General features: G+C 46.6%; 3 protein-coding genes and 1 long non-coding RNA gene across 4 annotated transcripts; 1 reads left to right on the forward strand and 3 right to left on the reverse strand.

Annotated features, from left to right (window-relative positions):
• The first annotated feature begins 18,506 nt into the window (after positions 1-18,506).
• Positions 18,507-75,203, forward strand: GMPR (guanosine monophosphate reductase). The gene is made up of 9 exons (XM_008976819.4): positions 18,507-19,283; positions 27,359-27,478; positions 30,789-30,872; positions 35,066-35,239; positions 54,086-54,167; positions 58,454-58,560; positions 65,450-65,492; positions 70,109-70,268; positions 74,665-75,203. The coding sequence occupies exons 1-9, from the start codon at positions 19,197-19,199 to the stop codon at positions 74,843-74,845; spliced, it is 1,038 nt and encodes a 345-aa protein (XP_008975067.2). The 5' UTR covers positions 18,507-19,196; the 3' UTR covers positions 74,846-75,203.
• LOC117980531 (uncharacterized) lies at positions 35,253-39,263 on the reverse strand. Its single transcript, XR_004671841.3, has 3 exons — positions 38,495-39,263; positions 38,139-38,385; positions 35,253-35,425 (listed from the first exon to the last, which is right to left on the reverse strand). It is a non-coding gene; the product is annotated as an uncharacterized LOC117980531 (long non-coding RNA).
• Positions 75,204-78,737: 3,534 nt separating the features above from the next.
• On the reverse strand, positions 78,738-107,844 carry ATXN1 (ataxin 1). Its single transcript, XM_055113203.3, has 2 exons — positions 105,937-107,844; positions 78,738-86,502 (listed from the first exon to the last, which is right to left on the reverse strand). Exons 1-2 carry the CDS (start codon positions 107,842-107,844, stop codon positions 85,972-85,974), a joined length of 2,439 nt encoding a protein of 812 aa, XP_054969178.2. The 3' UTR covers positions 78,738-85,971.
• Positions 107,845-107,875: 31 nt separating this feature from the next.
• On the reverse strand, positions 107,876-107,965 carry LOC130541580 (uncharacterized). The gene has a single exon (XM_057302446.1). The coding sequence runs from the start codon at positions 107,963-107,965 to the stop codon at positions 107,876-107,878; it is 90 nt and encodes a 29-aa protein (XP_057158429.1).
• Between the last annotated feature and the right edge of the window lie 35,469 nt (positions 107,966-143,434).

A 143,434-nucleotide genomic window follows, 5' to 3' on the forward strand; every position in this document is an offset into this window, starting at 1 on the left:
ACCACAGCCCAGCAGGGGCAAGAAGGAGGACACAGGAAAGAAACTAAGCTCTTGGTTTTGAAAGTCTGGAGAAACGAATAATTCAGGTACTCAGAGTTACGCAAAGAGCCAGGAGACCAGATTTGATTTGAGTTTGTGCCTTCCGGTACTGGGGGGAAAATCTGCTTGGGGAGTTCAGAATACTTATTTGGTTTCTACTGTGCCCTGCTTTTCAAAGAGGCACCCTCTTTAAAAATTATAATAAGGCCGGGTGTGGTGGCTCACGCCTGTAATCCCAGCACTTTGGGAGGCCAAGGCAGGCGGATCACGAGGTCAGGATATCGAGACCATCCTGGCTAACAGTGAAACCCCATCTCTACTAAAAATACAAAAAATTAGCCAGGCGTGGTGGTGGGCGCCTGTAGTCCCAGCTACTCGGGAGGCTGAGGCAGGAGAATGACGTGAACATGGGAGGCGGAGCTTGCAGTGAGCTGAGATCTAGCCTCTGCACTCCAGCCTGGGCGACAGAGCGAGACTTCCATCTCAAAAAAAAAAAAAAATTATAATGAAAGTGAAAAGGGGGAGATGAGAGCAGAGTGTTGAAATCTTCCCGCCTGCTTACTTTCTTTGTTTCCTCCAGATGCTTGTAAATGCGAAGGAACAAAAAGCAAATTCATTGCAATAGCTGTATGAACAGCTTAAGTTGTCCTACTGGTGTCCCAGGTCACCTTGTCAATAAAGGCAAGAATGCAGCCCTAGTATGTAACTGATAGCAGACATTAGGAACTAGAGTGGGGGCCGGGCGAGGTGGCTTACGCCTGTAATCCCAGCACTTCGGGAGGCCGAGGCAGGCGGATCACCTGAAGTCAGTTTGCGACCAGCTTGGCTAACATGGCGAAACCCCGTCTCTATTAAAAATACAAAAATTAGCCGGGCGTGTTGACATGTGCCTGTAATCCCATCTACTTGGCAGGCTGAGGCAGGAGAATCGCTTGAACCTGGGAGGCAGAGGTTGCAGTAAGCCAAGATCGTGCCACTGCATTCCAGCCTGGGAGATAGAGTGAAACTTTGTCTCTAAAAAAAAAAAAAAAAAATTTGTCTACTTTAACATTCTGGGTAAAAGCATGGGCACCAGCCCACAGTGGGTTCTCAGTAAATCCTGATAACCTGAAAGTACTACTGTCCCTCTATTTTTCCTTTCACTTCAATCTCATTTTAATAAGACACCTCTGCAGCCAAGAGGCAGTATGGCACAGTGGTTAAGAGTTGGCTTCCGGAGCAGAAAGATCTTTGCTGTTCAGCTTTTTGGCTTTGTTTTGTTTTTAGACAGAGTTTCGCTCTTGTTGCCTAGGCTGGAGTGCAATGGCGTGATCTCAGCTCGCTGCAACCTCCACTTCCCAAGTTCAAACAATTCTCCTGCCTCAGCCTCCCGAGTAGCTGGGACTACAGACTACAGGACTACAGGACCATGCCTGGCTAATTTTGTATTTTTAGTAGAGACAGAGTTTCACCATGTTGGTCAGGCTGGTCTCAAACTCCTGACCCCGGGTGATCCACCCACCTTGGCCTCCCAAAGTGCTGGGATTACAGGTGTGAGCCACTGTGCTCAGCCCTGCTGTTCAGCTTTAGACAAGTTACATAACTAATTTATCTGCCTCAATTTCCACATTTGTAATCTGAGTACAGTAATAGTATTTCATGCACAAATTTGTTTGAGGATTGAGATCATGTGTTCCAAGCACTTAATAGGGTGCCTAGAATATAATACAGTAATTGTTCAACAAATGCTAACTAATACTATTATATATCTGTATAGCTGTCATTGATTTTGCATTCAGTAATATGATCTGCACGTGTACAACAGCTGTTCATGTTTGAGGAACTTTATAAATAATAATTCTTCTAAAGAAAACCCTATGTGCTGATTTGCTTTGATTTGTTCAAATAGGGTAAATAAAACAGGCAATAGGCCCAATATTGGTCAAAGAGCTTCCTGAAGTCTTAAGTCACGTGAGACGCACATTCAGTTCAAGTGGAACAAAGCAATGCTTTACCTTCTTGTTTCAGCTCTCATACTGTAAATAAGTGTCTTTTTTTTTTTTTTTTTCTTTGAGACAAGGTCTTGCTGTGTTCCCCAGGCTGGAGTACAGTGGTGAGATCAGGGTTCACGAAATCCTCCCACCTCAGCCTCCCAAGTAGCTAGGACTACAGGCGTTTACCACCACGCCTGGCTAATTTTTTTAATTTGTAGAGATGAGGTCTCCACTATGTTGCCCCAGCTGGTCACGAACTGCTGGGTTCAAGGGACCCTCTTGCCTCAGCTTCCCAAAGTGCTGGGATTACAGGTGTGAACCATGGCTCAGTTTCTTTTTTACAGTTGATCTAGTGTCTTGGTTTTCACATAGTTGTGCTTTTTATTGGAAATTTCACTGTTTAAAATGGCCCCAAACTCAGTGCTGAAGTCCCACAGCTTTCTATCTCTCCTTCTTTGTGTCTTTTTCTTTTTCTTTTTCTTTTTTTTTTTTTTTTTTTGAGATGTAATTTCACTCTTGTTGCCCAGGCTGGAATGCAGTGGTGCAATGTCGGCTTACTGCAACCTCTGCCTCCCGGGTTCAAGCGATTCTCCTGCCTCATCCTCCCGAGTAGCTGGGATTACAGGTGCCCACCACCATGCCCAGATAATTCTTTTTATTTTTAGTAGAGACAGGGTTTCACCACATTGGCCAGGCTGGTCTCGAACTCCTGACTCAGGTGATCCTCCCACCTCGGCCTCCCAAAATACTAGGATTACAGGTGTGAGCCACCACACCCAGCTTTGTGTCTTTTCTTATTTGCTTTTTTCTTTCAGGGAATACATACTTCAGTGTGACCTCTATTTGCTTTATTTGGTAATCAGATACCTTACAGCAAGGTAGCTTTCTCTTTTTTTTTTTTTTTTTTTTGAGAGGGAGTTTTGCTCTTGTTGCCCAGACTAGAGTGCAATGGCACGATCTCGGCTCACTGCAACCTCCGCCACAAATGTTCAAGTGATTCTCTTGCCTCAGCCTCCTGAGTAGCTGGGACTACAGGCATGTGCCACCACGCCCAGCTAATCTTGTATTTTTAGTAGAGATGGGGGTTTCTCCATGTTGGTCAGGCTGATCTTGAACTCCTGACCTCAGTTGATCCACCTGCCTTGGCCTACCAAAATACTGGGATTACAGGTATAAGCCACCTCGCCCGGCCAAAGGTACCTTTCTCAAGCTACAAAGTTATTCTCTGTGTATTTAAATTCTCCCATTTTAAGCAAAGAGCAGAAGTCCACAGCTCTCACTGCCTTTTGTAAAAGTCTAAACCCATGAGGAGATGATGTTGGGTGTCAGGAACAGGAGAGAGGAGCAGCACCTTAGAGAGAACACAGTGGGGTGAGGAAGGGGAAATATTCTTCTCGATCCTGAAGGGGAGAAAGTGTTTTCTGCAAACCTGTCCTTCACCCGCCTTCAAATCAGCACCAGGAGGATATGCCCCAGAGACAACGGAAAGGACTCCAGACACAGGGCTACCAGTCCCAGTCAAGATTCCCTCACCCACAAGTGACAAAGAAGCATCAGAGCCACAGGACTTGAAGGGACCTTGTGGGCCAGGACAGTGGGGACTTCTGGTGTAGCAGATGATTAAAACTGAGTCAGCAACTCGTCCTTTGTCACTGTAAGACCTGGCACATTTGGTGTGGGGAAAGCCCCAGCAACGACTGAAAATGAATCCTGGGCCCCCATCTCAGCAAGATGAGGGGCCAGAAACCAAGTACAAGATATCTGAAAGAAAGTAAAGAAGGACAGCTTTCCTGCTTATGGAGTTTGTGAGCTGAGAGTTATAAGGACCACACAGCAAAAGGAAAGGACGAAGACTTGCTAAATGGGGAAGGGAAGGAAAGAGAAATTATTACCCATAGCAGGTGGGTATAGTTACCTGGAAATTGAATTATTTTGGCCTAAGCATTATTAAATATTTCAAGGTGCTTAACTTTTCTTAAAAGCGGCCTTCAAGGCCAGGCACGGTGACTCACACCTGAAATCCCAATGCTTTGGAAGGCTGAGGCAGGAGGATTGCTTGAGCCCAGGAGTGTGAGGCTGCAGTGAGCACCGCTGCACTCCGCCAGCCTTGGTGGTAGAGCAAGATCCTGTTGTTGAGGTAAACTGAGGAAAGGAGAGACCAATATAAGAGAAACAAGAGGATTGTTTATTTTTAAGTACGCATCAGCCCAGTAGATTCATATCCAAAAAGCTGAGCATTAAACAAAGACAGAGCGGGGTTTTTATAAGCGGACTTACAATAAATAAAACAAAAGCAGTTAATCATACAATAGGTCACATAATCTATAGCACAGCATAACTTGTGGCCTTGCATAGCCAGTGGCCTTGTAGCTGCATTGAAAGAAAAACAGGAACTGGCTAAATACAGACATTTGTAAAACAGAATCATGCTTAAGAAGCCTGGGAAAGGAGTAACAGTAAAAGAATTTGTCTTTCTCCTTTTTTTTTCCCTTCAAGCTTGCTCTGGAGAGGGGGCGTCTGGAGCCCATTCCTTTGGCCTTGGCTTCTTAAACAGTGTTATTTTATAATTGTCCTTGAAGTGAGCTTGCTGCGCTTTCCCCTGCTAGGCAGAGGAACACTTGTTCTTTTCTTTTTAACCCTTGCCTTTCCTGTTACTTTTCTTAGAGTGAATGAATGCACATTTATTTTTAAATGTCTGCCTCAGTTTCCCCCCTTTGATGCCTTTTATAAAATAAGTTTAATAGAAGGCATTACTATTACTTAGTTCTGCCTGTAGAGACAAGTTTTCTTCTTTAGACAAAGGTTGATATTTATGCATAGCCATTAGCTGACTGGTAGTTTGCCTAGCTATTATTGCCTCTATAGTTGATTGAGTGCTTCTAACAAGGAGAGGTAAGAGACAAAGGAGTATTAAGCAACTCCTAGTATGACCAGAACCACTCCTATTAAAGTCTTGAACCCTCCAAAAAAATGAAAACCAGCCTCCAAAGAGAGAATCTGGAGACCACCCTTTCCAAGTTTGAACTGGAACATGGGCTAATTTTCTCATTCTTGCAGTTATTTCCATAATTGCCTTTCCATTGTCATCGATTTCCAGGCAGCAATATGTTAGATTGAACTTTCCACATGCTCCTCCTTCCCGGGCTAGGAGGTAGTCTAAAGCTAATCTGTTCTGATAGATAGTGTTCCTCATTTTTGTGGCTTGCTGGGCCAGATGGGTCCGGGTTCTCTTTTTGATAACGTATACGAAGGTTGCTGGGTATGTGTGTACGTAGACATGTATGGGGTAACCTGCACTCCACATGGGTAAGTCTGGCTTTAAAATAGTGAAATTTACAGGATTACAGGTTTTTGCTTCACAATCTGGTTTCATCAGCATTTTGGTAAGTATAATTGACCTTTGTTGTGTGCTAGGGTGCCATGATATGCAATACCGACAGTCTTTCTCTGGGGTCCCAGGGGAACAAAGTGGAGTTACTCTTGGCATGCATACTTATTTGTAGTTATTTCTATAGTATCTTTCCAAAGGTAAGTTTCCACAGACGAGTGAGTCTTGGTATGCTACCTGACAAGCATCAAAATACAGAGAAATAGGCCCTCAGTAAAAGGGAGGCACCCTGGTTTGGTTTAAGAGGGGACCTTCTTTTGACCCTGCACGAAATTCAAACCATTCACCAATTGAAAACTTGGGGTCATTCATTTATGCAGCCAACAGACACATGAAAAAATGCTCATCATCACTGGTCATCAGAAAATGCAAATCAAAACCACAATGAGATACCATCTCACACCAGTTAGAATGGCAATCATTAAAAAGTCAGGAAACAACAGGTGGAGAGGATGTAGAGAAACAGGAACACTTTTACACTGTTGGTGGGAGTCTAAACTAGTTCAACCACTGTGGAAGATAGTGTGGCAATTCCTCAAGGATCTAGAACTAGAAATACCATTTGACCCAGCAATCCCATTACTGGGTATATACCCAAAGGATTATAAATCATGCTACTATAAAGACACATGCACACGTATGTTTATTGCTGCACTATTCGTAATAGCAAAGACTTAGAACCAACCCAAATGTCCATCAATGATACACTGGATTAACAAAATGTGGCACATACACACCATGGAATACTATGCAGCCATGAAAAAGGATGAGTTCATCTCCTTTCTAACAACATGGATGAAGCTGGAAACCACCATTCTGAGCAAACTATTTCAAGGACAGAAAACCAAACACTGCAAGTTCTCACTCATAGGTGGGAATTCAATGGGAAAGCTTGGACAGAGCAGGGAACATCACAGACCAGGGCCTGTCGTGGGGTGGGGGGCAGGGGGGAGGGATAGTATTAAGGGAAATACCTAATGTAAATGACAAGTTAATGAGTACAGCAAACCAACATGGCACATATATACATGCGTGACAAACCTGCACATTGTGCACATGTACCCTAGAACTTAAAATATAATTAAAAAGAAAACTTAAGATCATGACATAAGGTTGGTTATTTCCTGGGTTACAAATTGAGTAGGTGGTCTGATTATAAGCACAAGTTCCTAAGCAAGTCCCTGTACACTAATAACTATGGTACAACAGAGTTCTGGTTATACTGTTCCCAGACCAAGTAGTACGTGTACAGTGGGGACACCCTTCTGTGGGAGCTTGTGTCCGGAATTGGTGGGGTTTTTGGTCTCATTGACTTCAAGAACGAAGCCGCTGACTCTTGTAGTGAGAATTAGAGTTCTTAAAGGCTGCATATCTGGAGTTTGTTCCTTCTGACACCTGGATGTGTTCAGAATTTCTTCCTTCTGGTGGGGTTCGTGGTCTCGCTGGCTCAGGAGTGAACCTGCAAACCTTTGCGGTGAATGTTACAGCTCTTAAGGCAGGGCATCTGGAGTTATTCACTCCCCCCAGAAAGTTTGTGGCCTTGCTGGCTTCAGAAGTAAAACTGCAGACCTTCACAATGAGGGTTACAGCTCATACAGGCAGTGTAGACCCAAACACTGAGCAGCAGCAAGATTTACTGCAAAGAGCAAAGGAACAAACATACCATAATATCAAAGGAGACTAGAGCAGGTTGCTATTGCTGCTTCGGGCAGCCTGCTTTTATTCTCTTATCTGGCCCCATCCACATCCTGCTGATTGGTTCATTTTACAGAGAGCCAAGTGGTCTGTTTTGACAGGGTGCTGATTGGTGCGTTTACAATCCCTGAGCTAGACATAAAGGTTCTCCATGTCTCCACTAGATTAGCTAGATACAGAGAGTCGATTTGTGCATTCACAAACCCTGAGCCAGACACAGGGTGCTGATTGGTGTGTTTACAAACCTTGAGCTAGATACAGAGTGCTGATTGGTGTATTTACAATCCTTTAGCTAGACATAGAGGTTCTCCAAGTCCCCACTAATCAGGAGCCCAGCTGTCTTTACCCAGTGTATCCCGCACCGGGGCCGCAGGTGGAGCTGCCTGTCAGTCTCACGCCATGCGCGCCCACACTCCTCAGCCTTTGGGTGGTCGATGGGACTGGGCGCCGTGTAGCAGGGGGCGGCGCTCTTCTGGGAGGCTTGGGCAGCACAGGAGCCCGCGGAAGGGGGTGGGGAGGCTCAAGCATGGTGGGCTGCAGGTCCCCGGCCCAGCCCCGCCCTGCCCTGCCCCGCCCCGCGGGGAGGCAGTTAAGGCCCGGCGAAAAATCGAGCGCAGCGCTGGTGGGCTGGCACTGCTGGGGGACCCAGCCCACTCTCCGCAGCTGCTGGCCCGGGTACTAAACCCCTCATTGCCCCGGGCTGGCAGGGCCAGCCAGGCGCTCCGAGTGCGGGGCCCGCCACGCCCACACCCACCCGGAACCCGTGTGCAGCCCGGGTTCCGCCCGCGCCTCTTCCTCCACACCTCCGCGCAAGCTGAGGGAGCCGGCTCCGGCCTCTGTCAGCCCAGGAAGGGGCTCCCACAGTGCAGCGGCGGGCTGAAGGGTTCCTCAAGTGCCGCCAAAGTGGGAGCCCAGGCAGAGGAAGCGCCGAGAGTGAGCGAAGGCTGTGAGGTCTGCCAGTACCACAGCTGCCAGCATGCTGTCACCTCTCACTTCTAGCATGGTTAAGGGGGATAACAACAACAAAACAACGCACAGCATATTCATATCTAGCAAGGACAAAAGAGGTCCTTACCTGGGGAAGGAGGTTGAGCACAGCAACAAAATAGTAAAACAGTATTACAGGAAAACTTCTAGTCCTAAGATTTCTAGCTACATTTACTTGCTTGACGAGTCCTCAAGCTTCAGTCCTGCATAGACTAGTCAGCTTCTGGTGTGTGATTAGAGCAAGGATTGTTGTTTTCTCAAGCTTCAGCCATGCATAGACTGGTCAGCCTCCGGAGTGAGCAGAGCAGGGCTGTCGTCCTCAGCAGCAACTCGGTCTTGTCGCAGGATCAGCCGGGTCAAATGGTCTGGGTTCTGCTGACTGGTTTACTTGTACCTGAGCTGCCAGTTTCAGCCAGCTGTGGTGGATCCAAGGCATAACACCTGCAACTTTAACAGCAGTAGGAGTGAACAAGATTACCGTATGGGGCCCATCCCACATGGGTCTTAGGAAGTTGGGTTCTACTTTTTAACTTAACAGAATCTCTAGGTTTAAGTGGGTGTCAGGTTTATAGGCATTTTTTCATGTACCTAATTATGAACACTTTGCATGGCTATTTCTAAAGCCTGCATTTGTTTTCTTAAAGTTAATCCCCTAGTTCCTGGAGATCACCTTTAATTTGACCTATGGTTTTGGGGTGGCCAACTGAACAAAATCTTATAGGGCAAATACCCAGTTTGTTTGGTGGGGGTGCACCTGACTCAGAGGAGGACCACAGGCAAAACCTGATCCTATCTCAGATGAGTTTCCTGGCAATATTTCTTCAGTAGTTGCTTGAGTGTCCAGTTCATGCGTTCCACTTTTCCTGAACTTTGCGGCCGAAGGCTGTGTGTAGCTTCCATTTTATTTTCAACAGTTTTGTTAAATCTTGCACTATTTCAGCTACAAATGCCGACCCATTGTCTGACTTTAAAGTTGGAGGCAGTCCAAACCTGAGGGTAATGTCTCTTAACAGTACTTTAGTCACTTCTCGTGCTTTTTCTGTCCTGGTGGGGGAGGCCTCAATCCATCCTGAAAAAGGTGCAAATAAACACTAGCATATACCAATAGCCTCTGGCATGAGGCATTTCGGTAAAGTTTGTAAGCAAGTCTCACAAGGAATGAAGGCATGGCTCCTTCTCCTGTTCAGTTTCCCAGAGAAAGGATTCTTTTTCTCCCCACCTTTGTAACTGTATATAGTGGCGTAGCCATCAGTGAGAAACCTGGAATCCAGATACGCAGAATCCTGCTGCCTTCAACTTCTAATGTGACCATGGGCTCCTGGAGACCTGATGAAAAGGAGCCCGGTCTGTCCTAGTCCTCACATCCTTCAGCTCCTGCCAGCCCGATCAGATGAGCACCTGGTCTTTCTAAGGTGTGGCAGCCCTTGGCCGATGACTTCTTTATACCACAGCTTTTACCACTCTATTACCTTCTGGACATTTATCCTTCCAGGGTCCTTTCTTTTTCCATCTCACACATTGATCTCTTTCTAGCCTTGTCGGGCTCTCAAATCCCTGCCTAACTTGACCCCTTCCACGTCCACATCTGTGTCCACGTCCTCTCACATTGCTAATCTCTTTTTCTATAAAGACTGTTGCCAACAGATCCGCATTTTTCTTAAGTCTTCGCTCTGCTTTCTTTTTCCTTCCTGAGTTCTGCTCCTACGGCCGGCAGGGCCAGGCACACGGGCTCTGCCCCCACGCACGCACTGCCATCGGCCTTTTCTGTTTCTTTCCAATTTTCCTTTTTACTTTCTTCTTTCCTTTTTCACACTTACTCTTACTTTCTCCCTTCCTTCTCCTTTGCTCTTCTCCTGTGCGGGTCCCTGCCTCCCTCTTTTTCCAGATAGAGCCGGGCTGGGGAAAGGGACTTAACCCTTAGCGTGCCTGGCTGCCTGGTGCCATGCTTGTTGCTTTCGCTCTTTCCCATTTGTTCCCTGGTCACGGTTAACATACACCTTGGTGGCCACTTTTATAAGCTGGGTGGCATTCATGCCTGAAGTTTCCGCTTGATGTCACCCTGGGCTTGCCCTACAAATGCTGTGTTTACCATGTGCTGATTTTCAGCAGCCTCAGGGTCAAATGGGGTGTAAAACCAGGATGCTTCACAAAGTCTCTGATAAAAGTGACTTAGGCTCTTGTCAGCTCCCTGAAGCACTTCTGAAATCTTCCTTATATTAATTGCTTTCTTTTTATTAGCTCTTATCCCCTGCAAAAGCGACCTTTTGGTACCTCTGCAAACGCTGAAGCTGAGTTGCATCCTCCGGGTCCCACCTGGGGTCTTGGTCTGGGAGCTGACCCTGAGCGTATGCCTGAGCATTCACTGTGTCTTCTGGTGCCTGGGCTTCCAGCCAGAGGAGAGCTGCCTGTGTTACTCTCCTGCACTCCTCAGTGTTAAATAATGTGAGGAGGCGCTGCCTGCAGTCTGGCCAGGTTGGATTGTGTGTCAGAAAGATGGATTGCATCAGATCTATAAGAGCTTGGGGCTTCTCCGTGTAGGAAGGAGTATGGTGTTTCCAGTTTAAAAGATCAGTGGTTGAAAAGGCTGGTAGACCAAAGTCTGTCGGCCCCCTGGACCTGGCTTTGGTCATCATCATAAATGGGTTCTCGTGTCTCCCTGAGAGGCATTTGCATAGCTCAAGCATGGCCAGATCTGAGATGGCCTGCTTGACTATCTTGACTTCCTTTCCTGATCTCTCGAGGCTCCGATTCTCCCCTTTGGGGTGAAACTTGGGGCGTGCTAGCTCCTGAATCTGGTTCCTGGAGGGCTGTTAGCCTCGGTAAAGGGGGGTAGCCTGGGACACAGGGAGAAAGAATCTCTTTTCCTTCTGGTAGCTCCTGCAAAACTGGCTTCTCTAGCTTTCTCTGGGACTTCCCTTTAACTCTGTGTCTGCCAGTGAAGCTGCTAAATAGGGCTGGATCCAGGCCGGTCTTGTCTGTGCTATGTTTAACCATGAATCAATTTAAGGAAATTTGGGTACCCTGGCTGTCCTCCAACCCGTCACCACCTTAAATGCATGGCCAATTATTCCTATCTATAGTTCTTTTGGTCAGCCATCCCACACTAAAAGGCCATTTTAATTCACAGAGAGTTCCCAACCTTTAGGGGGTTAGCTTAACTCCATAATCCTTTGCAAAACCTTTCTTAAAGTTTTGTAACGTGCACTCCAATGGAGTAAGTTTTGATGACTTTCCTCCTATCCTCCCTTTACGACGCCGCACTATCACTCTCGCACACTCACTCTTCTCTCGTTTCAGCCGACTGTACTGTCTCTTATTATGGGAGTTTTCAGATGCTGCTTGGCTTTGGAGAGTTCTTTATTTCTGCTACAACTCGGAGCTGTAGGGCAGCTCCTATTAGCCATATGCAGATCGCCACTAGTCTTAGCTGACCCTACACTTTCTCAGAGCATACAGTCCACGCTAAGAGATCTGTGACTCCCAACTTCGTGGCTGATTAGTCTAATTAGGCTCCTCCATTCACACATTTTCACACACTTTCCCACTCCCAGTTCCCGTGTTCATAACTGGGGTGGCGTGCCTCTCTTGCCCCCTCTAGTTTCCCAGTTGGGGTGGTGAGCCACTCTGGCCACCTCCAGTTTCCTAGCTGACTTAGCGAGCCACTCTGGCCACCTCCAGTTTCCTAGCTGACTTGGCGAGCCACTCTCACCACCTCCAGTTTCCTAGTTGGGGTGGCAAGCCACTCTCACCACCTCCAGTTTCCTAGCAGACTTAGCGAGCCACTCCTGTGTCCTGTGTCAGCTAGGGTGTGAGTTTCATCCAAATTGACGAGCCACTCCAGGTGCCCCCAGCCCCTCTGAGTTGGACTATTCAGCCCACCCCGGGAGGTGATCAGGCTCCCCTTCCATCCCATTGGGACGGGTCCTGCCTTGGGCCCTAAAACCTTATTGCAGTTTCTGAAGCACGCTATTTCTGAAATCGTCCTGTAGCCCTTCTTTAGGTTTCGTTGTGCTGCTGTGTAGGGGCACTGGGTCACGAGAGAGCTAATCTTCCCTCCGGGCTGAAGTTCTCCTGGCAGCGCCTGAGGTCACAGGTTTTCCGAGGCCCAGGGCTCCAACCCCTAGAGGCAAAGGAGACAGTAAGCCTGCCATCTCCCGTCCCTTCGTGGTCACCAAAAATGTTGCAGGAAACTGAGGACCGGAGAGACTGATATGGAAAACAGGAGGATTGTTTATTTTAGGTACGCACTGGCTCAGCTTTTTGGATATAAGTCCACTGAGCCAGTGTGTACCTAAAATAAACAATCCTCCTGTTCTCCATATCAGTCTCTCCGGTCCTCAGTTTCCCACAACACTGTCTCAAACAAAAACAAGGCCAGGCACAGTGGCACTTGCCTATAATCACAGCACTTTGGGATGCCAAGGCGGGTGGATCACCTGAGATCTAGAGTTCAAGACCAGTCTGGTCAACATGGTGAAACCCTGTCTCTATTAAAAATACAAAAATTAGCTGGGCATGGTGGTGCACGCCTGTAGTTCCAGCTACTCAGGAGGCTGAGGCGAAGAATCGCTTGAACCCAGGAGGCAGAGGTTGCAGTGAGCCTAGATCACGCCACTGCACTCCAGCCTGGGTGACAGAGCAAGACTCTGTCTCAAAACAAAACAAAAAAATGAAAACAAACAAAAAAAGTGCTCTTCACAGGAGGGATTTTGAGAAAATCAAGAAAAAGCTTTTTTTTTTTTTTTTTTTTTTTTTTTTTTAAGGCTGGTCAAGTGAAGGAGCGGTACTGGAGAAGGAACAAAGAAATCTGTAACTGGCCGTGATAAATTAGTTGTAAACACCACTGCAAGGAAAAGCCATGTTACATTCTTCTGTCAGTTAAAACTCAATGTCTGAGCTGAAAACACAATTGAATTAAGAAGTGGAGGCTCCATCTCAGTGAAAAATGTGGAAAACAGCATTTTTAATAAACTACCCAACACCAGATTAACTGGATTAAGGGAAGACTCTACGGGAATTTTAATGTGGAGATTATTTTCTTCCCTTCTGCCTTATTTCTGACACAGAAGATTTTAATTAAAAGAAAGGAGATCACCGGGATGGTAATGAGATGATTATGCCAGACTAATTTTGACTCCTCGTAATAACAACAACCTTAATAATAATACCATCACAGGTTTTAATCTCTAACGTTATTTTAAAAATAGAATCATATCCTGAAGGCAAACCCCCTCATTTTGGTGTTGGATTTAGTAGTCTAAATTCCATTATGATGATACTGACTTGTCTATTTCAATATGAAACAAACATATACACAGACACACACACATTTTCCTGCCCCAAGAGACAAGCAAATTGAATTTATGTCTACTTTCTCTGCAAAAATTGAGCTGGAAAAGCGAGGCATTATTCTCAGTGTGTATTGTCCATCAGGGATGGCAAATTTAAACAACTGTTTATGTGCCAGGAGGGTCGAGTCAGGTTTATGCATTAGAGATCACCCATCCACCCCATCTAAAGAGACAACATTGATTCACTCTAGCACATGGCAGACCTCTGAGGGGATGAACATCCTGCTAGGCCTCCCAGTTTTTAAAAGTAAGCTGGCTGGCCAGGTGCAGAGGCTCACACCTGTAATCCCAGCACTTTGGGAGGCCGAGGCAGGCGGATCACGAGGTCAAGAGATCAAGACCATCCTGGCCAACATGGTGAAACCCCGTCTCTACTAAAAATACAAAAATTAGCCGGGCATGGTGGAGCACACCTGTAGTCCCAGCTACTCCAGAGGCTGAGGCAGGAAAATCATTTGAGCCCGAGAGGTGGAGGTTGTAGTGTAGGTTGTCTATTCATGCCCTTAGCCCACTTTTGCAATTGTGAATTGTGCTGCTATAAACATGTGTGTGCAAATATCTTTTTCGAATAATTTCTTTTCCTCTGGGTAGATATCTAGTAGTGGGATTGCTGGATCAAATAGTAGTTCTGCTTTTAATTATTTAAGGAATCTCCACACTGTTTTCCATAGTGGTTGTACTAGTTTATATTCCCACCAGCAGTGTAGAAGTGTTTCATGTTCACCGCATCCACACCAACATCTATTGTTTTTTTTTTTTTTTTTTCATTTTTCTTTTTAAGATGGAGTCTGACTCTGTCACCCAGGCTGGAGTGCAGTGACATGATCTCTGCTCACTGTAACCTCTGCCTTCCGGGTTCAAGCAATTCTTCTGCCTCAGCCTCCCGAGTAGCTGAGACTACAGGCACGTGCCACCACGCCCGGCTAATTTTTGTATTTTTAGTAGAGATGGGGTTTCACCGTGTTAGCCAGGATGGTCTGGATCTCCTGACCTCATGATCCACCTGCCTTGGCCTTCCAAAGTGCTGGGATTACAGGTGCAAGCCACCGTGCCCAGCCACCAACACCTAATGTTTTTTGATTTTTTGAGTATGGCCATTCTTGCAGGAATAAGGTGGTACCGCATTGTGGTTTTGATTTGCATTTCCCCCATCATTAGTGATGTTAAGCATTTTTTCGTGTGTTCGTTGTCCATTTGTATATCTTCTTTTGAGAATTGTCTATTCATGCCCTTAGCCCACTTTTTGATGGGATTGTCTTTTTCTTACTGATTTGTTTGAGTTTGTTGTAGATTCTGGATATTAGTCCATTGTCAGATGTATAGATTGTGAATTTTCTCCCACTCTGTGGGTTGTCGGTTTACTCTGCTGACTGTTCCCTTTGCCATGCTCTTTAGTTTAATTAGGTCCCAGCTATTTATCTTTGTTTTTTATTGCATTTGCTTTGGGCTCTTGGTCACGAAATCCTTGCCAATGTCTAGAAGGGTTTTTCCAATGTTATCTTCTATAATTTTTATAGTTTCAGGTCTTAGGTTTAAGTTCTTAATCCACCTTCTTCTTCTTTTTTTGAGATGGAGTCTCACACTGTCGCCCAGGCTGGAGTGCAGTGGCCCAATCTCGGCTTACTGCAAACGCCATCTCCCGGGTTCAAGCAATTCTCCCACCTCAGCTTCCCGAGTACCTGGGACTACAGACCGGTGTCACCATGCCCAGCTAATTTTTGTATTTTTAGTGGGGACAGGGTTGCACCATGTTGGCCAGGCTAGTCTCAAACTCCTGACCTCAGATGATCTGCCCGCCTCAGCCTCCCTAAGTGTTGGGATTACAGGCATGAGCCACCTCACCCAGCCCCTTAATCCATGTTGAGTTGATTTTTGTATAAGGTGAGAGATGAGGATCCAGTTTCATTCTCCTACATGTGACTAGCCAATTATCCCAGCACCATTTGTTGAAAAGGGTGTCCTTTTTCCACTTCATGTTTTAGTTTGCTTTGTTGAAGAACAATTGGCTGTAGGTATGTAGGTTTATTTCTGGGTTCTTTATTGTTTTCCGCTGGTCTATGTGCCCATTTTTATACCAGTACCAGCACCATGCTGTTTTGGTGACTATGGCCTTATAGTATAGTTTGAAATCAGGTAGTGTGATGCCTCCAGATTTGCTCTTATCCCTTAATATTAAATACTATAATTCTGAATTATCAAAAAGCCTTTAATACTTAACTTTATTTCTGGGTTTTGAGAGACACTTATTTACTAAAAATAAACCATTTTATCACTTCACATAATTTTAGTTCACTGGTTAATTCTATTAAATATTTAAAGAACTAATCCCAAGCCTACACAAGCTCTTTCAGAAAACAGAGCATGGAACATTTCCCAACTAATTCTATGAGGCCACTATTACCCTGATAAAGGCATCAAAAGAAAAGAAAACTACAGAGTAATGTCCCTTATAAGCTCAGATGCACAAATCCTTAACAAAATATTAGCAAATAGGATCCATCAATACAAAAAAGGATTATGCACTGTGACCAAGTGGAATTTATCCCACATAATTTTGGAGCTTATCTTCCCATGTAATTTTGGGGATAACCCTCCCCTCCCATAATATAATGTTAATAAATTGAACTCTGGATATCACTTATGGCTTTGTCTAGACAGTGAAAACTTTAACATAAAGTCATTGTACTGATGGGAAACTATTATTGTTGTATTAGAGTAATGAGAAGCAGAGGATGTTGAAAGGAGTCTCAGTTGGTGTGGGAGTGGAACTGCCCTATGTGTTCTTCTTGCCTGCTGCATAGATAGAGCCAATTTACTGAGACAGCATTACTGCAATACAGAAAGAGTTTAATAAATGCAGAGCCAGCTAACAGGAGACTGGAGTTTTATTACTCAAATCAGTCTCCCCGAAAATTCAGAGACCAGGCTTTTTTAAGGATAATTTGGTGGGCAGGAACTAGGGAGTGGGGAATGCTGGTCCATCAGAATGGGGGGACTGACTGAAACATATCTCTAACACCAATCTTAGGTTTTCAATAGTGATGTTATTCATAGGAGCAACTGGGGAGGTTGGGAATCTTATGGCCTCTGGCTACATGATGCCTGAGCCATGATTTGTAATCTGTAGCTACTTTTTTAGTTTTACAAAGGTGCGCTGGTCCCCAAGCCAGGAGGGGGTTTGTTTTGGGAACGTGCTGTTCTCATCTTTGTTTCAAAGTTAAACTATAAACTCAATTCCTCCCATAGTTAGCTCAACCTACACCCAGGAATGAACAAGGACACCTTGGCGGTTAAAAGCAAGATGGAGTCAGTTAGGTCAGATTTCTTTCACTGTTGTCATTTTCCTATGTCAGATTTTTCTGTCATAATTTTTGCAAAGCCAGTTTTAGAAGAATCAGGGACTCAGGCTGACTCTAACAGGAGTATGATTTTGTGTCAGAGAAGAGGGCAGTTATAGAGGAATGTTCCAGAGGGAGAGGGAATGGAATGTGTAAAATGAACTTCTCTGTCTATTCTAATAAAAGGAGGGCTAGCCAGAAAGAAAGAGAACCAGAGGGAAAGAGCAAGGACAACCTACAGAAGCTTCTCCTTTAAGACCATGTATGAAACAATGAATAAAGCCCTCATCCACGCTGGCAGATGCTTAACAAGGTCAGTTTCTCTTCCCTTTAAGGATAATAATTTAAAAATAATCATACCATCTAGTAATTATATTTTACCTCTATTTAATCTTTAAAAGATCAGAATTAGGTTTCCTTTCCGTACTTCGCAAATAAGCAGCACATCTGGCCAGCTCCCAAGAATTCGTCAAGGGTTATAAACATTGCATGGGCTGGACTAATTGTGGCTACTTTCATTCTCTCTGATAAGTTTCATTTCCTTCCCTGAAACTTCATGAACTTCCTTTGGGGTATAGCTAATGAAAGCATGTGGGATGAGCTGAGACCTTTATCATCTTCAGACATTTGTGTTAAATTGAATATTGTGATGTATCTTTTATGGTCAGCTTTATCACATGCTAGCTCAAGGAGGACAGTTGCTAGCTCAGTTCGAGGCTGCAGAAAAATGGAAGAGAATGAAAGATGATTCTTGCCTTTGTGCAGTTAGCATTCTAGTTTGAAAATACAAACACAATGCACATAATGTAACATGTGACTACAAATCTGTAACTATCATGCATTGAGCAACTACTATGGGACAGACATTGTGCTTACATAAACATACACACTTTAATTCTCACAAAAACCAGGGAGGAGATAGGGTTAACCCCCCCTGCTGCCCCCACCCCTTTTATGAGAAAACTGAGACTTAGAGAAATTGACTCCCCAAAGGTCACCTAGCTAGACAGTGGTGGAACCAGGTTTCAAACTCAGGCAGAGATGTTCCAGGACAAAAGCAGCTTCAGTGAATAGTTGTAGCAAATTTTAAGGACTGAGAAATTTATATTGAATTTTTCTGCGGCCTTAGGCAAGTTATTTCATTTATAGGAGCCTCGTTTTTCCTTATCTGTGAAATGGCTCTTTCTTCATTGGGTTGTTCTGAGAGTGAATGAGATGATGCATGAAGCCCGGCAGCACATTTCAAATGTATAATAAAAGCTCGGTAAGGTCAATAAGTGAATCAATGAACTTACATCACTGGTAACCCCTCGAACTCACATCACTGGTAACCCTCAGAGGGGACTCAGGCTCCTCAAATCTCAGGATCTGCGTCGACTACAGACCTCACTGTTTTTCTTAAACAAAAATCCTGAAATCCAGGCTGGGCGCAGCGGCTCACGCCAGTAGTCCCAACACTGGGAAGCTGAGGCGGGAGCATTGCTTGAACCCAGTAGTTCAAGACCAGCCTGGGCAACACAGTGAGACCTTGTCTCTTAACAAGTCCAAAGGGAATCATGGCCTCCACAATCCCAGTACAGCTAAACAGTTAACTGCCCACGTTCTTTTCCTTAATTCTATACACCCTCCCTGGGGTTTCTGGTTCTTTGGCAAGTGAGAGACGTGCCCCTCAGCACTGGGTGAGCACACCGGGCTTGAATTTTAAAAAAGGAGAATCCGCCGGGCACGGTGGCTCACGCCTGTAATCCCAGCACTTTGGGAGGCCGAGGCAGGCGGATCACTTGAGGTCAGGAGCTCGAGACCAGCTTGGGCAATATGGTGAAACCCCGCCTCTAGGAAATAATTTTTAAAATAAGCTGGGTGTGGCGGCGTGCGCCTGTACTCGAGGAGGCTGAGGCATGAGAATCGTTTGAGCCCAGGAAGTCGAGGCTGCCATGAGCGGCGATAGCGCCACTGCACTCCAGCCTGAGCGACAGTGAGACTGTCTCAAAAAAAAAAAAAAAAGTAAAAGCTCTCAGGGAGCGACTTTTCCCTTGGATAAGGCAGGCACACGCTAAGTCCCCTCTCCATCGGGGACCTTGGGGACAAACAGAACGGTGCGCATTTCCCTCCCCCGTCCCCATTCGGTCACTGCCACGGGCTGTACACCTGCGGGGGAAGGACGGGGCGGGGGCGCGAGGAGGAAGGGCTTCGCCGCCAGTCTGTCCCTAACCAGTCTGCCTCTCAGCCCCTGCCCGAGGCGGAGGCGGTGCCCGGGGCGGGCCAAGCGTGACCGCGGGTCGGCGGGGCGTGTTTAAGATCGCGGCGTGCGCACCCGGCCCACGCCAGCTCCCGGCCGCGGCACAGCAGCCCCGGCGCTCCCCGCGCCGCCCCGCGCAGGCGCCCCCGCCCCGCCGTCGCCGCCGCAGCCAGGAGCCGCTGCACCATGCCCCGCATAGATGCGGACCTCAAGCTGGACTTCAAGGATGTCCTGCTCCGACCTAAGCGGAGCAGCCTCAAGAGCCGAGCCGAGGTGGGGGACGTTCGGAAGTCGCAGTGGGGTGGGATTTTTTTTTCCGGGTGGCGCGGGGCAAGTGGGTGGAAGGGGGTGGCACCGGGTTACCCTGCCTGCTTTGGTGTTTGAGACTGGGGCGCTGCGCCCCCGTTCCCGCGCCCCAGCACCTGCCAGGACGTGAGGTGTCTTTAAGGGCGGTGATACGGGGGCCCATGAAATTCTCTACACGTCGGTCCCGTTGGGTGGCCTAGGGGAAGTTTACAGTGAAACTCGACCACAGATGAGCAGAGATCCAGTGGCCAGTTGGTTTAGAAGAATAGGGGTACGAGGGCGCTTATAGCAAGAAAAGGAAACTGGAGCTAGGGGAGAGAGGACGAGAAAAACAACTGCAGATCCCGGTGATTTTTGGCAGCGTCTCCTAGTGCTGAGAATTGCTGCTGCTTTCGCTTCGGGTCCGGCGGTGGAACTTCGCGAACGCGTGTGAAAAACCAGAACCCAGGGCACAAGTTCAGGGTTTCCTTTCTGAGTTTGGCGGCCTTGCTGGCAGTGGGGCTTGGGGACTCAGCGGTACTGGACAGCCCGCGGTCCCAGCCTAGCCCTGGAGAAGCGTTTCGAAAGCTTTGGGGTGTGAGAGGTGGGGGCGAATTGGAAGCCTCGGGCATTTCCCTGGTTCTGCCTGGGTGTACTCAAATCCTAAGGAACAGGTGGAGACCGGACTGGAAATAGCCTGAGGCTGGGGGAAGGGAGGCCAGTCCCTGGAGGATAAACTAGTTGCCTGAAAGGCAGAGTGCCCCGGGGTGGTGTGCGCTGGTGACTGGCTTTGCTGAGAGCTGGAGAGGAAGGTGAGGAAACTGGACACGGCTGAAGGCTGGGGCTGAAGGAGTAAACACGAGGAGGCTGGGCCAACCTGCACAGCTCCGTCCACTCAGCTCCACAAACAAGACCATAAATAAATCCCCTCAGCAAAGAAGTCCGCTGCCCACTCCGGTGCCAGGCCTAACTGCAGTGCCTGGGGCTGCCAGCCGAGGGCTTGCTTGGATTGGGGAAGCCTCCGCGTTAGCCAATGACTAAACCAAGTGGCATTCTGTAAGCAGCAGCATTGGCTGGTTTGGAGCCCGGCAGGACTGGAGGAGGTGGGGGAGGAATGATTAAAGCTTATCGCCCCAGATTGGGTGACCCTGTGCCTGTCCTTCATGACCTTTCAGGTGCTGAAAAGGGGGCCTTCTTGGAACAAAAACAGTTTGGAGGGCAGGCCTGGGCCTCTGGAAGCATGAGCTGTAGCCAATTCCTAAGGCAAGACCAAGATGAAATAGGGGGATTCTGGATATGCTAATAATTTGGTGGCCTCAATATTCTTTAAATATTCAAAATGTATTTAGAAGAGACAAACTCATTTTTCAGAAAATTGGATGTTCAAACAAAGATATACCTATTTTCTGAACCAGAAAACATGTTGAGAAGGTAAAATATTGAACATTAATGTAATAGGGCCAGGCACAGTAGCTCACACCTGTAATCCCAGCACTTTAGGAACCTGAGGTGGAAGGATTGCTTGAGGCCAGGAGTTCGAGGCCAGCCTAGGCAACAAAGCAAGACCTCAGGTCTACAAAAATTTAAAAAATCAGCCAGGGCAGTTGTGCACACCTCTAGTCCCAGCTATTTGGAAGGCTGAGGCAGGAGGATGGCTTGAGCCCAGGAGCTGGAGATTACAACAAAAATTTAAAAAATTAGGGCAGTGTTGCTCACCTGTAGTCCCAGCTACTTGGAAGGCTGAGGCGGGAGGATGGCTTGAGCCCAGGAGTTGGAGGTTACAGTGAGCTATGATGGTGCCACTGCACTTCAGCCTGGACAACCCTGTCTCTAAAGCTAAAATGAAATTTATGTAATAGAATGAATTACTCCTTCTCGGGGAATACTATCACATCATGCGACAATGTCATGCAACACTTGGCTTCATAATTTGGGCAGATTGTAACTACTAATGTTCCAGTTTGGGATGGCATCTTTGCAATCTTCATGTACACATTGCAGTGAGAACTCAGTGCCCTTGAGGAGTCTCTTTTGTATTTTTATGTTCGTGGGAGTTTGCCAGCCACAGGCCTGGAGACTCAGTTTAACCAGCATTGCCTTTCTAATCGGTTGCCGTGATGGTTTAGCTCCCTGATGCGTGAGGCTGCTGACTGGCTGGCCACCCCCATGATCTGACTTTACTTGCCTCAGTGGCGTTGAGGGATCTAGTTAGGCCTCCCTAATCCCCTCTCAATGTTTTCTCAGTTTGCTTGTTGATGCCTGAAATTTTTCATAGGCAGATAAAAACTTTTCCTTGCACAATCAGAAGCTTAAAATATGTGCATCCTGGCAGAAGTAGTATCTGGAGGCAAATTGGAAACTGAAGGATAGATGACCGACATTGAGCCTAACAGCGGATTTGTACAGAGCCAGGAAAGAGAACGTACACCCTGGGAGTAGAGTCTGGCTGGGGGAGGAGGGTTTTGACAGCTGATGATGGGCTTATCCTCGTGACAGTTTTGCTAAGAGCCAGGCCCAGCAATGGATCATCAGGCTATAGCAGGAAACGGACAGTAAGAGTGATCTCCCCCTCAGAAGCTTCAGGACTCCTGCAAGGACATTTCCACCAGCCTTCCATAAATGAACATGAATGAGATGAATCTGAGGTCACCTCTGAAAGGCAAAGAATACAGATAGCAGTGGCCCAGGTGGCCTTCGCCTGGATTCTCCAGGGAGGCATTCATCTCTCAAATGTCCAGCCCCTGGCATGGAAGAATAAAGCGCCACAGGGTCATGTGGGGACATTTGGATAATCTTTTTCTGAGAAGTGATGAGTTTGTGGATTGAGACAAGACCTTTGTTTTCATCTGTTACGCTGGGGAGCCTGCATTCTCCCTGAGTGTTTTCTTCCTTAGTACCCATTTCTGGCTCTAACATTCTACTGTAGTCCTTAAGCTAGTAAGAATGTACTTATTTATTTATTTATTTAGAGATGGAGTCTCACTCTGTAACCCAGGCTGGAGTGCAGTGGTGTGATCTTGGCTCGCTGCAACCTCCGCCTCCTGAGTTCAAGCGATTCTCCTTCCTCAGGCTCCCGAGAAGCTGGGATTACAGGCACCCACCACACTCTGCTAATTTTGGGTAGAGATGGGGTTTCACCGTGTTGGCCAGGCTGGTCTTGAACTCTTGACTTCAGGTGATCCACCTGCCTCAGACTCCCAAAGTGCCGGGATTACAGGTGTGAGCCACCGCACCCAGCTGATAAGAATTAAAACAAAAACAAAAAATAAACTCCTAAAAAACTTATTAATAAATTATCAGGCATTGAAGAGAATCACAGCAAATTACTCATTTTGTTCTAGGACAGAGAAGACACAACAGATGTTCAGTCTGCTTAAAACTTCATAGCAGTTTTTTCCCCAGCAGTCCAGTGAGAAGAGTTCTGGTCTAGCTTTCACCGTCTGCTACTGGTTGGCCTGAGGGGGATGAGAACGTGGCAGAGTGGCTGGGAGGAAGGATACCTGTGTTTTAGTCCAAGCTCTGTCACTAATTACTTTTTTTTTGTTTTTTTTTACCTTCGCCTGTATGCTGGTTTCCTGGGGCTGCTGTAACTGAGGACCACATACTTGGTGGCTTAAGTAACAAGAATTTATTATCTTACAGTTCTGGAAGGTAGCAGTCCCAGTCCAAGATGTTGGCAGGGTTGATTCCTTCTGAGGGCCGGGAGGGAGAATCTGTTTCTTGCCCTTCTCCCAGCTTCTGCTGGTTTGCTGACAGTTGTCCCCAATCTCTGCCTTCATCTCCACATGAGGTTCTCCCTATGTGTGCATCTGTGTCCAAATTTCTCCTTTTTATTTTATTTTATTTTATTTTTTTGAGAAGGAGTTTCGCTCTTGTTGCCCAGGCTAGAGTACAATGGCGTGATCTTGTCTCACCGCAACCTCCGCCTCCCAGGTTCAAGCAATTCTCCTGCCTCAGCCTCCCGAGTAACTGGGATTATAGGCATGCACCACCATGCCCAACTAATTTTGTATTTTTAGTAGAGACAGGGTTTCTCCTTGTTGGTCAGGCTGGTCTTGAACTCTTGACCTCAGGTGATTCGCCTGCCTCGGCCTCTTAAAGTGCTGTGATTATGTGCCCGGAAATTTATCCTTTTTATAAGAACATCAGTCATATTGGACGAGGGCTCACCCTCTTGATCTCACCTTAGCTTGATCATCTGCAATGACTCTATTAACTAAGTAAGGTCACATTTACAGGTACTGGAGGTTAGGGCTTCAACATTTTGGGGGCGGGGGGGAGACATAATTCAACCCATAACAGACAGCCTTTGTAAATTTTGCTTTGGAAAATTAAAGAGTTTGGCGCTGTTCTGAGTCATGAGTGCGTTAGAATCGCCTGGGGAAACACTCCAAAATACACATAATATGTCCAGCACAAAGGTGGTGATTCATGAAGTTTGAGGCAGCTGGAGCACGAGTATTTTGGAACCAGTTCTAAGAGGATTCTGATGTGTACCCGGGTGTGCTGGACCAGCCCCTGAAGCCCTTTCCATTTGTGGAACCCTGCGGCTCGCTGGTAGCACTGCAGCTGGGCATGAGCTTCTCACGAGCCTGATAACTGATGGTGAGGCTTTCAGGGCTTGGATCCACATTCAGAGGTCTGGGCTGGGGCCACCAAACACTGCAAAAGGCTGGGGGCCACCAAACACTGCAAAAGGCTGGGGGCCAGAACACAGTGTTCTTACGTTTTAGCCAGCCGTTAGTTTATCCCACGCTTTTTGAGCCACTAGGACTACAAAGTTGGAAGACGTCCCTGTACTCAGACAGGTGTTACAGCTAATGAGCGATCTATACAATAGATTATGTAATAAAATACAATATGTAAAAGAATTGCTTTACTCGGTACCATCTGTAGATCTAGGAAAAGGAGCCTCTGTCCTGGGTCCCACGTCTGCCCCCCAAATTGCATCCCTCCTCACTGGGCAGGGCCTGTGGGCTATGCTGTTCCTTAGGCCACGCTCCAAGTACTCAGGATCCTGGATATTCTTCCCCAAGTAACTCTGAGCTGATTCTAAGGCCTGCATGGGCCTCTTGCCCTGGTGTGTTTCCAAGGGCCACCCATGATGCTAGTGTGCTCACCTCCAACCCAGAGTGGCCAAGTGGCAGTTGTTTATGGAAAAGTACGTGGGTATGCACAGAGCTTTGTGTGCCGACTGAAGGTGGGGGCCTTTTCCTCTGTGCACACGTAAAGATTTGGGTGAGAAGGGAAGAGGGGTGGACTGGGGGCCAGGGCCGGCTCCCCGCTACCATGTTCTGGTGCCTTTCTGGTTGTGAATGAAATTGTTTTTTTTTTTAGGGTAGGAGGTTAGAACCTATTTTATGTAGCAGTTTGTTCGTTGGACTTATCACATTGAATTATTTAGGAATGTGGTAGGTGGGCCTCTATTTGTACTTTTTTTTTTGTTTTTTTTGAGACAAGGTCTCACTCTGTCACTCAGGCTGGCATGCAGTAGCATGATCATGGCTCACTGCAGCCTCAGCCTCCGGTGTTCAATCAATCCTCCCACCTCAGCCTCCTGAGTAGCTAGGACTACAGGCTCGCGCCACCCAAGCCTGGCTAGTTTTTTCTATTTTGTGTAGAGATGGGGTTTCACCATGTTGCCCAGGCTGGTCTTGAACTGAGCTCAAGCAATCTGCCTGCCTCAGCCTCCCACGGTACTGGGATTACAGGTGTGAGCTACCACGCCAGCCCATTTGCACTTTTGAGCCCCTGACATGTTGGGTGGCAGGACTGGCTTTAATGAAGGCCTGTTAGAGAGCAGCAGAGATGTGTGTTTGTGGGTGGGGGAGGGGACTTTGTTACTTTATGTTCCCTTTCAGGTCAGGCTTAGACAGGGAATCTAATCTATATTTGGCGTATTGGCCGGCTGTGCCAGACTAAGTGCCAAGTGTTGTTCCTGGGAGGCTGAAATATTTAAAATATTTATCTCTGCTAGTGAACAACTGGCCTGGGTTATGTGTGTGTGTCTGGGTGGATAAAGTTGGGGAAGATCATTTTATTTCTCATTCTTAGAATTAACGATGGCAAAGAGCTAGCTCATAAAAAGGACTGGAAATGAGGGGAAGCGTTTACTGTTAAGGCTGCCCTTTTCCATGAAGAGCTCTGCATTTTGTGTCCTGCTGATAGGTTTTGGAGTGCCAAGAAAAACCCATTGTGATCTCAGCCGGGTGCAGAGTGTAGCAGCTAGCCCCATGCCTGTTGGAGGATAGAAGAGTAATTTGAGACCAAGGAATTGATTGTTTCAAGCCTGCCAAGCCAAATGTTACAGAGCCATTAGCCACACACAGGGTTGCTATGGGTAGGTCCCTTCAGTTCTCTTTCAGAATGTCGCTATAAACGTGCTCCACTGAAGTAGAACCCAGAGTCATCAGGAAGGAAGTGGAGAAAGGGACGCGCCACTGCGTAGGTTCGTGCACTTCCAGCATCTCATTTCTCCTCACTGATGGCTGTGTGAGGCCTGTGCAGTCATGTTTATGACATCATTCACCCAGGACGCCTTCTGGACACAGAACCCGGTGTTGAGAAGCACGAGAAATGTAAAGGCTAAAGGGCCAGAGCCGTCCCATGGTGTTTTCTGACTTAATGCTGATCGCAAAGTGAAAGTTGCCTCAAGTGAAAAAAATGAGAGGAGCATCTAGGTAAACACTGGCAGAAAATGACTCTTGCTGGTGTAATTCATGAAGCCAGGGTTAATGTAGGTCTAAGTTACTGCAGAAGCATAAGATTCATACCTGTGCTCCTCTGGCCAGTTCCCCTTGGGGAAGCACCCACTTCTAATGTAGTTTGTGTCTATCGGAGTCCAGCCAGAGAAACAAACAATGCTGACTGTTTAAAACATGGAATTGAATGCGGGGCATTCTGACACAACTGAGGATATTAAGGGCACCCCAGAGATCAGCAACAGCAAGAAGCCACCCCTTCCTTAGGGTGAGGGTCAGAGGGAGAAGACAGTGCTCTGGAGCCCAGGAAGGGACTGGGCTCGCTTAGGGAAAGCTGGAACAAGGAATACGCAGGCCTCTCTGGTCAGAGGATCCAGGCCCGGAGGCAACCCAGCTGCTCTGGAGAAGCTGTCTAAGGCAGAGGGGTTCTGGGAGAACTACCCTGACTTCCCCCCACCTCTGCCTGCCACTGTCCTCCAGTTTCCCACCCAGTGTCCTCCATTGGCCCATCCCAGCCAGAAATGAACTTGAGAAACGGAGCCTGTAGCAGGTAGCCTTCCTGGGATAAGAGCAGGCTGAGGATGGTGGGTGGGCAGACAGGCTGGCATCTGCCGTGGGTCAGAGAAGTAATTTGGACTCTTCTAGCTCTTGGTGAGTTCCTGGCTCTATCTAGCACGTGGCTTCTGTCAAGCCCACCCTTGTGACTGTGTTGTTCTGGATTGCCGATAGCAAGGTTAGTCCTACATGCCCCGATCTTGAAGTTGCAGGAGAATTGGAGCCCCCCCACCTCCCCACCCAGCTGCTTGCAATTCAAAGGAACAAGTGTTGATATGCAGGAACATATGGTTGCAATGTACTTTCCACCAGCTTTTTGAAAGATCCTCATAATTAAAGCAGCCGTGGAGGGTAAAAGGCGAAGGGATTAATTGTGTGGCGCTCACTGCAGGGTGAATTTGGAGTGTGTCTCTAGGTGAAAGGTAAGAAGTGAAGGGATTGTTCCAGGAGGAGGGCCATGGTTGGCAAGGAAGAGTGGAGCAGATGCTCCCAGGAGGGGAATGGTTTCTATAGGGCTTGGAGGTGGGGCAAAGATAACATGTATGTGGGTCTTTAGGGAAGTGGATAGAAGGCGGCAGTGGGGTTGGAGAGGCTGGGAAAGTAGGAGAGAGCTTCCGATTCCGAGGCTTGTCTTAACGGCGGAATTTCCGCTCTGGTGTCTTTGGAATACCTGTCTTTGACCCCTAAGAGAATCCAGGGACCTTTGTCTTGTTCCTACTCGCTCCAAACTCCAGAAATTCTGCACATTTCACATAAGAGCAAAGCACTCATTTCTTTCCCTTTTTCTTTCTTTTTTTTGGCCAACAGGTGGATCTTGAACGCACCTTCACGTTTCGAAATTCAAAGCAGACCTACTCAGGGATTCCCATCATCGTGGCCAACATGGACACTGTGGGCACGTTTGAGATGGCAGCCGTGATGTCACAGGTGAGGTGGTAGGCTTTTGTTTTTTCCCTTTGCTGCTCACACTGTGGACAGGTTTTCAGGAGCCGACCCTGGCTTTATTCAGACACAAGGAAGAGTAGAAATGTGAGCTGCTTTGGGTCATTCTCTGTCTTTCCCTTCAATCAGAAAGTGGACGGTGTCTGGACTTTGGGTTCAATGAGATGGTCTAGATCTGCATCCATTGCTTCCGTGAAAATGACTGTGATGGTTTTGGAAATTAGAGATACAAAAAGAAGCTAGACAACATGAAGAGTGCCATATTGCAGAAAAGTGACAACCCCTTTAAAATTAAGCCAGAGCTGCTTTGTATGCAGTCTGTGCTGCAGCATTTACTGTATAATTATGTTGAATACGTGTATCGAGCGCTTATGTATGAAACACTGCAGATAATGTATTTCTTTTTTTTTTTTTAAGACAGAGTCTCACTGTGTCACCCAGGCTGGAGTGCAGTGACGTGATCTTGGCTCACTGCAACATTCGCCTCCCTGGTTCAAACAATCCTCCTGCCTCAGCCTCCCAAGTAGCTAGGACTACAGGCACATGCCACCATGCCCAGCTAATTTTTGTATTTTTAGTGGAGATGGGGTTTCACCGTGTTGGCCAAGCTGGCCTTGAACTCCTGACCTCAGGTGATCCGCCTGCCTTGGCCTACCCAAGTGCTGGGATTACAGGCATGAGTTACCATGCCCAGCCTGTATCTCTTAATTCTTGACGCAACTCAACAAGATAGGTTCCTTTTACAGATGAGGAAACTGAGGCAGAGAGGGGAGGGGTAGGTCACTTGCCCTAGGCCCTCAGCCAGATGTATACAGAGAGAGAATCAGGATTCCAACCCAAACTGACTCTAGAATCTAAGGAATTTACCCCTGAACTTAAATGGATGATCACATTACAAGCTCAAAGTCTCTTTTAGCCAACTACACCAGCCTAATTTTCTGTAAAGAGGGTAGCTAATATCCTTGCTTTGGCTGGGCATAGTGGCTCACACCTGTAATCCCAGGATTTGAGGAGGTGGAGGCAGGTGGATTGCTTGAGCTCAGGAGTTCAAGACCAGACTGGGCAACATGGCAAAGCATCATTTCTACAAAAAAATATGAAAATTGGCCAGGTGTGGTGGTGTGAGCCTGTAGTCCCAGCTACTCGGGAGGCTGAGGTGGGAAGATCACTTGAGCTGGGAGGCGGAGGTTGCAGTGAGCCAAGATTGAGCCACTGCACTCCAGCCTGGGTGACAGAGCAAGAAGACCCTGTCTCAAAAAAAAAAAAAAAAAAAAAATTCATTGTATAGATCAATCTGAGAAGTACTGTTTGTTAAAATAAAATTTAAAAAAAATTTTAAATGGTGTTCTGGCTTTGGGAAAAATAAAGGAAAACCCGTTTGTGGGCAGGACATTTATGGGTGAGGTGCAGAGCATCTTCTGCATCCTAGATGTGGAATGTCTGCTGCACTCAGGGGTTCTGTTTTTCCTGTGGATAATGCCTGCCAAGTGAAAAGATAAATCCAATTAGTTGAGAGAGCTTCTCACTGTGGGCAGCAAGTCTAACCACAGGAGACACTGAGATTCATTATTAGCCAGTGATTCGACGGAAAAGATTCTCAAATAAATTATGAGCTCCCAAAATGGAGTAGGGGTGGTCTGTCGGATTCCGTGATCACTTGCATTGTCTGTCAGACCTCAGCCCCTACTGAGCGTTGGGCCAGAGGCTAATAAATTAATTGCTAAGGAACTGGTATTTTTTTCTGCTCACCCTTTCCCTGCTCTGCTCTGTCATCAGCCATTGCTACTAATGAATTATGTGTTAGTATAAAAGTGAGAGGAACCAGGAAGCAATCAAGTCTGATTAATTCACATAATAGATTATAGTCCAGGAAAAACCTAGGACTTGCTGTGCTCTTCCCATTTTCCTAGGAAGTCTCCCTGCTAACAGAATAGCATAGACTGGTGTAGCTAACCATGGGTGGCTACTGTGAATTTTCCGTTTCTAGGATCCATAGAACTAGCACAAGTTACTAAAGTCATAGAAGTTTAGAATGAGAAGTTGTACATGGGGACATAGGTAGCCCCAGAGAAGTTAGGTGGGAGGCTTCTGTTAAAGGGCAAGGTGTCCAATCTCCATAGTCAGATCCAAGTTTGACTCTGGCCTTTGCCTCTTCCTCGCCATGCAGTTGTTACATTTTGTAATTTTTTTTTTTTTTTTTTGAGATGGAGTTTCACTCTTGTTGCCCAGGCTGGAGTGCAATGGCACCATCTTGGCTCACCGCAACCTCCATCTCCCAGGTTCAAGTGATTCTCCTGCCTCAGCCTCCTGAGTAGCTGGGATTACAGGTGCTCTACCATGCCCGGCTAATTTTTTGTATTTAGTAGAGATGGGGTTTCACCATGTTAGTCAGGCTGGTTTTGAACTCCTGACCTCAGGTGATCCACCCACCTCAGCCTCCCCAAATGCTGGGATTACAGGAATGTGCCACCACGCTCAGCAAATTTTAAAAGTTTGATTTGTTTTATGTTTTTTAAATAGACATGGGGTCTTGCCATGTTGCTAGGCTGGTCTCGAACTCCTGGGCTTAAGTGATCCTCCTGCCTCGGCCTCCTAAAGTGCTGGGATTACAGGCCTAAGCCACCATGCCTGGGCAACTTAAACTGCTTAAGCTCCATTTATGCCCACGAAGCTAATAATGCTGTTCAAAGTTGTTCCAAAAATTAAATGAAACGACTGACACAAAGCAGGTCATAAATGCTGGGGCAGTAGTCATAGGTTTAGGGTTATACTTTATATAATTCCCACCGTCAAGATTTAATGGATTTACCTTTTAGCAAGAAGTGTTCCAGTTGTGAACACAAGAGAAAGCTTTCAGGGATAAGGTGGGGTTCTTCAGGGCTGGCTAAGCAGAAGTTTGTGTTAGGATGGTCCTTCTGGGCAGGGGACCTGCTGCCTGGTTTTCTCTTTGGACCATCTGTGCTGCTTTTGGCCTAATACAGGTGTGGGTGGGAGCCTGGGTGGGCTGGGCAGGGCTCTGAGAATTCTCTTTTATCCCTCTCCTGCCTCCTGGCAGAGCCTCCCTAGTCCTGAATGCGGTATTGTCTAACCAGATTAGAATGGGAAACAGGGTTTTATGATTTCAATGGTTGTACCTTTGTTTGGTTTTGGCTGCTAGGAGCACATTCAAAGCAAATTAAGCATGGATGGCAGGAACACTGATGCCTTTGTCTTGTTGGATCACCACCTCCAGATGGAGGAGGGAGGGGGGCTCTCACTTGGCTTCCCATCCTAATGGTGCTGTTTTGTTTTCTAGCACTCCATGTTTACAGCAATTCATAAGCATTACTCCCTGGATGACTGGAAGCTCTTTGCCACAAATCACCCAGAATGCCTGCAGGTACGACTACAGCCTGGTTATCAATTACCAGTGCTACAGGGGGGAACAAACTCTTCAGAGCTGTCAAGAGGATTTCAGTCAGTAGCAGAGAGACACTGAGAGTTCGGTGTTTCTCTAGCCCTGTGCCATTGCCAGGGATTTGCTGAGAAAACTTGTTTCCATATTGTATTATTAAAATACTAGGATTTATCTGTAAGAAATGTCTGTTTTCCCCTGAAAGATGAAGTGTTATATCCCAAGAGCTTGGGGAAGACCTGTGTTTCCTGCCAGGTAATTCAAGGTAGATCCAGTCTTTTGGCTGTAGAAAAAACTTCTGAGTCTAACAAGGTGCTTTAGAGTTGAGTAAACATTATTCCCACCAGGATGGCTGTCATCAAAAAGACAGATAATAGCCAGACACCGTGGGTCATGCCTGTAATCCCAGCACTTTAGGAGGCTGAGGTGGGAGGATTGCTTGAACCCAGGAGTTCAAGGCCAGCCTGGTCAACATAGTGAGGGGTCTCTTTTTTAAAAAAAAAAAAAAAAAGACAATAAATGTTGTTGAGGATGTGGAGGAACTGGAACCCTTATTCACTGCTGGGAATGGAAAATGGTGCAGCTGCTTTGGAAAACAGTTGTCAGTTCCTGGAACGTTAACCATAAGAGTTGCCATGTGACCCAGCAATTCCATTTCTAGGTATAGACTCAACAGAAATTAACACATTTCCACAGAAAAACTTGTACATGAATGTTCATGGCAGCGTTATTCATAATATCCCAAAAGTAGACACAACCCAAATGTCTATCAGTGGGTGAAAGGACATACAAAATAAGGTATATCCATACAGTGGAATATTGTTCAACCGTAAGGAGTCAAGGTCTGATACAGGCTACAGCATGGATGAACCTTGAGGACATTTCACTAAGTGAAAAAGCCAGACGCAGCCCGGCGCGGTGGCTCACGCCTGTAATCCCAGAACTTTGGGAGGCCGAGTTGGGTGGATCACCTGAGGTCGGGAGTTCGAGTCCAACCTGCCCAACATGGAGAAACCCTGTCTTTACTAGAAATACAAAATTAGCCAGGCGTGGTGGCGCATGCCTGTAATCCCAGCTACTCAGGAAGCTGAGGCAGGAACATTGCTTTAACCCCGGAGGCAGAGGTTGCGGTTAGCCACGATTGTGCCATTGCACTCCAGCCTGGGCAACAAGAGCGAAACTCTGTCTCAGAAAAGAAAAGGCCACACGCAAAGGCCAGAGCATCTATGATCCTATTTCTAGGAAATGTCCAGAATAGGCAAATCTAAGTCATAAAATAGATTAGTGGCCTGAGGGGCTGAGGAAGTTTGGGAGGGAGTGTGGTTAAGGGGTATGAGACTTTCTTTGGGAGGGTTATGAAAATATTCTAAAATCTATCATGATGGTTACAGAACTCTAAATATACTAAAAATCATTGAATTGTGCATGTTGAATGGGTGAACTGTATGCTATGTCATTATATTTCAAAAAGCCATTAAAAAAAAACAACAGAAAGCCTTGCTGCAACATGCCTGCACTTGCTCCTGCCACATTCAGGTGGTTCTGAGCTGAAGCCACAGACAGGTCTCCCTGGGTTAGAGGTGTTCTCTGCTGGTCAGATCATTTATGATTGGAAAATGACTTCAGGTCGTACTGTTTTCAAGGTCTCACTGGCTTTTTGGGGTTGTCGTTACTGTGCTTTAATTATGTGTGGATTTTGATTAGTGAAAAAGTGGTTTTGGAGATAAAATAATTCTGACTCAATAGTAAGTCCTTCATTTTTGCCATATTGTGTTCAAGTGAATTGTGTTTGTTTTCACTTTCTTCTGTTTTTCCCTATAATAAGTTTGGGAATAATGATTTTCTTTTTGTCTTTTTCTCAGACCTCCCTCTAACTTCTTTTATTTTTTTTGTTTGAGGCAGAGTTTTGCTCTTGTCACCCAGACTGGAGTGCAATGGCGTGATCTCTGCTCACTGCAGCCTCCACCTCCCGGGTTCAATTGATTTTCCTGCCTCAGCCTCCTGAGTAGCTGGGATTACAGGTGCGCAACACCTAGCCTGGCTAAATTTTTGTATTTTTAGTAGAGACAAGGTTTCACCATGTTGACCTCAAATGATCCACCCACCTCGGCCTCCTAAAGTGCTGGGATTATAGGCATGAGCCGCATGCCCGGCCTCCCTCCACCTTCTTTAAGGGAGTTTTTGGCAATGTATTGTTAACTGGAACTGTGGCTTTCATTACCAAGTGTGATACATCGACTTACTACACAGCCCGCCACCAAATAAAAGGCGAATTCAAAAGGGATAATGTTAAAAACTTAGTAGCAGTGAGAGAAGGCAACCAATCTCAAGTTCCATATAGTATACTTAGACAGAAATGAAGTAAGATAAAAAAAGCAGAGCTCTAGTGGGAGGGAGAGTGGGCTTGTGTGGATTGGGCTGGCACAGGGCAGAGCTGTGAACCACAAGGCCCAGGCGTGAATGCACAGAGAAGGCTGGAGTAAATATGTGTCATGTTAACCATCAGCTCACTCTCAGTCTCTGCGCTGCAGCCACATTGTTATCATTTGGGGGAATAACATAAAGGATATTAAGATAGGCCACTCATATGTGGCCCAGGATTTAGAGATAAGAGTTAAAATATAAACAATCCATGTCTTAGTTTCACTAAGGCATAAATTAGTGAAAGCAAGTCCTTGCCCAAGGGGCAGATGTTCAGAGAAGGGAGAGGTGTGAGGTTCAGGGGCACTGGTGGAAGTTAAGGGAGAAGGGTGTTACAGGGGAGGATGTGGTGGCTTCAGACTTAAACATGTACAAGTGTAGTTGTGAAAGATCATGTCAGGCTTGTTTGTTTTCACACCTTGGGAAATTTTATCCCTTTAATAGGAAAACAGATTTGCAGTTCTGTGTACAGGTTGAGATTTGCATGCTGTATTAGGCTGTTCTTGCATTGCTTTAGAGAAATACCTGAAACTGGGTAATTTATAAAGAAAAGAGATCTAATTGGCTAATGGTTCTGCAGGCTGTACAGGAAGCATAGTGCCACCCATTTGCTTTTGGGAAGGCCTTGGGAAGCTTCCAATCATGGTGGAAGGCGAAGTGGGAGAGAGAAAGAGAGGGTGGGAGGTCACACACTTTTAATGACCAGATCTCCTGTGAACTCAGACCGAGAGATCACCAAGGGGATGGCCCAAGCCATTGATAAGGGATCCACCCCCATGACCCATACACCTCCCACCAGGCCCCACCTCCATTGGGGGGTCATATTTCAACATGAGATTTGGGTGAGGACAATATCCAAACTATGTCACATGCTGCACTATTATTTTATTGGGAGTGAAAATAAAAATAGGTAAGAGTTTTTCAGAGGCATTTCAGGTATCTTCCCCTCTCTTGCTCCCCAAGCAAGGCGCTCAGGGTGAAGGCCACAGCTTTCATGTGGGGAAGCCCGAGTTGCTTGGCCATTTCTCCTTCTTCCTGGAAACTTTTGGTTCTTGCTCATTGTCCTCCCTTGAGTTTCCCTGATATGACACAATCATGCCAGTAGTCATTATTTTTTTTTTTTAGTGGCGGGATGGGGTTTGGCAGATGGAACCTTGCTCTGTTGCCCAGACTGGAGTGCAATGGCGCGATCTCGGCTCACTGCAACCTCCGCCCCCCAGGTTCAAGCTATTCTCCTGCCTCAGCCTCCCAAGGAGCTGGGATTACAGGCACCTGCCACCACGCCTGGCTAATTTTTATATTTTTAATAGAGACAGAGTTTCACCATGTTGGCCAGGCTTGGTCTCGAACTCCTGACCTCAGGTGATCCACCGGCCTCGGCCTCTCAAAGTGCTGGGATTACAGGCATGAGCCACCACACTTGGCTAATTTTTGTATTCTTAGTAGAGATGGGGTTTCACCATGTTGGCCAGGCTGGTCTCAAACTCCTGACCTCAGGTGATCTGCCCACCTTGGCTTCCCAAAGTGCTAGGATTACAGCATGAGCCACCGTGCCTGGCCAAAGTTTAGATAATTTAATGAATGAATCCCCTTTACCTCTGCTGTTGCATGTGTCTTGAGCAGGTGCACTGTGCATTTGATTAGGGTAGACCGGAAAGGGTTGTTGTACTGTCCCAGAATAGGTGCATAAATGGGGGCAGGGTCTGATGTCTGAATGCTACTGTTTATGCCTGTCTTCTTGGTTTATTTTGGTGCAGAATGTAGCCGTGAGTTCAGGCAGTGGGCAGAACGATCTGGAAAAGATGACCAGCATCCTGGAAGCTGTGCCACAGGTTAAGTTTATTTGCCTGGATGTGGCCAATGGGTATTCAGAACATTTTGTGGAATTCGTGAAACTCGTCCGTGCCAAATTTCCTGAACACACCATTATGGTAAGTACGGTAGAACATTACGGTAGAACATCCTCAAGATGGGGAAGCCACGAGGGAGTTGTTCAATGTGTCGGGGGAGCTGTATTCTCTTCAGAGCTTTTGCTGCCTCTTTAGTCAAAGATTAATTGAGGATCATTTGGGAAAGGATAGGTAGCCGCTGCGGAAGATCTGAAAACTAGCTTCCCTCTATAAAAAATAAAATCCCCATCAACTTCATAGGATGTTGGCTGCAATTTTTCCTAAGTATCATCACATGTTTCTTACTATCTGATACTTTTTTTTTTTTTTTTTTTTTTTGAGAAGGAGTCTCACTCTGTCACCCAGGCTGGAGTACAGTGGGGTGATCTCGGCTCACTGCAACCTATGCCCTCCAGGTTCAAAAGATTCTTGTACCTCAGCCTCACAAGTAGCTGGGATTACAGGCGCCCATTACCATGCCTGGCTAATTTTTTGTATTTTTAGTAGAGACGGGGTTGCACCATGTTGGCCAGGCTTGTCTCGAACTCCTGACCTCAGGTGATCCACCCACCTTGATCTCCCAAAGTGCTGAGATTACAGGTGTGAGCCACCACACTCAGCCCCATATGATACCTTTAAAAGGGGTTTGTATTACTTCTTAACAGAGAGTGTATTTTAAGATTGAAAATGTGACTGGGTTTGAGTGTCGCATATGTAGGTCCTCCATGTCCCACCCCTACTGCCAGCAGGAAACTCCGCTGTAGGAGTTGGGAGTCTACGTTATGAACATTTCACGACAGTCTACTATCGATGGTGAATCGGTCAGTGGTGTGTTTTATCTAGGAGCTTTGTTTCTTGACTTTTCCTGTATTTTCCTAATTATCTGCACCTTACCTAGTTAGAATGTAGATTTGTGACTTTTGGGAAAGATGGATTGGCAGAAAAAGGGACTTAGCAGCTCTAGAGTACAACTTGGGCTTTTGCAAAAACCTGTATTGTAATTATGCAAGTCTTTGCTAATTCTAATTATGATGGCACATACTGATTGACCACTAGATAATTTACCTACCCCTTCCTTTTTTGAATTTTGAACTTCGTTTCTTCTCATATATGTTATCATTGTAAGAAAGTTGGGAGGAAGGAATTGTTATGGAGTAAAGTCTTCTGTTAAAGGACTTTCAAGGATTACACATAGGAAGAAAGGATCAAGAATTGTTCCAGCTGGGCGCAGTGGCTCACGACTGTAATCCCAGCACTTTGGGAGGCCGAGGCGGGTGGATCACCTGAGGTCAGGAATTTGAGACCAGCCTGGCCAACATGGCGAAACCGTGTCTCTACTAAAAATACAAAAATTAGCCAGCCGTGATGGCGGGTGCCTGTAATCCCAGCTACTTAGGAGGCTGAGGCAGGAGAATCTCTTGAACCCAGGAGGTGAAGCTTGCAGTGAGCCGAGATCACGCCACTGCACTCCAGCCTGGGCAACAGAGGGAGACTCCGTCTCAAAAAAAAAAAAAAAAAAAAAAAAAGAAGTGGCCGGGTGCAGTGGCTAACGCCTGTAATCCCAGCACTTTGGGAGGCCGAGGTGGGTGGATCATGAGGTCAAGAGTTCAAGACCAGCCTGGCCAAGATGGTGAAACCCTGTATCTACTAAAAAAAAAAAAAAATAGAAAAATTAGCCAGGCATGGTGGCAGGCGACAGTAATCCCAGCTACTTGGGAGGCTGAGGCAGAGAATTGCTCGAACCCGGGAGGCAAAGGTGGCTGTGAGCCGAGATCTCACCATTGCACTCTAGCCTGGGAGACAGAGTGAGACTTTGTCTCAAAAAAAAAAAAAAAGTTGTTCCAAGGTCAACCAGCTGTACCAGTGTTAGAAGTGGGTTGGGAAATAGAAAAATTCACTTTGTTCTCTGTAATAGAACAGCCAACTTCATTGCTTTTGATAATGATGTTTGTTGAATACGTTAAATAATAAGAAATGTATATGTGTTTATTGGTCTCAGCCCTTGGTTCTTGAGACAGAACTCCTAAAACCCTTGTAGATAAGGGTACTAAGAGAATCTTTTGTTCTAATATTTGGTCATTGATCCTGATTGCTGACACAGAGCTTCTAGAACCTTTGTAATTTCCAGAGTGATGACAGCACCTGGCACAGAGCTTCTGAATCCCTTGAGATTTCCTGGGTGGTAGGAGTAGCTTTTGTTCTAATATTTAATCTTTGACCCTGGTTCCTGACACATGGCTCTTAAATCCCTTGGGATTTCCTGGGTGATAGCAGCACAGCTGCTCTTGTCCTAACAAGGCGACTCTTAATGGGCTCCTGTGTGGGGGTTGATCATCAGATAGAACAAGCCATGATTAGAAGCTTGGAGCTTCTGGCTCCATCCTCCATTTTCCAGAGAGGGGAGAGGGCTGGAAGTAGAGTTAATAATCCATTATGCCTCCTTGACGAGGCCTTCACAGAAACCCCCAAAGTATGGGGTTTTGAAAGCTTCCTGGCGGGTAACACGTTTACATGCCTGGAGGGTGGCAGACCCCAGCTCTGTGGGTCCAGCACTCTGGACTCTTCCAGACCTCACCCTATGTCTCGCTTCATCAGGCTGTTCATCTGTATCCTTCATCATAGCCCTTATTAATATGATAAACTGGTAAACATTCCATAAGTGGTCATCCTTTATGTCTTTTATCTTCTTTTTCTTGATAGTATATTTGAGATTCACCACGTTGCTTTATGTCAGCTGTATATATATATTCCTTGGTTCCTGAAGCTAATCTTTAATATCATTTCCTAGATACCTCACTTGCTCTTTTTCCTTCTCTTTACTTTCCAGCTGGTTGTATCGCTGTTAAACTCACTCCTTAATGCTCTTTGTCTGAGTCTGTTTAGTCTGCTAGCATAAAATACCATAAACTGACTGGTGTATAAACAACAGAAAATTGCTCACAGTTCTGGAGGCTGGAATTCCAAAATCAAGGTGTTGGCTGATTTAGTGTCTAGTTTCACCGTTCCTCATAGGTGGTGCTTTCTTGCTGCATCTTCATATGGTGGAAGAGGCATACAGGCTCCTTGGAACCTCTCTTGTGAGGGCACTAATCGCATTCATGAAGGCTGCACCCTTATGACCTAATCACCTCCCAAAGGCCCTGCCTCCTAATGCCATTGGATTGAAGATTCAGTTTCAGCATAGGAATCTGTGGGGGACACAAACATTCAGCCCATAGCACCCCAGAAGTCAGTGTGGGCACATGAGCTGAGTCACACTGGGGAAGTCGCATTCTTTCTGAATCTCACTTTCCTCACCTGTGAAAAGGAGGTTGAGGATCCTCGTGGCTGGAGAATGACTCGGGCTCAGATGGGATGCTGTTTTGTAACAGTGCCGCCTTCACTAGCATTTGCTCGTCTCTGGTGAGTGTCATCAAGGGCACATGCTCTGAGAACTGAGTCAGAGATGGAGAAGAAAGATGGAGGGTAATGTGGGGTTTAAGAAGAGAGAGAAAATGTGTGTCACTCTTTAAAATGACAAGTGATAGCAGAAATGCATTAGTGCTCCCAAGCTGTCCATTACATTCTCCAAACTGGAGCTGCTGTGGGGTGTAGTTCACAGCTGGGCCTGCTGAGAACTGTGAGCTGCCTGTTGGACAGCCTAGAGAGCCTGCATGTCACCTCTGAAGGACAAAGACCAGGAAGGAGGGAAGTGCAGGAAGGAGGGGGCTGGGTAAGACAAGGGAAAGGGTGTTGTTGCCAGTGCAGAACTTAGGAGTTGCTATGGGGGAGTTTACTGGGAGGGAGGAGATCGGTTCAGAGTTCCCACAGCTGTCTGGGAAGCCACCAACAGCGAGGCCCTCTCCAGCACCCACTGGCTGGCTGGCCCAGGGGTATCTTTTCATTGCTCTTGTTGGTTTCCCCAGCAATGAACAGGAGACTTTGGCAAGGTAGGTGTTTATTCTTAAGCTGTTCTGTGCCTGCACTGACCCTTGAAATCTGTGATTCATTTGGAAACCTCCAGTACTTTTATGTCCTTGGTTTTTGGTGTTTTTGAAACATAATTTCTTATGGCTTTTGGAGGCATTGTGAAGACGCATTCACATTTATCCAGTGTTTTGGAATGAATGATGTAATATGAGGGCTGAGTGTTATGGAATGGAGTGTTATTACGATCGTTACAATACAGTGAACAGAAAGGATGCTCACAAACGTTCTAGGAAGAAGCTGGCAGTTCCTGGCCTCTGCACCAGGAGTGAGGGCTTGTCGCTCCCTGCGCCCAGTTTCTCCTGGTTTTTTTTCCTTGCCTTTTTTCATGCGCGTCCGTGTGAAGAGACCACCAAACAGGCTTTGTGTGAGCAACATGGCTGTTTATTTCACCTGGGTGCAGGCGGGCTGAGTCCGAAAAGAGAGTCAGCGAAGGGAGATAGGGGTGGGGCCGTTTTATAGGATTTGGGTAGGTAAAGGAAAATTACAGTCAAAGGGGGGTTGGTTTGTTCTCTGGCGGGCAGAGTAGGGGTCACAAGGTGCTCAGTAGGGGAGCTTTTGAGCCAGGATGAGCTAGGAGAAGGAATTTCACAAGGCAATGTCATCAGTTAAGGCAATTTCACAGGCCATTTTCACTTCTTTTGTGGTGGAATGTCATCAGTTAAGGCAGGAACCGGCCATCTGGATGTGTAGCTGCAGGTCACAGGGGATATGATGGCTTAGCTTGGGCTCAGAGGCCTGACATTCCTGTCTTCTTATATTAATAAGAAAAATAAAACAAAATACTGGTAAAGTGTTGGGACGGTGAAAATTTTTGGGGATGGTATGGGGAGATAATGGGCGATGTTTCTCAGGGCTGCTTCGAGTGGGATTAGGGGCGGCGTGGTAACCTAGAGTGGGAGAGATTAAGCTGAAGGAAGATTTTGTGGTAAGGGGTGATATTGTGGGACTGTTAGAAGAAACATTTGTCATTTAGAATTATTGGTGATGGCCTGGATACGGTTTTGTATGAATTGAAAAACTAAATGGAATAAGAGAAGGAGAAAAACAGGTATAAAAGGTCTAAGAATTGGGAGGACCCAGGACATCTAATTAGAGAGTTCCTAAGGAGATTCAGCATAGTCCTGCCAGCAAAGATTATTTATTTACTTCAAGAGTTAAGAGTGGCAGTTTGGGGATAGCACCAGGAGATATCAGCTGTGATGGCTTGGAGAAACAGTGTAAACCGGCAGTGTAAACAAGAGCAGGGCATGTACGAGTAGTTGAGAACGGTGAATAGGAGTATGACTAGACAGAAGATAGTAGGGATGACAAGTTTTTGGGGGCACAGTCTAAGTTGGTCTGGTGTCTGGAATGAGACTGGGGCCTAATAAAAAGGAGCGTCTATACAGGAGCTCAAATAGGCTGTACTTTGTAGCATTCTGAGGACAGGTCTGACTTCTGAGAAGGGAAAGTGGTAAAAGTATTGTCCAGTCCTTTTTAAGTTGGTGGCTGAGCTTGGTGAGGTGTGTTTTTAAAAGACCTTTAGTCCGTTCTACTTTTCCTGAAGACGGAGGACCGTAAGGGATATAAAGGTTTCACTGAATACTAAGAGCCTGAAAAACTGCTTGGCTGATTTGACTAATAAAGGCTGGTCTGTTATCAGACTGTATAGAGGTGGGAAGGCTAAACTGAATAATTATTTCTGACAGAAGGGAGGAAATGACTGTGGTGGCCTTCTCAGACCCTGTAGGAAAGGCCTGTACTTACCCAGTGAAAGTGTCTACCTAGACTAAGAGGTATTTTAGTTATCTGACTCCGGGCATGTCGAGTAAAGCTAATTTGCCAGTCCTGGGTGGGGGCAAATCCTCGAGCTTGATGTGTGGGGAAGGGAGGGGGGCCTGAATAATCCTTGAGGAGTAGTAGAATAGCAGATGGAACACTGAGAAGTTATTTCCTTGAGGATAGATTTCTATGATGGAAAGAAAATGAGAGGTTCTAAGAGGCGGGCTACTGGCTTGTACTATAGCATAGCCTGCCTTTGCTGGTGTGTGGCGATTAGGCCTGGTGGAACTGCCATCAATAAATCAAGCATGATCAGGGTGAGGAACGGCAAAGAAGGAAATATGGGGAAATGGAGTGAATGTCAGGTGGATCAGAGAGATACAGTCATGGGGGTCAGGTGTGGTATCAGGAATAACGTGGGAGGGTGGATTGAAGTCCGGGCCAGGAACAATGGTAATTGTGGGACTTAACAAAGAGTGAGTACAGCTGAAGGAGCTGGGGAGCAGAAAGTATATGCGTCAGGTATGAGGAAGAAAATAGATTTTGGAAGTTATGAGAAATGTAGAGAGTAAGTTGAGCATAGTTTGTGATTTTGAGGGCCTCTAAAAGTATTAGGGTGGCGGCAGCCGCTGCACGGAGACATGATGGCTAGGCTAAAACAGTAAGGTCAAGTTGTTTGCACAGAAAGGCTACAGGGTACGGTCCTGGCTCTTGTGTAAGAATTCTGACTGCACTAACCATGCCTAGGAAGGAAAGGAGTTGTTTTGTAAGGAATTGAGGTTTGGGAGATTAATTGGACACGATCAGCAGGGAGAGCACGTGTGTTTTTATAAGAATTATGCTGAGATAGGTAACAGATAAGGAAGAAATTTGGGCTTGACTGAAGTAATGGGGGCTGTCTGTGAAGCTTTGCAACAGTACAGCCCAGGTAATTTGCTGAGCCTGACAGGTGTCAGGGTCAGTCCAAGTGAAAGCGAAGAGAGGCTAGGATGACAGGTGCAAAGGAATAGTAAAGAAAGCATGTTTGAGATCCAGAACAGAATAATGGACTGTGGAGGGAGGTATTGAGGATAGGAGAGTATATGGGTTTGGCACCATGGGGTGGATAGGCAAAACAATTTGGTTGATAAGGCGCAGATCCTGAACTAACTTGTAAGGCTTGTCTGGTTTTAGGACAGGTAAAATGGGGGAATTGTAAGGAGAGTTTATAGGCTTTAAAAGGCCATGCTGTAGCAGGTGAGTGATAACAGGCTTTAATCCTTTCAAAGCATGCTGTGGGATGGATATTGGCATTGAGTGGGGTAAGGGTTATTAGGTTTTAATGAGATGGTAAGGGGTGCATGATCGGTCACCAAGGAGGGAGTAGAGGTATCTTATATTTGTGGGTTAAGGTGGTGGGGGGGATACAAGAGGAGGATGCAAAGGAGGCTTTGGATTGGGAAGAAGGGCAGCAATGAGATGCAGCTGTAATCCAGGAATAGTCAGGGAAGCAGATAATTTAAAGTGTCTCAGCCTAATAAGGGAACTGGGCAGATGGGGATAACTAAAAAGGAGTGGTTAAAAGAGTATTGTCTAAGTTGGCACTAGAGTTGGGGGATTTTAAGAGGCTTAGAAGCCTGGCCGTCAATACCTATAACAGTTATGGAGGCAAGGGAAACAGGCCCTTGAAAAGAAGGCAATGTGGAGTGGGTAGCCTCCGTATTGATTAAGAAGGGGACAGACTTACCCTCCACTGTGAGAGTTACCCGAAGCTCGGCGTCTCTGATGGTCTAGGGGGCTTCCGAGGCGATCGGGCAGCATCAGTCTTCAGCCGCTAAGCCAAGAAGATCTGGGAAGGAGTCAGCCTTGGGCAAGAGTTCCAGGGGCTCTGGGAGTGGCTGCCAGGTGAGTTGGACCGTCCGATTTCCAGTGGGGTCCCGCACAGATGGGACTCGGCTTAGGAGGAATCCTGGGCTGCAGGCATTCCTTGGCCTGGTGGCCAGATTTCTGGCACTTGTAGCAAGCTCCTGGGGGAGGAGGTTCTGGAGGAACGCCTGGCCGCTGCGGTTCAGGCATTTGGAAGTTCTTGTGTGCTGGAGATGTGGCTGGGGTTTGTCTCACAGTGGAGGCAAGGAATTGCAACTTTTTTCTATTATTGTACACCTTGAAGGCGAGGTTAATTAAATCCTGTTGTGGGGTTTGAGGGCTGGAATTTAATTTTTGGAGTTTTATTTAATGTCGGGAGCAGATTGGGTAATAAAATGTATTTTGAGAATAAGACGGCCTTTTGACCTTTTAGGGTCTAGGGCTGTAAAGTGCCTCAGGGTTGCTGCCAAATGAGTCATGAACTGGGCTGGATTTTTATATTTGATGAAAAAGAGCCTAAACGCTATCTGATTTGGGATAAAGAAAAAGGAGCATTAACCTTGACTATGCCTTTAGCTCCAGCCACCTTTTTAAGAGTAAATTGCTGGGCAGGTGGGGAGGGCTAGTCATGGAACGAAACTGTAAGCCGGACCAGGTGTGAAGAAGGGAGGTAATAAAAGGATTATAGGGTGGAGGAGCGGAGGCTGAGGAAGAATTGGGACCTAGCTCGGCCTGGCGAGGAGCAGCCTGGGGAGGAGGGGAGAGGTCAGATGGGTCTGTAGGAAAGGAAGATTAGAAAGACTCAGCGACACTTGGGGTTGGGACTGAGGGGACAGGCGGGAGGGAAAGAAGGAAGATTTGGGACGAGTTGCATTGGGAACAGAGACTAGGAAGGGACTGATGTGTAAAAGAATGCCTGGACGTCAGGCACCTCAGACCATTTGCCCATTTTACGACAAGAATTATTTAGATCTTGTAGGATGGAAAAATTGAAAGTGCCGTTTTCAGGCTATTTGGAACTACTGTCGAGTTTGTATTGGGGTCAAGCAGCACTGCAGAAGAAAATAAGATGCTTAGATTTTAGGTCAGGTGAGAATTGAAGAGGTTTTAAGTTTTTTGAGGACACAGGCTAAGGGAGAAGGAGGAGGAATTGAGGATGGAAGGTTGCCCATAGTGAAGGAAGCAAGCCTAAAGAAAAGAGAGTAGAGACACGGAGGGAAGGGGTTCAGGGGTTCTTACCTTCCAGAAAAGCGGGAAAGGGGTTGGGGCGTGGAAATAAGGGGTTGGGACACAGAGATAAGAGGTCGGGGCGCAGAAATAAGGGATGGGGTGCAGAGATAAGAGGTTGGGGCATGGAAATAAGGGATCAGGGCACAGAGATAAGAGGTCAGGGCACAGAAATAAGGGATTGGGGTGCAGAGATAAGAGGTCGGGGCGCAGAAATAAGGGATTGGGGCATAGAGATATAAGAGGTTGGGGCACGGAAATAAGGGATTGGGGCACAGAGATACGAGGTTGGGGTACATGCCCCTCCTCTAGAAAAGTGGGACTTGCCGCTAAGTGTGAAGAAGAAGGGGTTGGGGGTTTCTTGCCCCCCAGAAAGGCGGAGAAGGGATAGAGACACGGAGAGAAGGGATTAGGGTACTTGCCCCTTCCCCAGAAAAGCAGGACTTGCCGCTAAGGGTGAAGGACCAAGGCAGGCATCCCTGCGTGGTCTGACACCTCTGAAACCCCGTAGAATAATCAGAGGTGTCGCTGCAATGATTAAACACCAAGGGAAGGCTGCCTTCCCTAGTCTGTGACCGGCGCCGGAGTTTTGAGTCCACGGATAAAACATGTCTCCTTTATCTCTACCAGAAAATGAAAGGAATTGAAATTAAAAGAAGGGAGAGATTGAAGTGTGGCGCCAAGATTGAAAGGAGAGAGGCTGAAGTATACCAAGTCCTGTGGCCATTTGCCTGGTGGCTTTCAGGGAGGAAAGAGAATAATGTGTTCTCGGGTACATTCTCAGTACTGTGTAAAAAGGCACTAGCACAGACTAGGCACTTCTTTGTTAAAAAAAAGTTTGTAGAAACAGAATATTGCAGTGTTGACCAGGCTGATCTCAAACTCCTGACTTCAAGTAGTCCTCCTACCTCTGCCTCCTAAAGTGCTGAAATTACAGGCATGAATCACCATACCTGGCCAGAATTTCTTTTCTAATAAATCTTTGAGTAGAGGTAATAGCACCTACTTTTGTTGATGTAAAACTTAGTCCTAGAGAGCTCAGGGAGCCTTCTGAGGGTTACACCACTAGTGAGAGCTGGACCTGGCATTTAGGGCTAGGTGGCTTGCCTGAGCCTGCAAATTTTTGCTATTGTCCCCCACATGCCACCAGTTCAGGCTTGCTGGTGAGAGGTGAAGCCAGCTTGACTTTCTGGGTCGAGTGGGGACTTGGAGAACTTTTCTGTCTAGCTAGAGGATTGTAAATGCATCAGTCAGTGCTCTGTGTCTAGCTAAAGGTTTGTAAATGCACCAGTCAGCACTCTGTGTCTAGCTAAAGGATTGTAAATGCTCCAATCAGCACTCTGTAAAAATAGCACCAAGCAGCGCTGTGTCTAGCTAAAGCAGCGCTGTGTCTAGCTAAACGCACCAATCAGCACTCTGTAAAAACACACCACTCCGCACTCTGTAAAATGGACCAATCAGCAGGATGTGGGCGGGGCCAAATAAGGGAATAAAAGCTGGCTGCTGGAGCTAGCCCGGCTAACCCACTCCGGAATCCTTCCACGCAGTGGAGGTTTTCTTCTTTCGCTTGCTGCTGCTCGCTCTTTGGGTCCATGCGACGTTTATGAGCTGTAACGCTTACTGCAAAGATGTGCAGTTTCACTGCTGAAGTCAGCGAAACCACGAACCCACCCGCCAGGAGAAAGGAACAATCCTGGATGTGCAACCTTTAAGAGCTGTAACACTCACCGTGAAGGTCTGTGGCTTCACTGCTGAAGTCAGCGAGACCACGAACCCAGTGGGAGGAATGAACAACTCCCGACGGGCTATCTTTAAGAGCTGTAACACTTGCCATCTTTAAGAGCTGTAACACTTGCCATCTTTAAGAGCTGTAACACTTGCCATCTTTAAGAGCTGTAACACTTGCCATCTTTAAGAGCTGTAACACTCGCTGCGAAAAATGAAGAAGGCCGGGCGCACCACCTTTAAGAGCTGTAACACTTACTGCGAAGGTCTGAGGCTTCATTCCTGAAGTCAGGGTAGACCATGAACCCACGAGGAGGAACGAACAACTCTGGGTGCGCCACCTTTAAGAGCTGTAACACTCCCTGTGAAAAAGGTGGCACGTTGGATGTGCCACCTTTAAGAGCTGTAACACTTCTTGTGGAAAAGGTGGCACGTCCGACGTGCCACCTTTAAGAGCTGTAACACGGCTGGGCGTGGTGGCTCATGCCTGTAATCCCGGCACTTTGGGAGGCCGAGATGGGTGGATCACCAGGTCAGGAGATCATAACCATCCTGGCTAACATGGTGAAACCCCATCTCTTATACTAAAAGTACAAAAAAAAGAAAAAATTAGCTGGGCGCAGTGGCGGGCGCCTGTAGTCCCAGCTACTCGGGAGGCTGAGGCAGGAGAATTGTGTGAACCTGGGAGGCGGAGCTTGACGGTACTCCGGCCTAGGTGAGAGCGAGACTCCGTCTCAAACAACAAACAAAAAAAGAGCTGTAACACTCACTGTGAAGGTCTGTGGCTTCACTCCTGAAGTCAGCGAGACCACGAACCGTCCGAGAGGAACGAACAACTCCGGACGTGCCACCTTTAAGAGCTGTAACACTCACTGCAGAGGTCTGCGGCTTCACTCCTGAAGTCAGCGTAGACCATGAACCCACGAGGAGGAACGAACAACTCTGGGTGCGCCACCTTTAAGAGCTGTAACACTCCCTGTGAAAAAGGTGGCACGTTGGACGTGCCACCTTTAAGAGCTGTAACACGGCCAGGCGCGGTGGCTCACGCCTGTAATCCAGGCACTTTGGGAGGCCGAGGTGGGCGGATCACCAGGTCAGGAGATCATGACCATCCTGGCTAACACGGTGAAACCCTATCTCTACTAAAAGTACAAAAAAAAGAAAAAATTAGCCGGGTGCAGTGGCGGGCGCCTGTAGTCCCAGCTACTCGGGAGGCTGAGGCAGGAGAATTGTATGAACCTGGGAGGCGGAGCTTGCAGTGAGCCGAGATCGCGCCACTGCACTCCGGCCTGGGTGAGAGGGAGACTCCGTCTCAAAAAACAAAGAGCTGTAACACTCACTGTGAAGGTCTGTGGCTTCACTCCTGAAGTCAGCGAGACCACGAACCGTCCGGGAGGAATGAACAACTCCGGACGGTGCCACCTTTAAGAGCTGTAACACTCACTGCAAAGGTCTACGGCTTCACTCCTGAAGTCAGCAAGACCATGAACCCACCAGAAGGAAGAAACTCCGGACACATCTGAAGGAACAAACTCCGGACACGCCATCTTTTAAGAATTGTAACACTCAACGCAGCCGAAGGTCTGCGGCTCCAGCGAGACCAAGAACCCAGCGGAAGGAACCAGTTCCAGACATACTGGGACTTGGAGGTCCCTGTGTTGGCTCTGGGAGATGCTTTTGTGCTGGTGGCTCTTTCTGATCTGGTCTGGAGGAAATAGGTGCCTGAGATCTAATGTGTTCAGATTAGATAGAGGCCAAGCTCTACTCCCCTGGGGCAATGCCGTGTCAGCTGCTGCGGGCAGATCTCCGGGAGCCATGGGCTGGATCTCCAGGGCGGGACCCTGACGTTTCCATGCATGACTGATGGCTCATTGGCCTGCCCACATTCTTTCTCAAGGTTCTGAGCCACACAGACGTTTCCGCTGTACGCCTCTTCACGGAGAGGCGGACACATTGAATGTTCCTTGAAAGCTTGGGGCAGGTCTGGGGCCTCACCATTCAAGTGTCCCTCCCCTGAGGTACAAGGGGTGTGTATGGCTGAGAGCACCTCTCAGGCCGTGTTCCCTGGATTTTCTGTATTCACCCACTTTCTGGAACCATGGCTGAAAGCTACGAAGGTGATGTTCTCTCTGAAGAGTCACATAATAAACTCAGTTTAACATGGCTGTTGCCTGGATAGCAACTATTTTTCCATGGGCAGGTAGTGGGACATTTTCCACGTGCTTGGGAACAGTCACTGGGGTTGATACTCCTCTTTTTTGTTGTTGTTGAGATGGACTCTCACTCTGTTGCCCAGGCTGGAGTGTGGTGGCACGATCTTGGCTCACTGCAGTCCCCGCCTCCCAGGTTCAAGTGATTCTCCTGAGTAGCACACCTGGTTAATTTTTGTATCTTTAGTAGAGACGAGGTTTTGCCATATTGGCCAGGCTGGTCTCGAACTCCTGACCTCAGGTGATAACACCTGTCTCAGCCTCCCAAAGTGTTGGGATTACAGGCGTGAGCCACCGCGCCTGGCGATATTTCTCTTTTTATGTCAGGGGTTGGCACATCACAGCCTGTGGGCCAAATCTAGCCGCCTGCTGCCTGTTTGCCAACCCTTGCCTTTTATCATCCTATGGAAAGGATTTTTCTTGCCAGAGGACCCCAGAAAAACCAGTAAAAAGTGGTTACTGTTTAATGGGTACAGAATTTCAGTTTGAGATGATTAAAAAGTTCCAGAGATGGATAATAGTGATGGTTGTACAACAGTGTGAATGTACTCAATGCCACTGAACTGTACACCTAAAAACTTATTTACTAACAAATTTTATATTACATAAATTTAAAATAAATATGAATTATTTTAAATTAAAAATTTTAAATAAATTTAAACTTTTTATTTATTTTTAGGTGTACAGTTCAGTGGCACTAAGTCCCTTCACGAAAAAATAAAAATAAAAAATATTTAAAAAACAAAAATTTTATTTCTGTTTTCTATGTGTAAAATTTACACCTAGTAAATTTTATGTGTATTTGACCACAATTACAAAAAAACTAAAAAGAATGGGTAAAGGAGCAATATACAGAAAGTACTCTTAAATGGAGGGACTAACATTTATAAAGCACCACCAAGAGCTGGGCCCTGTGCTAAGAATTTGAGAGAACTTTCTTTGTAAACCTTTTAAGGACTAAAAGTGGGTACATCCACCCCCATTTTATAGCAGGATAAATGGAGACTCTGGTTGAAGTGATTTGCTCAAAAGTACCCAGTAATGAGGGAGGTCTAGCATTCGACCCCAGATCTTTCCGAACTTATTTTGCCATAGATGTTGAGGCCTAAAGGAAAGCTGGAAAAATTGGGGCAAAGCAGTTTTTGTTTTTATTTTTGCCCAGGGACCTTTTCTCATCAGTTCTGTTCAGGCTGCAATAACAAGATACCGTAAACTGAATAGCTTATATTATAAAAATCAGAAGTTGGCCTGGTGTGGTGGCTCATACCTGTAATCCTACCACTTTGGGAGGCCAAGACAGGCAGATTGCTTGAGCCCAGGAGTTTGAGACCAGCCTGGCCAACATGGAGAAACCCCATCTCTACTAAAAATACAAAAAATTAGCTGGGCGTGGTGTCACATGCCTGTAGTCCCAGCTACTCAGGAGGCTGAGGTGGGAGGATCACCTGAGCCTGGGAAGTTGAGGTTACAATGAGTTGTGATTGCGCCATTGCACTCCAGCCTGGGTGACAAAGTGAGACCCTGTCTCAAAAATAAATAAATAAATAATACAAATCAGAAGTTTATTTTCACAGTTCTGAAGGCTGGGAAGTCCAGTATCAAGGCAGATTCGGTATCTGGTGACGGCCGGCTTCCTGGCTCATAGATAGATGGCCATCTTTTCATTGTCACCTCATGTGGATCTCTCTCAGTCCTCTCTTAGGCGGCCACTAATCCCATTGTTGGGGGCTCTGCCCCCATGACCTACCTAATTCACCTCCCCAAATCCCCACCTGCTAATATCACCACCTTGGGAATAAAGATTTCAACACTTTAATTTTGGAGGGACGTAAACATTCAGACCATACCAACTTTTTAAAAAATGGTACAAAAGTACTTGAAGTCTTGGCTTGGCCACTTTTTATGTCTTTTCCATGACCTTCAACCTCTCATTGACACAGAATTGCTGCCTTCCAGAGCATGGGGGAGCCCAAAACATGCTTGGCTTCCCTAGGAAGAGGGGTTGCCTATCAGAAACCTCCATCTGCCTGCCTCAGTGCTCTGGACAAGGATTCATTGCTTCCATGTTGTCATGGCTGCCCAAGAAATGAACCTGCATGAACTGCCTGGGTGACTGAGCCTGCTGTGCTGCTACGCACAGTCCCATTCTGACAGTCCTGTATCCGCTCCACACCCAAGGTGCTTCATGACAAGATAAAGTAGACTCCTCACTTAATCACCCTGACCAGCTGCTTCCTGGCCCCTGTTATCACACCCCATTCCCGGAGGCTGCTCGAGGGCACACCGGGGACTTCACTAAAGCCTGACCACACTCCTGTCATATTCTCATTTCTGATTTGGTCTTTTCCTCTTTTCCCTTATTTTGCCCTTCTTGATTTCAAACTTGAATTGACAGCTTTTTGTTCCTGCCAATGGAAACTCCCCCGTCCTCCTGGAAGCATTCTTGCTGTGCTGTCCCTCATGGTTGAGGCATTTCATAATCACTTTGGGTTTTTCCAGACAGTGGCAGTGACCACATGTGGACCACGGACAGATTCAGCAGCCACACAGGTAGCTGATGGGATGGAGAGACATTTGCACAAGCTTCTGGGTTACTAAAGCGGCGTCAGCCTTCTTGATGTTTTTAAGCTGACTTTGGCCAGTTGAGGTGGCTCATACCTGTAATCCCAGCACTTTGGGAGGCAGAGGTGGGGGGATTACTTGAGGCCAGGAGTTAGAGACCAGCCTGGGCAACATAGCAAGGCCCTATCTCTGCTTTAAAAATAATTAAATAAGTAACTAGAACTTACTTTGACTCTACCGGGTTGTACCTGGTACGTCTATGGTGAGCTGACTTGAATTAATCTATTTTATCTAAAGTAGCCCCTTAAAAATAAAATGGTTCGTAGGTGGCGCCAGATTGGGGAAAAGAAATCCACATTGAAAATGAAATTGTGGCCGGGCGCAGTGGCTCATGCCTGTAATCCCAGCACTTTGGGAGGCTGAGGCAGGCAGATTGCTTGAGCTCAGGAGCTTGAGACCAGCCTAGGCAACAAGGCGAAACTCTGTCTCTACAGAAAATACAAAAATTAGCTAGGCGTGGTGGCACATACCTGTAATCCCAGCTGCTTGGGAGGCTGAGGCAGGAGAATCGCTTGAGCCTGGGAAGTTCAGGCTGCGGCGAGCCACGTTTGTGCCATTGCACTCCCGTCTGGGAGACAAGAGTGAGACCCTGTCTCAAAAAGAAAAAGAAAAGAAAACAAAATGTGTGGTGGGCTTAGAGTAGCTTCTCTAAAGTTTTTGTGGTTTTGTTTGGTTGTTTAGCAAGTCAGCCACTGGGGAAGAACTGGAGCTCGCGCCCTGCTTCTTAGGCTCCTGTTAGGTTCTCTGTCAGGGACAGAGCTCATGCTGTTCCTCGCACTATAAAAAACAAAACTACACACTCCTGCCCCCATTATAATTATAAAAGTAACACACTTTCTAGTATAAAATCTAGAAAAGATTAAAGAAGAAACAAAAAAAGTTTGATCATCTCTTCACCTAGACATCATCTGTTAGCCTTTTGGTGTATTTTTTCATACACACATACACTTTTTTTAATAACAAAATTGAGATCTTTCTATTTCTCCCAACATTATACTAAAAGCATTTAAGCATTTTTCCCATGCTGTTAAACCACTCTTAGCCTGGGTGTGGTGCCTCACACCTGTAATTGCAGCACTTTGGGAGGCCAAAGTGGGCAGATCACCTGAGGTCAGGAGTTCGAGACCAGCCTGGCCAACTTGGTGAAACCCCGTCTCTACTAAAAATACAAAAATTAGCCAAGCAGTGGGGGCGTGTGCCTGTAATACCAGCTACTAGGGAGGCTGAGGCAGGAGAATCACTTGAACCCTGGAGGCAGAGGTTGCAGTGAGATCATGCCACTGCACTCCAGTCTGGGTGACAGAGCAAGACTCCATCTCAAAAGCAAAACAAAACAAAAAACAAAAAAAACACTCTTAAAAACATCACACGGATAGGTCATAAATTGTTGGATCATTCCATTTTGGGGACTATATTTACAGTTCTGCACCGTTACAGATAATACATCTTTGTAGTTAAATGTTTGTCCACACTTATGATTATTTCCTTGGCAGAGAATCTTAGAAGAATTATTGAATACAAGGAAGTGCATATTTCTTTTATATGGACAAATTGCTTTCTGGGAAAACTCATACTACAATACATTTTCCCAAAAGAAATAGAGATTCCATCTGATGTTTTCTTTTCAGTATTTACTGTTTACAACTATTGATAATTTGTTAAGTGAAAAGTAGTACCTCATTGGTACCTTAGTTTACATTTGGTTATTCAGGAGGTTGAACACTTTCCGTTTTTCTCAGCCACTTTTCTTTCTTTCAATAGCGTGTTCCTGTCCTTTGGCACTTACTCTGTGAGGTATTAGCGTTTTTCTTATAGGTTTGTAAGAGCTCTTATTATGTTAAGGATAATAACACTTTGTCAAAATTGTAGATATTTTTCTCTACCTGGGTATTTGTTGATTGTATGAATATCTGTGTTTATGTGTATGTCAGTTTTTTTTCTTTTTTCTTTTTTTTACATAGAGACGGGATTTTGCCATGTTGCCCAAGCTTGTCTCTAACTCCTGGGCTCAAGCAATCCACTTACCTCAGCCTCCCAAGTGCTGTGGTTATAGGCGTGAGCCACTGCACTTGGCCAAGTTTTTAGTTTTTATGTAGACAGCTCTGTCATTATGTTTTTTCACTTTTATGCTTATTGAGAGTATTCAAGGTTTTCCTTCTGAATTTGGGGAGTATAACTTTAATTTTAATTCTTTAATCTACCTCTAGTCCTCTTTCTGGGCCATCTGTGATTTTTCCATTGTCAGCTACTGTTTGGATTAAAGCTTTGAGCCCTCCTCATCACCTTTTCCCCACATCCTTTTATATGAAGTTAAAAGTCACTTTGTCTACGTTAAAAAAGAAAAATTCCCTCTGGGAAGCAATTCAAAGAGAAGACACTTGGACTTCAGTGCAAAAAACATGAGTGGAATGAGTAAGGATTCATTTTGCAAAATATGACTTTGCACAGTTGTGAAAACTCAGCCAGGGCATCTTGCCAAGTATCCTATATACTGGCTGAAGAATCCACAGGGCAGTGAGTTGTAATAAAAAGGGCTATTTTGCACTCCTACACTCCTGCAGTGAAAGAGCTTGTACTGTTTCCAAACCAGACACATCCTTCTGGTTGATAGATTCTGCCACTTCCTGGAGGCTTGTGTGTTCTTAGGCCAAAGCTTCATGTTCTGTAAACTGAGCACGTGCTGATGCTATGTGGTCCATGAGGGCTCATCTGCCCTTTCCTGTCTAGATGGGAATCCCAGCCCTAGAGGGTGGGGCACACTGCTATTTTCTTAACTGTGTTTTCTAATTCTGACTCTCTGGGGTTCCATAAAGATTCTTCAGGGGTTTTGCAAACTGTGAAACATTTTTTTGCCCAACACTAAAGATATTAATTACCAAGAGAGTGTTTCATTGCTGACTTTTTGTATTTGGGGGTCCCTCTAAGATTTTTTTTTTTTTTTTTTTTTTGAGACAGAGTCTTACTCTGTCGTCCAGGCTGGAGTACAGTGGTGCCATCTTGGCTTACTGCAACCTCTGCCTCCCGGGTTCAAGCGATTGTCCTGCCTCAGCCTCCTGAGTAACTAGGACTACAGGCATGCGCCACCAGGCCCAGCTAATTTTTGTATTTTTAGTAGAGACGGGGTTTCACCATGTTGGCCAGGATGGTCTCAATCTCTTGACCTCATGATCTGCCTGCTTCGGCCTCCCAAAGTACTGAGATTACAGGCGTGAGCCACCAAGCCCAGCCCCCTCTAAGATTTTTGTTGTTGTTGTTGATTGCTGAGATGTCTGAAAAGCCCTGACCTGGACTCTCTAAGATCTCTTCTAGTTCTTAAATCATATAATGCTGTATCTTCTCATGCCAACAGCTCACCCAAGGGGCCTTTCCCAAAAGTGGTCTCCAGGTATGAAATTCTGTGTTCCTTTTTTGTCCCCCAGCTGCCTGGTGGCTTTAGGACATGCACATCCTCGTGTTCAGGTGTGGGGTTCCTCACCTTTATACCAGCAATAGTAGTTCATGATCATCAGCTGTATTCTTTCTGTCTCAGGCAGGGAACGTGGTGACAGGAGAAATGGTAGAAGAGCTTATTCTTTCCGGAGCAGATATCATCAAAGTGGGAGTTGGACCAGGTAAGACTTGTTAGGAGCACAGCAGAGGACGTGTGTGGGGAAGAATGGGATCTGGGGCTTGCGGGGACTGCAGATCACTGGAAGGGGATGCATGAATGACTCATTCACAGATATTTAAAGCACGCTTTTTCTGGAAGCATAATTGAGCTTCTCGGGGAAGCCCCTGATGAAAAGTATTGTTGAGTTGCTTTTTGATGCCCCCAGGGATTTTCTAAATTATGGTTAGAATATATGGATGTGGTCAGAATATGAGGGCTTGGTTTCAGAACCAATGTGGAAGAATGTAGGTTTCACTAATGACCCCATACACCTTGAAGAGGAAGGCGATAGGTGAAGAATCCATAGAGACAGTTAATAAACATGAATGACTCCAGTTTATGTGAATGTTTGAGGAACCCCAAACATTGCAAATAAGCTTGCAGTGATGAGGCCACATTCAAACTTGACCCATGGCCTAGGTAACGATCACCTTTGGTTCCTCACCTGATACGTATTAGATGTAGATTTTGCCCATGTTCTTCTCCCAGGCATGCTTTCTTAGGACCACCCATTGGCATCTTAAGCAGAAGAACGAGGTAGAGCCTTCTGTCCTTGTCATGGGTGGCGCCATTTTCTCATGGGGCAGAGTTACTGTTCACTTTCCTTCTTTGCCCTGCTTGAAGATGAGCTGCCATGTTTTAAATTCATCCGTGTACATCCAGTATTAACCAGACACTAAAATTGAGGAGCAAGAAAGAAGATACACATTTTCACTTGGGACTAAAAAACAGCAAAGATTTTTCAAAAGAATCTCATACCCAAATGACACTACCAAAAAAGGAAGCAAACCAAAACCAATATGAGAGGAATCTGTGGGAAAACGCACAGCTGGGAGGTGCAGGAGACGCTGTTGAGCTGTGACTTGGCTCCGTGATCAGCCTGAGGGATTTGGATGTGTATGAAGAGAATATTAGGAAGAAGAACCCTGTAGATTCGTAAAAATACCCAAGCTTTTAACATACAGGGAGATTTTCAAGGTTAAGTTTTTCATATTGCCACTCATTTAAGCCAGTTAATAATGTATTCTGAGCAAACGGGAAGAGGTCTTTACTGAGTATCTACCATTATTGAAAAGGCAAAGAAAGGATAAGGCCTCGTTCTTCCTTTCCAGGCTGCCTCCTCTTAGGGCAGGCTGTAATAGACAGACTGATAATAGAACAAAATAGGCTAATAGATTAGGAAGACTCTTTTTAGTCCCAAAGGCAGGGACACTCACTAGTCACCTGTTTAATCAGAAATATGGGCCTGATGCGGTGGCTCACGCCTGGTCTCCCAGCACTTTGGGAGGCCAAGGTGGGTGGATCGCTTGAGCCCAGGAGTTTGAGACCAGCCTGGGCAACATGGTGAAACTCTGTCTCTACTAAAAATAGGAGATAAAAATTAAAAAGTAGTCAGGCACAGTGGCATGCACCTGTAATCTCAGCTACTTGGGAGGCTAGGGTGGGAGGATCAGCTGATCCTGGGAGGTGAAGGTTGCAGTAAGCTGAGATCGCACTACTGCACTCCAGTCTTGGTGATAGAGCAAGACCCTGTCTCAAGAAAAAAAAAAGGAAATATGTATTGAATGTTCACTGGCTACCATTGTGTTGGGCGGGTGCTGTACAGGATGTGAAGGTGTGTGAGAAGCTTCTTGGCTCTCAAAGTTTTATTTTTTTGAGACAGTCTTGCTCTGTTGCCCAGGCTGGAGTGCAGTGGTGTGATCTCAGCTCACTGCAACCTTTGCCTCCGAGGTTCAAGTGATTCTTCTGCCTCAGCCTCCTGAGTAACTGGGATTACAGGCATGCACCACCATGCCCGGCTAATTTTTTGTACTTTTAGTGGAGACGGGGTTTCACCATGTTGGCCAGGCTGGTCTCGAATTCCTGGCCTCAGGTGATCCACCCGCCTTGGCCTCCCAACCTGCTGGGATTCCAGGTGTGAGCCACCACACCCGGCCCTCTCAAAGCTTTTCTAGATGTGGTCTCGAACATTTACTACACTTGTTTTCTTCTTGCACATCTCTGTGTCTGCATTCTATTTCCCCAGAAGCTGTATTGTCCTTCTACTCTCACTGTCTCTCCCCACCCCTCTGGCTGTCTGTGTAGGACAGATGTGACTAAAGAGAATAAGGGGCTTTCTCTGAGCCCAATGCATGGGAGCTACTTCTTTAAATTGTTTGGAGACCATATTTAAGTCTCACACATTCTTTATGGTAAAAACATTGCGTATTACATATCTAAATGATAGCATTATTGGATGTCTATTGATTGATAGATTTCATTCATTATTGAGCAACTCCTGGGAACTGGGAAAAAGCATCAGAAACGGATTCCCTGCCCCTCTAGTCAAGAGAAAGTATGCACCAACTTCTTCTTTCACCTGGGTGTTAATCAAAACCACCTGTGTGTTATTTGAAGCTTCTTCCTTGGCTGTTCCCAAGAAAGGCAATTGGTCTACCCTTTATAGAGCCCTCACTACTATCAGAACCCCAGGCCTACTGCAGCTGAGGCCCCCACCCCCGGATCTAGCAATTCAATGGGAGAGGAAGAGAAAAGCTGAGGCTGAACCGGGGGTTAAACCTTTTATTCTGCCGTGCACAACGTCCGGTTGCAGGGCGGGGGGAAGGCGCCTTCGTGGGAATGAGACTTGGCTCCAGGACTGTGAGTGACACATAGCAGGACACAGGGAGCTACAGGACTAATGTGGACTCTGCCCCACAGCTGATGCAGGAGAGGGGCTTGCCCTGTCTCTCCTGGTTTCTCTGCTAAATCCAGGCCTGGGGAACACAGACATACTTCTCTGTCTGATCTTGTCCCTAAAGACCCCTGGCAGAAATTAGCATCCTACAAGGTGGTGCCGGCCAGGAACCGGAGATTAGGCTGCGCCTCAAAGCATCCCACCTCCTAGTCTGGTGGGAGGGAGGAGTTCACTTCCACCTTTACTCTGTCCCCAGAGCGCCCTCTCGTGCACACCACAAGACCTCCGGGAGGGGCTGAGTGAGTGGCAGTGGAGACAGGGATGTGGGTGACTCATTCATTCTTGAATCCACACATTCTTTCAGTGACTATTTATAGTGCCTTATTGTATATGAGGCTCTGTTCTCAGTACCTGATAACAACAGCGAATGTCCACGGAGCCGACCACCCAGTACAGAAGACAGACCCATAACATTCTCACACAGATCCTGATTGAAATGCCTCTTTTTGAAACTGTGATGAACAACTCCCCTGGGGCAGTGACATTTAAGAAGAAGCTGGAAAGATGAGAAGGGTTTGGCTAGGCGGGCTGGTACAGAGGGGAGTGTCCAAGAGAGAGAACATTGTGTACAGAGTCCCTAAGGTGGGAAGAAACTTGCCCCATTGGAGAAGCAGTGGGGAGGGAGGGGAGCAGGTGGAGCTTGATTCTGCTGATCTGGGTAAAGTGGGGTGCTGTGGCGGCACCGGGAAGCTTGAATAAGGGGAAATATGATAAGGAGGTCAGAGTGCGACTTGGCCTGGACCTAACTGGGAGAACAACCAGGACTGGGGCTGACCATGGGACAGGCAGGCAGGAGGGTGCTGGTGTGAGCCCTGCCCTGGAAGTGAACCTCGGGCTAGGCTGCAAGGGACTTGAGGTGGGGCAGCCAGGAGGGAGATGGACAAACGGCTGGGCCCTGTGGAGCACAGAGCTGAGTGAGAGCAGGTGAGGGTGTGGAGGGTGTGGTGCTGCAGGCCAGGCCCTGGGCCAAACAGTATCCCTCCCTGTGCCATTTGTTCTCTGCCACAACCCCAGGAGGTTGTGTTTCTCTTTGGATTTTACAGGCCGGGCAGTGAGGCTTAAGAGAGGTGAGTCATTTGACAAAGGTTGAAGGTAAAGAAGCTACGAGCCAGTGGGAGGATTCTGAGAGGTCCTTTAAAGCAGAGTGTAGATTTGTAGAAAGGTGAAAAGGAGTGGGTGTTTAAGTGTGGAAAGGTCAGTGCCTGGCTATTGCATGGGAGCGGATGCCACAGGGAGGAGTGGCAGTGACAGGTGCATGGTAGAGGGGAAGGCGATGTCTGGGACATCAGCCAGTGACAGTGATGAGGACCGGAGGGGGTGCATGACCAGGCGGTGTGGTTTACAGCGACCTCCATCGTGCAGATGGGGCAGCCCGTTCCCCACATCTCCTCTGCCACAGAGGTTCACCCTGGTCCCTAGAGCAGGGCTGCAAAGGTAAGGGGGACGCATTTCATGTCACAGTCTTCTCATGTATAACCATCTATTTGGGGACAACTTCTTTCTCTGTGCAGGTTCTGTGTGCACCACCCGCACCAAGACAGGAGTGGGGTACCCCCAGCTGAGTGCCGTCATTGAGTGCGCCGACTCTGCCCATGGCCTGAAGGGCCACATCATCTCTGTGAGTCTCCACCCAGGGCTGAGGCTGGGGTGTCTTGGGAGGCCCCTGCTCCCTCGCTGCTCTTCTTCCACTGGCTGCGCATCCTGTGGGCATGGGAGGGAGCTGGGCACTGCGGTCACAGCGCTGACATTCAGCAGAAACAGAGGCCCTGCTGCCCACGGATTCCACAGTGAGGGTGGCAGGCCCAGTAGGCAGAAGCCATACAAGCAGGTGGGTGGTCCATCCGATGAGGGATGTGCAGGCAGCTTTCAGAGCACAGGGTAGGCCAGGCCACAGCTTGCTAGAACAGTTGTAATAAAGCCCCACAGACTAGGGGCTGAAATTTCAGTGTCTCACCATTCTGGAGACGAGAAGCCCAATATCAGGGTGTTGGGGGGGCCATGCTCCCTCTCAGGGCCCCAGGGAAGGATCTGTTGCAGGCCTCTCTGTGACCTTCTGCTGGTTCCTTAGCTTGTGGCGTCCTCTGTGTGTGTGTCTCTGTGTGCAAACATCCCCTTTTCCTGAGGATACTAGTCCTTTCAGATCAGGGGCCACCCTCCTCCAGGATGTCCTCATCTTAACTGATGACATGTCCACTGTTCCTGTTTCCAAATAAGGTCACATTCTGAGATGCTAGGGGTTAGGATGGCAACATGCGAGTTTTTGGGGGGACCCAGTTCAACCCATAACAGGCCACGTATCCCATATTCAGGGTCAGGGAAGGTTTCCTGGAGTGTAATAGAGAGAGCTGATGGTTGAAAAGGAAGTCTTCAGATGAGAAGAAAGAAGGGAACAGAAAAGCACTGGGGAACCAAATCTCAGTCACTGCATCTGGGCCGAGTGACCTGAGAGGGGCAGGCGTGAGGGGCAGCAGGAGATAAGCTTGAGGGCAAGTATGGACAAGAGCTGTGGGATCCACCTTTAAGGATGGGACTTCTCCAAGAGCACTAGGGAGCTATTGCAGAGGTCTGAGTAGGAGAGTGCCCAACTCACTGCCTTGGGTCAGATTGAAAGGGGCAAAACAAAAAAGAGAGCCCAGCTGGGACGCGTTAGCAATTCAGGGGGGAGGTGACTGTGCTCTGCAGCAGGCTTGAGAGCCATCTCCAGAATTGACTGACATTTGGGAGGCAGAATTAAACAAGTGTCGGCAATGGAGTAGGTGCCTGGGGGGCACTGGAGAAGGAGAAGGAGGAGCAAGGCTGTGGCTGGCTCATGTGCTGGCTCACCTGGAAGATGGCTGCAAAGGAAGAGTTTCGGGGCTGGTGTGGTGTTCACTATGGCGCGTGTCTGTTGATTCTGAGGTGCTTGAGGGGCATCAGAAGGGAAATTGCACATGAGGCATTGTGTTCCTGGTTGGAGACCTGGCAGCTTTTAGCCCATAGATGATGAAAGTCTTGGGAATGGTGCTCATGTAACAACTGAAGCTAGGATCAAGGTCTTTCACTCACTGTCCAGTGCAGATTGCCTGGGCCCCTTCTAATGCCTCATCCAAGTTTTTCACCCACCCATCCATTCATCCAGCAAGTCTCTATTAAGCATCTACTGTGATAGTATCTGAAATAAATGGTCAAAGGTTTATTGGTTAATGACAAGAGTTCTAAGACTCTCCACTCAATACCCTTTGCCCCAGTGAACAAATTAATATCCATTTATTGAGCAACTAGTGTGTAAAAGGCTGACACAGAACTGTCAGTCTACATTTGCTAAGAGGTTATTCAACTCACGGGAGCAGCCAGGCAGTAGTACCATTCCGCAGTATGTCAGTGGTTCTCAAATCCTGAGTGCAGCCTTGTCTGAGTCTGGCTGCGTGAGGATCACCAGAGAGGCTTTTACAAATCAACATTCCGGGACCCCATCCTAGTGAACTGGCTCTTTCAGAGGTTGGTCCCCAAAATCCCCATATGTAATTAATCCTGTCTCCATTACCTAATAATGTTAACTATTGAGCATCTCCATCAAGTCAAAACTTGGACCCTATATCGTAAGTGTTGAATGACCACTATTTCCAAAGTAGTGGAGTTCTGATTAATAAAGTTTTACTCTGAACATATTCTGAGATCCTTATGTCTTTCTAGAAACTTCAAACTTGCTTAGTTTACAGGGCTCTTTGGCCAAAGATTGGTGGTAGGCAGGGTGGTGTGGAGGCTCTGTGTGCCCCAGAGGTGAATCTGATTGGAAATCAACTTAGCATCTCTTTACACAGCACCACCTAATTTATAGTGTATCTCAGCAGATCTCTTAAGTGTGGTGCCCAGACCAGCAGCAGCAGTATCAACTGAGAACTTGTTACAAATTCTTGGGCCCCACCATCGACGTGACCTACAGAATCAGAACTCTGCAGGTGAGGCCCAGGAACCTGTTTTAACACGAGCCCTCCAGGCAGTTCTGATGTCCTCTCAAGTGTGAGACCCACTGGCTTATAGAGTAGAGGCTCAGCATATGCTGGCGGGGTGAGTGTTCCTGAACCAGGTCTCATCTGCTGGTGCCCAAGGCAGCAACTTCTCTGAATTTAACAGTTAGGGACAATGACATCCCAAGCCTGGGGCACTGGTGCAATAGGAAGGTAGCACTTCTGATCTTGCTTGTGTTCTCTGAGGTTCTTTTTTTTTTCCTTTTTAGTTTTTACTTTTTTATTTTATTTATTTTTTATTTTTTTGAGATGGAGTCTTGCTGTATCGCCCAGGCTGGAGTGCAGTGGCATGATCTCGGCTCACTGCTAGAATGCCTCCCGGGTTCAAGCGATTCTCCTGCCTCAGCCTCCCGGGTAGCTGGGATTACAGGCACGCGCCACCACACTCAGCCAATTTTTTTTTGTATTTTTAGTAGAGGCAGGATTTCACTATGCTGGCCAGGCTGGTCTCGAACTCCCGACCTCATGATCCACCCGCCTCAGCCTCCCAAAGTGCTGGGATTACAGGCGTAAGCCACCGTGCCCGGCCTCCGAGTTTCCTTTTACATCAATGCTGAGAGGTCTCCTAGATGGGGTTAGGAGTTCCATTTGGCTGGAAAAGCAAATGAATGGACTTAGTAGAATTTGGACCTTTGCCCTCAGCTCAGTCCTTGTAAGCAGCTGAGTGTCTTGAGGTTCAGAGCAGCCATTGCCCCCACACTCCTTTGTCTAACAGGGCACGGGCACGTTTCTGTCACTTGCCAGTAGCCCTGAACCTGCTGGAAACCCACCAGGTGTTTTGGATCCTGCCACTTGGTCCAATTTCCTTCCAGCTGTCCCATTTTACCCTTTATTTGCTGAATTAGCACATCGGTGCCATTGAAGTTCAAAGGAAGCCACAACATGGTATCTGTTCAGCATGTACTGATACCCAAGAGGCTGGGCTTCAGTCGTGTTTCTGTTGTGGCCCACATGGGCTTCAGAGAGGCAGAGAGAGGAAAAATTCAGGATACTTCCTGCATAGGTGAAGATTAAGGTGGGACCAGTTAATTTTTTGTTGTCATACCATTATTTAGAAATACCTAAACAAATTCATTCAAATAATCTTTTTTTTTGAGTTTGGAAAATTTTCCCAACAAAATGTGTTTAACCTAGGAAAAGTTAGAAATGCAAATAAACATAAAAAGGAAAATAAGTATTAGCAGTAATGCTATCATCTTAAGATAACCACTGGTTCTAAACTTGCTTTTCCATTTTTATAGCTGTGTGACCTTAGGAGAGTTGCTTAACCTTTCTGAGCCTCTTCCCACCGCTCCCGCCGTCTACACAATATCTCCTTCAGGTTCATGAGTTTTAATGGAAAAATGACTTTTAAGTTCAAAATAGTTGCTGGTTCTTAGTAGGTGACTGATTTGAACTCCTTTCTCTGCCTACTCCATGTTTGCCATCACCATCCTTCCTTTGTTTTAGGAATAAGCAAGTATTTTTCTTTTTTCTTTTTTGTTTTTTCATTGTCAGTATTCAACATAATGTGAGCAAGTATTTTTTTTTTCTTTTTCTTTTCTTTTTTTTTTTTTGAGACAGAGTCTTGCTTTGTCACCCATGCTGGAGTGCAGTGGCATGATCTTGGCTCACTGCAACCTCTGTCTCCCAGGTTTAAGTGATAGTCCTGCCTCAGCCTCCCGAGTAGCTGGGATTACAGGCACACACCCAGCTAATTTCTGTAGTTTTAGTAGAGACGGGGTTTCACCATGTTCGCCAGGCTGGTCTTGAACTCCCGACCCTAGGCGATCTGCCCGCCTCAGCCTCCCAAAGTGCTGGGATTACAGGTGTGAGCCACCGTGCCTGTAGCCTGAGCAAGTATTTTTAAGCAAAAGAGGCAGGCTGACAGTTCACAAGTTATCCTTCATGTCCTGTGATGCCGTTTGTACTTAAATATAATGTTAACTCTTTTGGAAAAACAAGAAAAGGACTCCTTGTACATTACTGCTTTGAATACTTGCACAGAACAAAATACAAGCCCAAATGTTGTTGTTTTTAACAACCTTTCAGCAGCTATGAATGTTTATGTGTGAAGATGCATGTATGTCTTAGATTGCTGGAGCTACACTGCTTCCCGAGAACAAGAAAGGACACTTTGAACACTTTTGGAAATATAAACAGTAGCAGGAAGTAGACTGCCGTGTCTGTCCTAAGGCATCATGTGAAGTTGGATTGCTCTTGGTTAAATGTACAACCATTAACCATATACGGTTGTTTGGTCTACGCTGACCATTTCACAAGTGCACATACAAAAGCACCCTGTGAGCGGATGATGCCGTAAATATGATTTCCTCTTTGCAATACGCCATACAGTTGTATTAACTGTGGATCTCTTGGACCATCCTGGGAAGAGAAAGGCTGATTTTCTTGGGGTCCCAGTGGCACAGGGCTCCTGATTCAGGCCTCATCACTGACCACAGTAATATGAAATTTTCAGGACACCACAGGAGACACAAATGAGTGAACAAAAGAGTGATTTTTTAAAAAGTCATACATGTGTAGGACTTATTTTAATGGGAGCATCAGTTTATTTAATGTGTTTGAGGCCAGAAGTGTGAAACACTGTGTAGAGCTGGTTTTGATAAAGAGATAAAGCACTTTAAAATTAATTGGCAGGGCAAGCGAAGGGCATTTTGAGGTTGTACCTTTGAAAGGTAAAATAAATAAATATGCCAGGATTTTGAAGCATTAACAAGGGGTATAGAGCCACAAGCCCTGTCCCTGTCTTCACACAGTGGGTTTGGGCCAGATAACATACGGCAAGACCACCTCTGAAATAATATTCCTCAGTGCTCTGTGGCCCTCTGGGGGGTCAGAGAAGCCATGTATGAATAACACATTTGATTGAGGAAATAACTGTGGTCAGTAAATGTTTGTAAAGAAAAGGTCCAGCCTTCACACTTAACCTTTTGATCAGAGCTGCAAAGAAGTAGTGAAATAGTATTGGAGTTCTAGCTCCTGGAGTGACAGGCCTCACTGGTAGATAGAGAAAGGGAACTGAGTCACAGAGACCCTATGTTCTCAGTTTGAGATGTTCTTCACAAGGTGGGTCATCCCATTTCCCTGCTCTCCAACTCCAGAGGTGTGTGCACTTTCCTGCAGGTTGTAACACGGGGTAGCCTGGGTACCCTGTCTTTTCTCTATTCCTTCTCAAAGTGGGTCCCACCTTCTGCGGACAGGTGCTTCCCTCTGAGGCCCTGCTGTTTCTCCTAGACCCACACTTAGCTTTGGGCTGTGTCACCGTCACGTGAGCCCTGACACTGTTGCTGTCTCCCCTTGCACCATGGCTTTCGTGACTGTCCCCTTGTGTCTGGCTGCTGCTCCAGTGTACTGTTGCTGTCCTTTCGCCCCTTGAATTGCACCCAGGCTACATTAGGAATAGCAGGTAGCAGCCTGGGCATTTGGTGTCTTGTGTTTGTAAGAAAATGCAGCTAGTGGCTGGGCGCGGTGGTGCACGCCTGTAATCCCAGCACTTTGGGAGGCCGAGGTGGGCGGATCACCTGAGGTCAGGAGTTCAAGACCAGCCCGGCCAACGTGGCGAAACCCCGTCTCTACTAAAAGTACAAAAATTAGCCGGGCTTGGTGGTGGGCACTTGTAATCCAGCTACTCAGGAGGCTGAGGCAGGAGAATTGCTTGAACCCAGGAGGCAGAGGTTGCAGTGAGCCGAGATCACGCCATTACACTCCAGCCTGGGTGACAAGAGTGAGACTCTGTCTCAAAAAAAAAAAAAAACAGAAAAGAAAAGAAAATTCAGCTAGCTCTGCATCCTAGAAGACTTGTACTGTGTAGCTGGAGTTTAAACATTACCCCCAACAGCTGAACCTTGCTGGGCAGCCCAAGATAACAGACTGGACCTGCTACACATTAAACTAGCCCAAGTGTGGTCTGCATGGGCAGTGTGGGTGGAAAAACAGATGTTTGATTTTAAGGTAACTTTGTACCATACATGAGGAATAGGAGACATGGAGGTACCTGGAAAGATAAAAGGATTAACTCAATGTCCTTTTCTTGGCTCTTACAAGAATTCAACCCTTGTACTAAATAAATCTCACCTCACACCAGGCAGAGAGGGAAAGGTGACTCCTGAGTGAGAATGAGCGTGGACAGTGGAATGGCTGGGTGTGTTATGTAGGGGGCTGGCATGGGATGAGGGCTGAGCCCCTCTGCCGCTCACAGCCCCTGCTGCCTCCTGCTCTGCAACAGAAGTGTCTGAGCCCAGGCAGGCAGGTGGGCAGTGGGTGGTGCCAGCTTCTGACCCACAGAGGAAGCCTGGATGGGCCTGGGGAGTGAAAGGTGCAATATTGAGGGGAGTACACTCGATCAGACAACAACAGCCGTGGTAGGGGAACTTGGGCCCGTGGGCTTGCTGGGGGCTGTGGTGGGTCTGAACCCCCAGTCACTAGGTCATCTGGGGGGAGGGGACAGCCTGGCTGAGCTCCCACTGATGATGTCCTGTCCTTGCTTTTTCCTCTGTGAAGGATGGAGGCTGTACATGTCCAGGGGATGTCGCCAAAGCCTTTGGTAAGGCCGGGCCCTGGTGCAGAGGGAGGGAAGGAAGGAAGGAGGGAGCTCCCTGCACCTCTCCAGCTGGCAACCTGAATGAGGAGGGGGACCTGGTGGGGAAGTTCTGGGTCTCCTGGAGGTTCCTCTCCCTGGGTTTCAGCCCCAATTGGCCCAAATCCTGGACCGTGGCAGAGCAGGCCACAGATGCCCCAGGAGATATCTAGGGGTGACGTCCTGCAAGCCAGGAGTGGGTGAAGTCACGGCCTTTTCATCCCAGGGAAGAGAAAGCTCAGGGGACCTGTCCAAGGGGATGGTGCCAGGTGTGATGTGTAACAACTACAGAGGGGGTTTTTTGGACCCAGCTTGGAGAAGTCCCGTGGAAGGGACAGGAGGAATCCTGCAGTGGTTTCTCACTGGAGGCTGGAGCCTGCCTCCCGCTAGGGGGCAGCAGTGCCTGCTGTGAGTCGTGGGATTGGGGATGGGGAGCGGTGGTGGGAGGGCAGCAGGTCCTGAGCTTTTCTCTGGAAAGCACTAGACGCTCCAGCCTCTCAACACCACAAGCAGTAAAGTATGGCTGCCGAGCCATGTGTTGGCCATAGAACTGCAAATGGCATTTGGAAGTCAGAGCTGGCCGCGTGGCTGTGGGCTCCAGAATGTGAAATGGGGGTTGTGGGTGCCGGCGGGAGGCAGAAACGAAGCTCCCATGCCTCCGCCCTTTGCTGATGCCAGAAAAAAAAAATGGTGGCAGGAAACTTTATGTCATAGGAATTCTGTTTTTTTGTTTTTTGGTTTTTGTTTTTAATTTTCAGGCTGGGTGTGGTGGCTCACACCTGTAATCCCAGCACTTTGGGAGGCCGAGGTGGGCAGATCACTTGAAACCAGCAGTTTGAGACCAGCCTGGACAATACCCCATCTCTACTAAAAATACAAAAAAAAATACCGGGGTGTGGTGGTGCACGCCTGTAATCCCAGCTACTCAGGAGGCCAAGGTGGGAGAATCGCTTGAACCCGGGAGCCAGAAGTTGCAGTGAGCCAAGATCACGCCACTGCACTCCAGCCTGGGCGACAGAGTGACCCTGTCTCAAAAAAATATAAAAAATAAAAATTAAAAAATAAATGGTCAGACAACAACCCTGATAGTGACAAAGGAAAACACAGGGCAGTGTTCTTAGCAACAAGGTTTCATAGCAACCCAAAGAATGTCATGAAAAATGGTATTTAACCTCCTCCTAATCATAGATCCTATCTGTGGAAGGGAATCTACAGACCCTCCACTGATTCCAGCTTCCTATTTTATAGTTGAGGGGACTGAGGCTGTAGGAGGGAATGACAAGGTCACAGCCCTACAATCGGGTAGAACAGGGAGAATACAGAGCCTCTGCTAACTAGTGCTGTCACTTACCCTTTATTGTAAGGATCATTGGCCAAGGGCATTTTTATGATTGGTTTTTGAGCTGAATCTACTTAATACAGGTGGTGGTCCATCTTGGACTCTTTTGTGTTGCCTCACACATGCTCTCTGTACAGAGGGAGAGCCAAACACACTTTAAAGTGACTGGTCGTTGAGAAGTGCCTTGTAGATCACAGTTCCTGGCCTTTGGACCACACTCAGCTCAGTCTCCTTTGGGTGCCATTCCCTCCTCCACTGTCTCTTAGTCAGTGCGGCCGTACCTGTGCCGAGACTCAGTGGAGCGAGAGGGACCTTGTCAGGAAAGGATGCAAGAGTGTCCCGAAATGAAAATGGTTGGGAACCCCCTCAAAGCATTCTTTAGTGGGTCTGTGCTCTGCGTTCCTGCTGTTGACATCTGCTCCTTTGCAGCTGCCGCAGAGGTGCTGTGCTCCTGAATTGTCGTCAAGAATCCTGGCTGGACACCAGTTATCCTCTGCCTCCTTAAAATCATGGCAGGAGGACCAGGGAGTCAGCATTCGTGTTAGGAACCCTGAAAGGGGAGGGTCTTAAGAGGTTGCTGCCACTTAGGAAGGTTGCGTTGTGCTTTGCTTCCCTGAGTGCTAGAAAAGCTCGCCTTTCTGTCATGCTGAAGAGAAGGGACTGTAACGCCAATGCAAACCCCAGAGTGCTCTGCCAATGTTTAAATGACCAAATTGAAGGCATCAGGGCCACTTTCAGGGGTTCCTATATTTCCTCCTCCTAATTAGGATTTGCCAAGCTCCCCTCCTCCTTCATCCTATTAATACATCTGCGCCCTGCTACTGTCTTGTTCTGTTCTAAAGGTAAACCCTCAGTAGGGCTTACTCAGGGGAGGCTGTAGTGAGAGGTGACAGCCCTCACAGCCCTCGCTTGCTCTCCGCGCCTCCTCTGCCTGGGCTCCCACTTTGGCAGCACTTGAGGAGGCCTTCAGCCCGTCTCTGCACTCTGGGAGCCCCTTTCTGAGCTGGCCAAGGCCGGAGCCGGCTCCCTCAGCTTGAAGGGAGGTGTGGAGGGAGAGGCGCGAGTGGCAACCGAGGATGCGCGAGGCGCTTGCGGGCCAGCTGGAGTTCCGGGTGGGCGTGGGCTTGGCAGGCCCTGCACTCGGAGCGGCCGGCTGGCCCTGCCGGCCTCAGGCAATGAGGGGCTTAGCACTCGGGCCAGCAGCTGCGGAGGGTGTGCTGGGTCCCCCAGCAGTGCCAACCCACTGGCGCTGCGCTGGATTTCTGGCCGGGCCTTAGCTGCCTCCCCGCGAGGCAGGGCTCGGGACCTGCAGCCCGCCATGGCTGAGCTTCCCCGCCCCCTCCACGGGCTCCTGTGCGGCCGGAGCCTCCCTAATGAGCGCCGCCCCCTGCTCCAGGGCCCCCAGTCCCGTCAACCACCTAAGGGCTGAGGAGTGCAGGCGCGGGGCGTGGGACTGGCGGGCAGCTCCACCTGCAGCCCCAGTGCGGATCCACTGGATGAAGCCAGCTGGGCTCCTCAGTCTGGTGGGGACGTGGAGAACCTTTATGTGTAACTCAGGGATTGTAAATACACCAATGGGCACTCTGTATCTAGCTCAAGGTTTGTAAACACACCAACCAGCATCCTGTTTCTAGCTCAGGGTTTGTGAATGCACCAATCCACACTCTGTATCTAGCTAATCTGGTGGGGACGTGGAGAACCTTTGTGTCTAGCTCAGGAATTGTAAACACACCAATCAGCGCCCTGACAAAACAGACCACTCGCTCTACCAATCAGCAGGATATGGGTGGGGCCAGATAAGAGAATAAAAGCAGGCTGCCGGAGCCAGCAGTGGCAAACCGTTCTGTCTCCTTTCCATAGGGAGGGTGATTTGTTGTTTCGTTCTTCGCAATAAATCCTGTTGCTGTTCAGTCTTTAGGTCTACACTGCTTTTATGAGCTGTGATATTTACCGGCAAGGTCTATAGTTTCACTTCTGAGCTAGTGCAGACCCCAACCCCACCAGAAGGAAAAAGCCTCAGCCGCGCCACCTTATAGAGCTGTTACATTCACAGTGAGGGTCTATGGCTTCATTCATGAAGTCAGTGAGATCAAGAACCCACCAATTCCGGACACAGTAGCAGTTCCTTAGTTAATAGGCAATGAAGAATCCCACTGTACAGTGATCCATGAACAAAATGGGGAATGATAACTTTTTTTCCCACGTTTTTACTTTTTTGACAGCTAATCATTCAGCGTCTATCATGTGCTGTGCACTTTGGATCAACATAGAGCCAGCCCTGGGCCTGTTCCAGCATAGCCCACAAAGACAGGCAGCTTCAGTACCTTTGTCTCCTGTGCCTGTCCTGGAAATATTCTGTCATTGGGTGATTAGTCTGGCAGAATATGTACTCTGGAAATCTAATGTGCAGCAGCATGGTGCGGGTGGAGTTTCACACGACTTCCATAACACAGGGACTTCTTTCCTTGAAGCTGTCTCTAGTGTAGGAGCTTCAGTCTGTTCTGAGGCTTTTTCCTGATGTATAAGCACAGGGAGTGTCAGAGTGTGGAGAGCTTCAAGTACAGACCAGACACCTGAGGGGGTATCATAGAGGAGTCATAGCATTAAGTACAAGATTAGGTAACTTGCTTTCTAAGATACTGCCCAATTTTTTTTTTTTTTTTTTTTTGTGAGACGGAGTCTCCCGCTGTTGCCCAGGTTGGAGTGCAGTGGCATGATCTCGGCTCACTGCAACCTCCACCTCCCGGGTTCAAGCGATTTCCGGTTAATTTTTGTATTTTTAGTAGAAATGGGGTTTTATCATGTTGGCCAGGCTGGTCTTGAACTCCTGATCTCAAGTGATTCACTTGCCTCGGCCTCCCAAAGTGCTAGGATTACAGGGCTGAGCCACTGTGCCTGGCAGAATACTCCTCAATCTTAATGTTTCTGTGATTCTAAGAGAGTTAGATCTGAGGAAGGTGGTCGTAGTTAGCCATTAAAAGCCATTCAGCATGGTCCAGTATATGGGACACTAGCCTTCAGTAGGCTGCGTTTGTTTCTCGCAGTGTCCCATGGCCCTTTCTCCCTGCATGGAAGCCGTCTCCCTTTTTCCAGGAGGAGACAGGCGAGAGAGGTCCAGCCTTTCTCTTGACTATAGCTGGGCGGGGAGGGAGGTGAACTGGGCAAGCACTGGGATTTTTTGAGAGCCTTTTCCCCTGAGCTGTTTTCTCTGCTACTCGCTTTCATCCCCACCGTTGGCATTTAGGAGCTGGAGCAGATTTTGTCATGCTGGGAGGAATGTTTTCGGGTCATACGGAGTGTGCTGGAGAAGTGATTGAGAGGAACGGACGGAAGCTCAAGCTCTTCTACGGGATGAGCTCTGACACAGCCATGAACAAGCATGCAGGAGGAGTTGCTGAGTACAGGTGAGGAGGCGGCCCCGGGGCGCACCCTCGAGGCCTGGCCTTGCTTTTCTTACGGAGATGGGATGGAAGCAGGTCTGAATAGCAGCTCTGTGTATATTAAAGTACCGTGGGAAGGGGTTCTTTTTAAAGACCCCTAATTTGTATCCAGTTAGCATTTGCAGTGTTTGGGATTCCCAAAAGCAAGTACAGAGCAGCAGTGTTTGGTGATGGGTTGGAAGTGTGACCAGGGTTATATGTGAGTGGGTGCCAGTCCTGAAGGGAATACTTCAGACCTCTGGGGGTAGGTGGAATTATTGTCTTGTCCTTCCAGTAGAGCCTGTGCTGAGCTATCCCTGTAAGCTTAGATCTCTGGCTTGAGAAGAGTTCAGGCTGAAAGGATTGAGTTGAAGAATGGCTCTCCTCTTGCACAGAAAGCCGTAGGTGTGGTCTAGACCACTGCACGGTTGCCAGGCCTTTCCTGAAGAATGCTGCATACAGCTCATACCGCTTCTCACCTTCCTCCAGGCTCCGAGAGCCGACACAGCAGCATTTTCAGCCATTCAGTTGTGTCATCCACTGTAGAAGTGGGGCTTACTTCTGCTGTTGTGTGTTTATTTTTTATTTTTTATTTTTATTTTTTTGTGGTGGAGTTGTGCTCTGTCGCCTAGGCTGGAGTGCAGTGGTGTAATGTCAGCTCACTGTAACCTCTGCCTCCCGGGTTCAAGTGATTCTCCTGCCTCAGCCTCCCGAGTAGCTGGGATTACAGGTACCCCCCATCATGCCCAGCTATTTTTTGTATTTTTAGTAAAGATGGGGTTTCATCATGTTGGCCAGGCTGGTCTCGAACTCCTGACTTCCAGTGATCCACCCACCTCGACCTCCCAAAGTGCTGGGATTATAGGCATGAGCCACCGCACCTGGCTCCTGATGCATGTTTTTAATCCATGGTCTCCAAAGACACCTGGGTCTTTTCCTGATTCACTTCCATTTTAACTGTCTGCATGTGTGTTTTAAGAACCTGATGATGGGGCCAGGCACAGTGGCTCATGTTTGTAATCCCAGTGCTTCCAGAAGCCAAGGTTGGAGGACTGCTTGAGCCCGGGAGTTCCAGATGAGCCTAGGCAACATAGCAAGACCCTGTCTCTACAAAAAAATTAAAAATTAGCTGGGTGTGGTGTCACATGACTGTACTCCCAGCAGCTCAGGAGGCTGAGGCAGGAAGATGGCTTAAGCCCAGGAGTTGGAGGCTGCAGTGAGCTATGATCGTGCCACTGTGCTCCAGCCTGGGCAACAGAGTGATACCCTGCCAAAAAAAAAAAAAAGAACCTGATGACAGTATACTCACTGCCTCACCCTGCTCCATAGAGCCTACTGTTACTCTCATCAGGGTTAGCGCCGATGACAAGCTATACAAAATGGGGACAGGAGCAAAGCTTCTCCATCTGCAGAGGGAAGTTGCCTGTGAATCGGCTGGTTGCCTTTTTCCAGGAAACTTCAGGCTTCTCCCTCCAATTTTCAGACTCTATCCCGTGCTGGAGTGGAAACCTAAGCCCTCCCTGACTGACACCCTTTATTTCCTACCACACGTTCCACACCCATAGGGTCATTTTGAGGACCTGGGATTCAGATGTATTATATAAGGTTCATACCAAGCTAGCAGCAAAATCTCAGAACTCCACTGAGATTTGTAGGTGGGGGGATTGGGGGGAGTGGGGTGTATTCTACCAGAGTTCTATTCATCCGTGGGGTTCTAGCGGACTTACTTCAGTTCTCATTCTCCTCAAGTCTCTTTCTCTTGGTGGTGAACCCCAATAAAGATATTATAGTATGGGAAAAGCAGGATGGGAAAGATCGATGGGGACTGCACCAATCAGAAATGAGGGATTCACTCCTTCCAGGTAGCCCCCGAGGCCCTCTTTCCCCCAAGCGGTCCCTGATAGAGGAGGAGGTTGCATGGTTGGGTAAGGAGGAGGCACTAAGCTGGACCTGTGTTCAAGAAGCTTCGTGCTTTACCAGCAACTGTTGTCATCATCCAAGGGCCTGCACACGTGTCCTCTGTGCCAGAGCTTTCATGGGTGAGCAGCAGCTAGGTGCTTTGCCTGGAGTACCTTTTTCACCCTCGTGGCTGCATCTGTTTTGGGTTCTTAAAAAAATTATAGAATCAAGAAGACCAGAGCAGGCTATGGCACAAACAGAAACCAAAGAGTTGAAAGAAAAACCGTCTCCTGTAATTTCAGCAGGGTTTAGGTATAATAGAAAAAAAAAGATTCAGCGGTAGCAAGACTCAGTTCTGAAAGTGGATTCAAATCTTTAACAGGGAAAGAAATTGCTGAGGAAATTAGAACCTTAATCCAAAGGCTTCAGCCTGAGCCTTGCGGCTGCACCTGTCTTACCTCTGTCTGTTTGAGTCTCTCTGTCTGTCTGTCTCTCTCTCTCTCTCTCTCTCTCTCTGTTTTCAGCCCGTGACCATGATCTTGTCATGAGAATGCTTCCCGACTTTGACAAATTACTTATGGCACAGTTAATGTACACATTGCTGGTTCTTTCCCAATCATTATTTCATTCTCACGCTGTGCCCGGGAGGCAAAGTACCTTCATTTTACGGATGAGCAGACTTAAGCATTAGCAAAAAAGGAACTTGTAAAAGGCGACACCACCACTTAGCAGAGAAGCAACAGTGAGAATCTAGAAATTTCCAAGAAGCCCCAGGAAGGCCATGGAAATATCTTACGAAAAAGAAATGTCAGTAATTGCAGGCACAAGTGTACAGACGCCTGTCTGGGGTCACGGAGTGCTGAGCCCTGAACCATCCTGGGTATGGCCAATGACTTTGGCTTCCTGAGCTTGGGGCTCTAAACTGGCTGATGGTTTAAGTAGCTGGATTTTACCCAAGGGTAGTCCTGCCTGTTCAGCGACCAAGAGTTAAGCCCCTTTTGAAATTCTAGATAATGAATGTCTGGTCAAGAGATGCTCTTCAAGGCAGGTGGATCACCTAAGGCCAGGAGTTCGAGACCAGCCTGGCCAACATGGTGAAACCCCATCTCTACTAAAAATACTAAAATTAGCTGGGAGTGGTGGCAGTCACCTGTAATCCCAGCTACTCAGGAGGCTGAGGCAGGAGAATTGCTTGAACTCAGGAGGCAGAGGTTGCAGTGAGCTGAGATTGCACCATTGCACTCCAGTCTGGGTGACAAAGGCAAAACTCCATCTCAAAAAAAGATGCTCTTTTTCCAGCTGAAAAGAACAGCTACAGAAAGTTCCAGAATTTGGGTACTTGTTAGAACTTGCATGGCCCTTAGATGAGAGCTAGAGTTTTGCCTAGATTTCAGATTTCCTTCTGGTAATACACACATCTGGTAATATGCACATGTGTAATATACACATATTCTGGTAATATATACATGTATCTGGACCACATCCCCATTTTGCAGTGAGGGGACATGACCTGTGTTACCCAAGTAACAATCAAGCAGTGTTACCTGGTGGCTTTGTGAAGAGAGGGACATGGGCTCAGTGGGGACAGTGAAATGTTGCTTAGTGTTCATGCCATAGGCCAGACCTGAGTTTCTAAATACTCCTTTGAAAATGTGAACGTTGCTATCCAAAGCCTGGAAGCCTCTGGTGCTAAGACAGGTCTTAGTTCTCCTCTGATTCTACCTTGCTTGGACCCACACATGTGCAGGGTGATAGGTGTAGTGACCTGTAAGAGAACAGGGAGTCGAACTGGGGGTGGCCAGTGTACCCAGCAAAGCAGAAAGACAGGCAGGCTATCAAAACGGAGCCACTTCAATGAAATCACCTTGCTGGTGATTTCCACGTAAGCTGGTAGGACTTGAGCTATCCATTTTATGTCCTCCTCGTCCTGGTCATCCCCCTTGAAGACACTTGGTTTCTGATCTTAGAGCAGGCAGGCGGGAGGTGAAGCTCTGGACTTTTCCTGTTGTTGATGTAGGAGGACAGGAGGCTGTTTCCAGGGGGAATCGGCCAGGGCCATTCTGGGGGCATTTTGGGCTCCTGGTTGTTGGGAAGTTGGTGTGCGTGTTGAGGTAGAATAGAAAGGTAAAGGTGGTTTCTCTTAGCAGCAGAGGGGAGCATGTTGCTGGAGAGAATGGCACCAAGCAGGGTGGTATGGGTCCCTGACTCCTTCAAGCGCTGCTCACCAGGACTTTCCTCTCCGCAACATGCAGGGCAGCCAGTAATGAGCCCGTGCCCTTTGGGTGGGAGGAATGTGTTCATCTGAGATGCTGGTGATCATCTTGGCACTTGGTAGAAATGTGGGGATGGGGTCAGAGGGTGGGGTCTGGTTTTCTGAGTGCCTTGGGGGCTACAGAAAGTGCTGGAGCTGGGAGTAATTCTAACTGGGCTCTTAAGGTGGGGCGGGAAACTAGATAAAAAGAAAACTTCTATCGTCTTCCAGAGCCTCTGAGGGTAAGACTGTGGAAGTGCCTTACAAAGGAGATGTGGAAAACACTATCCTGGATATTCTCGGGGGACTGAGGTCCACGTGCACCTACGTGGGGGCCGCCAAACTCAAGGAGCTCAGCAGGAGGGCAACATTCATCCGGGTGACCCAGCAGCACAACACCGTGTTCAGCTAACCCTGGGGACAAAGCGGCGTCTGGCTCGAGTGGAAGCGTCCAAACCTGCTTTTCCCATCTCCCCCCCCAGTCTGTTCGTCAGAGCTTCTGGCTGCTCCTGAATGGTGGAATGCTGTGTCCTCTCTCCTGTCTCCTGCCGCCTGGAGGCTTCGGGGCTCTCCCGCCTGCCTTCTCGGGGCCCAGACGCAAGGCACCGATTGGGCCAACATCAGAGCCCTGCTGCCCAGAACTCATAACCTCATTGTTCAAACCAACACTTGCATCTTTCTCTTTTTCTCTTTCTCTCCCCTTTCTTTTTCTTTCTTTTTTAAAAGAAGATGGTTTCACTTTAATATAATGCTATTATCTTAAGACTTAATGGAGTTGCTGGAGTTTGTATTTCCAGGAGTCAAGTTGAATGGTTTGGGATTTGTTTTGCTGCCTTCCTAGACAGGCTGATGGCAAGCCTCTCCTGGCGATTAGCAGACAAGTCACCTTAGGAGGGGCAAGGAGAGGAGGACAGTGCGGGGGCCAAGGGTGGACAGGCCGGAGTCAAAGTAACTGGCATCCCGCACCTCTAGCTTTTGGTTGCTGCAAAAGAACAAAAGCAATTAACTGGACAGATGAACATGAATTGTTTTCCCAGCTGATACTCACAAAGTTGAGCCAATGTGTTTTCCCCGAGTTTCATTACATGTGCTTTTCAGGGACAAGTCATCTGTCGCTACCAGTTTGCTGTTGCCTCTAGGAAGCTGTCCCTGTCCTGGCTTCTCATTTCATTTTGTTTTCCTCCATCTTTTTTTTTCCCCTTCTCAGTCCCAACTTGTCTTAATTTGAAATTCCACAGGATTTTTTATGGAAAGGTTGTCTCCCAAGAAATTAGCAGGTGGAGTCACACTGAAAAAGAGCCAAAGCTTTGATCAGTGGCATCCTAAAAGGCATTGGTTTGAGACATGAGTTAGAGCCATTCCCTCAGTGTGCCAGTGAATCCTTTCCCAGAAGGACCACATGGCACTATTGTATAAGGGTCAGTTAACGGGTTGGGAACAATGACATTGTCTTGGAGAATTGGCCTCTGCAGCTGACCTGCAGCAGTCCACCAGGATGCTTGTTTAAACAGTGAACGCAGAAGAAGTGATGACCGGCCGCTAAACTTTGAAGTATTGAGTTCCAGGCCTGGAAAGCGTATGCAGATCAGGATGTTTTACTTTACTTTTTAATAAGGCTGAAGAGCAGGTAGACAAGTCAGTTTTCTTTGGAAAGGCAAGCAATGACCCTGGAGTAGAGAAGATCCACAGGGTGCTGCTGTGCCAGGGTGAATGAATGGCCTGATTGTCCACCGTGACCGATGGCATGAGAAGGGTCCAACCAGAGCTGTCACACTCTGGGATAATACAGGCCCACTGTTGGTCCTTTAAGATTATGTTTAGAGATCCAGCCAGCAGCGTTGTCTCCATTGCAATACTTTCCCCTACTAAATCCATTAAGAATTTTTTTTTTTTTTTTTTTTTGAGACAGGGTCTCTGTCGCCCAGGCTGGAGTGCAGTGGCAGGATCACAGCTCACCACAGCCTCGACCTCCCGGGCTCAGGTGATCCTCTGACCTCAGTCTCCCAAGTAGCTGGGACTACAGACACCTGCTACCATGCCCAGCTAATTTTTGTATTTTTTATAGAGACAGGGTTTCACCATGTTGCCCAGACTGGTCTCAAACTCCAGGGCTCAAGCCATCCACCTGCGTCAACCTCCCCAAAGTGCTAGGATTACAGGTGTGAGCCACTGTGCCTGGCCCATTAAGAATAACTCTTGCACCTGTAGAAACACAAGGGCTGCACTTTGGAGACGGGAGGGCCAAGAGGCTATTTAATGTGGAGCAAGACATGGGGCTTGGCTGCAGGCTCCCCGCCTTGCTCTCCGTGGTCTTCCAGCTGCTTGTAACTGAGTAGTTACAAAATCAAAAACTTGTTAGGACCATTTTGAAGCAGAGCCTTCAGAAAGAGAATGTCTTTTTTTTTCTGAGACCAAGTCTTGCTCTGTCACCCAGGCAGAGTGCAGTGGCACAATCTCGGCTCACTGCAACCTCTGCCTCCCAGGTTCAAGTGATTCTCGTGCCTCAGCCTTCAGAGTAGCCGGGATTACAGGTGCCCGCCACCACGTCTGGCTAATTTTTATGTTTTTAGTAGAGATGGGTTTTTGCTATGTTACCCAGGCTGGTCTCAAACTCCTGGGCTCAGGTGATCCACCCACCTCAGCTTCCCAAAGTGCTGGGATTACAGGTGTAAGCCCCCACACCCGGCCCATAAAGAGAACTTGTAAGGCTCCGTCACCGTTTGCCTTAGCAGGTTCATCTCTGCCTCTGATAGGAGTGGGGCTGGGGGAGCCCACAGCAGAGTGTCCCTTGGACCGGTTGTCCCACAGGACCTGGAGATGAAGCATGCAGCTTTGCTGCTGACCCACTGGGCTTCCTGTGCCGGAGCTGGGGGAGGAGGAGGAGAGCCTGTGAACTCGACGCCATTTGCCTTGGGCCACTCTGGCCGCTCCGTCTGAGGGCTCTGGCAGTGCTTTTGATGGTTTCAAGTCCTGCCCAGCTGCAGCACCTGAAGGTATGGTTCCCCCTAATTGATTTCACCAGCTGAGGTAAGTAGCACAGCCACTGGACCCCAAACTTGTCAGAACAATCAGCATCTCACACAAACAAAAAGGGAAGGCAGAGATGCAGACTGCTTTGCCGGGTTTGCCCACAGCACACAGGCACATTTGCCCGGGCTACTCCAGAGGACCTGGGGCAGCCCTTGTAGCCTGAGCTGCACCTACACAGCTCTGGTTTGCTGTGTGTCCTTTCACATATTTATTATATAATGTGTCAGGACCTCAACTAAGTAATCAGAGGAGAGTCCAAAACACCTTCCCAAGAAGATAGTTCCTCCTTGGCTAAGTGAAAATGAATTTAACCCCAAGCGTTCTCCCACCTCTGTGTAACCTTGAGGCTGGAAGGTCTTGAGGTGGGTTGAGGTGGGTGCAGGGGATTCCACCTGGAAGCCATGGGTTCTTGAGGAATTACTTTTTCTGGCACAACTGCTAAGCCATATCTTTCCAAGACTGGGCCCAGTGCAAAGCTGTAATGTGGTACTCTTGAGGTAAACGGGGGGTTCCTCCACGTGCTGAGAGACCTGCTCAAGGAGTTGGGTTTTTTTTTTTGTTTTTGAGGCAGAGTTTTGCTCTGTCGCCCAGGCTGGAGTGCAGCGGTATGATTATGGCTCACTGCCCCCTCAACTTCCTGGCCCCAGGCGATCCTCCCACCTCAGTCCCCTAAGTAGCTGGGACCATAGGCATGTGCCACCACACCCGGCTAATTTCATTTTTTGTAGAGATGAGGTCTTACTATGTTGACTAGGCTGGTCTCGAACTCCTGGGCTCAAGCAGGCCTTGTGCCTCGGCCTCCCCAACTGTTGGGATTATGGGCGTGAGCCACTGTGCCCGGTCTGCTAGCTGAATTTCTAATGAGCTTGAATTACAGGAAATAAAAATAAATTTTCCACTTTCAGACCACTAACCAGTTTAGAGCAAATCTGTAAAGAGTGTATAGATTATGCCACACGAGCGCATGAAGCTACCACATGTTTAAAGACAAATATACCTCTTGTGAACAGTAGTGTTCAGCTAGGAGGCATAAACATGAACTGAAGAAACCAAGACATCAGGTGTGGCTGTGTGCCTTTTATCTTAGAACCTCATCTCACACGTACTCTTCCCCCCAAAACATTAGCAGCGAAGGCAATGCCTCATGTCACACCTCCCTACCTCCAACCTACCCAGGGAGAACTCGTGAGCGGGGGGGTCAATAAGGAGGAGGAATTAGCACTCTTTTCCTGGCCTCTTCTTTGAGGACCCAACAGAAGGCAAAGACACACATCTGCAATTGGCACTGTTATTTTATTAGTACGAGTATACTGAAACAATAAACTTGTACTGGTATACAGACAATTTATTTAAAACAATTTTGTTCAAATTTTGAATCAAACATTGTTTTATTATAATAATGAAATAATTTCTACCTAGAAAACCTGCAAGCACCATCAAAGAAAGGGACCATAAAATTCAATAAACAGACTCGAGTGTATCCTACAAATAGACACACCACGATTAGAAAATAGAATATGAATTCTTCCATTTTTTAATATTTGTTTAAAAAAGCTAGTGCAAGTACAATATTTTACACTGGAATTACAGAGAGTATGCACGCATATGGAAAAAAGTTCTCCTGTCACAATAAAAGCTCTTAACTATTATGTATGCACTTAAAATTTTCTTTTCAATAAGGTGCAAAACATCATTCCTTCCCTAGTTCTCCTCTGTACTGGCCATGTCAGTCTGGTAGTGCCCTCAACCCAAGTTCTGGTGTCTGTTTTCCCTTGGCCTGTGGGAGGCATACGATTGGAAGTTTGGTGGGTAATGATCTGATATTAAAACATCCAGTAGTATGAGTCTCAGAGATGGCTCTGGAGCCAGGACTCCACTGGCTGGAAATGAAGACTGTCTAATCTGAAGGTCACCACAAATACTGACAGGACTATCTTGAAACCTCCTTTCGGCTGACACTAATTTGGGTTTAGAGTTGAGCAGTTCAGGCTGGGGAGATGAAGAAACCCCGCCAAAAAGGGCAGTATTCACAGAACTGAATGCACAGGTATCAAGTTCAAATGCACTAACTAAAGGATTTACCCCACTCCTGGACCAGAAAACTGTAAGAGTAGGTGGTTCCTGTAAGAACCAGAGAAAACCTGTGCACCGAGCTTCTTGGTAACTGCTCTGAAGACAACAGCTTGAGCTAGTGTCGCCTAATACTTGGTATTCTGGAGGACAGTATGTTATCTTGGTAAGGATTACTGTAAACAACACTTCCAACGAAGGCCTTCAGATTGGCCACAGAAAAGGAGACAGGCTCGTTGGCCATCCAGACAGCAAACAAACTAAAGGGAAAGAAAACGTGGGTGAAGCCTCCAATGTATCTGCAGTGGAAGACTTGAGTCCTTTCAGATAAGAAAAGTTATGGAAATTCTTAGAGATTGTTGTTATTGTATAGCTACTACCTATTGGCCAAATGCACTTAATTTTAATACAGTTGAACCATTTGTATGCAAGTAAGTCATGGGGACATGAAAAACTGAAGCCGGTGTTCCCTCCTGCCATTACACAGGAGAAAGTTAGCTACCAGAACAGTTGCCTTCAACGAGAAGGGAGGGGACGAGATTCTGAATTTAAGAATTGTAAGTGGGGGTGCTTAATATCCCCACAGCTGTCCAGTTTCCACTGTCCGGCTTGATTTTTGGACAGGAATACTATTCTGAGAAGTTGCTCCGCATTCATTCTGGCCTCTTTATATTAAATCAAAATCAAAATAAAACTAAATTAAAATGAGGCATTTACATTGAAATCATGTTTTTACCCCCCCCTATTTAAATGAGGTGTGGGGGGAAAGAAGGTGAAATAATTTTTTTTTTTTTGTCCCCATAATGAGTCCTGTTTGATTGGTAGCCTGGATCCCTTGTTACAAACACTTCGTGTTCAAGATTATATTCTTTGGGTTTATAGGAACAGGAAGTGCTGAAAATGTCAAACGTCATCATCTCTGAAGAAAAAGAAGTTGCAATGGCTTAAGAGTTTAGACTAAGAAGGGAGCTCAGAGAAGTACTTTCAGCATAGGAATGAACAGTATTCTCAAATCGCAGAATACCGAGTTCCCCTCCCTCAGACGAGGGCTATGTGTAACAAAAAGAACAATAAGCATAAGTATAGTTTAAGAGCCTTTTACGTAGTAATTCTTCCAGGCCATAACCATACAAATCTGATCATTTAGACATGACAAATTTCTATATACAAAAAAACATGTAACTTTCAACCCTTCTCTGCTTTTTTTTTTTTTTTACAAACAAAGTATGAAACTCATTGTTTCAACAGATCCATATCTTTCAAACACTGAATGAATCATTTCGACATTCATTTTTCTTTTGTGCAATTTTTTAAAACATTACCTGTACTCCTCAAAGTGAGTGCTTCAAAATTTTGTTTTCTTCAGCTTCTCAAATCAGGTGTACATTTAAAAAAAAATTCCCACAAGGTATAGTGCTACAAGAAAAGATCCTATCAGTAAGGTAACATATTTGAAGCGAGGTCATCTATGTAAAAGAAATCTCAGCTCCGGAGTAGAGGTGTGCAAGTTGTTTGGAGTTTCCCTATGCCAGAAACACAACACTGTCCGTGGAAAAGAGAGGAAACCAACCCAACACAATAGCAGATGCATGTGCTTTATAAAAAAGTATATTCTCTGTATATTTATTACTTGATGTGTTCTTAAATTCTCTATTTCAGAAATTCTGGGTTAAAAACAAATGTGGAAGCAAAGGCCTCCACGCCACTTAAAACAAACAAAGTGTAATTCTCTCCTTTCATATCACCACTGAAGAAACCGAATTGGGCCATGGAGTCTGCTGGCCCTGTTTTCACCTGGTGCAAATTGAAGTGCAAAGGGTTTCAGAAGGCAACAGACCAGTCTGTTGAGCTGCTTGTGGTTCATGAAACAGTAGCCATGACAACCAACACAGCTCAAGAAGCCCGGCCTTCGGTCCCGAGAGCTCTGCTTCCTCACCCATATCTGAAATAGCACGGTATTAGTGTCTTCAAAAGCATTGGAGATTTTTCTCTCTATGAAAGAAATAGGTTTCCTTAGTAGTCACAGATGTTAAAGGGTATTGTCAATCGTTTCCTTAAAAAACAAAACAAAATCCAGAGCTACAACAACAAAAATAAATTTTGGCAACATATTTCAGTAAAGATCAAACTATGTGCAAAGAGTGGATTTTATGATTACTAGGAGCTACTGTTCATCTTGAACATGCAGCATTATATTGCAATCTATGCGGTATCTAAGGAGTAATCCACAAGATGCAGGAAATCCAAACATTCCTTGAAATTGTACAACCCTACTCCAGAGCAGTCAAAGTGCTGCTTCTGGACACGTCAGTGTACCACACACACACCTGCCCCGTCCCTGAGAAAGAGGTGTGAAAGGTTCCGCAGAGTCCCTTTAGGGGAGAAGGAGGGATGCTGCCACTTCCTGGTGGGGGGAAAAACCCAACACACTCACCTAACAGAAAACATAGAGGCTCATAATTCCAAGTTAGAAATGGGATCGACAACAACAGAAATCAAATCATCCCAAACTAAACTGGGTGAGTTAGGGAAAACGAAAAGTTGACCAACATAGAAAATTATCCTGAAAGTCCAAATGAAAATTCAATTTGGATTTCCACTTTAAAAGATCTGAGGTAAGTGGCATCCATCTCTGTATCCCTCCCTCCCCCCTCTGCCCCAGTGTGGCCCAGACAAACTGAAATAATTCTTAAGTTAAACATTCTAAGGAACAGTCATTTTATATATTTAGAAATCCCTAGAAAGAGAGGTTCTTGTTTGTTGGTTTCTTATTAATAGTATTATTTTTTTTCTTTTCGCCCTGACTAATTTCTTGGTGATTGTGTTCCATTGTAAACGCAAAAGGCCTGCTGTTATTAGTTTAAAAATGGAAAACAGGAAAGAAAGAACAAAAGACGGCTGTCGGTAAATATTGCAAAGTGGACATAGTACAGAGGCACATGGCTGATCCTTGTAAGCTGAACGGCACCGAAGAATTTCTACCCCTGTCATCGTTAATGTTTGCTACACAGAAGCGGTGACAGAGGCTGCTCTGGGAGCCTCGGGGCCCGCCAACGTCTGCAAACAGGAGGCTCCTGCCCTCTGTGCGTTCTTCCTATTTGAAGAGAAAGCTGCCACAAGGGAGTGGTGACCGTGGGTGGCAGGTGGTCCCCTCCACAGCCACTGGCCAACACGCTCAGAACGCACACACACAACAGGCCACACTTCCCGTCCAGGCTCAGAGGCAGGGCTCCAAGTCTCAAGGACACAGACCCCGAGGAGGGGCCTGCCCACTTGCAGAAAAGACCGTGGAAAATGGGTTGACTCCAGGCTACATGGCTCCAGAGTGCGTCTTAGAAATGAATCTGCCTCCTTCCTCTCCACACTCCACATTCACTATTCCGTGTGGTGACAGGGGACACTGCGGTTCCTCCCCCGGGTCTCCTTGGCTGGCTCTTTCTGCAACGTGGCGGCAGACGCACGGGGCTCCTGAAGGCTCCCCGCCCCAGCACTCAGCATCCGCAGCAGGGGAAAGGTGGGAGGCTCTCTCCCTCCTGGCTCCTTCCCTCCAGCCCTGCTCTGGCCAGAATGGGGAAGATCAACCAAACAAGGAAAAAGCCAAAAGGGAATGAGCTTTAACTATATAGCACACTGGTCAGACTCTATTGGCACAGAAAGTATTGCACATGCTAAAAAAGCAAGAGAATGAAATGGGACAAGTGTTTAGAAAGAACCAATTATTTTATAATTCCTATACCTGAAATAGAACCACAAAAATTATGATGATGTTCCTATTGCTCCAAACCATGTGTGTTTTCCCATCTTAGTGTTGGTTTAGTGGATCCAGTCGGTTCAATGCTCGAAGTAAGCCAAAAGGTGGTGTGTGTTTTTCTGAGTCCACATGAGTTGTAAATAGTGATATTAATGAGAACAAAGTCTATGTGGCAGCCCGTATTCCTCTTACCATCAAAGGTTAAAAAACAAAAAGAAAAACAAAACCTAATAATTGCAAGTGCCCTGAGCAGAATATATGGAAGATTAAGCAAGTTCTCTGAACAGAAACGTTTAAAAAATACAGCACTAAATAAGCAGTATGACTGCAAGAATGAGCCCACCCAGCTCTCTGCAAGCATGCTGAGAGGGTAATGAAATTCGAGGAAAGTCAAGGAACTATTCTAGCTATTCTAAACCTGTTCAAATGTTTTTGGTACACCCCAGAAAACGGTTTATAAAAATCATTAGTCCTGGTGAGCCCTAAATGTAAATGAATACTAGACAGCCAAAATGTGGGTTGATACCAGATTTTTTTTTTTTAATTTGTGAGACGAAGAAAGTACTATTTTCAATGGGGTAAAAGAAAAATCAGGTATTTGTTCAGTTTAGTTGCAGCCATCCAAGTAAGAATATTTAAAAATTTCTCCCTACTTATAAAACTTTTTTTTAAAGCACTTTAAAGATGCATTCAAAACCCACAAATGATATTTCGGATCTCTGGGAATGAAAGGTTTAAAAACTATGAAATACCCTTTCTGGGTTTGTACCAAACATTAAATCTCGATTTGATTTTGAATAGAAAAAAAAAGCCATTCTGAAAATAACATTAATAACAACAATAATAAAGTAATTGTTTAAAAAAAATCTTGCTCACATATATAAATGTCTTTATGGAAAACTCTCTCAATGAATCTGAAGAAAATTCTCAGAGTTTCTAAGAGCCCGCTAAGACCTGGCTTTTTGTGACAGATGTGGTAAAAAGACCAAAATGAATTTTCAAAGGAACATAACCTTATAAAATGGCCTAGAGTTTAGGCAGGTTAGAAAGAAATTTTGCTACATTTATTTATGCTCGTTCAGTCCCCCAAACCTTTCCCACAATGTTATTGGATAAAAACTGCAGGAATATCACACAAATTATAAACTCAATATGTGCAAATCGCAAGGTTCTTTAAAAGTTCATCTTAAAAAGAAAAACACTGGACAAAAATGAGTATTCTCTTCTCCATCCCTTTTCTCTCAGTTTCTCTGCCAACTCTGCATATGCCTTGAACTGATTCTCAGACATCAAAGTGAAAAGTGCCTCCCGTCAGGTAGTACTTGGTGGTCATTTATTGTCACATACTAGTTCATAATTCACATTCATCCCTTTAAACCACATTGAAACGTTCAATATCTTGCTCTTCAGCAATTCTGCAGAGCTGAAATGTAGTTACAGTGTTGAAAAAAAGAAAGCAACTTAGTTTTTTTTTGTTTTGTTTTTTTTCCCCAAAGAGTTTAAAGTGAGATACAGTACTTGTTGAATGAGAGACCAAGATGCTTGGTAATAAAGTGTGAACAGTATTTTTAAATGCTTAAAGATAGTAATATATGCTCATCTTCAAAATCTAATTCCTCATGTCACACTGGAATCTGAAAAAAAAAAGTGGCACCCGAGTTGTCCATAGTCATGAACTATAAACAGTACTAGAGTTCAAAGACAAAAAGATTTCGCAAACTCAACGTGAAGAGCTTCTGTTGCTCTCACTGAAGGGCAGTTTGCATCTACCTCTTGGGAGTGAAGTCAATGCAATAACCTGATTGGTTTTCCTAACACTGCACAGAAACCAGCGTGGGTGTTCGCTCTCTCCCTCTCCCCCCCCCCAACCCCCCTTACCCCATGTGGGGCCATGACAGCAGGGGCTTCCCTGTCCACCACAACACCCTGGTGACATCGCTGCACTAGTAAAAAGCAGAAATGAAATCCCGCATGTGGCAGTTGCTCTTTAAAAAAAATATATATCAGTGCAGTCAGGCCCCATAGGGGGAAATATATATCTATACAATTAAAAGTTGCTTTTATTGTAAAATATGTTGGAGAGAAAAATGTTCTTTTAAATGGTTAACTTTCCAAATCTGCCATCTGACGCGTCTCCGCGATGCCCTGAAGCTGGGTTCCTGATGTTGATTTTGCACGTGGGAACCCCAGGAGGACACTGCTCTGAACGCCCCCGGCCCATGCCGATAGCAAGAGAGTGAGGCAGAGGGAGGCAGAGAAAAAGAGACCCTCACTCGCCGCCACAGCGCCTGTGCACCCCCACATGCGTGCACCCCTGCACCCCTGCAGGACCCTTCCCACGGGACTTTTCTCCTGACACTAGCGGGAGTCAGCGCCCCCGGCTGCTTCTGTGCCGCTAGAGAAGGCAGGCACTGTGAAGCCCCGTTCCTTTCTTCCCCGGGGATGCCTGGAGCCCTGACCGCTCCTGCTGTGCCCTTCCTCCCGCCCGCTCACTGACAGACACTCGTGGAAAAAGCATATGCACCAGTCTCCTGCGACACACCTGCTGTAACTCTAATGACAAGGTTAGAACAGAAACCTAAAATTAAGAAGATAACATGTAAATACTGTGTTATTTTAGCCTACAGTACAGTAATCTGGATACAAATGATAAGGGAGAGCCACGTTTCCTTTCCCCCACGCCGCCTCTACTTGCCTACATTAGACCGGCCTTCAATGCAAATCTTAACCTCCTGAGGAATTAGAGAAGGCTTAGGAAGAGTCAAAGGTGGTTCGTCTTCTGACTTCTCCAGTTTGCGGCTCTCTGGCGCCGACCACCTCCTCTTCCTCGTTGCCGCGGGCTTGCTGGGTTCTATTTTGGTGAGGAAGGGCGCTGCAGGCAATCCCATTTTCTCTGGAAACTTCAGTTCGCCATTCTCAGAGAGCATCTGGGCACTCCCCTGGTTGATTCCGTTTTCCTGCTCGGCATACCTGTGTCTGCTGCCCGCCAGGCCGTCGGCCTTTGAGTGCTTCAGCAGGACGCTGGCGGGATCCACGGGCTGGCCCTTTTTAACAGAGCCGTTCTTCAGGTTCTTGAGGGTAAGCGAGATGCAGACATCCCCAACTGAGAGTTTGGAACACGGCAAATCAAAGAGCTGGCTGGTTCTCTCCGGACAGCAGGATGACCAGCCCTGTCCAAACACAAAAAAAGGATACTCTACCAAAACTTCAACGCTGACCTGTGGAAACAGGGAGAGACAGAGAGAGGAAGAAGGAAGGGAACAAATGAAAACATTTTATTCTTGTTTGATTTTATGCACACATACAGGTATGAACTCACACAGACACACACAGGCTGAATGGGGGAAAATGACTCAGTTTGCAAACCTCCCTCTCCCCCAGCCACACACTATAAATGAGGCTCTTCTCTTTGGGTTGTACCTGTACTTGCCATAGGCAGAAGCCAGTGAAAAGGTCATCAATATTCAAAATATTCCATCAAGTGTTAGCTCTATAGCTGGTGTCTGTTAGAACCAGTCAATCGAACCCCAGCAATGACAGAGCACCCACTTAGCTTTCAGCACCAAGCTAGGCTCTGCGGGTGGCTCACAAGCCCAGCGCGGTCTTAGATTTTATGAGCTCAATGGACAACTGCTATTATCATACAGGACAGGACTAAACACGGATCAGAGTGAGACTGTGAGTTCCAAGAAGCAGGCACAGTGTGTTTATCACTGAGTCCCCAGCCCCTAAAAGGATGCTTGGTGGCTGGGCACAGTGGCTCATGCCTGTAATCCCAGCACTTTGGGAGGCCAAGGTGGGTGGATCATTTGAGGTCAGGAGTTCAAGACCAGCCTGGCCAACATGGGGAAACCCCATCTCCACTAAAAATAAAAATAAAAAATTAGCCATGCATGGTGGCGGGCACCTGTAATCCCAGCTACTTGGGAGGCTGAAACACTAGAATCACTTGAACCCAGGAGGCAGATGTTGCAGTGAGCCGAGATCGTGCCACTGGGCGATCCAGCCTGGGCCACAGAGTGAGACTCCGTCTCAAAAAAAAAAAAAAAAAAAAGTCAATTTCCAATGTCCTTTCTAGATGTAGTAGACTAGGTAATTTGGACCAACCCTCCTTCTGAGGACAACTAAAAACTCTGAACAAAAATATAAGCAAACAAATAAATTTAAAAACTCTGGACAAAACGTTTAAACTTTTTTTCTTATAGTACTGGACAGCAAATAAGATAGTAAAAAGGCCAGGCGCGGTGGCTCATGCCTGTAATCCCAGCACTTTGGGAGGCCAAGGCGCGTGGATCACCTGAGGTCAGGAGTTTGAGACCAGCCTGGCTACCATGGCAAAACCCCATCTCTACTAAAAATACAAAACTTAGCCAGGTGTGGTGGTGGGCCCCTATAATCCCAGCTACTCAGGAGGCTGAGGCAGGAGAATCGTTTGAGTCCGGGGGACGAAGGTTGCAGTGAGCCAAGATCGTGCCACTTTACTCTGAGACCAGCCTGGCCAGCATGGTGAAACCCTGTCTCTACTAAAAATACAAAAATTAGCCAGGTGTGGTGGCAGGCGCCTATAATCCCAGCTCCTCAGGAGGCTGAGGCAAGAGAATCGCTTGAACCCGGGAGGTGGAGGCTGCAGTGAGCCGAGATCATGCCACTTCACTCCAGCCTGGGCGACAGAGTGAAACTCCGTCACACACACACACACACACACACACACTTCCTGGGTTGGATCAGGAAAAGATGATGGCCCAGAGAGGTGAAGCTGGTGTTGGGGGCCTGTTTTCTCCTGAAGGCACTTGAACATTCCAAAGTGGAGCAGTTGGGAAACCAAGTGGGCTTTTGATAGCGTTAAGAGCATAGGGAACAGGTAATGGAGTTCAGGATACACCAAGGGAGGGTGCTCTCTGGTGAGCCCCATTCTTTTGAGTTGTGACCCCAAAGCACTGTGTCTCCCTTAGAGGAGACAGTGAACCACAAGCCAACAGGCCTTTCAAGGTCTGAAGCTCAGATTGACTCATCTGAGTCCCTAAAACTGGATTAAGGTCTTGAATTACTTTCACAATTTTGCAAATAAAAGCATTCAATTGAAAAAAAGGGGGGTGGTGGTCATGAGGAGACCAGATAGCTTGTATAAGCACTAGCAAAATATCAGATCTTAAAAAAGGATGCACCAGGGCTTCTCATATAGAGTCATACATATAGACTTTACAAAGACTATGCTTACAATAATTAAGAAGATTAAAGACAGCTTGGGAATTTTGATAGGAAACTAGAATCTGTTTTTAAAAGATCCATGAAGCCAGGCATGGTGGCTCATGCCTGTAATCTCAGTACTTTGGGAGGCTGAGACAGGGAGGATCACTTGAGGCCAGGAGTTTCAGACCAGTCTGGGCAACAAATTGAGACCCCGTTTCTACAGAAATTTAAAAAAAAAATAGCGTAGTGTGATGCGTGCCTGTAGTCCCAACTAGGAGGCTGAGGCAGGAGGATCTTGAGCCCAGGAGTTAGAGGTTGCAGTGAGCTATGATCACAAGACTTCACTCCAGCCTGGACAACAGAGTGAGACTCTGTCTCAAAAAATAATAATAATAATAATAATAATAATAATAATTAATTTAAAAAAGGTCTATGAGAATTGTAGAATTAAAATATACACCACTGAAATCAAGAATGCAATGAGCTTTCCAGTTGAACAGACATGGATTAAGAAAGAATTCAGGAACTGGATTCTCTAATTAGAGCTTTAGAAGAGACTCCACAGAGTGAACATAGAGACAAAAAGATGGTCAATATGGAGGAGAGGGTAAGAGACACATAGGATACATTGAGAGGGGCTAACAGACACATAATTTGAATCCTAGGAGGAGGAAGAGAGGGAGGTAATAGGGCAGAAGTTAATACTTGAGGAGGTAATGGCTAAGAATTTTCCCAAACTGAAGAAGGATAATAAGACAGTTTCAAGAAGGCCTAGCCCCAAACGGGAAAAATAAAAAAAAAGAAATCCTCACTGAGGCAGATGAGAATTAAACTGCTATAAATCAAAGACATCTTGTAAACTAAACAGGAAAAAATATCGTTAAAAGCCTCTAGAACAGGCTGGGTGTGGTGGCTCCTGCCTGTAATCCCAGCACTTTGGGAGGCCGAGGTGGGTGGATTACCTGAGGTCAGGAGTTTGAGACCAGTCTGGCCAACATGGTGAAACCCCGTCTCTACTAAAAATACAAAAATTAGCTGGGCATGGTGGCAGGAACCTGTAATCCCAGCTACTCGGGGGGCTGAGGCAGGAGAATCACTTAAACCCGGGAGGCGGAGGTTGCAGTGAGCCAAGATCATTCCATCACACTCTAGCCTGGGCGACAATAGAGAAACTCCATTAAAAAAAAAAAAAGCCTCTAGAACAAAATACATATTATCTCCAAATAAGCAACAATTGAACTCACAGTTTACATCTCAACAAAAATAATGGAAGCCAGTAGACAATGGAGACAATGGAATATCTTTACAGTGCTAAAGAAAAAGAATTGTCAATGGAGAATTCTATATGGAGCAAAAAGATCCTTCCAGAATGAAGGCAAAATAGAGACATGTTCAGACAAACAGTAATTAAAAGAATTCACCATCAACAGATCTGCATTATAGAAAATACTAAAAGGTATTCTTTAGGTAGAGAAAAAAACAAATCTAGATTGAAGTTTGTACAGGGAGGAATGACGAGGAATGAAAATGGTAGATACGTGGTGAATCTGAATGAATATTGGCTATATGTAACAATATTTAAAATATTGTTGGATTCTTTTTTTCTTTTTGTGAGAGGGAGTCTTGCTCTGTCGCCCAGGCTGGAGTGCAGTGGCGCGATCTCGGCTCACTGCAATCTCTGCCTCCCGGGTTCAAGCGAGTCTCCTGCCTCAGACTCCCAAGTAGCTGGGACTACAGGTATGCACCACCACCACCACGCCCAGCTACTTTTTGTATTTTTAGTAGAGTGGGGGCTTCACCATGTTGGCCAGGATGGTCTCGATATCCTGACCTCATGATCCACCCGCCTCAGCCTCCCAAAGTGCTGGGATTACAGGCGTGAGCCACCGTGTCAGGCCTCCATTGGATTTTATACACATTCAGACACACAAAAACACACATGCATAATTGAAGTACCAAAAAAACTTTAAAAGTAGTAGATTTCCACAGATTGTTGCTTTTCTACTTCATCTTCTTTGTTTCCTTTGTTAACTCTGATTGATCTAGTTCTGATACATTTCTAGAATGACAGACTTTACTGGATCCATACAAGGCATATTTTTAGAAGAGACAACTTGAGTACATTCATATGGCAGCTTGTAAGCACGAACCCATACTCCTGTGTGTATTACTGGGGGGAAAGTTTCATTGTTCTGGGCTATTTTTATAATGTGAAGCAAGCTAAAAGTTTTTGAGTGCCTACTCTCTGTCAAGCTCTCAGGTACAAACTTTACAAAAAGTATTTTGTTTAATGTTCATAATAGTATTAGTATGGAATAGTATTGCTCTTCCAATTTTATAAATTTTACGAATAGTCACAGAGAGATTAAGTCACTTGCCTAATGTCATAGCTATTAGCTAATGGGTTTAGGATTTTATCCCAGTCATTGGCCCCCAAACCCATTTTCTTTTTTCTGTGCCTCCTGACCTCTACCCTTGTGAGCAAAGACATTACAATGCCACCAAAAGAGATGAACTAAGCATTCCTGCTAGTTCAACAGTGGTGAATATTGACTGAAATAAGTAGGATCCAAAGGCATGAGCTCATGGGCTTGTTCCATGGTACAGATAATTGTGATGTAGTGTTTGCCTTATAGCCACTCATACAATTCTAGTTACCCTGTACAAGTGTGTGACACTATTTGGTTTCAAAACTACATTTACATCACACACAGAAACATATATGTGCATGTATACATAGACAAATATACTTACAAGTGACTGTATCAGATGGGGATACCCACTGTATTCTAAGTAGGAGGACCAATCTGGAACTGGCTCCATAGATCCTCTTGCAAACCTCTTAGAGTCATTAACAACATAAACTGAACAGAAGGAAAGCAATCCCACATCAAGTGGAGATTGTTTTGCTGCAAATCCAAGTCATAAAAATAAAACTCTCAGGTGTTAACATCTGTCTCGTAAGACTCTCTACCAGAGTTGCGGTTTGCTTATTCTTGCCCAACACCAGGCAGAGGTAATGTGACATTCAGAAGACCAGAAGCCTTAGTTCCAAACATGTCAGCCTCTTTTCTGGTTCTGCGTGTTCCCGGATAACTCCCTGTCTCCTTGCTGGCAGATGGCCGGACACCTACCCATGGAGAGGCCCTTGGTGTGTGGGCCACATTATACACACTTCACAGGGCAGGCAATATTTAATTTTCTGAAAATAACATCTACTGTGTTCTCATAGATAAACTTATCTGAGGATTTCCACGTTACCAAGTATCTGTAGACTCATTAAGAAATGTCTACAAGCCCTTTATAACAGGTACTATAATTGATTAGAGCAAAAGCCAGGATACAGATACACGTGTTTCCCTCTAAAGACTTCATAATGTTATTGGACATTTTGAAAGCCTTTCATTATTTCCGCATCTCAAAACTCCAAAGACACCACTCTTGTAATCCCAGCACTTTGGGAGGCTGAGGTACAACTGTGAAATAGCAAAAGAACGAACATAACTAACTCCATTTTTGTTTAAAGGGTTTTACCCTTTCCTGCACGTAGGCTAGGATAATTTTATAGCACCGAGATAATATACACAAACAACAATCATGTACTTTTAGAAACTAACTCTGGGATTAAAGGGGAAGTATATAAACAACTAACTATATATTGTTAAAGACTGATAGGAGTGGCTGGGCACGGTAGCTCATGCCTGTAATCCCAGCACTTTGGGAGGCCGAGGCGGGCGGATCACCTGAGGTCAGGAGTTAGAGACCAGTCTGGCCAACATGGTGAAACCCTCTATTAAAAATACTAAAGACTGAAGGAGCATTATGACCTGACCAAGGACAAAGAAGTTCTCAACCTTCTTGAACCCTCACTGGTGCCCAAATGTCTATGGTCCTCAGTCTCCTCGATATTAACCCCTTTGTCTCCCCCCATACCCCCCTCCCATAAAAACCCTCCAACCAGCCTAAAAAATTGGAGATTTTACTTAATTTTTACAAAATTATTATTTCTTGAGATGGATTCTCTGTTGCCCAGGCTGGAGTGCAGTGGTACAATCTCGGCTCACTGCAACCTCTGCTTCCTAGGTTCAAGCTATTCTCCTGTCTCAGCCTCCTGAGTAGCTGGGACTACAGGCATGTGCCACCACACCTGGCTAATTTTTGTATTTTTTAGTAGAGATGGTGTTTGGCCATTGTGGGTCAGGCTGGTCTCAAACTCCTGACCTTAGGTGATCCGCCTGCCTTGGCATCCCAAAGTGCTGGGATTACAGATGTGAGCTACCATGCCTGGCCTGGAGATGGTACTTTAGAAGGCTAGCTCATCATCTTCTCAATTTCTCTGGCTTTCCCAATAAACCTGCTTTTCCTCTCACCGACCTCATCTCTCGTATTTGGCTTTTGAGTGGTGAGCAGCCAAACCTAAGTTCAGTTACAGAGGTGCGAGGGTCACTCGAGCTACTGCACCACTCCAGCCTGTGTGCCAGAGCAAGACTCTGTCTCTAAAAACCAAACCAAACCAAACCAAACTCCAAATCTCCAAAGACAGGCCTTAGAATTAAATGCTGTGGTGTGAACCATAGCTAGAACAGCCTGCCGAAAAATTCACGAGAGAAAAGTGATGGAGACAGAGAATATTTGAGATGCGTACTAAAACAAGATGACGTTAATGGAATTTTTTTTTTTTTTTTTGAGACAGAGTCTCGCTCTGTCACCCAGGTTGGAGTGCAGTGGCACCATCTCAACTCACTGCAATCTCTGCCTCCTGGATTCGAGCGATTCTCCTGCCTCAGCCTCCCAAGTAGCAGGGATTACAGGCGCCCACCACCACCCCTGGCTAATTTTTTATATTTTTAGTAGACACGGGGTTTCATTCACCATGTTAGCCAGGCTAGTCTTGAACTCCTGACCTCAGGCGATCTGCCCGCCTCAGCCTCCCAAAATGCTAGGATGACAGAAGTGAGTCACCGCGCCCACCTGGCCTGTTAATGAAATTTATGTTAACCTAGATAGGCTTGGGAGATTCTTCTTTAATCACTTCAAAGGCTTCTCTTTGTTTCTTTTTGCCTAAATTCTGCCTTTGCTTCCTACCAAAGGAGCTGTGTCACCCTGCGAAAAGATGCCACGACCAGATATCAGCTGGGTCCATGAAAGCTGAGGTGGAAGCGGAAGATTATTCAGATAATCTGATCATTGTAGGCACAGATCGGATAGCTTGCCAGCCCAATGCTAGTTTTCTCCTCACTAATTAGTGTGAACTATCTAGACAATGTACTTTTTCCCCCTTGGGGTCTGAATGTATGAGAAGTAAAATAAGGTTTTTTTTCCCCTTCTTTGGTGAAAGTTAAAATCTTGTTGCACACATCTCAAATAGGTACACTCAAGCATTCATAGCAAATCTATCTTTATTTTATAATTAGGTTTGTCATAAGGATATAAACATTCTTAAAGGTTAACTGATCATTAACCGTTAATGAAGAAATCTCACTGAGGGGTTTTTCAGTGAGAATATATATCATCAAATCTGTTGCTTGAAATTCCCTTGGAGAGGAGCCTTCTCCATCTCAAAACATGCTGTCAATGCCAGCGGGGACTGGTTTGGATGTGAAACAGAGATGGTGTGATTTTGTAGGATGATGTCATCTTCAACTGGAACAATAAGTCTGTGAATTCCTTGAATTTAAAACCCATATGGGTATTCTCTATGATGCTGATAGTTTCAAAATATTGTTATTATTATTTTTTTTTTTTTTGAGATGGAGTCTTGCTCTGTTGCCCAGGCTGGAATGTAGTGGCACTATCTCGGCTCACTGCAAACTCCACCTCCTGGGTTCAAGCGATTCTCCTGCCTCAGCCTCCCGAGTAGCTGGGAGGCATAAGCCACCACACCTGGCTAATTTTTGTATGTTTAGTAGAGACGGGGTTTTACCATGTTGGCCAGGCTGGTCTTGAACTCCTGACCTCAAGTGATCCGCCTGTCTTGGCCTCCTAAAGTGCTGAGATTACAGGTGTGAGCCACCGTGCCCGGCCTCAAAATATTATTGAGGGTTCCTAATAATACATTTCAGGCTTTGCAGTTTTAATAAAAGTTCAACAAGTATACACTGAGCACCTGCTAAGTGTTAGGAACCTTAGAAGAGTATCTATTGGTTAAGACCTAGTTTCTTGCCTCCCATGAGGAGATAGAACATACACGCAAAACGGGTACATTTGGACACCAGTGACCACGCTATCCGATGATGTCCACTCAGATGTCGAATGGGCAACTCAAACTTAAAGTGACCTAAAACACACCAGACCTCCCGATGTGCCCCTGCCCGGTGGCCATCCCATGTTCTTCCCCATCTCCATAAATGGTATCCCATTCTTCCGGCTGTTCAATCAAGGACCTTGGAATCATACTTTCTTCCGCTCTTTCTCTTACATCACAAACATCCCAATTATAAGCAAACTGTATGGGTTCCTTTTCCAAATACACCTAGAATGATACTATTTTTTTACTACCTCCACCACCTTTGTCCTGGCCAAGCTGCATCTCACTCGCTCAGTCACCACATGCAAGCCTGATGTGGTCTGCAGGTGCCCCTTACTCCCTACACTGTAGCAACAGTGGTCTCCTTGCTGGTCCTTTAACCCCTCTTGCGCCTTCCATCTGGGCACCTGCTACTCTCTCCATTCATTTGGAATCTTTTTTGCCTCACGTACTGTTGCCACCCACTGTCCTTTTCAGAGAGAACTCCCTGACAGTTCTATTTAAAATAACAACCCTCTAGTTTCCATAGCTTCCTTTTTTTATTTTGAGATAGGGTCTTGTTCTGTTGCCCAGGCTGGAGTGCAGTAGCATGATCATGGCTCACTGCAGCCTTGACCTCGTGGGCTCAAGAGATCCTCCTGCCTCAGCCGCCTGAGTAGTTGGGACCACATGCATGCACCACCATGTCCAGCTAATGTTTTGTTGGTGATGATAATGATGATTATTATGTAGAGATGGAGCCTTGCTATGTTGGCCTGGCTGGTTTCAAAACTCCTGGCCTCAAGTGCCCTCTTGCCTCGGCCTCCCAAAGTGCTGAGATTACAAGCATGAGCCACCTAGCCTGGCCCCTTCTCCTCTTTATACCAGGGATCTCCAACCCCCAGGCAACGGACCAGTAGCAGTCCATGGCCTGTTAGGTACTGGGCTGCACAGCTGGAGGTGAGCAACCATTCCAGACTGAGCTCCGCCTCCTGTCAGATCAGTCGCAAGCATTAGATTCTCATAGGAGCGTGAACCCTATTGTAAACTGCGCATGCAAGGAATCCAGGTTGTGCACTCCTTATGAGAATCTAACTAATGCCTGATGATCTGAGGTGGAACAGTTTCATCCCAAAACCATCCCCCTCCCTCTTCCCATCCTGCCAAAAAATCTTCTTCCATGAAACCAGTCCCTGGTGCCAAAAGGGACTGGTTATTTTATGCATTCTTTTTTATTTACTTGTATATTTGTCTGTTTTGCCTCTTTCCCCAAACTCAGTGTTCTATCTCCAGAGTCTAAAAGACTTCCTGGCAAGTAATAGGTGCTCAGTTAAAATCTGAAAGAAGAGGCTGGGCGTGGTGGCTCACACCTGTAATCCCACCACTTTGGGAGGCAGAGGCGGGCTGATCATGAGGTCAGGAGTTCAAGACCAGCCTGGCCAACATGGTGAAACCCTGTCTCTACTAAAAATACAAAAAAATTAGCCAGGCATGGGAGCAGGTGCCTGTAATCTCAGCTACTCTGAAGGCTGAAGCAGGAGAATTGCTTGAACCTGGGAGGCGGAGGTTGCAGTGAGCCAAGATCACGCCATTGCACCCCAGCCCAGGCGACAGTGCAAGACTCCATCTTAAAAAAAACAAAAAACAAACAAAAAAAAACCTGAAAGAATAGTTGTTTGCCTTCTGTATGGAAAAACATTGCAATGGTACAACTGGACAACAGGGGGCAATAGAGAGACTGCCTGTCTTTTTTTTTTTTTTTTTTTTAACCAGCCAGAACTAAAGTGGGCTGTGACCTCCCCCAGGGAGAGGAGCAGTGCTTTCTCCAGGGTGTGGCTTTACCGCCTAACAGGCAGCTTTCTCAGCGGAGCCATAGCCACCTCACCTTGTCAGATGCTGAGGTCGTCATGATTTTATTGAATCACACTTCAGTTATTTTCTCTCCACTCTCGTTCTTGCAGCTGTGTTAGTAATCATTAAGTCATTTTATGATCTTGCTGGGGTTCCACACATTTTCCAGAATGGTTTCTGATGAAATCCCAATGAAAATAAACTCATGGAAGCAGTACTACAGATAACCAAAGCACGTTACATAACGCCAGACAGCTCAATATAGCCCATTTTTTCATCCAGTAAATATATCCTGTTTCAAACACCCTAAGCAGTAAGTAGAATAGCCTTTATAACTTTTCTTTCTTTCTTTCTTTCTTTTTTTTGAGACAGAGTCTCACTCTGTCGCCAAGGCTAGAGTGTAGTGGTGCCATCTTGATTCACGGTAACCTCTGCCTCCCAGGTTCAAGCAATTCTCCTGCCTCAGCCTCCCAAGTAGCTGGGATTATAGGTGCCTGCCACCACACCAGGCTAATTTTTTTGTATTTAGTAGAGACGGGTTTTCACCATGTTAGTCAGGCTGGTCTTGAACTCTTGACCTCAGATGATCCACCCACCTCGGCCTCCCAAAGTGCTGGGATTACAGGTGTGAGCCACCGCGCCCAGGGATGGCCTTTATACTTTTGTAAGCTTGAGGGCCCTCTGTCTTTCATCTCTGGATGCCCTGTCGCCAGTACCTCTTGCTTTTGGGGGTGGACCGCCTCCCACCCTCCTCCACTCTTTCCCTCCCTCCTCCCACTGCTGCCAGCAAGCCCATGTGCTCATCAGTGTGGTTATAAGAGATCTGCCTACCCCTTCCTCCATCCATCCCCCTAAATCGACTCCTCTAGAACTGTCACCTCCAACTCCCATTTTGGATGGACGAACCAAGACAGGGAGACAACACCGACTCACTTCTGGGCTCATGATTATTTTTTCAATGTCACCTTTCTAATCTGACTAATGACTGGCTTTTAAGAAAAATTTTAGCTCCTCTGTATGAAAATTCAATAAAATTCCTTTCACCACTTAGTCAATAACTACTATATCTAAACACTATGCACATACACGCATATTTATGCTGTTTGATTGTATATTTCAATCTTAGATTGGTGCTATGTCTATATACACACATATGTACATATCACCAAAAACAAGATAGAAAGAAAACAAAACGTCTGTTGTTTAAATATGTCTCCCATTTCCTTCACAAGAGTCCCTGTTTTCACAAATTGCGAAGGGCATCTGTTTTACAAAACATTTTTTCATGACACTATCCCAGACATACAAATTTCGCCTGTTGCTGGGAGCAATGAATTCTCTCATAAGCTAGGTTTCAGTAAGTATGTCTTGTTTTTTGGTGAAATTATTAAATTGGGCATTCTTAACTTTGTCTGCAAGTGAAATTTTCAGTCTTGTTTTACCTGTAGAGAAAGGCCGGTCTGCTTTCCTGGAAGGCTAAGTCTGCATGGTTACGTTCTCAGCATGAAAAAAATCAGAAAACCCCGTCTCGAAGATGAAGGGGGTAAGCGAGAGACCCATTTACTGCAATGTTTAAAAATCATTAATAAAAACAGTCAAAACTCTTTGGCTGAGTGTAAGAATCTCTGTGAGTGTTCTATTTAAAACACTGAATCATGTTCACGCAAAGCCTGACTCAGTCCTTGGTGGAAGTGTTTCAGGGTTGTTCAGTAAACCCACACCCTAGCACCGGGATGCCTCCTAACACAAATCCCACATTAAAAGCTGGGTTTTTCTTACACATGGTAGCGTGGCTCACAGAGCTCCCTTGTGGGAAGGCCCTGTGGGGAGGCTCAGGGATGGCCAGGAAGGACACTGCCCAGTGAGTGACCACAGCAGCTGTGACACGGAAGCCCTTAGGCACACAGGTTCTAGCTCACTTGCCTTCCTTTTCTGGGGCCTTAAAATGTGTGCCTTAGGCAGGGAAGGGTGGCTCATCCCTGTAATCCCAGCACTTTGGGGGCCTGAGGCGGGAGGATCACATGAGCTCAGGAGTTCAAGAGCAGCCTGGGCAACATGGCAAGACCCCGTCTCTACAAAAAAAAATAGAAAAATTAGCTGGGCGTGGCGGTGTGTACTTGTGGTCCCTGTTCCTAGGGAGGCTGAAGTGGGAGGATTGCTTGAGCCTAGGAGGTCAAAGCTGCAGTGAGCTATTATGGTGTCACTGCACTCCAGCCTGGGCAACAGAGCAAGACCCTATCTCAAAAAAAAAAAAATGTGCCTTAAAGAACAACATAATATTCAGTGCTAAAAAGAAATGAGCTATCAGAGCAACAAGAAGACATGGAAGAACCTGAAATGCATATCGCTAAGTGAGAGACGCCAATGTGAAAAGGCGACATACTGGATGATTCCAACTGCACGGCATTCTGGAACAGGCAAAACTATGGAGAGAGTAAAATGATCAGTGGGTGCCAGGAGTTTAAGGTGGGGTGTGGGGGACAAATAGTTGATGCATAAGGGATTTTTAGGGTGGTACAGCTGTTCTGTATAATACTGTAATGCTGGATACATGACATCATAAATTCATCAAAAACAGCATGTACAACACAGAGTGAACTGTAGTATAAACTATGGACTTTAGTTAAAAATAAGGTATCGGTACTGGCTCATCAGTTGTAACCAATCTATCACACCAATGCAAGATTTTAATAACAGGGAAAACTGTTAGGTGTGTGGGACCTCTCTCTACTTGCCGTACACCTAAAACTGCTTTAAACAATAGTCTTTAATTTTTTTCTAAATGCTATAAACAACAACAGTCTGACAGAATCAAAACATATAAGATGACCCAGTTGGGGGCACATATAGCACATACAGTTTAAAGGAGAGCATTTTTCTCCTTTTTTTTTTTTTTTTTTTTAGAGAGGTACAAAGACCCACAAACAAAAATGTGGTTTGACATAGTTTCTCTGTTGGAGCCTTTCCAGCACCAGAACAGACAGGAAGTGTGTATTACCAACAACTGCGGCACAAATCCAGGGCTGGGCTCTGCATACAGGGCAGTCACCAACTATCTATTTTTTGATACATTAGGATTCATCGCCACCAAGCTCGGCATGTTCAATGTTGGCAAGTGGGTCTGCCTTGGCTGCAAAGGGACTGACTCTACAGGCTCATGTGCCGCCTGCATGAGGGCCTCGGCTATTTTTAGGTACCAGCTAATCCATTCAATGCATAATGTTACCACCGATGACTCACAGCTCACAGAAGTCAACCAAAAAATAGTAGAATGAAAGGAAAGCCATCGGTAGACAGCCAGTAAGTACATCATGATAACAACTGCTGTACGAGCACACACACAGGCACACTCACACCCACGCCAGGACAGTCGGGAGGAGGAAATGGCACTGAATATTAAGCAGCCACCAAGTCAGGGAAGCAGTCACCTCGGGAGGCGCTGGGAAGCGACAGACGGCCCTAATAACACACAGAGCCTGGCATTTAGGAAAGAAGCAAAGGAACGTGTCAACCCAGAGCACTTTACCAATACATTTTACAACTCCACTGAGCAAATGCTGTGTACTCTTCAGAGAAGCTGAACCTAGGAAGGGTGAGACAGAAGGATGGGATAATATAGAACGCCGCCAGATGGAAGCCAAAGGCTCCCCAGCTGGGGCCATCCTGGGCAGGGCTGTCCCAGCGGGCACGTCGCTAACAGCCTCTTGCAGAAGAGGAGCCTGGGAGCCCTTGTTTCTGCATTGGTTGTCTTACTGATCTGGAGGGCTGGAGCACCAATGCACCCCTCACATCCAGTTCATACTCAGAAATACAGATTGATATGCTCACGCAGGCTGGCATGACATCATTTAGCCTTAGAAACAGGAACGGCGGGAAGGGTGCTCGCCTCGGCCACTCGCGGGATTCCACCCCGAGGATTACAGGCAGGGTAAAAATGGCTTATTGTGCTCATTGGAAAAGTTCAGCCTTCTTTCTAGACTTTCATCAGCTGCCTCTCCTTCCATAAACTCTTTTTAGAACACGAGGCCTTTGATTTATTTTTCAGCTGTGAATCACTTTCTCAGGGCCCGAGCCATCTAAGTTGAAGCAGGGAAGGGAAAACTAACATTGCACAAGGTCCCAGTGCTACTGACGGGTGAGGGATATGTTCAGACTCAGATCTCTTCAGTGCCAGTTCCTGCATTTTCCAAGCAGCTAACCTACTTCCTACCCAAGGAGGAGGTGCGAAGCCCCATCCTTCTTTTGAGTCGCATTGGCTCCCACGTTGATGCTATCGCCTGGGGGGTCCCATCTGGACGCGCCACAGACTTATGGCCTCAAACTTGGAGGATATTAAGTGGATTATATTTGGCAGTGAGGCCGAAGGGAAGTGATTCTGTCATCCTTTGGGACTCTCAACCAGAATCAAGGCATGGCAAAGCAGCAACTCTCTTCCAGGGTGGGGAACGTGCTATCACCCTCCACTGAAGAGGAAGGAGGCTTCCTTTGGTGCACGCAGTAACAATGGACAACACCTGGCATTCCCCTTTCCTCCCACAGCACCTAGGTGGGGGCCTGGGGGATGCATAGACGCTTTGCTCGAGTGGAGAAAAGCTGTACTGGGCAGGGCAATGCCACAGGGATAGTGACAAACACGGAAAAGCATTTTTCTCCTACATTGCCTCGTCTGGAGCGTCAGCTGGGACAATGCTGGGGGCATCTTTCCACAGTCTTAATGAGGAATTCAGCCCCTTAAAAATCATCCCCAAACTAAACACCCCTCAGTTTTATATGCCATGGCTTTAGTTCCCATGAGGTCTGTGTGCCGCTTAGCATGAGGTCAGTACATGTTCATCTTAATGCTCTTCTTGGTTTTTGGTTAACCGACGCTAATAAATTTTTACAAGGGCTGTGCTGTTCTGGAAAGTATAAAAGTGAAGCATTAAAAAACGGAACCCTCTCAAGAGATTATCTCCTATGAAGAATCATACGTGGCCGGGCGCCGTGGCTCACGCCTATAATCCCAGCACTTTGGGGGACCGAGGTGGGTGGATCGCTTGAGCCCAGGAGTTCCAGACCAGCACGGGCAAGATAGCAAAACCCTGTCTCTACAAAAAAATACAGAAAATTAGCTGGGTGTAGTGGCACACACCCATAGTCCCAGCTACTGGGGAGGCTGAGGTGGGAGGATCAATTGAGTCCAGGAGGTTGAGGCTGCAGTGAGCCAATGATCCCATCACTGCACTTCAGCCTGGGTGACAGGGCAAGACCCTGTCTCAAAACAAGCAAACAAACGAACACAAAAACCCACAGAAAAACAAAACTCATTTGCCTGGTTTAGAGAGGAGAGAGCTGCAGCTCAGAGAGGTGAAGTAACTTGTCCTGCCAGAGACCCAAATCCGCACCCCTGGGTCTGTCACCACCATACCATATCACACTGCTTTCCCTGGGGGTGTGATGTTGGGGGGGTCTTATGAGTTCAGGCATCCTCAAGAGTCCGTTCATGCAGGATTTCTGCCTAGAGTCACAATGCCATCTGTTTTGGAGAAAACCATCTCTTCTTCCACAACTTCCCCAATCAAATTTGTGATTTTGCTTATTAAGCTCAACAATCTGCACATTTCTGAATTTCTCTGTGGGTGCAGTGTCAGCAGTGCCTAACCAGTTGAGAAGACCAGGAAGATTCTTCAGGCTAGGGGAGAAAACCCCTCAGGAAGGCACTGCAGAGGGGAGAAGGATGTAGCCTTTGGAGCCTCAATTAAGTCCAGATATGAGTCCTCTCTCTCCCTCCCATCTCCCCCTCTCATGCTCTCTGTCTGAGTCTCCACTGACTCTGAACCTGTCACTTGTGGCAAACACAGCTGGTGGAGTATTTTAGCTGTGATGATGTCAGCCGATTTCTGATAGGCTCCTCGGTAAAGTGACAAATCATTGGTTGCGTCAGGCCTTGCACTTTTGTTTCTACAGCGTGAAGCCCTAGCTGCCTTTTCAGCAGGTCTCAGCACACTTGCCTTTCTTTGAGGAAGCCCTTCCCGGCATGCAGCACAGCCACGCGGGGGCCAACCTCACAGACCTGCAAACAGGCCCTGACAACACTTCTACCTGCTCGTCTGCACCCTGGCTGTCCGTAGAGAGATTTAGTGATCTCACTATGGGAAAAAACATGAGAACAGGGCTCTGACTTCACAGGGAAGCCAATTTCTCTTTCATTTAATCATTAATTTTGCAAAGTTTGGAGTAGGGAGAAACACACCTAGATCTTCCTCCCCAAGAACAGAAGAGGGCTGTAAGGGGCTGGGCGCGGTGGCTCACGCCTACAATCGCAGCTTTAGGAGGCTGAGGCAGGTGAATCACCTGAGGTCAGGAGTTCGAGACCAGCCTGGCCAACATGGTGAAACCCTGTCTCTACTAAAAATACAAAAATTAGCAGGGGGTGATGGCGTGTGCCTGTAGTCTCGGCTACTTGGGAGGCTGAGGCAGAAGAATCACTTGAACCAAGAGGCAGAGGTTGCAGTGAGCCAAGATCACCCCACTGCACTCTGCACTCCAGCCCGGGTGACAGAGCAAGACTCTGTCTCCAAAAAAAAAAAAAAAAAAAAAAATAGAAGAGTCTGGTTTCTGCAGAGGCTGCCAGGCCTGGGAAGTGTGGCCCACAGCTGAAGTGGCTGCCTTCATTCTCAAGCTGAAGTTGATGCTGGCCGGCAAGGAACCAGTCGCATTTCTAAACAAAACCTCTTTTCACACCTGCCTCTGTTCACAAAAATGTGTTAAGGATTCTAAGTACCATGAAAAGCAATGACTCTTCACTCATGTTTATTTTCCATGTGTCACCTGGGGTCTGTGAAGAGTCAACTTTGCTCAAGGTAGTTCATTTTCTTTCTCCTAGTACCCACCCCTAATTCATGCAGGAAGTGAACAGCCACTACAGAGGGGTAGTGAGCTGTATTATTATGCCATTTATTTTAAAAATCCTGATTTTCTTTTTTTTTTTAATCAGATCTTTGGGGAAATCTTTCTTGGGCCCTTCCAAAGACTGTAAACCTACAGTGACATCTCATAATACAAAGAAAAGTATTCAGGGCTAAAAGCTCTCGGCAATGCAGGGCCCCGGCTTTGTGCGAGCCCCCATATCCAGTCATTCACGAGTGGTTCTGGAAAACTGATTTGGTCCTTTCCTCACTTGGGCTTTTAAGAAATGCTCAAAAAAGCCAGACATAGGGACTCGTATCTGTAATCTCAGGGCTTTGGGAGGCCAAGGTGGAAGGACTGCTTGGAGCCCAGGAGTTTGAGACCAGCCTAGGCAACACAGCAAGACCCCATCTCTACTAAAATGTTTTTTTATTTTTAAATTAGCTGGGCATGGTGGTATGCACCTGTGGTCCTAGCTACTAGGGAGGTTGGGGTGGGAGGATCGCTGGAGCCTAGGAGGTCAAGGCCACAGTGAGCTGATTGCACCACTGCATTCCAGCCTAGGAGACAAGAAACACTGTCTCAAAAATGAAAAAAAAAAAATGCCCAAAACAATCAAACCATTAATTAGTTTATCTTTTTTTTCTTGTTTTATTTTATCTGAATGTCCCAAATAGCAGCTATTTCATGACTATTTTCAACTCAAGCTGGAAGGAGGCTCTGTCCCATTTGAATGTTTTCAAATCCTAGATGGAAACACTTGTAGAAAGTACGCTCGATAGCCAGGAAAGCTCTCAGCTGCAGGCTGAACCTGCTGGACTCCCAGCAACTTGGGCAGTGAAAGAAATGGGCTGTGGAATAAATGCATGTAATCGATCTAAGAACCTGGAAAAGGGTAGATTGAAGGAGCCTGTGGAAATTAAGAGCATTAACCATACTTCCAGTGACTCATCTTGGCTACAGCTGACTTTACCCCAAGCCCAGCAGGTCACCTGGGACAGCCCTGACTTCTCAGATTGTATTAACCACGCTTTTATTTTCTGATGCTTTGATATTTTAGTGTCTTGTGGATCCCAGAGGTATAGTCTCTCCTAGGATTAGCTAATTCCTAGAGGCCTGACTTTTATATGCAAACTAACCAGTCCAGAGCCCACTCCCCAGCAGCCTCCTATATTGGTCCATCACACTTAGGGCTGCCTTCCATCTGTTTTTTTTTTTTTTTTTTTTTTTTTTTGTCTGAGACAGAGTCTTGCTGTGTGTCCAAGGCTGGAGGGCAGTGGCCTGATCTCGGCTCACTGCAATCTCCACCTCCCGGGTTCATGCAATTCTCCTACCTCAGCCTCTGGAGTAGCTGGGATTACAGGCACACACCACCATGCCCGGCTAATTTTTGTATTTTTAGTAGAGACAGGGTTTCACCATGTTGGCCAGGCTGGTCTCGAACTCCTGACCTCTGGTGATCCACCCGCCTCAGCCTCCCAAAGTGCTGGGATTACAGGTGTGAGCCACTGTGCCCAGCCCTTCCACCTGTATTGATCACCCCAGCACCAGCAGCCAGACAACTAAGGACAGCCCCTACACCCCAGAGCACACTGGAATTATCCACTCTAACCAATCCTAAACCCGCTTACCCTGCCTCCCATGAAACCACAATAAAGGCTGTTGTTTGCCACATTTCCCCTCACTCCCTCCGCCTCCTGACCCACCTGGAGCTTCCCCAGGTGCCCCCCACTTTACGGTGTTCTACACCTCTTAGTGTAGAGTGCCCTTTCCTCTTGGGATCAGAGAGTATAACAAATTATCTCGTCAAAGAGAGTTGTCTGCTGATCTACCTGTTGGCCTTATCATACCTAAATAATAAGACATTATATATATGTTGGAGACCAGGCCTTGCTATGTTGCCCAGGCTTGAGTGCAGTGATAGTCACAGGTTCAGCCATAGCTCACTACAGCCTCGAACTCCTGGGCTCAAGTGATCCTCCTGCCTCAGTCTCTGGAGTAGCTGGGACCAAAGGCATATACCACTGTACCCAGCTAATAAGACATATTTTAAAACATGGATGTTGCAATGGGATATGATTGCTTCAGCATCTAATCCCCTCACTCCAACGGCATCCTCTGTCTTTTCCTGGTAAGAAAAAGTGCCGAATGACCACTAGAAGGACCTGAAGTCCAGCAGCGTTTCCTAATCAGGGTTCCTCATCTTAATCACAGAATTCAAAAAATAACTAGAGTGGTGAGTTTCTGGATTGTCTCAAGGACTCCATAACTAGCCCCACTCTCCATGCATGGAGGTTAATTCATTACACACAGCAGAGATCACGGGGAAATGGGGCTTATTTTTTCTAGAGAACGCAGTTGGGAAAGGCCGAGTCTAAGGTCTAGGTGTACCCGAGAACCCTTAATCCTGCCTCATAGAAGCAATTCGTCTTGCCAGGAGATGATGATGGCATCACGGTGTGGTGTCCCATCCCTGTGCCACCTGGGATAACGTTACCTGGGCTCGGTGCTCCCCGACGGCGAACTGTATCACGGCCACGCCCGGGCTATGGCTGTCTTCAATCCTCTCTACGGTGCTGGAGTCGATCTTCAGGTCGTTGCTTATCTCTGCACTCTGGATGAAATCTTCTGTTTTTAAGTCTTCCACCTTCTTTAGCTCCCCATTGGCCAACTGGATGATGGAGCCTTTCATGAAGTAGGGAGGCAGCGTAGGGGGAGCCGCCGCCGGGGAGGCCACGGACTGCACCACAGGCAGGTGGATCTGGGCCTGCACCATGGCTGGGTAGGCGGCCTGGGTGACCAGGGCCTCAGGGTTGAAGTTCTCACTCTTGGGAAGGGCGGTGGTGACGAACGTGTGAGGCACTGCAGCAAACTGGGGGGATGACGTGACTATGGCCGGGGCTGCCCCCGACGCTTCCATGTCAGTGCTGCCGACCGGGATGAGCAGGGGCTGTGTGCCGGGGATCACCAGGTGCTGGGGCAGGCTGCCGGCGTAGGTGATTGCTTGCTGCTGGCCGCTCAGGTAGCCGATGACAGGGGGTTGAGTCCCTGCGTAGAAGGCCGTGGCTGGCAGTCCCACCGGGAGTGGCTCTGAAGCACTGTGTGTGGTCTGAATGACCGTGTGGGGTGAGAGCGCGTAGGACCGGTGGCCAGGCTTCCCTAAATGCAGGCCACTTTTGTCGTTGAGGGTGGAAGGGGAGGCCTCACGATGAGTGGCCTGTTGCACCTCCAGGTCAGCTGCGGGCGTGTTGCTGTTGGGCAGGACCATCACAGAGGCCCGGACCCCCGAAGGATCACGACTGCTGTAGTCTGAGGGGCTCGGGTGGACCACCACGTGCCTGGACTCGTATGGGTGAGGAACCGACTTGCCGCCTGCCTTGCCCAGGCCCAGGTCGGCCGAGGACGGGGCCCCGTACCGCCGGCTCTTCTCCATCTCACCGTTCAGGACCTCCTTGGCCTGGATGGCCTGCTGCAGCCGGCTGCACTCGGCTTTCTTGGTGGCCTCCCGAGGGACAAAGTGGCTGCCGGAGTCGGCGTATTGCATGACGACCTGGGAGGGGGGCCCCAGGGTGAGCGTGTGTGGGATCATCGTCTGGTGGGGGTGGAGGTGGACGGGGATGGCCGGAGGAGAGGCGGTGCGGCCGGTGTTCTGCGGAGAACTGGAAATGTGGACGTACTGGTTCTGCTGGGCTGGTGGGGGGGACCCCGGGGTGATGAGCCCCGGAGCCCTGCTGAGGTGCTGCTGCTGCTGCTGCTGCTGCTGCTGCTGCTGCTGCTGCTGCTGATGCTGCTGCTGCTGCTGCTGCTGCTGCTGCTGCTCAGCCTTGTGTCCCGGCGTCTGGCTCAGACTGCCCATGTTGGCCAGCAGAGTGGAATAGGCCTCCAGCTGGGAGCGCTGGGATGGAGTGGTGGCCCCTGCGGCCGAGGCCACCGCACTGGTGACGGGGTTGGCGGTTGGGGGGATCAGCTGTGATGGGATGAAGCTGGCATAGGTCCCACTGTATTGGGAGGACCCAATGAACTGGAAGGTGTGCGGCAGGTGAGCGTACTGCACGGGGGACACCGGGGTCCCTGGCTGCGGGGTGGCGTACGCGGCAGGCAGCGTGGTGGCCACGGGGACAGACCTGGGAGCGCTGGGCGGGGAGTAGTCCAGCCCTGTGGACAATGCTTTGTGTAAACCTATTCCCTGTTGTAAACCAAGCTCCACTGAGGTCCCTGCCGGCCCATGCCTCCCGCCCCCGTGGCCCCGGCCACCAGGGTTGCCCGGGAGCCATGCTGTGCCCTCCACCCGGTGGTTGTCGCTGGGCAGGGTAGGGGCCTTCTCCTCAGAGGACCGGCTGGTGGCGGGGATCTCGCGCTTCTTGGGAGGCAGGCATTCGTTGCTCCGCTCTTGGTTGGATTTCATTTTTCGCCGTCCCCCCTCCACGGTGACTGTTTCACTGTCTGGCTGGCTCTGATTTTAGTCTGATAAACGGAAAGTCACATTTGATTTCTGTAGGGGATCCAGGCTCTTCATGAGGAATCATCTCCCCGTGGGTACAATCCGCCAACAGCAGCTCTGGATGCTGGGAAAGGGAAGAGGGCAGTGACAAAGGGAAAAGGAAAGGGAGGAGAAAGGGAAGGAGGGAAAGGACATCAGAACATGAGCACCGGGGAAAGAACATCTTTGGCAAGATTAAGACTAGGCCCTGGACTCAGTGTGAACTCCCATAACCCAATCATACCCCAAGCACTGAAGCAGAGAAAACACTAGCCAACACTTTGGGAGGCCGAGGCAGGCAGATCACGAGGTCAGGAGATTGAGACCATCCTGGCTAACATGGTGAAACCCCGTCTCTACCAAAAATAAAAAATAAAAAACAAATTTAGCCTGGTGTAACATTAGCTGGCACACGGCTGTAGTCCCAGCTACTTGAGAGGCTGAGGCAGGAGAATTGCTTGAACCCGGGAGGCAGAGGTTGCAGTGAGCCGAGATTGCACCATTGTACTCCAGCCTGGGCGACAGAGCGACACTCTGTCTCCAAAAACGAAACAAAACAACAACAACAACAACAACAACACTAGCCGTGGCAGCTGCACATCATAAAGGAAGATTATGAAGACACTGGGCAAGTGAACACTCTAACACATATATTTTTTAATGGAGTTAACAACTCCCCTAAGATGTTCTCAATACCCTCTCTCCTGTTTTTTTTTCTCCTTTTCTTCTTAAAGGGCAGATGATGCAGTTCTCAAATTTCCTTTTCAGAAATGTTGGTTCCATTTCTCACCTCTCCTTTGCCTGGCTGGAACATAAAATGAAGCCCTTGGAGAGCATGATACCAGCTGGACCCTGCCCTCAGAGCCAGGCACTGAGAAAAAGCAGGTTAGCAGTGAAAGTCCAGAATAGTCCTTGCACTCGATTTCTGAATCTTCATCTGCCAGAGCCACTACTCTCCAAGATTCCCCTTAGCTCTGGGTCCACACTGGACCTACGATTTCCTCTCCCTAATACACACACACACAAACACACACACACACGCCAACTCAGCAGAGGCCGCCAGAAATAATCCTGTTCTCTGCAAGTTTCAAAAGAATTCCCAGTACAGCCACTCATATGATGACAGAGTGAGACTGTTAAAAACCGAATTTGATTATGGTTAAAAAACCCAAATACCATACAAAAATAGGGCTAGTGCACTGAATGTTTTCTTAGTGGGTTACATGCTTGGTTTGTCCATCTCTCTCTTCCTTTTCAAGTTGTCGTTGAAGTTCCCCTTCACACCGTCCCCTTTCTCATTGGAAAGTAACAACTCGCCATTAACACTAGAGACGACAGCTCTTTCAGACAAATCAGATCAGTGTGTTCAAACCTGGACATACAAATGGTGACCCTGGAGCCAGTTCTTATGGACAAGTATCTCAGTCTCTTACTAACCACTGAAGTCTGAGTTACTGCTGCTGTGTGGGCAAACCAATGCCCAACAGACAAGAGGCCAAATATCAGTGGAACTGACATGACGCAGGCTAGCAAGCAGCGGATGTGATTGCTTCCACAGGTAGCAGCTGTAGGTATGCACAGTGCAACATGCTGTGATTCTGAGAGCTGTGGGATTGGGCTTTGGGAATTCCACACCCTTGGGTTTTGGTATCTCACATCCAGACCCTCTTTTCAATGATCTGATTTTCTTTCTTTCTTTCTTTCTTTCTTTGGAGAGATGGGGTCTTGCTATGTTAACCAGGCTGGTCTTGAACTCCTGGCCTCAAGAAATCCTCCTTCCTTGGCCTCCCAAAGTGCTAGGATTCCAGGCATGAGCCACTGTGTCTAGCCAATGATCCGATTTTAAAACAAACACAATAAAGTAGCGGCCTTCAGCATTCAATCCTTGTCCATGTTGGAGCAACACTGAAATCCCTACTGAAACACAACCCCCTTTCTCTACTCTGCCCCCTAATTTGTAACTATTTTTTAGAGGGGGCAATGATTTTTTTCCTTCCTTCCTTTTTTTTTTTTTTTTTTGAAAAGGTCTTGCTTCGTTGCTCAGACTGAAGTGCAGTGGCATGATCTCGGCTTGCTGCAACCTGTGCCTCCTGGGCTCAAGTGATCCTCCCACCTCAGCCTCCCAGGTAGCTGGGACTACAGGTGCACGCCACCACACCGGGCTAATTTTTGTACTTTTTGTAGAGGTGGGGTTTTGCCATGTTGGCCAGGCTGGTCTTGAACAGGCCTCAGTGATCCACCCACCTTGGCCTCCCGGTGCTGGGATTACAGGCATGAGCCACTGCAGCCAGCTTGGAAGGGGCAATGATTTAATGGCCCTTGTTGGTTTTGCTCCAACATCACCAATGAACATCATAATGAAATGACAAATGATACAACAGAAAGTTCTCAATCCTTAATGATTTTGATCAGATATCTAGGAAGGTGCAGGTTTAGAAATTTGGTGTCTCGATATCAAAGGACATTTCAGTAAGAATAGAATTTCTCATATGACAAGAGAGGCGCCTAAAGACTGGGACGGAAATGAAAACTAAGGTTAAAAAAACCCTAAAACACTTATGCTGAAGAAATGAAATGTTGAAGGAGTAATGTCACTTATTTACTCTTGCAACCCAGGTGTTTTTTTTTGAGATGGAGTCTCACTCTGTAGCCCAGGCTGGAGGGCAATGTGCCAATCTCGGCTCACTGCAACCTCCGCCTCCCGGGTTCAAGCGATTCTCCTGCCTCAGCCTCCTGAGTAGCTGGGATTATAGGCGCCTGCCACTATGCCTGGCTAATTTTTGTATTTTTAGTAGAGACGGAGTTTCACCATGTTGGCCAGGCTGGTCTCGAACTCCTGACCTCAAATGATCCACCAGCCTCGACCTCCCGAAGTGCTGGGATTACAGGCGTGAGCCACTGCGCCCTGCAAACCTAGGGTTTTTGTTAAGTGTCAAATAACTGTGTTCTGTACAGCCTTCCCTTGTAAAAAGAAGTTCTAATAATGAACTTTTATCTTTAAGTTTCAAGACTCACTCTTAAGAAAGGGAATGCCAAACGCTCCCACATTTCCATACCAACGAGCAAGGAAAACTCCTGCGTGAGACCTACTCAGAGAGAACCAGTCCATGCGCCCCCTGCTGGCCCTCCTGCAGCACTGATCCAATAAAACCCCACAGGGTTTCATGAGGGATATTTATGCAAGAGTGATGTGTCAGAATGCAAAATGAGAACATTTGCATATAGTAGGCCCAGCCAGTAAGGGAATAGGTTAATTAGCCCAAGGCAGCACTAGGGAAGAAAAAGCAGCGGCATAAAAGTCCTTTCAAAGCCAAGTAAAATGTCAAACACATTCAGGAAGGGTCTATTAGCAATGCAAATGTAACATTGCCTGTACAATTGAATGCACAATACACAAAACTAGAAAACTCCTCTGAAGGTACTTCTTTAGGAAGCCAGCTTTCGTAAATCTGAAAAAGAATGCTGACTTGGTTCTCAGTAGTGCTCAGGTTTAATTATACTGTTTATTTGAGAGACATCGGCTTAGTCAGCCCTGAAGACTCACTGGACTGGTCTTCTGCGAAATGATTGCTAAGACATATTGGCCTTAACACACAAATCCGAATTTATTCTTCTGAAAACTTATCCATTGATAAACAGCATCTTTTCCAGAGATTGCCAATGAGAAATCAAGGACACAATGATTAAGACAGCAGTTGCAGCGAGCTGGGGCCAAACCGATAAAAATTTCCACCCATCCTCCTCCTACATTTAGGGCTATTTACCAGTGCAGCACGGAGCAGACAGGGCTCCCTAACGCTGAGGTATGTGTCCCTTCTCTGGGCCCCGTAAGCTTTCAGTACTGATAAGGGGAAACCCACGGGTAGAGATTGGGTCTTGCTGTATTTTCAATGAACCACCAGAGGGCGCCCCAGGATGGCACCACATTCCTGGTCTATCGGGTGATCGTGGGACGAAACAACAAAGAAGTAACTTATGAAGGTGGAAAAGTAGATTTGGAAAATAAGGAAGAGAGAAAAAGAAACGAAAGAAGAAAAAAGAAAAAAGGAGAGTGGGATTTCTGCTCTTAGAGTCTCTAGTTGCAGACAACTGGCCTCTGGGTCCTGAATCGCCCTCCCAGGGGCCCCCCGAGGAGTTTATCTCTGGAAGCACCTGCCACAACAAAAAGATTTCTTCCAAACATGGGGCCATGCACAATTATATCAATGCCAAATTACCAGAGAGCCACATATGCAGATCGCACTGTTTAAACATTCCTATTGGAAAAGGGAAATTGGAGGGAGAGCTAATAGATGAATCAAGACAAATGTATTTAGAGTTTGCTACCTATGGTTTGCCTGATAATCACTGTTCTGAATACATTCATCTTAAGCCGCTTTAGAGCTACATTAACTATCTCTCTATCATAATTTCTAAATTTAGCCCAGTGGTATAAGGCTTTGCTAGTCGAAGTGTGGTCCTCCGACCCGTGACATCAGCATCCTCTGCAAGTTTGCTGGAAATGCAGACTCTCAGGCCCCACCCAGTCCTGCATTTTAACAAGATATCCAGATGATTCTATGCACAGTAAGGTTTGAGAAACCCTCGTAGCTATCCGATTAAATTTTCTACTGCTAAACTCTTAAGCAAATTAAACATCTCTAGCCTCTTCCTAATGGAGCAGGCACTGGGAAACCAAACTAGGTGTTGTACGTAAACACAGAGTTGATGGAGCCTCGGAGATAAACATCTAATATTTAGGTGATGCTCCACTGCTTCCTCTGGGGTCATCTAAACCTAATACGGCTGCAAATAACAAATGCCGCTTTTCTTCTGGTTCTTTACACAACTGCAGAGAAATATACTTTAAAAAGGCTATTATCATAAATTTTATACACAACTCAATCATTCCCAGGAAGAAAAATGAAATTTAACAAAGGAAGCTCCACACTTCTTTCTTTGCTATAATTTCATTTTGAGAAATTTTTTGCTATTACCATGGATTCAGACTGCTTGGGAAGTGATAGGAAAATGAGATGCTTCTGTGCTAGGGATGTGGGGAATATATGCCCACTGACTGCAAGTCCAGTAAATAGCAGCCAACTGCTCAGAATGGAAGATGCTCTTAGAATTTGATATATAAACTCCTAAAAATACATCTTAAACCTAGGGCAAGAAAACGGGTTGCTTTTCCTACACCCCCAATCCTGTGTTTCTCAGTTTGAATGAACCCATGGCTGCCTGGCCTGTATGTCTATGGACAAACAGGGCACGGCTTCAGCTTTAAAGAAGAGGAAGAACAGGCTGATGAGCTTGTGCCAGGACTGGAAAAACTATGTATGCGAACACTGAAGAGGGCAGAATAGCTGGGTGTGAGGACAGAGGTTACTTGGGCATGTCAAGGATTCTCAAAGTGCTGACTCACCAATCTCCTTCCAGCTTTATTACATCACTAAACTGGAAGGCCTGTGTGGTGCACTGGCAGAAAGCACTTCATTTTGGCCAAGCATTAAAAACAGGTCCAAACCCGACATGCTTGGAGTATCTAGAATGGAGAAAGGTGGATTGGATGATAGCTATAATTAGATGCCTTTATGGTTGACTGAACAGGCATGCCCCCAAAGTGGATCACACATTCATTCATCAAACACTCATTCCGTTTCTAGTATGTACGATGGGGACCTCAATTGTTCAATGTCAGTGTGAAGCAAATGGTATGCAGAACTCTATTTTTAGTTCTGTTCTATTCAATACTAATACAGTGTTTTGGTTATCATATTTCGAAGTAACAGAAGGCTGGAAGGGATATATGTTGCAATTAAGATTCAAATATATCTTAAGAAGCCGGAAGTGATGGTACCAAACCAGGAAAATTAAGATCAATGAGAATAAATGTAAATGCCTGCCCTTGGTTTCAACAGCTCAATTAGCCTATTAGCAGGGTTGAAGAGATCTGGTTTAATAATGGTTTCAATGAAAGAGCCCAGGAAGTTTTTGTTTGACTATACACTCAATATGAACAACCATTTGGTAGGGTTCTTAAAAAGTGTAGTAATTATAACCTTCATTAAAAAAAATATAATGTTCAGGCTGGGTTCAGTGGCTCACACCTGTAATCCCAGCACTTTGGGAGCCCAGGAGCTCAAGGCCAGCCTGGACAACATATCGAGATTCTGTCTCTACAAAAAATAAAAAAAATTAGCTAGGCATGGTGGTTTGCATCTGTGGTCCTAGCTACCCAGGAGGCTAAGGCAGGAGGATTGCTTGAGCCCAGGAGGTTGAGGCTGCAGTGAGCCATGATTGCTCCACTGCACTCCAGCCTAGGTGATAAAGCAAGACCCTGTCTCAAGAAAAGAGAAAGAAAACAATGTTCAGAATAAGGGAATACATACTGCAACCATAGATGGCACGGGTAAAGCCACAGTTGAAATCCTGCTGCAAAGGCACGTGGGAAGGATGGGGCATGTCTAGGGGGAGTGTTCAGTTGCGCAAGAGGTCTAGAGGCAAGCAGGTGAGTAACAGCTGAGACAACTGGGAATGAGTGCCCTGGGGAAGAACAGAAAAAGCTGCAGCATTAGGAAGCAATGAGGATGGTTAAAAATGGACTGGGCTGCCTCATGAGTCAGGGATCTCTGGGTCACCCCAAGGGTCAGGATAGAAACTCAGGGATATGGGGTAGGGGTCCCTGCCCTGGTTGGGTGTTCGAACTACTTACTCTACATTTTTTTTGCCATTAGGAACATTCTGAGACTGTGATTCCACTCTGTGTCAAGGTGGCTGGCTTGTCATCCCAGTCTACTGTCACAATTTCTTCTTGCTGTGTCCTCAGTGGAAACTGACTATTGACCTTCTCTTCCATGTCTATCTAGCATGGAGCTTCATGGGGCAGGCCTATTGGCCCAAAATGAGGAGGCTCCTGAAGGGGACTGAAGGCCCTGTCTAGGGACATCCAGGCCAGAAACAACCAGAGAGGCGAGCTGGGACCTGGCACAACTTTGTAGAAGATGCTGTCTGAGAGCCTCGCCCCAATGCGCTCGGGTTTCCCTTCTCGGCTCTGCACCCCTGGGACATGGGATCTTGCTCTTCACGGAAGTGTAGTGAGTGAGAAGAGAAAAAGCAAGAAATGAAAGCTCGTAATCCAAGCTAGAAGGAGTCCACACGAGGGCCTAAGGACATAAAAAATAAATAATTTTATGTATCTTAATTTTTATCATGAATAAGGAAGGACAGTGGGTTGAATGGTAGATCCCTAAAAGTTATGCCCACTCAGAACCTGGGAATGGCTTTATTTGGAAAAAGGGTCTTTGCAGATGTAATTATGGATTTGGAAATGAGATCATGCTGGATGATCCAGGTGGGCCCTCAATTCAAAGACAAATGTCCTTATAAGAGAAAGGCAGAGAAAGATGTGAGATGTACAGAGGCAAAGGCCCTGTGGAGGCAGAGGCAGAGAGACTGGAATGACGCAGTCCCAAGCCAAGGATCACCCGAAGCTATTAGAAGCAGCAAGAAGCAAGGAAAGATTATCCCCTAGAGCCTATGAAGGGAACATGGCTCCACCAGCACCTTAATTTTAGACTTCAAGCCTCCAGGAGTGTTAGAGAATACTTTTCTGTTGTTTTAAGCCACGATATGTTTTGGTAATTTATTATGGCAGCCCTAAGAAACCAATCCAAATATCTTCCATTTATTGATTACTTATTATACATGCCAAGAATCTTACTTAAATATCTCATTTACTCTTCATAACAAATTTGTGAGGTTTGTATCGTTATCTCCATTTTCCAGATAAGGACACTGAGGTTTTCCCAAGGCCATACAGTCAGAGGTAGAACTAGCACTGGAAATCACTTTCTTAGTCTACCCAACCATGATGCGGGTTACACTCACCTCCTGGCTATGGCGATGGCAGCCTCATAGCAAATATGCCTATTTATTTTTCATGTAGAAAAGGGACAGAATGCACAGGGATAAGTAGGGGAAAAGATGTCTAGGGGACCTCTGCACCACGTTGACACTAATCAAGAACTGCAGCTGGTGAGACGTTCAGTAAGGAAGAGACTGATCAGTGACCAAGGAAGAGAGGTCAGGATGTTTGTATTTCCCAGGCAAGCGAGCAGGGGACCTCAGGCTCAGCAGCCAAGTTCAAGACCACCCACCCAATTGTGATCCAGGCCATAGGAGTGGTGAGACTGCAGAAGGAGCCTCTGGCACAGGTCGGACGTGAGGAACTGAGAGCACTAACATGCTTTTGAAACAAGCTCTCTCCCTCTAGTGTCACAAGAAGCAAGTTCAAGCCTGCAACCTGGCACAGGCTCCCCTGAGTCCGTGGCAGCCAGCAGCACACACCACATTTTCCTTTTCTTTGAGGCAAGACCTTCCTGGGGGTGGTTGGGTCGGGGGAATCTGCCACTACCACTGCCAGCTGGGATTGCAGTGGGTCAAGCAAAGGCAGGAGAAAAGCAGCCCCACTACTTATATTATCAGCACCACGAATAGTAGTGTTTTTTGACCCCATGCATCTATAGACTTTTTTGGCAATGGATACGACTATACTTGAAGCAATGATTAAAAAATTTAAATCCACCCAAAATAATAGTCTCATTCGGGTGGTCGCTGGCTTGGGTAGCTCTGCGTCCAGTGGGGAGTTGTTCTTTGATTAAGGGCCTTGAAGGGGAGGCTGGAAAGAATTCCTCAAGACACACAGCTGCACTGGCTGCCATTCTGCTGACCTTGTCTGCTTGGCACGTGGTTAAGTTGCTGTCTCCCTTATCCCTAAGTGGGGCTGAGTGATTTGCTACTACCTGTCCACATAATGGAGGGCCAGGCTTCATCAATTCTTAGATTCCTGGCTTCTGCCATTGCTATTCGTAGTGAGCAGATGACAGTTCTGGGGGTGCAGTTAGTGAGCTCTGCCACCCCTGGAAACATCAGGACATCGGCCATGTGGCTGGGGTCCCCCTGCGTGGCTCATGGCACATGTCCGTGAGAGCTGGAGGATCAGCCTGGATGAGGAAGGAGGAGGGGCGGGGCCACAGCTGGGCTGGGCCATCCCTAGAAGCCGGCTCACATGGAAAACGCGCTGTAGTGGCTGTGTAGCCAGTGTCTCTGGCGGCCTGCCCATGCCGGAATTCCTGGAAAGGCTCAAGATGGAAAAATAACCATCTGGATCCAAGCTGGTCCCAAATGAATTGTCTGACAGAGGTTGAGTTGGAGTTTTTAAGAAAAGCTGGAAATGCCTTTCTGTCAAGACCTTTCCTGATTCAATACAGAAGCAAATACTTTTTTGCTTTAAAGCGTAGTGCATTCCAGGTTAGCTACCCGGGGGCACCCACGTTTCTGTTTATCCACCACTCTGGTTGAAGGCTGGGAACAGTTACACAGATGCTTTCCACACTGCCTGGAGTTAGTGGTTCTCATCCCAGTCCAGACTAACTTGTTTCAAAGTGAGAGGAAGTGAGCCCTCTTCATTATCTTATTTCAGGGACTGATGCAAGAAGATGAAAAGTATTGGCCAAGGTAACACAGTAAGAACTGGGGTCAGGAGGATGAGAACCTGTCACTTTGACTCTCACTTGAATGTTTCTTACCACCACTGTGATAGATCTCACTACCCGATGCACGAAGCATTCACATCCACTGTCCTATTTAGAATATCAAGATAAATATTAATATTATTATTACTAACAATGATGATAATAGATCAATAATATTCCACTGCTATTACTACTAAGGACACACAGAATTGTAGTTAGAGTGGGCTACACCGTAAGGTAGAGAACAGGTTCAAACCTTGGCTTTACCCCAAACCACCTATGTTATCCATTTTTAAAAATATAATTTTGGCCGGGCGTGGTGGCTCATGCCTGCAATCCCAGCACTTTAGGAGGCTGAGGCGGGCGGATTGCGAGGTCAGGAGATTGAGACCATCCTAGATAACACAGTGAAATCCTGTCTCTACTAAAAATACAAAAAATGAGCCAGGCGTGGTGGCAGGCGCCTGTAGTCCCAGCTACGAGGGAGGCTAAGGCAGGAGAATCGCTTGAACCCAGGAGGCGGAGGTTGCAGTGAGCCGAGATCACACCACTGCACTCCAGCCTGGGCGACAGAGCGAGACTCCATCTCAAAATAATAATAATAATTTTAATTTTACTTACAATTATACATGTGCCCAAGTTTAATGAGGCAAAAATTTCATTTCAACAATGTGTAAAGTTGTAATCTCTGCCTTTAAAATGGGGAAGAATTAACATGCACAGTGCCTAGTATAACACACACTCAGTACATGGTCGCCATCGTAGTTATAATTCAATAAACATTTCCTCATGAATTCTCAGTGATCACCCACACTTATCTGTTGCTCATCTCTCCTGGCCATGATGTAATCAATACAACACCTTCAAACTATCAATTCTTTCAAACATCTGTTTTTTCCTCACATCTGTGATAGAAAAAGAGGAAGTGATGGGTGTTTGAGAGTTCATTTTTTTCTTCACTTGATAGATGGGATAATATTTATAAGTGCCCAATGTGCAGACCCCTATGCCCACCAACAAGAAGGAAGGCAATTCAGCACACAAGCAGAATAAACAGAAAGCTCAGACGCTAAACTCAAGGATGGCATTTCCAGGGAAGGGTTAAGTGCAATGCCTCCGTGTTTCACTCTGCCTGCTTTTCCACAATACTTTTTGGATGAGTAATTCCCAAGACGCATGGTGGGGAAATGCAGAATCCTCCTTCCACATCCCGCAGGGAAGGCTGCCAGCTGTCTACCCGCACACACACTCACGAGCTTCACCACACAACACGATGCAAAGCGCCAGCAACTGCTCCAGGAGGCCTAGGCTGGATCCTGCCAGCCACCAGGGGGCTGGGTTTCCAGGACATTAGACAGCCCCAGTCTACAACAGAGAACATAAAACTCTCCATCAAGTCAGGAAAAAGGTCTCGTGGGAACTGAGGTACTCTGGGAGAGTCTTAAAACTATTCACTGTCCTTGGTGTGGCTGAATGAAAGCAAAGCCAATGCCTCCAGATAATTCATAAACTAACCAGCTGTTCCTCCAGGTGTCACACATTGGCTTACCTTCTATGGTGGTTTCAGTCACTGAGACACTGCACAATTCAATGCTCTCGACTGCAAAGACCCCAAGACCTCCCGGGACCCAGGCTCTCTAAGGCACAGCAGGCAGGACAAGTCACGATGCTTACTTTGTGCAGGCTACAGCAATGCTTTACATATAAATAACAACTAGCATATGATCACCCCATTTCAAAGACAAGGACATTGAAGCTCAGAGTGTAAGCCACTTGCCTAAGATTACATGGCTGAAAAAGGGCAGAAACAACACACAAAAAATCCTAATATGAAAACTTGGGATCTAGTTCTTGGGTTGTGTAGTGGGTCATTAGTGTGTAGTGAAGAATTTTTTTTCTTTTTTAAGACGGAGTCTCACTCTGTCACCATGCTGTAGTGCAGTGGCATGATCTCGGCTCACTGCAACCTCTGCCTCCTGGGTTCAAGCGATTCTCCTGCCTCAGCCTTCCAAGAAGCTGGGACTACAGGCGCATGCCACCATGCCCAGCTAATTTTTGTATTTTTAGTAGAGACAGGGTTTCACCATGTTGGCCAGGATGGTCTCGATCTCTTGACTTCGCGGTCTGCCCACCTCGGCCTCCCAAAGTGCTGGGATTACAGGTATGAGCCACCGCGCCTGACCATGAAGAATTTAACCTCACCCAAACTCAGGTCTGGCCTTTGCCCCCACCTGTGGGGAGGTGATCTCTCGGCCTCTGGAATGTCCTGCCTCATAGGAGTATGTTTATTGGCCACTGGATGGAGTAACAATGTGATTTATGATGGGGGCTTTGGGCCATGAGGTATACGTTCCAACCTCAGAGGAACTAATAATGAAAGATATTTGCCTGATCTCCAGGAGGGCCTAGGGACTAGAGGTCAGTCATGAGGTCAGTAGCAATTGAGCTCCATTAAAAACTCTAGATGCTGAGGCTCGCGTGAGCTTCCCTGGTTGGTGATTCTCCACATCATGGCTGGGAGGAGGTAATGCTGTTCATGACTTCATGGGCAGAGGGCAACAGAAGCCCCATGTCTGGACCCCTCTAGACCTCTCCTATATGCCTCTTACCCTGGCTAAGTTTAACATGTATCCTTTCCCTGTAATAACTATAACCATGAGTAGAACAGCTTTCAGTGAGTTCTGTGAGTCCTTTTACTGAATTATCAAAACGGAGGGTGGTCTGGGAAACCCCCTGAACTTGCAATTCGTGGTGCAGGCACTGCTCTCTCTAACGTTGTAGTTGGTCACCTTCTTATAGCTAGTGATGGTTATACACTTAAATAGGCCAAGTAATAAAATATAACAACGTTGAAGTAACATCCATCAGCATTCAGTGATAAGAATGCCTTGTGAAACAATAATTAGGTTAATCTAAATTGGTATACCCCAAACTGTGGCCAGGGAACAGGCAGATGGGTGGTACAGAAAGGAACAGGGATATATATTACTCAGTGTAATGTCACCAGGGCCAAAGGCTCAGAGAAAGCCTCCCTGTGGAAATCTCCCCAATGGCACACACATGTAAGAAGCACTGAGTGGATCGATTTTTGGGGTACAGAGTTCAAAGTGTTGGAGCAATGGGGGAACACATCAGCTAACTTCCAGTGTCTTAATATCCTCAGCCCACTGAGTGAAACTGACTTACTAGAAATCTACCATGGTCATAGAATACTGAACATCCCAACAGACCAAATGAGGAGTTGGCTCCCGCACTTGGCTCTGCAGACTTTGGGGACATATTTCCTCCACAATACAGAGGAGGATGCACATGTACCTGGGACACTACTGGTTTCACTGTGTTTGTGGTCATGCTGAATAATGGTGTATCAGTGGCAGCAGCTCTGGCTGAGAGACCAGAACCCTTGCAGCCTTAGTACTAGGGCCATACTCTCTCACCTGCAGAATAAGAAATCAATGCTGACGGCACATCAGACTCACCCAGGGAGCTTTTAAAAACATAATGTCCAGATCTACCCCAGACCAACTGAATAAGAATCCCTAGATGTTGGGACCACCACTGGCATTTTAGGAAATGTACCAGGGGATTCTAATTTGCAGCCAGAGGTGAGAACCTCTGGTATAGAGGATTTTTTGTTTTGTTTTTTTTTTTTTTTTTTTGAGACAGAGTCTCGCTCTGTCCCCCAGGCTGGAATGCAGTGGCGTGATCTCGGCTCACTGCAAGCTCCACCTCCCGGGTTCACACCATTCTCCTGCCTCAGCCTCCCGAGTAGCTGGGACTACAGGCACCCACCACCACGCCTGGCTAATTTTTTTGTATTTTTAGTAGAGATGGGGTTTCACCGTGTTAGCCAGGATGGTCTTGATCTCCTGACCTCTTGATCTGCCTGCCTCGGCCTCCCAAAGTACTGGGATTATAGGCGTGAGCCACCGCACCCAGCTGGTATAGAGGATCTTTAAGCCCCCTAACCCCATCTGTCCTTGGCAGTATGTCTCAGTGATTTTTTTTTTTTTTTTTTGAGACGGAGTCTCGCTCTGTCACCCAGGCTGGTGTGCAATGGGTGCAGTCTCGGCTCACTGCACCTCCCAGGTTCAAGTGATTCTCCTGCCTCAGCCTCCCAAGTAGTTGGGATTACAGGTGCCTGCCACCACACCTGGCTATGTTATTTTTATTTTTATTTTTGGTAGAGACGGGGTTTTACCATGTTGGCCAGGCTGGTCTCGAACTCCTGACCTGAGCGATCCACCTACCTTGGCCTCCCAACATGCTGGGATTACAGGCGTGAGCCACTGAGCCCGGCCTGTCTCAGTGATTTTAATTACAGCAGCCAGTCCTTTTCCCCACTTTGCCAACACAAAAGTCGTGTTCTAACCTCCTTTAATCATACTTAAAATTATATGCTATGTCCACAATGAGACACCACTTCACACTCATTAAGATGGACATTATATTCTTTTTTTAAAAAAAAAAAAAAACAAAAATGGAAAATAGCAAGTGTTGGTGGAGATGGGGAAACGAGAACCTATGTGCATCGTTGGTGGGAACGTAAAATGATGCAGCTGCATGGAAAACATTTTGGCAGTTCCTCAAAATGTGAAATATAGAATTACCACATGACTCAGCAATTCCACGTCTGGATATCTACCACAAAGCACTGAAAGCAGGGACTCAGATATTCCACACCCGTGTTCACAGCAGCATTGTGCACACGAGCCAAAAGGTGTCAACAACCCAATGATCATCAACAGATGAATAAACTTTAAAAATGTGGTATATCCTTATGACGGGCTATTATTCATCCCCCTCTCCTTACAAAGGAATGACATTCTGTTACATGCTATGACATTGATAAATCTTCAAACATTATGCTAAGTGAAAGAAGCCAGACACAAAAGAACAATATCATATGATTCCCCTTCTATGAGGAATCTAGAATAGTCAAATTTGGAGAGAGCGTAGAACAGGCGTTAGCAGGAGCTGGGAGGAGGGGGCAATGGGAGTTGTTTAACGGGTCCAGAATTTCAGTTTGGTATGATGGAAACATTCTGGAGACAGATGGTGGTGATGGTTGAACAAGAATGTGCCACTTAACTGCGCACGTAAAAATGATTAAGATGGTAAATTTCATATTATGCATATTTTGTCACCAGTCAAAAATTTTTAAAAATAAGTATGTCATGGCTGGGCGCGTTGGCTCACGCCTGTAATCCCAGCACTTTGGGAGGCTGAGGCGCGCAGATCACAAGGTCAGGAGATCAAGACCATCCTGGCTAACACGGTGAAACCCTGTCTCTACTAAAAAATAGAAAAAATTAGCCGGGTGTGGTGGTGGGCACGTGTAGTCCCAGCTACTCGAGAGGCTGAGACAGGAGAATGGCGTGAACCTGGGAGGCGGGCTTGCAGTGAGCTGAGATCGCACCACTGCACTCCAGCCTGGGTGACAGAGCGAGACTCTGTCTCAAATAAATAAATAAATAAATAAGTATGTCATGATCTTAAAAGTTTGTGAACAAACTGTATTTCTGTTTTGAAACCACACAGCGCCCCGCTCCCTCATCTGCTTGGAGCTACAAGGATCTCTGAGATACCTGCTGGCATTAGCCTGTATTCCAGGACTGGACGTCAGGGCATCCTTTAGCCCTTAAAGCTGTATGCCCTTTCTCACATCCGCAAAGGGGACTGTGAGCTGTAAAAAGTGAGGCAGCAGTATCTTAGTGTCATTGCTCTATCATGTCATTGCTCACTGAAGACTGAAAGCTGGCCGATATCCCTGTATGCCTCTTCTCCCCTGATTCTGTCATCAGGTTATATCAGTTCCACCCTCTGAATCAGGGACTGGAAAACCTTGACGATGCGTGGCCACCTAGTAAATTATGTGGCTTTGCGGGCCATACACCTCTGTGGCCATTACTCAGCTCTACCTCTGCAGGCTGAAAGCAACCACAGATAATTTGTAACCAGTGGGTGTGGGTGGCTGTGTCCTGACCAAGCCTCCAATATGCCTGCTGCAGGCCTCTGGGTATGTGTTCCCTCTGCTCTGTTAGAGTACTTTCCACACCAGCCACCGCTCCTCCGCAAGGCACTGTCACCTGTTTTCTAATGCAGTGGTTCTTATACTCGAGCGTGCGCATCACATTCACCCGGAGTTCCCAGATGCTGCTGATGCTGCTGGTCCAGGAACCACACTTCCAGAAGCACTGGCCTCACCCATCTTTCAGGTCTCTCCTTCCATGTCACCTCCTTAAGGCTCTCCCCACTCCAACCCCATACCCTCTGCCTCTCCTCTGTGCCTCCTTAGCACCCTGCTCCAACATTCTCATCCACACACCGTTCAGGAACCGTTTCCTCGCCTATCCTCCAAGGCTCCAATTAGGCTAACACCAGCCACCCCCGCATGCCTTCACCATGGTGGGCGTGATGGTTAATACTGAGTGTCAACTTGATTGGATTGAAGGATGCAAAGTATTATTCTTGGTTGTGTCTGTGAGGGTGTTGCCAAAGGAGATAAACATTTGGGTCATGGACTTGGAGAGGAAGACCCACCCTCAATCTGGGTGGGCACAATCTAATCAGCTGCCAGCAAGGCTAGAATGAAAGCAGGCAGAAGAACGTAGAAGGACTAGACTGGCTGAGTCTTCTAGCCTTCATCTTTTTCTCGTGCTGGATGCTTCCTGCCCTCGAACACCCGACTTGAAGTTCTTCAGCTTTTGGACTCTTGGACCTACACTAATGGTTGGCCAGGGCTCTTGGGCCTTTGGCCACAGGCTGAAGGCTGCACTGTCGGCTTCCCTACTTTTGAGGTTTTGGGACTCAGACTGGTCAACCACTGGCTTCCTTGCTCCTCAGCTCGCAGGTGGCCTACTGTAGGACTTGACCTTTTGATCATGTGAGTCAATATTCCTTAATAAACTCCCCTTCATATATACATCTATCCTATTAGTCCTGTCTGTCTAGAGAACCCTGACTAATACAGTGGGTACCCTAACTGCTACTTCCTTAGGCAATCATTCCTAAACTCTCAGCAAAGCCACTTCCGGCTGCTGCAATCCTTGTTTTCACGTGTTTTCGTCATTAGACCGTAAACTCCGATGCTGCTTAGAGACTGAAGTTCACAACCCCTTGGGTTTCTAGGGTGCTGTCCGTCCTTGGTTGGTTACTGTTCTTATCTTGTGTCCATCTCTTGCAGTTTGTCTTCCTTACAAGCTGGTTATTAAAAGGCAAAGGATTTCTGGATCATTTTCTAGATTTTGGATGTGATGATAATAAACTGAACTCATTACGGAGGGACATAAAATAATGTTGTGGTATCTGCAAAGAATCTGCCCCTTGAGATTCCATTTCAAACATACTTTCTCGCGTGAGATTATTAACTCCTGTTACTTCCCGGGTCAGGAAGTACAAGTATAATATATTGTGTGAGATGTTAAAGACACTTGCTATATGGGAAGGCCTCTAAACATTCATATCCAATTATCCAAAACTAATTAAAGATTGTCTTAGGCTCAATCTCAAGGAAACACCTCAGTAGTCTCTGGATTTACTGGAAGAGGTGTGTATTTACAAAGACAACAATTTTTTTGAAACCAGCCTAAATCAATCGTAGGAAGGACAAGGAGATCAGCTGTACACATCAGCCAAGATAAGAATTCTCTCTGCAATAAATGTTTGCTTTAAAATTAGGGGTATGACTCACACTCGGTGAATGGGTGGCTGACTTCTGACCCTCAAAAGATGAATGGCTCATTTTGAAAAGCCCAGCAAGTGGGAAGCCTACTTTCTACCTCCACTGACTTCAGAATGAGGCTGCAGTGTAGTGGAGCCCAAGATGGCCCCGAGTTGTTTCCAATCACTAGCAAGATGGACAATGGGATGACTCGCTACCTGCAGCTGTTTTCAATAAAAAAGCTGAGTAATTACAGCAGCCTCTCCTGGGGCTCACATGCGGCCCAGCACAAAGCCAATGGAACATTAAGGACACTGAATGAGCTGCCAGAAGCCCTTCAGCATTGGGCTGCCAAACTGCTCCTCCTCCCCCAGCTCAGCGTCATTAACTTAATCAGGTATTCATTCAATAAAAAAAATTGACATTCCCTGGATGTAGGCAACACCCTCTGAATGAGGCACACTGTCAAATTGACTGCATCCGGCAGGAAGTGTGAGGGCGGTTCTATATTCTTTTAATTATTTATTAATTTATTTATTTTGAGACAGTAGCCAGAGCTGGAGCGCAGTCACGTGATCCCAGCTCACTGCAACCTCCTCCTCCTGGGTTCAAGCGATTCTCATGCCTCAGCCTCCTGAGTAGCTGGGATTACAGGCGCCTGCCACCATGCCTGGCTAGTTTTTGTACTTTTTTCAGACAGGGTTATATCATGTTGGCCAGGCTGGTCTCAAACTCCTGACCTCAGGTGATCCGCCCATCTCGGCCTCCCAAAGTGGGAGTGAGCCACCGCTTGGGATTACAGCCCTGAGCCACCACGCTCAGCCTATTTAATTTATTTTTAAATTTAGGGGCTGGGAAGATGGGAATCCTCCTCTATGCAGTACTCCTTGGACATGCAGTGGAAGAGAGGTTATAATGAGCAGCTGCTGGTCACAGACTAAAGAGAAGAAACACCTTGCTCCCTCTTTGCATTTAGAAGCACAAACACTTGATAATATCGTTCTGACTCCTGAGCAGGAAGCACATAGTTGATTCAGTGTCATGTTAGACCGGGCTAACTGGGCATTTGATAACTCGTGACTTTAGGAAAGTCTTTCAATTTTCTCTCCCTCTTTTTTGTCGCCGGGTCTCACTCTGTCACCCAGGCTGGAGTGTAGTGAGAGGTGACAGCATACTGGCAGCCCTCACAGCCCTCACTTGCTCTCTGCGCCTCCTCTGCCTGGGCTCCCACTTTGGCGGCTCTTGAGGAGCCCTTCAACCCGCCGCTGCACTGTGGGACCTCTTTCTGGGCTGGCCAAGGCCAGAGCCGGCTCCCTCAGCTTGCGCGGAGGTGTGGAAGGAGAGGCGCGGGTGGGAACCCGGGCTGCGCGCGTTGCTTGTGGGCCAGCGCGCGTTCCAGGTGGCTGTGGGCTCCGTGGGCCCCGCACTCGGAGCAGCGGCGGACCCCGCCGGCCCTAGGGCAGTGAGGGGCTTAGCAGTTGGGCCAGCAGCTGCTGTGCTCAATTTCTCACCGGGCCTTAGCTGCCTTCTGGCGGGCAGGGCTCGGGACCTGCAGCGCCATGCCTGAACCTCCCCCTGCCCCTCCGTGGGCTCCTGTGCAGCCGGAGCCTCCCCAACGAGCGCCGCCCCCTGCTCCACAGCGCCCAGTCCCATCGACCACCCAAGGACTGAGGAGTGCGGGCGCACGGCACTGGCAGGCAGCTCCACCTACAGCCTCCGTGAAGATCCACTAGGTGAAGCCAGCTGGGCTCCTGAGTCTGGTGGGGCCTTGGAGAACCTTTATGTCTAGCTAAGGGATTTTAAATACACCAATCGGCACTCTGTATCTAGCTCAAGGTTTGTAAACACACCAATCAGCACCCTGTGTCTAGCTCAGGGTTTGTGAATGCACCAATCCACACTCTGTAACTAGCTACTCTGGTGGGGACTTGGAGAACCTTTATGTCTAGCTAAGGGATTGTAAATACACCAGTCAGCACTCTGTATCTAGCTCAAGGTTTGTAAACACACCAATCAGCACCCTGTGTCTAGCTCAGGGTTTGTGAATGCACCAATCCACACTCTGTATCTAGCTACTCTGGTGGGGACTTGGAGAACCTTTGTGTCGACACTCTTTATTTAGCTAATCTAGTGGGGCCCTGGAGAACCTTTGTGTCTAGCTCAGGGATTGTAAATGCACCAATCAGTACCCTGTCAAAACAGACCACTGGGCTCTCTGTAAAATGGACCAATCAGCAGGACATGGGTAGGGCCAGATAAGAGAATAAAAGCAGGCTGCCCGAGCCAGCAGTGGTAACCTTCTCCGATCCCTTTCCACACTCTGGAAGCTTTGTTCTTTTTGTCTTTGCAATAAATCTTGCTGCTGCTGTTCAGTCTTTGGATCTATACTGCCTGTATGAGCTATAACACTCATCGGGAAGGTCTGCAGCTTCATTCCTGAAGCCAGTGAGACCATGAACCCACAGGGAGGAATGAACAACTCCAGACATGCCGCTTTAAGAACTGTAACACTCACCGCAAGGGTCCGCGGCTTAATTCTTGAAGTCAGTGAGACCAAGAACGCACCTAATTCTGGACACAGTAGCACAACCATAGTTTACTGTAGCCTCGACCTCCCTGTGCTCAAGTGATCCTCAGCTTCCTTAGTAGCTGGGATTACAGACTTGTGCCGCCACATCTAGCTACATTTTAAACTTTTTTATTCAGATAGGGTTTCATGACGCTGTGCAGGCTGGTCTCAAACTCCTGGGCTTAAGCGATCCTCCCATTTTGGCTTTCTATAGTGTTAGAATTACAGATATGAGCCACAGCACTGGGCCCATTCAACTTTCTAAGCTTTGATTTCCTCTTTAAGAAAATGAAGATAGTATGGCGAGGCACGGTGGCTCACACATATAATCCCAGCACTTTCAGAGGCCGAGGGGGGGCAGATCATGTGAGATCCAGAGTTCGAGACCAGCCTGGTCAATGTGGCAAAGCCCCGTCTCTACTAAAAATACAAAAAAAATTAGCCGGGCTTGGTGGTGGGTGCCTGTGATTCCAGGGAGGCTGAGGCAGAAGAATCACTTGAACCCGCAAGGTGGAGGTTGCAGCGAACCAAGATTCTGCCATTGCACTCTAGCCTGGGCGACAGGAGTGAAACTCTGCCTTAGAAAAAAAAAAATGAAGATAGTAGTACGCCTTATTTCATGAAGTTGTTATGAGAATTGCATGGGACAATTCAGTGCCTAGCATGCAAGCAGGCAGTAGTGCCTCAAAAAATGCTACCTCGCATGATGAACTGCTTTCCAGTTCAAATTACCTCCTATGACTGCTGCAGCAAACAGCACAGGCCTGGGATCTAGGCCACCTGATTTGGAATCCTGGTGGCCTTACTCCTCAGCTGTGTATATCTGATGCAAGTTAATTAATTTCTCTGATCTAAGTACTAACCAGGCCTAACTAATTCATTTCTCTGTGCCTCAGTTTGCTCATCTCCAAAGTGGGAATAATACTAGTTCCTACCCCACAGGCTTGCTGTGAGTTCACACATAAGAAGAACTTAGATGAGGGCCTGGCGTACTCAAGACCTACAATTACTGGCTGTGGTTGTTCCGATTATCTTCTAAGAAAGGCCCTCTTCTCTACCTCCTTCACTTTGGTCCTATTTTCATCTGCATAAAAAAATCACATTTTCAGGCTGGGCATGGTGGCTCACGCCTGTAATCCCAGCACTTTGGGAGGCTGAGGCTGGTGGATCATGAGATGAAGAGATCGAGACCATCCTGGCCAACATGGTGAAATCTTGTTTCTACTAAAAATACAAAAATTAGCTGGGCATGGTGGCACGTGCCTGTAGTTCCAGCTACTCGGGAGGCTGAGGCAGAAGAATCACTTGAACCCGGGAGGCAGAGATTGCAGTGAGCTGAGATCGTGCCACTGCACTCCAGCCTGGTGACAGAGCGAGACTGTGTCTCAAAAAAAGAAAGAAAGAAAAAAAAAAACACATTTTCCTCCCTAGAATTCTTTCTCAGGTTACTTCCTGCATCATAGACACCAGTCAGCTCCAGCAAAGATGGTGAATGGAATAATCTCTCATTAAAAGTTTCCCTGCCTCACTTCCCTTCATGAGGCATTTCAAGTCTTACCGGTTCAGAAAGTTTACTAAGTCTCTAAAATTGTCTTCTTTTAGAAAATACTCCACACTAGTGCACTGATTTTTTTCCCCCTAAACTGGACCAAAGCCTTGTTTGCAGAACAAATGGTCAATTACATCTACATTCAAAAATAAAATTCAAATGTGCTCATGTTTTCAATTTAAGTATGTCTGTTGTTTGCTGTTTATTCCTTTGGTATAAATAGAAGCTTTCTGGCTTATTTGAACGCAGAACACATAGTACACTGTTTAGATACAATTATTCATTATAAATTAAATCAATGCTTTTCCTTTTTAGAATACCATGCCCTAACTAGAATCTCTACAACATTATAAAAACATAAAATATGACTAACGATTTAATTTAAGGCCCTAATTCCCAATGAAAGATAAATAATGCTGCTGTAGGCACCAATGACTGTAATCTAAATAGGCAATAAAATATTTAATGGACAAACGGAAATGCAAAAAAAGTAAGTCAGTCTCCTGTTTACAACAAAGCTCATTTTCTATACTAGCACTGTGGACGTGGAAGATGCAGTTAACCTCTGTAAGCCTCAGTTTCCTCATCTGGAATATGTGAATGATGATAATACGTTTTCAAAAGATTGTTGAGATGAAATAAGAGCAACTATAATGCCTAGCATAAGAAAAAAAAATCCAGGTGTGTTCTTCTTCCTGAACTTCAGTCTCAGCTCAAGAGCCTGTGAGGAATTTCCACTTGGATGCTTACCACCCCTCTCAAATCAGCATGCACTCCGGTTCCATATTTCTGCTAACAGTTTTGCACCATTTCTCCAAGCATAGGCCAGAGCCTGATATTTGATACCTCTCTCGCACTTCACTCCTATATCCAGCTACTCCCCTAATTGTGTCAGTCTTTCTTCAAAATGTCTCAACTCTTGGGGTGAAGCTTGAAGTCTCTCTCTTTTTTTTCCCATATTTACTGTGTAGGAAAGAATTTGGCTTTGGCCAAAGACGGGTCTGCCCTTTGCCCTTGGCTCCTGGGAAATGATCTATGTGATATCTGATAGTAGTGTCCCTATTTGTGGGGAGGGAAGGATTTTCAGTCACAGCAAATTACCGAACCCAAGCCTTGGTTTCCTCATTTTAAAATGGGAATTGGCTGGGCGTGGTGGCTCACACCTGTAATCCCAGCACTTCAGGAGGCCGAGGCAGGAGGACTATTTGAGGCCAGGAATTCGAGACCAGCCTGGGTAACAAAGTGAGGCCTGTCTCTACAAAATAATAAAAAAAATTAGGCAGGTGTGGTGGTGCATGCTTGTAGTCCCAGCAACTTGGGAGGCTGAGGTGGGAGGATTGCTTGAGCCTAGCCTGGGAGATCGAAGCTGCATTGAGCTGAGATCGCGGCACTGCACTCCAACCTGGGAGACAGAACAAGACCCTTTCTCAAAAAATAAAGAAAATGGAGATAGTAACACGTACCCTACAGGGTTAGGGTGATGACTAAATGAGATGCATTCAACAAATGTGAGGTAGAAAAAACTTCTCTTATTCAGCAGGAACTTTATCAATGTTCATTTCTTTTTCTTTTATAATTATGAGAACATGAAGGAAATGGGCAGAGGATTCCAGCAGAATTCTGCCGAGATTTTCAGTCTTTTCCTGATTGGCAGCAGAGTATTTCCATTTTCATTTTGAGTTTTGCTGGTATTCTTCTACTAAGAAACCAATTTTTCCCCCAGTGAATGTTTTTTTAATTTCAGGTTTTTTTTTTTTTTTTTTTTTTTTGAAACAGGGTCTCACTCTGTCATACAGGCTGGAGTGCAGTGGCCCAATCTTGGCTCACTGTAGCTTCGACCTCCCAGGCTCAAGCCATCCACCCACCTCTGCCTCTTGAGTTGCTGGGACTACAGGCACATGCCACCACGCCCAGCTAATTTTTGTAGTTTTTGTAGAGACGGGGTTTCACCATGTTGTCCAGGCTTGTCTTGAACTCTTGGGCTCAAGAGATCTGCCTGTCTCAGCCTCCCAAAGTGTTGGGATAACAGGCATGAGCTACCACACCCAGCCCATTCTTGAGTATGCTGGATCAATATTTCTCCTTGTAATGTAATTCCAACAGAAGGGAAACCAGGCCTCCTTTCAGTATCGCAGCTTGAGCCTGTCAGCATCCCCTGATTTCAGAACGTAGGCTACAAACAGTCCCAGATGTGTGCTGACGGTACTACATTCCTGGTCTTTCACAGCATTTACTTTGGATTGGGAAATGGGAAGTGAGGTCTCTCTTTCAGTATGAGATTATTTCTTAGAACAGGTTAGTTTGGCCTTTGCTAAAATATAAATAAGCAAAGGCTTCCATCAGAAAAACATCTGAGTGTTAAGTAGATAAATGCATCCCTTCAACATTGAGACATTTTATCTCCACATCTGATGCACTCTTATTTTTTCATCAGGACACGTTCCAGAAACTTGGATCTTTTTCCCTGCTATAGTTTCGCGAATAATATAGTTTGCTTCCATTTTGCTCTGGTTAACCCAAGGGATGGTGGGTGGGATGATGAAAAGCAGCAATAAGGCAGTGACTGAGTCTCAATCTATAACGTTTCCAACGTAGAAGATAAAATGAACCCATAATAAACATATTTGGGAAAATATACAAAGAACTTCACAGAAAGCTCTCAACGGAGAGCCTGAAGGGACGAGGCAGGGAGGCTAATGCAAGCCAGGAACAGCCAGGCATGAGTAATGCCTTAGATGGGTGGGTTTTGTTTTCTTTCACAGCTGATTTGAAACTTCCCTCAATGACACTGTGGAAGATAATGTTTTAACAAAACGCATGGATTTACAAGCTTCCTCACACTCAAGCTGACACAGCATCACACGAGGCTCTGTCTGGTAGTCTCCACATCTCAGGCTGGGCTGGATGGAAGGAAATGATCACAGCAAGGGAATTTAAAGGAAATGACCACAGCAAGGCACATCGAGGGCTCCCTTTGTGGCTCAAAAGAAGCATCATGGCAGAGTTATTGTCAGATTTCAGTACAATAGTCTCCGCCTTATCCATGAGGAATAGGTTGCAAGACCCCCAGTGGGTTCCTGAAACCCACTGGATAGTACCAAACCCTATATACGCTATGTTTTTTTCCTATATATACATACCTACGATAAAGTTTGATTTATACATTAGGCACAGTATGAGATTAACGATAATAGCTAATAATAAAATAGAACAATTGTAACAGTATGCCAGCATCACTAAGTGCTTTGGGACCATCATTAAGTAAAATAAAGGTGACTTGAACACAAGCACTTCCATCCCACCACAGTGGATCTAAGCACCAAGATGGCCGCTAGGTGACTCACCGGCGGGGAGCGCGGCGCAGCCGACAAGCTGGAGAAAGGGACGATTCACGTCTGCGTTAGGATGGGGTAAGGCGTGAGATTTTATCATGCTACTGAGAACAGCACGCAACTTAAAACTTAGGAACTGTTTATTTCTGGAATTTTCCATTTCATATTTTCAGTCTGCAGTTGGCCTCAGAAATCAACCTGTGGATAACGGGGGACGTCTGGCTGCGGTGTTCTAGGAAAATACTCCACACTAAACTAAAGGAGGTGTCTCAACAAGGCTGAGAACGAGGTCTATGACAGAAATGTGCCAAGAAAGCAGAAAGGAAAAGCGCTCATAGAAGGGGGAATGCTGCTGGTTGGTTAGTGGCTTCAGAAAGGTGTCTGATTCTCTTAACAAGCAATTACAGGAGGCCCGGCATGGTGGCTCACACCTGTAGTCCCAGCACTTTGGGAGGCTGAGGTGGGCGGATCTTGGGGTCAGGAGTTCGAGACCAGCCTGGCCAGCATGCCAAAACCCCCGTCTCTACTAAAAATACAAAAATTAGCCAGGCATGGTGGCTTGTGCCTGTAATCCCTGCTACTCAGGAGACTGAGGCATGAGAATCACTTGAACCTGGGAGGCGGAGGTTGCAATGAGCTGAGATTGCACCACTGCACTCCAGCCTGGACGACAGAGCAAGACCTTGTCTCAAAAAAATCAAAAAACAAAAAACCACAATTACAAACACACTTGGCCATTAAACTTGAAGCAGTGAAAAACAGCTTCGTCTACGAGAATAAATAAATAAAAACTGCTACAGGCATTATGCTTTAAGATCACAATCGTGCATGAGGACATTACAGTGAGGGTCCCCTGAGTCGATAATCAGAAATACATGTGATGCTGTAAACATACACATCCTCTGTAGTTTCCCAAGATTGTGTAGGTCTGGGCTGGGACCTAGGAATCTGTATTTTAAAAATCTCTTTTGGTGATTCTGATTGGCAGCTAGGTTGGGGAACTACTACACTAGACCTGTGCTTCTTAACCTTGGCAGCACAGGAGAATCACCTGGAAAGATTTTGAAAAGTCTTGCCGGTCACACCACACTCCAGGCCACTGAACTCAGAACCTGTAGGGTCGGAGTGGGTATCAGTGATTTCAATGTGCAGCCATGGTTGAGAATCAGTGCAGTGGACCCTCAGTTCCCTGACGGAGGAACATATTCATGTACGTACCTCCCTAAAACAGTGCCCTCCACAATAAAGCCAGACCCCCTTCCTTCTATCTTATTTCACTTATTTTTTTTTTGAGATGGAGTCTCGCTCTGTCGCCCAGGCTGGAGTGCAGTGGTGCAATCTCGGCTCACTGCAACCTCTGCCTCCTGGGTTCAAGCGATTCTCCTGCCTCAGCCTCTCAAGTAGCTGGGACTACAGGTGTGCGCCACCATGCCTGGCTAATTTTTTGTATTTTTAGTAGAGATGGGATTTCACTGTGTTAGCCAGGATGGTCTCAATCTCCTGACCTCCTGATCTACCTGCCTCAGCCTCCCAAAGTGTGGGGATTACAGCCACCGCACTCGGACCCTTCTATTTTATAAAGCTGGGTTACATATGGAATTTGTTTGTATTAAACCAAGCTTTTCCCAGAAAACAAAATCGAGTCCTTTTCAACAAAGTTTTTAGATATTTAGAGGATAATATAATTATCTACACTTTGGGGGGTGAGAGCTCTAAAAAGAACCTTAGTTGCTTGGAGGCAACAAGTAGATCAAGAGGAAAGACCAACAGGTGCCTGACATCCTCTCTGGGTTGTTCTTCTGATTTGTGATGGGTACAAGAAATATTCATCACAAATGTCAGGTCTCAGATTTTCTGATATGCAAGAAACTCTACAGAGTGGAGCAGCAGCCATGTGGTCTTGTAGCCTATGGTCAGAGCACAGAAAACACCTCCAGCATAGCTGGAGACTGGCCAGAGGCCCTGACAGCTGCACACTGTGTCCTGTAACATATTTGACTTTAGGGCACCCTGCATTTCTGCATCACACTGTGCACATCTTTCTTTTTCTCCTCTCTTGGTGGAGAGGTATTTATTTTAATTACGAAGTCCTCTATTATGTATGGTGAACTGTTTAACTCTGGGGCAGCTGAACTGCCTCAAACTAGGCTGCGTAAAACAGAAGGAAGGTCCACAGCCATCTTCCCTTGGACTGGCCTGGGCTTGCTTCAGTTTGCTGAGAGCAGAACCCAGCTTGGATGCCCACAGATGCCGCTGTACTTTTGCACAAACTTACATACAGAGCACCTAAAACCAGGGGCACCTAAAACCAGTAGTGGTAATCCAATTTTATGGAAAACTGCAGCAGGAATTTGCTGCCACCTTCCATTTTCCCCAGCACTAAGAACACCTACTTTTAGTGACAGGTGACTCATCTGCCACTCTTCTAGCAGGCTCTTCTAAGCGAAGACACAAACAAGAGCAGTGTGGACCCTGATGGATGAGCTTGGTGGGGGAGGAGAAGCCCCATGGATAAGAAAGGGATGACATTTTTCTCTGCTCAATCTTCCCCTTCCTGCAGGAATACTCACCCACCCTTTTTTTTTTTTTTTTTTTTTGAGACGGAGTCTCGCTCTGTCGCCCAGGCCAGTGTGAAGTGGCACGATCTCGGCTCACTGCAACCTCTGCCTCCCAGGTTCAAACAATTCTCCTGCCTCAGCCTCCTGAGTAGCTGGGATTATAGGCATGCGCCACCACGTCTGGCTAACTTTTTTCTATTTTTAGTAGAGACGGGGTTTCACCGTATTGGCCAGGCTGGTCTTGAATTCCTGACCTCAGGTGATCCACCCGCCTTGGCCTCCCAAAGTGCTGCGATTACAGGCGTGAGGCACCACGCCCAGCCCCTCACCCACCCTTTTGATGGGCAACTTGAGCTGCCCTCTCCTGCTTATTCCTGTAACTGCAAACACCTCTTGCTCCAACCACCACTTCTTAAAACTGCAGATGAAGGGCTGACTCTGGGCATGCCATTGGTTGGGCTCGTTCCTTCCCCGCGACCATTCTCCTCCTGAGAGCTCTGAAGTCATTACATCGAAGTAAGTAATTTAGACACATTGCCTCGAATATTCCTCTTGCTCACATCTGTGAAGTTTAGCAAATAAAGCAAATGTCTGAATTTCCTATCTCTGGACATACAGGGAAACACTGAAGAAGTGATGTCCTCTCTTCTTCCTATATTTCCTGCCCACGGCACTCTTTGCACAAAACCTCAGTAAAAAATCATGGCACAGGTCACGGATTTTCTTCCTCCTCCCTGCTTATTCTATGACTCAGAAGGTTCAAAGCAAAGGTTTTTGACCTAATTTGGCCTTAAGTCAGAAAAGGTTCCACTGCTGTCTCACACTGAGTTTCAAAGCAAAGAAGAAATGGAACAGGACTGTATTTAATTCTGAATATAATCTCTTTGCTGTTGGCAATGTTCTGGGAATAGTAATGAATTTTTGCTTTCCATGAATAAATTTTTCAGAATCTAAAGTTGAGGCTCACATAATTGTTAGTATTTTCCCCACAGTGTTTTTCAATTTTCCTTGGAAGGGAAGTAGACTGAATTACAATACCTCAGTTTCTCATTTTGTAAGCTGCCAAGAACAGTATGAACTGTCCTGGAACTAAAGAAACATAAGGACAAATGATACCAGGAAAGCCGTTTGAAATTCTTTGGGGGAAAAGCATATAACTTATGCAGACCACCCTGGGTTATCCAGTTTTTAAAAATCCCTGCATACTAGACAAACTTCTTTTGGACCACGTTTCTTTCCTAAGAGAAGCTTGAAGACAGCAAACTAATTTGCAAATTAGGCATTTGTCAAACATTTTTAGGAAGATGAATCTTGAGCAAAACAAACTTTTGATTATATTCAAAAAACACCAAAAAAATTCTGGAGGTCTAGATTGGGAAAGCAGGGGTCATATAAAAAGCTAATATGGAGGACTGTGGTGACAATCAGACCATAATACGGACAGTAATATGTACACCACACCACCTCTTTATATTCTTTTCACCAACAGTCTCAAATGCTGGTTTCAGCATAAGGCCAAGAAACCCAAATCTATATGGAATTTATGCAAATTCCACATCGATTTATATTCATTTATAGTTATTCCATTTATAAAATGCAGCTTATTTTATAGGTGGTGAAACAGGCCTAGAGAGAAATATGCACTACTAAGGTCCTATGGGTTTGAGACATTTTTATTTTTATTTTATTATTTTTTATTTTATTTTATTTTATTTTATTTATTTTATTTTATTTTTTTGCTTTTTGAGACGGAGTCTCACTCTGTCACCCAGGCTGGAGTGCAGTGGCGTGATCCCAGCTCACTGCAACCTCTGCCTCCCGGGTTCAAGCGGTTCTTCTGCCTCAGCCTCCTGAATAGCTGGGACTACAGGTGCCTGCCACCATGCCCGGCTAATTTTTGTATTTTTGGTAGAGGTGGGATTTCACCATGTTAGTCAGGCTGGTCTCAAACTCCTGACCTCAAATGATCCACCCACATCGGCCTCCCAAAGTGCTGGGATTACAGGTGTGAGCCACCATGCCTGGCCAAGACATTTTAATTAAATGCTTAACCGAGTCCAGAATTTGATCTTTCTAACTCCACATCCATTACACTTTCCACTCTACACCATGGCTCCCCGTGCAGAAGACTGCAATCCAATCAGCTCAGTTCCCAGAGGGTCTAGACTCAGGTAGCGACAATAAACATGGAAGAGAGACAAAAAATTGGCAAGGCTCAAGGAATGATTGATGGAAGCTGGGTTGAACCAAAGGAGTGGGAGCTCTCAGGTGGGAATAGGAAAGGTACAACTGCCGTAAGATACCCAGAATGGACAGAGTGCTAAGCTAGAGGAGGGGCAGATAATAAAGCTCCTTAATAAAGATAGTAAGACCCATTTAGCTTTACGTGGCTCTAAGATAAACATACAGCAACTCTCCTGAAAGGACCAAGAGTAGGTAAGGGAATGGGGTGACAGAAGCAGCACCAGTACCCGGGAGGGAAGCTGACACTGGGAGAAATAGCCAAGAAAGGCAATCAAAAGGCAAGAAGAGCAAACACCTACCATAATTTTGGTTAGAGAGAGGAAAAGTAGTCAAGAAGGGCGAAGATGCAAAAATGGCCATAATAAAAAAAAATGATAGATATTGATGGGGATGTGGTGAAACGGGAACACTTTTACATTGCTGGTGGGAATGTAGACTAATACAACCACTATGGAAAACAGTGTGGAGATTCCTTAAAGAACTTAAAGTAGAACTACCATTTGATCCAACAATCCCACTCCTGGGTATCTACCCAGAGGAGACGTCATATGAAAAAGATACTTGCACATGCATGTTTACAGCAGCACAATTCGCAATTGCAAAAACATGGAACCAGCCCAAATGCCCATCAATCAATGAGTGGATAAATTATTGTATGTATATATCACAGAATACTACTCAGCCATAAAAAGGAACAAAATAATAGCATTCACAGCAACCTGTTTGGAACTGGATACCATTATTCTAAGTGAAGTAACTCAGGAATGGAAAACTGAACACCGTAATGATGGCAGTGGCTGCTGCCATCAAGCTGGCTGTGCGGCTGGTGCTGCACACTCCATGGAGCTGGTGGGAGCCCTGTTCATTCCGAGTTGGGATGGGAGCTCCGCGTGCCACTGCAGCCACCTGAACTGCAGCTGCAGACCCAGGCCTCCTGCTCCACAGAGCAAGCAGGAGCCCCGCCCTCTTGGGGCTACAGCCACCCAAACTGCAGCTGTAGATCCGAGTCTCCCTGTGCTCTTGGGGGAGCCTGGAACAGGCAGGATCTGCCTTCCCAGGTGCAGCTGCAGCTGCCGCACCCACGGCTGCAGACCTGGGCCTCCCATTCCAGGAAGCAGGCAGGAGCCGGGAACAAGCGGGAGCCCTGCCCCTTCCGAGTTGTCAGGGCGGGAGCTCCCGGGTGCAGCTGTGGCCAACCCTCCCAGGCACAGGACCGGGGCGTCTCTGCAGCCTGCACCCTTGGGCGCCCCAGGAAGGACCCCCCCATCTCTGCATGCTCAGATGTGTCTGCGCCCACTGACTGGCCTCTCTCCGTTCCAGGCACCCACTCAGATCTTAGAGCTGGGTTGGGGCCAAGCCCCGGGGCCATGAATGGCAGCAGGAGGAAGACAGAGTCCGGGGCAGAAAAGAGGGGAGTCCCCAATTAGGCCCCACCTTCAGGCGAGGGAGGGCCTGAAGGCTGGGGGCCGGGCTGCCAGTCCTGCCGACCAGAGTGGGGACTCTGGTGCCTCTTCCGTCCACCCATGGCCGCCCATGGACCAATTGGCACATACTTCCTCCCCTCTGAGGTCCATAAAAGCCCTGGGCTTAGCCACAGCAGGCAGGAGGATGGCCAGAGGACAAAGGGGGCAGAGAGAGAATGGGACTGGATGACCAGTTGCAGAGAGGAGTACCCTCTCTGCTGATAGTTGGAGACGATGGGACGACCAGCTGCAGAGATGACCTGCTGGCAGAGAGGACCTGCTGGCAGAGAGGAGCTACCCTCTCTGCTAAGAGGAGTGCTTCAGAGACCTGCAGAATGACTTGCCTGCAGAGAGGAGCCACCCTTTGCAGGGCCTCCTCTCTGCTGAGAGCTGAACACTCAATGGGACGATCTGCTTACAGAGAGGAGCTCCCCACTCCTCCGAGTTGTTCTAACACTAAATAAAACTCTTCTTTTCCACCCTTCACATGTCTGTGTACCTCATTCTTTCTGGACGCAGGACAAAAACTTGGGCTTAAAAGGCGTTGCGGCCACAGAAGTTTCCCATCAGAAAAACTGACACCCCAGAGATCCTGTAACAGTATGTTCTCACGCATAAGTGGAAGCCAAGCTATGAGGATGCAAAGGCCTAACAATGATACAGTGGACTTTGGGGACTTGGGAGAAAGGGTGGGAGGGGGGTGAGGGATAAATGACTATAAAATGGGTACAGTGTATAGTGCTCGGGTGATGGCTGCACCGAAAATCTCAGAAATCACCACTGAAGAACTTATTCATGTAACCAAACACCACCTGTTCCCCCAAAACCTATGGACATAAAAAATAAAAAAGACGGAAGAAAACTAAGACATCAATTATATTAAATGCAGCAGAGAAACAGAAAGACTAAGAATGGCCATTGGATTAGACCATGGGTTCTCAATATCTGCTGAATATTAGAAGCACCGGAGAGCTTCTACAAGACACTAACCCAGAATCTGAATTAATGTCCACTGGATTAAACTGTACGGTCAGAGGTGACTTCAAAGGGAACAGCTCTATAGTCCTATTTTAAAGTAGGGGAACAGATATACCCAGTGACATCGGAAATGTGTTTTCCATTCCCAAGATTCATTATGTAAATTTGCATTATTATTTTATTTTTAAATTTACATATGTCAATGGGAAATAATGTGCTTGAATAACATATTCAGCATTTGAACATCTCATGCCTGGGATTACACTGGCTGAGCCTCCCACATCACGAAGCAAATGCTTGAATAAACATATGGGCTCTGAGCAAGTGCCCTCAGAGCCAGGGAACATGACTATATTTCAATTTAAGAGAAGTAAGCCTCTTGGAAAACACTGTTCCTGTTGTTTGCTCCTTCTTCAATGGGTTTTTAAGTCCAGGGCTCATTCCAAAAGTCCTTTAGCCAATCTTAGTTCCTCTAATCGTAACATATTCAGTGAGAAAGGAGATCCTATAAGGTCAGGCAAATTGTTGTTAGAAATGTGATCCAGCAACTTTAGGTTTGAAGAAATCCAGTGGAGAAAACACACACACAAGCCCACGTCCACACCTCACATTCAGACCTGTCTGTCTCCATTATCCCAATACACCACTGGGGTCTTTCCCTGTATTCAGGAAGTGGGTTCTAGAACAGCCCTGTCCATTTGTAAGGAATAACACAAGGTAAGACGCCTGAAACTAGCAAGTGAGTAAATGACTCCCAAGGACAAGATGTAGCTCGCAGCTTCTTCAGTGTTGCTGCACATTTACGACATACATTTAATTTATTTTAGCTAATGAAAATGCTCAATAGTGAATATGTCTGAGCCCCTATGGAAAGTAAGTAGTGCAATACCCAAAGACATTTAACTGTCTCTAAGAGGCAAGAAGAATCTGTGTTAGGGGTGTGGCTCTATATATAGAGACATTAAATTCATAGCCAAAAGGGTAATAGTGATTATTACAAAATCAGGGGTAACAAGGGTGAAAGAGAAAAGAGAGGGATGAGAGAACATAATGTTTCCTTCACATTCTGTTTCTGGAACAGGATTCAAGCAGGACATTGTACCATTTGGTATTCAGTATTTTCGTTCACGCACATGGCTAATTATTTCTACAGCATTCAGATCTCTTTAAAACAAACATGTTTTGCACATACACGCCCACCTTTAAAAATATGCCTTTTATCCCCTTTTCCACAGCCTTGAGGAAATATCTGATGGATTGTCTCAGGAGCAGTGTTTTGGGAATAAAGGTAGATTATATGCTAAAAAAACGTAACTTGTCCCCTAAAACTTGCATAAACAAATAAGGACATTGTAGCATTTCGAGTATAAACAAAATGACTCTCAACTTAACTTGCAGATCTTTTTTTAATGTTCAGTAATAAATTTTACTCCCAGAAGATTACACTGTCCTCTCTCTTCCCAAACTTCTCCTCCTCCTACAATCCCCCAGTTGTTTTAATGTCAGACCCATAATTCAGTTGTCTGGCTTGAACTCATTATGGGAATCATTACATTTGATTTTCCTGTGAGGCCAGCCTTGACTGAGGGTCTTCTGATTCTAAATGGTCAATGTTTCTGTAGTTTCAGGAATCATTCTCTGAAAATGCTTCACCTTTTTGAGGCTGTGGGCATGTGGCCATATGAAAACACGTTGTGTGATTATCTGGTGAAATTGGGGGACTCTTCATCCAGCGAACTAGGAGGTTCTGTGTGTTCCTTCACCTGAATTGCTGGGTCTGACGTGTGGATGGCCTTTGTTCCCTTGCTAGGTGAGCCGGGTCAGCCCTGCTCTGTCTTGTCATAACTGTAGACATTCCGTAACTGGTGTTCATGTAACTGCTGGAGCTTGCTTCAAACCAAGGCAGAAACCCGTGACGATGGAGACCATTCTTGCCTTCCCCTCACATTAACCAGTTCGTGACTATGGAGAAACAGGGCAAGTAGCTCTTGATCTGACTGGACGGATGGCTTTGGAGACCAGGCTCTGAAGAGATGCTTGTAAAAATCTGGAGCTTAACACAAGAAGCTTAAAACAAGAAGCTCCTTTAAGTGTTGGAGCTTCAGAGAAAGGAGCCACGTTACCCATTTCAGAGCAGGGAGATTCCAGAGAAGTCACCTGGGTGTCGGCTTCTGAGCACTGTCTTCTCACGCTCACACTCCTCCTGTTCCTGGCCCCCACCCTCCCGCTCTCAGCAGTTACCCCCATTATCACCATCATCACTTCGCTCCCACCCGGTCCCTCTCCTGTCATCACCCCCGCTCCGGAGTGAAAGAAAGGAGACACCTTACCACGGCTCTTCCCACCAGCAGCACCAGGAAGCTGCTACTGCCATTTCTATTTAAATGGACAGGGATGTTGGGCAGAGAGACACTTTCGGAGCCTGTAAGTTTAAGTGTTCAGATCATTCTTTGCAGAATATAATGAGAACATCTTGCTCTTGCTTGTACTGTAGAAGGTTCTCTATTCATATAGATGTGATATTCAGTTTATGTATGGGTTTACATTTCAGCACTAAATCTCCCACCCACTCGTGTCGCAAACCTTTATGGAGTGCCTACTACATATTAGTGATGAGTAGTAGGAATAATAACAGCTAATACCTACAAAGCACTTTCAGTCTGCTAGGGCTTTCAATGGAGCCGCTCATTTAAGTAAGCACTCTTCTAGTTGCCATGATACCATCTAATTAAACGAGGTGCTTCACAGACACAAATATACAGTGATATAATCTATATGTATGCTGTTCCTTTATAACGGAATCTTCCCCACTGCCATCCCTACCCTGCCTACTTTTCTCAGATCCCTTATCATGTTATTTCACCCCAACAGACTTTTTCTGGAAAAATGATTGCTTACTACATGTCAGTTGGCTGTTGACAGTTTCAGAAATACAAGTGGAGAAACTTGGAAAACAGCATCTATCAACTTCTAGATCTAAGCTCTCTGAGAGCAAGAACTATGTTTTTTCTTCTCCACCCTAAGGCCGTGGCACTGTGCCTGATACATATTTGATAGGTGCATGCTAAGTATGTGTTACATAAATTAATTCCATGATGTGCCATATGCTAATATCCTGTCTAGTAATAACTGCTGAGGACTTCAGAATATTTGCTGACCAGGTTGTCCTGGTGTCTGATACTCCACTGAAGGAAAAAACAAAATTGATCATTGATTCAAGGTTCCACTAAGAGTAAATAAAGTGTGATGTGGTATGGAAGCCATGGTATAAATAAGAAAAGTTGATGCTCTTTGACATGAATTGATCTGTTCAGCACAATCTAACCAAAGCAAAGAACAAGGCAAAGTTTTCCTTCAAGCATAGAATGAGTTCCCTCTGGGATTTATAAAGTGGACCAGTACAGAGGGGGCATGGCTCCCACCCATACCGTTTAAAACTAGTTGATTTTTAGTGTATTCTCCAATTTCACCTATCTTCCCCCTCAGCAATCTATTACGGATTTGTTTGCTGGAATGACTTGGAGTGGCAGGTGGGGTCAGGAGTGAGTTAGTAAGCATTTCATTTCATCCCCAGTAAAGGGTAAGATGATTGAATCAGTCAGTCTGCTGAGATGGGGCCAGAGTTACCTGATAAATACTGGGGC

The sequence above is a fragment of the Pan paniscus genome, chromosome 5 (genome assembly GCF_029289425.2).
Source record: "Pan paniscus chromosome 5, NHGRI_mPanPan1-v2.0_pri, whole genome shotgun sequence".
NCBI classification, from domain to species: domain Eukaryota; kingdom Metazoa; phylum Chordata; class Mammalia; order Primates; family Hominidae; genus Pan; species Pan paniscus.

Bases quoted from the DNA above. Each gene is read 5' to 3' on its own strand.
- GMPR (XM_008976819.4), top strand. From the start codon at position 19,197: ATGCCCCGCATAGATGCGGACCTCAAGCTGGACTTCAAGGATGTCCTG. The intron at 30,873-35,065 runs GTACGACTACAG...ATTTTGGTGCAG, and splicing joins ATCACCCAGAATGCCTGCAG to AATGTAGCCGTGAGTTCAGG. The intron at 65,493-70,108 runs GTAAGGCCGGGC...GTTGGCATTTAG, and splicing joins GGATGTCGCCAAAGCCTTTG to GAGCTGGAGCAGATTTTGTC.
- ATXN1 (XM_055113203.3), bottom strand. From the start codon at position 107,844: ATGAAATCCAACCAAGAGCGGAGCAACGAATGCCTGCCTCCCAAGAAG. The intron at 86,503-105,936 runs GTAACGTTATCC...CTGTTTCCACAG, and splicing joins TCGGGGAGCACCGAGCCCAG to GTCAGCGTTGAAGTTTTGGT.
- LOC130541580 (XM_057302446.1), bottom strand. From the start codon at position 107,965: ATGATTCCTCATGAAGAGCCTGGATCCCCTACAGAAATCAAATGTGAC.